Raw genomic sequence first — 144,179 nt, 5'->3', positions numbered from 1 at the left:
TGGCCAATAGATTATTTACTCTTTCTCCTGGGACAGCAAAATAATTAAAAGTAACAAATGAAAATCATTCAAAAGACAGAGAACAAACAGAGAACAGAGGAGATTGTAGCTGACCACATCAGCTACAGTGAACTTGCATCTTTAATATCCATCTGTGTGTAAAAAAATTCATAGCTTTAAAGGAGTTGAATCAGCACCTTAACACAGTGCTCAGACTTTCAACAATAGATCATCTAAATACAAATTTATATAGAGCCAGAAGTATGTTAGGTGCTTTATGAAATCAGCACATTTATTAAGAATTAGTGGGTTTTGGTGAAGGATGTTCCTATTTTGACTGTGTGCTATGCCCAGTTAGGCCTACCAGCTCAAAAAGCAGATTTCCTGTGGTCATATTGTACCACTGATTTTTAATCAGAACTTCCCATTGCTCTCAACAGAGAGTTCTAATTCTAAATCACTAGCACGATCTGGCCATAGGTTGGGGTTTTTAAAAGCTTTGTATTTAACCCAGCAACAAGTAAGAAACAAAGGATAGAGTAAGTATAAAGAAATACAAAGTCTGGATTCTGAATGAGCACAGGTACACCATTAGGGTATGTCCAGCTTCCGCTAAAGTTAAAGGGAGCTGGATCAGGCCCTCAGCAATAAGTAGTTTTTATTGAACATAAGGGCCTAATGGAGCATTGATTGAAACTAGAGTCATTGACAACAATAGGAGCTGGAGCGGGCCCCAAGAGCTATACTCGTTTGTTCCAAGAAATCCAGCGTATTGTTCAGTTTCCTACTTTTACGAAACACAAGAACAATGAGATTAAACATGTATTTTAGCACTAGACATTTGATTATTGAAAATTCAATGTAAGTTACAAGCTAGAAGGAGGAGGGATTTATAAAATGCATTACAAAATATGCTATATAACATCTTAAGATATAAAGACAATTGTTAAATTAAGAAAATCCTGTACTGTCTGCTTTATCTTGATCTCTTCTTTCATATATTTAGAGTATAATACTTAATACTGGAGAGAATGTTCTATTTTCTTGGTAAGTTAGTTTAGAGAAACTTGGCTGAGAGAAACTAAGGTCTTCATTTTCCCGTAGCCAACAATAACCTATACAGGGGCAGGGATGCTGGAACAATTTGTATAGTGGGGGGTAAACCAAACTGTAAACTCTATATATGATGGAAACCATGTCAAGTCACAAAGCAACACCCCATGCACCCCTACTTCCAGCACCTATGCACAGAGGAGAGGGGAGTTTATACACAGAGGACTGGAGGGAAGAAACAGGTTACAGAATTGGAACTCCCCATTTCTCTATTGCAGGCTCCTCTCTGGTGGTTTTAATTGTAATAATGAGTGACGAATCCGGGTCTGTTCTTGCTTCTGTTGAACTCAGTAACAAAACTTCAATGGAAGCAGGATCAAAGCCATTGTGCTGGGGAAGACAATGGAATTTCAATTTGAAACCAGTTTCAGAGTAACAGCCGTGTTAGTCTGTATCCGCAAAAAGAAGAACAGGAGTACTTGTGGCATCCGAAGAAGTGGGCTGTAGTCCACGAAAGCTTATGCTCTAATAAATTTGTTAGTCTCTAAGGTGCCACAAGTACTCCTGTTCTTCTTAATTTGAAACCAGGATTTCATGTATCCTGATGTAAGAGATTTTATGTGACACTGGGTACACAAAGTTGCAGTTTCCAATAATTTTTATGTACCAAATATATTAATAGCTCAGTGAAAGAATACTGGAAAACAAAAATGTACGTCTTTCTTCTGTCATGAGAGATAGTTTGAATGATGCAGGGACAAAGATAGGTCTCAATCCTGCAAGACTTCCGTGAGCAGAACTCCCATTCCTTCAGTGGAAACTCCACAGTCAGGAAGATTGCAGGAACAGACTTTTTTCAGATTCTGTGTATCACCTGAACCATGTGGTTTTTTTTTGTAGCAAAATTATTATTTAAAAAAAAAAAAAGAATATGAAGCCTATTTTACTACTTTTATGTGATCACTGTGAATTTCCAGATCAAGAAGTAGCTTATTTGTATTTGCCCAATATTAACAATGGCTATCTAGCATTTTTTGTATTTACTGACCCTGACTCTGTATCAGTATCATCTCTTGCTATTTAAAGGAATTTAACATTTCCTTTCCAATTCTAGGAGAAGCTGCAGGGTCCCAGAAAATCAGGAAACAATCCATAATCTATCCACATATTGCATGTATGGACATATAATCTAAACAAGTATAAGGAAATGACAAGGCACAGGCCCTTTAACACATGGGCAGTATGATTATCTAGGGTTTTCTGTTTTTAAGTGGAGAGAACCTTTATCTTTTATTAACGTTCTGTGTGGTTTAGGGAAAAGTTTTCCTGAAGCTGCTAACTTGATAGTCCAGGCGCTCTAAAGGAGGAATTCATGTGACATTCAGAAATGTACACTCATGACTAATTAAGTTGCCTGCTGACTATTTATGACACCCAAGAACGTTCAGCAATAATAACTTCAGCAGTACAAATATATCAAAACAAGTAAAAATTAAAAAGCAAACTTTGGAGAGCCAAAAAACCAGATCATTTAGATTTATTCAACAAGAGAACCTATGCAATTCTTTGCAATTATTTTCAGTGGTATAAATTGTAAGCAATTTCTAAAGATGTAAAATTAGTTAAAAACCAATGACATGCTAGCATTAGACCCTAGATGCTCCCCAACTGCAAGCCAAGTTTTGATCTCAGATTTGCAGTGAGGCTCCCACTGAAGTCAGTGTGTGCACTCTAGAGTAGAATTTGGCCCCTCACATTATTTATGATAATTAGCTCATTACTTAGTGTTAAGATCAGAATAGCCTGATGTGGGCTATTAATACTGCTGTGTAGGAACATAGCCACTTTCATCTGAGAATCTAAAATAATTTTTATAAAATTAAATAAGCCTCACAGCACCTCTGCATGGGAGTTAAGGATTATACCCATTTAATAGATATACATGGTGTTAAGTGATTTATCCATGCTCACATAGCAAATCAGTGGTCAAGCCAGACTAGAACCCAGGAGTCCTGATTCCCAGCCACCTCCTATCAACCCTTGATCCCATTCTTTCCCCTGCCTTCTCAATAAATATTTTTAAAACAATCAATCCTTCACCACCGTGTGTCTAGAAACATACTGGGTAAGATTCTGTGCTGTGCCTCTAAGAGGACAGCATAACACTCACAGGCAAGGGGCAAGACGGTCCCAATCCTGGACTGCTTTACAGCCATAATATAGACATGCATGGGGGGAGCCTACGTTATATACCCCGCTGCCCTAGGGGCTGCAGTGCTGCCCAGAATTATTGCTCCTCCCCCACCATGCCAGGACTGGTAAGGGTGTCACTGGGAGGCAGATTTACAGCTGTTTTCAGAAGTGAATTTTCCTCCGGCTAGTACCAGGGCTTTTAGGGCCCCTTTATTCTGCTCTGGCTGTTTTACCCATCATAAAGTGTTTGGAATGGGGATGAGGATCTCAATCATTCTCTTCTTCTGAGACCTGAGTTTTCTCCACTAGCACATATGTGAAGAATAATGGGAAGGGGAAAGGACAATGTGATACCATGATATTTAACCATTAAAGAAAAAATGAGAGACAATTTTTTTTAACACAGATTGTTACAACTTTCTTAGACTTGTAGACTTAAAGGCCAGAAGGGACCTTCATGATCATCCAGTCTGACATCCTGCACATCACATGCCACAGAACCTCACCCACCCACTCCTGTAATTGGCCCATAACCTCTGGCAGAGTTACTGAAGTCCTCAAATCATGATTTAAATACTTCAAATTACAAAGATTCCACCATTTACTCTAGTTCAAACCAGCAAGTGACCCATGCCCTAGGCTGCAGATGAAGGCAAAAGATCTCCAGGGTCTCTGTCAATCTGACCTGGGGAAAATTCCTTTCCGACCCCAAATATAGCATCAATTAGACATGGTGTTCTCAAACTTTTTCTTTCTGAGGCCCTCTCAACATGCTAAAAAAACTGCACGGCCTACCTGTGCCACAATTGTTTTTCTGCATATAAAAACCAGAGCCAGTGTTAGGGGGTAGCAAGCAGGGAAATTGCCCAGGGGCCCATTCCACAGGGGGGCCCTGCAAAGCTAAGTTGCTCAGGCTTCAGCTTCAGCCCTGGATGGCAGGGCTTGGGGCCCCAAGTTTCAGCCCCATGCGATAGGGCTTTGGCTTTCTACCCTGGGCCTCACCAAGTCTAATGCCGGCCTTGCTTGGTGGACCCCCTGAAACCTGCTCCCAGCCCCCCGAGGGCCCCAGATCCCTGGTTCAGAACCATGAATCGTCTATTAAGAACTCCATACTAGTGTTTATCTAGAGTGTTAACAAACGTTAAACGTAAGTCTCAGAGGTTACCCTTTATTTGAGGCAACAGAGGACAGCTAACACTACCAACATACCTCCTGAGACAATTCCTAGTGACCTATCTCATCTCACCATGTCTGTGACGGGCAGTCCCCCATGGCCACACCACAGGAAATTAAAGGAAGGGAAAAGGAGGCAACATTACCTATAATGTACATAATGCAATATTTAATATAGCTGAACACAAATAAACTCCTCAGATGGCTTATCACAGCTACAGACATATTCCATGCACTTGTCTCAAACCACAAAATTAATACCCTGACTGGAATTTCTCAGAAATCTGGTGTGTTCTGATTCATGATGTTGGTTCAGTCTACGTATTACCATAGTTACAATATTCTTAGGAAATGGAAATGTTAGGGTCAGCTAGTCCAGAAGAGTCCTAAAAAGAACAGATTTTAATGACTGCTCAGTTGTTGTTTCTTATTCCAGTACTGCTTTGAAATGGAATATTAGAATTAAAAGATCAAAGACAGGAAAAAATGAAGCACATGTCTTATCGTATACTCTCTTTTATCCTGGTGGCTGATCATGGTTCTGGATATCAAGCTATGCATTCGTGGAGCTGGAGAGGGGCTATTACACCCTCTCTTTCACCTGGTTATTGCAGGCTTTCTTAGTGTCTACTCTTCTGGCAACCAATAATCAGAGAGCAAAGATGAATGATTTAATAAATTCTAGTGAAAGTGGAGCAAAATTGACTAAAGACAGAAGGTTGCACAATAATGATGGCTTCTTGCACCACTTTTGCTTTATATAGGTCACTAGAAGTAAGCACCCACAATTACACTAATCCCACTAAAACTTTCAACAGTTTGCAAGTAGCTAAGTCTGCAGCACCCAAGTTGGGTATAATCAAGAAACTGTTGGTGCAACAATTACAGTTCCTCCTTGTTTAGTCTAAAGTAGGAAATGGGGAACAGAAGCCACGATACCACAGGAAAAATGCTTAAGTAGATATAAAAAAGCATAATAGAAACAAGTAGTAGATACTGGATTCTAGCAAATATAAACACTGTTGTATGGACGAGGACTGGGAGTTGTATAAAAATGAGTCGAAACAAGTCAAAGGGATAATTAGAGGATTCAAAATAAGTGCTGACTGATAAATGCACAGAAAAATTCTACTAACCTGAGAAGTAAAGTAGGAAACATTTTTTCTGTCCCAGGAACATTTGAGATTTCAATTTTTTTTTTCTCATTCTGCATTGAGCTGAAACAGAGACCTTTCAAGAGAAAGAAAAGCTCAGAATAGGCAGGGCACCACTGGAAAGAGAAGAGCCAGGTTCAAGTCTCTGAATGAGGCAGAGCAGGGACTTGAACCTGCTCTCCCATCCTCACAACCCAGTGCCCTCTCCATTGAGCTATTCTGGGGAAGATATGTAGTTTTCTCATTCTGAGCAGAAATTCCATCCTGGACCCGAGAAACCTTTCCTGATGAAGATTCAATCAAAACTGGTGCATTCCCTTGGAAAGATTTGGTTTTGCCAAATCTACACTGTTTGTGATAAAAAAACGAACCTATCAAAAAATTCCCTACCAGTTCTAATCAGAAGATCCCTCAAATATCTTTTCACTGGACAGTAGGTAAAAGGAAAAACCGATTCACCAGAAAGGGTTGTGGCTAGTTGGAGGGTGGGATCAAGAAATTGGACAGTTTAACAATTAATTTAGTTCTGTCCCTACAGATAAGCCAAGAAAATGGAGAGCTGCATAAGCTATTTCTGTGTCTCCTGAAATGGAGGGGCAAGACTTCAGGACAGTCCCCGGCAAAAAACTTCTGGGCCTTCAAAATTCCAACTGACTGACCTGTTCGGAAAACATTGTGTGTCTAGTTTGTGTCAAATCCCTTAGCTCCCCATTCATTCTTCAGATCCCAACTTACCCTTAGATTATATTTTACTCATGTAGGACCAATGAGGAAAGAGACTTCATGGTTATCAGCAGAAGAAGTTTGGGGGAGCACTGGAGAAGGCCAGTAGACTGCTACTTCATCAGGTATGCTCCCTCAGTGGCAAAATACAGGACAGCAGAGAGCAGCAGCCAGGAGAGGCCTCCACATACCATAGGGGACGCTGTAAACATATTTATTCTATTCCTGTCCGACTTTAGGCAGGTCACTTAGTTTCTGAGAGCCTCAGTTCCCCATCTGTAAAATGGGGATAACAACCCTATCTCACAGGAGGGTTGTGAGGATAACTACATTAAGGACTAGGAGGTGCTGCTCATATACTATGGTGATGTGGCCATATAAATATCTAAGTATCTACTAGTTTCCACACATCATAATGTATTATTATCTAAGTAGAGGAATCATAGCAGAAAGGAATTCGATTATAAAATTAATAAAAACTGGTGACGAGAGTTACATAGAAGTTTCATGGCTATTATAAGTACTCCATATCCAAGAGGGAATAATACTGGGACACAGCCAACTTAGTGAAACATCTGGTTAGTCACTCACCAACAGATACATTCCAAACAAAACTTTGTCTGCAGAGCATATTCTCCACCTATCTGTTTTATGGTTTTATTATACAGTCATGCATTATTTGAGTGCTGTCCATGCAAAATGGATAGTGATGGCAAAGTCTGTAGTGCACTTCATGGAGGCACTGCCATTTCACCCTTTTCAGGGCAAAGGCATTTCTTGGGGATTCTGTTTTCAATCTCTTTAGATTTTATTAATTTATGTTTAAAAATGGTGCAATTGTTTCAGGGTATTAATTGTTTTGGTCGGTTAGTGGTTTTTGGGGTAGAAATGGTGCCAGTGTTGGGAATGTCATTCTTATGGCCTTTTGAAGAGCCAGGTTTTGCAGCATTCCCTAATGACTGTCAGATTCTGGATTCACCTAATCATCTCTGGAAGATTGTTCCACAGCCACATCCCCACGACTGAGAATGCCTTGTCCCCTATTCTCACATGCTTTGTGATTTGCGCTATGCCAAACAAGCAGAGCTGCTTCAGTGGTTCATTGAGTGAAGTTGTCTTTCATGCAGCTGGAGCTAGATTCATTAACCTCTTTGAAGATTAGGATCAAAGCTTTAAACAGGCATCAGAAGCTACCTGGGAGCAGTGGAAAGGCTTGAGCATGGGCCTGATGTTTTCACAGTGGGCTAGACCACTGAGGAGGTGGGCAGCTGCATTCGGTACCATCTGGAGGTCTCTGCATCATCTTCAGACTCAGTCTCAGATACAGTGAATTACATAATCCAGCCTGGAGCACTGTGGCCAGCCCTCATCCGGGAGGAAGGAATTAAGTTCCTAGTGAGCTGGAGGTGAAAGCAGCATTTTTACCTGCTCATCGAAGCTCAGGGGGAGTCAACCTGGACCCTGACCCTTTGCATTACTTGGAAGAATGGAGGCTGTATGCCTTCAGTGAAAGGTGAAAACAGCAGCTCCAATAGTTCTTCAAAGCACGTACCCTAGTCCTCCTACCAAGAGTGTCCCTGTTTTTTCTTAGGTCTAGTTCAATGGATGCTTTTAGGTTTCAGTATATCCGACAGCCCTTTGCTGTGACTTAGCACCACCTTTGAAGTATCACTGTAGCCATTCAAAAGGACTGTGAGGAATATTTGGGAACCAAAGTCAACAGCTGCAGAAACTGGGGCCCCTTTTTGAAGAAGGAAATGACAGAGATATGGAATTGTGGGTGGGGATAGATGGGAAGAAAGAAGTGATGACCAAGGAAACGTGTCCCAAAGTCTTCACTAAAGTCACCATGAATCTAGAGTGGACTCTGTTAGGAGAACAGCTCTTCTGCCATTGTCACAGACTGTAATCATATTGCCCACACTGCTTATTAGATATTCCACAATAGTGTCATCTAGGTTAACCATCCATAGGCTAAACACAAACAAGTGGCAGCGCTTCACTGAGAAGATCAGAGTCTGCATAGTCTCACCTTCTGAATAATAGCTGTGCTGATTAACAGTTTCAGACATTTTAAATAAGAAAAGCTGTGAATCTCTGCCAAACTATCGATCTACCAACAAGGATATAACTGACCCATGCAACTATTTTAATTAAAATGTGTCAGCCCTATTTATTAGCCCAACTGATCTAGTCACCCACAGAAAAATTTTAGATTAAAAACTAAAGGTACTTTACAACTGCTCTGAGCCCTTCAGAAGGGGGCAAGACCAAAACTAGATTCACAAATGAAAATTAAAATGGAGGGTTAGAGTACACTGGTAAAATCAGGGTGTTTCAGTCCAGTAAGCCAGTTGCAACCTAAAATTCTCTTCCTTCATGTATGCACAAGTTCATACACAAACTTGAAATATTATTATTTGTTAAGTGCTGAGGTGCTTGGTAGTATGCTAGACACAAAGAAGACAGTCCCTGAGAAACACTCACTCGTTCTACTACTCTGCTTTTGGATAGTATTGTCATGGGGTGGGGTGTTTGTTAGGTCTTGTTGAAGTTGATGGGTGTAACAGCAACTTTCATCCAGAATAAAGGCAACATGCAATTGAGCTCCTATATGGAATAAATAGCTGAAACAATAGGAGCCTCTGCCCAAAACAAAGCCACATGCAAGACTGCCATAGGAGTTAGCTGTGTGGCTCAAGGGAGTTCCTCTGTGACCTGATAAATTCAGAGGCAGGGGATTGATTGTATTGGCATGGCATAGGTGTGACAGAGAGGAAAGAGATGAGAAACACCATAGAAACATCTGCGATTGATGGAGCGGTGTCAATTTAGCGAGTCTGGTGAAGACATGCTAAGTCGATGGGAGAGAGCTAACTGCAAGGTAAAAAAGGAGCAACAGTATGTCGTGAAGTCCACATTACTCAGAGTTTGATCTAGGTCTTACAGGGTCACATTAAGAACAGTATCAGAGGGGTAGCCGTGTTAGTCTGAATCTGTAAAAAGCAACAGAGGGTCCTGTGGCACCTTTAAGACTCCCAATACTTCTGTTAGTCTTAAAGGTACCACAGGACCCTCTGTTGCTTATTAAGAACAGTGTAAGAGGGACCCATTTTGATAGGAACTGTTATTCTTTCTCTTTCACAGGTTTACTTTCCAGTGTGCTATATTATATTTTCTCTCTCTTGCAATCTGATCCTCAACTAGTAGCTCTTGTATCTGGACTGCCAGCATACGTATAAACAGGCAGTACTGCACATTCTGGAGTTTGACAGAGAGATGCAGCTTTGTTACTAATACGTTCCCCTCCTCAAACAAAAGTAACAACCAAGAACTTTAATATACCTTACGTCATAATAAGATGCCTTGAATCCTAAACTGGCTCATGGAAGATGGGGGGTTAATTAAAGTCTTCCTTGGTATGACTGACAATCTATTGAAATGGATCCCCTTGTGCAATATGACCCTATATAGCTTAAAATGTAAGTAGTGGTCCATCATTAGCCCACTCAATAATGGTACCTGTCACAGTTTGGTTACATTAGCAATGGTACCTCCTCTAGTCTTCCCACCTCAGTCATGGAGTTTCCTATTAGAGATTGTCAGCATTTTTTTTTTTAAATTGAAATTTTGATAATTTTTTTCATGAAAAATTTTCACCGTGTTTTGAAGAGTTCTAGTTCTGGTCTATTTTTTTTTTTAATTTGATGTCTCCTTTGATAGTTCATTCTAATTTTTTTCAAGAATGCCACAGTATTGAGGACATTGTCTCAGATGGATGTCCTGCTACTGTCAGTTACTCATGGAATTTATTTGGTTCATAAATTTCTTTTCTAAGCCCTTTATTATTCATATTACACTTCTTATTTCTCTTGCTGAGGATCACAGCAATTAATCCTAGCCTCTCAAATAATTCTTTCTGAGTTACACTACTTAACTCACACTATGCACTCAAATAGAAAAACACTTATTCATTTCATTGAGCAAAGTCTCAAATGCACATTATTTGAGGATGAAAAGTATGTCAAGCTATCTTATTTCTGGACTTCTGTTGCTACTTCAAATACAGTAAGTGTAGTACTTTAAATCAGGTCATGGATATTTTTAAAAAAATGCTTGGGGTTAGGAGAAAGAATGGATGAGGCTGGGAGATAAATTCCTTTCTCTATTTATATGTATGCGTGTAGTTTCTATTGCCATACAGTTCAGAGTTGGAAACTAGAAGAGGCAGTTGCCCTGTTCATAGTTCTTAAAATTTTCGCAGTTATCTACTGGTCAAGGAAATGAAAAACAGAGAAAGAGAAATAGTACAAGAAGAAGGAAAAGGCTAGCAGAGACTGAAATACAACTATCTAGTGAGTTTTACCAGGGCATCAACAATATAAGGCAAAACTGAACAGTATCACTTCACTACAGCAGCCTGTCCATTGATAATAGCATACCGCCTCAGCCAGTGGAAAAAAAAGTCCTACTTCTGAATTTGTCATATCTGCAGAAAAACAAAAAGGTGGGAGGTCTGGAAGGCTACACAGGCCGGCAGAAGCTTTCAGCTGCCAACTGAGCTAATTCTTACCATTTGTTTTCTGAACAACAGTATTAAGGCATTTGGACAATGCTTCTTGGTGTTAGAAACCTATTTTAAAGACATTGGTTGAAATGCACTGACTCCAGCTCTAGAGGAACCTGATTCTGCAGTCCTTATACAGCCAAACTTCCATTGACCTCCGTGGGATCTTTGCTTGTGTAAGGGCTGCTTAGGGCCAGATTTCCAATGGTATTTAGGCACTGAAAGATGCAGCTAGGCACCTAGTGGGATTTTCAAAAGCACCTATGCATCTTCAGGTGCCTAAATACCTTTGAAAATCTGGCCTTAAATCATCTGTAGGAGGGGTGGGCAAACTTTTTGGCCTGAGGGCCATATCTGGGAATAGAAATTGTATGGCGGGCTGTGAATGCTCACAAAATTGGGGTTGGGGTGTGGGAGGGGGTGAGGGCTCTGATTGGGGTTGCGGGCTCTAGGGGATGAGGAGTTTGGGGTGTCAGAGGGTGCTCTGGGCTGGGACCCAGGGGTTTGGAGGGCAGGAGGGGGATCAGGGCTGGGACAGGGGGTTGGGGCACGGGGAGAGGCTCAAAACTGCAGGCTCCGAGCGGCACTTACCTCAAGTGGCTCCCGGAAGCAGTGGCATGTCCCTTCTCCGGCTCCTACGTGGAGGAGCGGCCAGACAGCTCTGCACACTGCCCCATCTGCAGGCACCACCCCTGCAGCTCCCATTGGGCCATTGGAGTGTGTAGGAGCAGCTCCCAACCCTGAGCCACAGCTAGAGTGCTGGAGCGGGGCAATGCCATGGCTTCTGGGAGCCGCGTGGTGCGGCCCCCGACACTGTGACCCAGCTGGAGTGGGGCAAGTCCCAGACCCCGCTCCCCAGCGGGAGCTCGCGGGCTGGCTTAAAATGGTTCGCGGGCCGTAGTTTTACCTCCCCTGACCTATAGAGATATGGGTAAATAATGAGAGGTCAGGATGGAAAAATAGTGGGATTGTCCTTTGCATAATCAAGACTGAGATACTGTTGAACAACTACAAAAAAGCCAAAACCCCTCACAAGGCAGAATAACTCAATGTGAAAAGAGTGGCCATTAGAAAAGATAATGTGAAAAGACTGCATAACGACCAATTATTAAGCCTATCATATAATTTTAAATGGTGTACTATTGGTTTCTTCATTTCTCCTTTTCTTCCTCTCTAGAGAATTATCAATGAGATTTGAATTGTAAATTGTCCATGCAGATCTTACTATCAATTCCAAAGCAAGCGCTGAAATAAACATATCAGGCATATTCCTAAAGCTGGTGAGGGATGTCACTTACTCAAGAAGGTTAAATAACAACTGAGCAAATCCATTCTTCACAAAGAAAGGTGTGAGGAGATTCTGATGTGTCCTAATCATTTCAGAAAGGTCTGTGTATTGTGAATCATTTCCATTTTTTTTTTCTGAGGGTGAGAAAAAGAATGGTTCTTGCATATACAGATCAGTATAATTTAATTAGCTTTAATGATGAGGACTCCTACGAGAAAAACCAATTAGACTGTATTAAAATGCAGCCTTTTTCTTGAATCTTCAGCCCTTTGCTTCTCCAAGAAAACAGAAGAAGAACAGAGATCTAATCTAATAAGAAGTGTAGCTGTGTAGTAAGAATATTGTATGTTTTCTCTTAAGTAACAGATTCCCTGTTGTACTTACCAAGAGACGGAGATGCACAATAAAATACAAGTTACACCTTGACTTTAGGCTCTATCCTGCACAAGCCAGTCACTTCTGTGCAATCTATTAAATATTTGATTTGAAGAAGTTAAAATAAGGATAACAGATTTTCACGCTTCAAGGCACCGCCTGATTGCCTGCAAAGGCCTTGAAGGAATCCCGCTTCACACTTCTATTCCAATCCTTGTACATACTGTTGGCTAAGTGCACATTAAGATATGCACATGCCTAAACTGAGTAGCCATATGCTTGCTGCTCCTGTCCTTCTTCACCCCAACCTCTTCATATTGTTTGTTAACCTTAGTAATCATATTGTGTCTCAAATTGGACTGGAAGCTCCTTGGGGCAGGGATCATATCTATTAATCTATATCTAATATATCCAGGGCCGGATTAATTCTCCTGTGGGCACCTGTATACCAGTCTTTTTCCTAATTTAAAACAAAAATGATCACAATTATGGCATCCAGGCTATTAATGCTATACTAAACTTGCCTTTTAATTAACACAAAGCTGTTCTGTGGTTACATTTCAGTCTTAAAACATGTAGAATAAAGTTAAGTTAATTCAAAATAGCCTACTTCTTCCCTTAGAACAGCTGTTATATTAATTTCTTTCTAGGAGGGAGTTTGGGTGCAGGAGGGGGCTCCAGGCTGGGGCAGACTGTTGGGGTGCAAGAGAGGGTGAGGGGTGCAGGCTCTGGGAGGGAGTTTGGTGCAGGAGAGGATTCTGATCTGGGGCAGGGGGTTGGGGTACAGGAGGGGGTGCAGGGTCTGGGAGGGAGTTTGGGTGCAGGAGGGGATTCTGACCTGGGGCAGAGGTTGGGGTGCAGGAGGGGGTGCGAGGTGCAGACTCCGGCTGGGAGGCGCTTACAACAGGCGGCTCCCAGCTAGCAGCGCAGCAGGGTTCAGGCAGGCTGCCTGCCTGCATGCTGTGGCCCCACATCGCTTCCGGAAGCAGCTGGTTGCTGACATGTCGTTGTGTGCCCCTCGGGGGAGGGGGACAGTGTGTCTTTCCCTCCCCCCCCGCCACGGACCCCAGAGATGTGCCATCAGCCAGCCGCTTCCGGGAGCAGGGTGAGGCCACAGCATGCAGGCAGGTAGCCTGCCTGAGCCCTACTGCGCCAGGGACCCCCTTAGTCCAGGGCCCTGGGCTGCAGCCCCTAAAGCTCCTGCATTAATCTAGCCCTGATTATATCTATATCTATCTAACATATTATTATGTCTAATATATCTATTAAGGGATCTATTAATTGTAACACACTTTTGGTAATAGTAAAAATAAAATATAGATGACATTATTTGGTGCCCATTCTTCACCACTCACCTCTGAAGCCACATGTATTGGCTATTGCTAATGGGGGGATACTAGTCTTGATTGACCTGATCAAGTTTGACAAATCATACTATGTTTTCAGTGACCAATGGTGTGTACAAATGTACTATTGTGTCCAGTCATTCTGGGAATGTCTGATGTCATAATTCCTGCCCAGTGTTATTTATTTCAATTGGCATATTAGAACTTTCAAACCTCCACATACTTAACTCTTATCTAGAAAATAAATATTTGTCATACAGCAGGTCACATTGTTTCGTGTTACGTTACTGTGTAAAGAAAGCACTTATCATAATACATATGCACAATGGGCTAGCAATACATTTACTATGGGAATCTTAAATCTGAATGTCCCTAATTTTTGTGGGATTAAAATCTCAAAATCGATGTTCTATTAGTATGATTTTTTCCATTGAAAGTAATGCATTTAAAATATTATATTTAAGTTCTAACAGAGCTATTTAGTTACAGAACAGTCCAAAAAAATCTATCAATTATATGCTAGCTGAAAAAGCAAGTATTGATCCTTAAGCTGTCTCCAGAAAACTCAAATTTTCCTCTTCTTTTCTGGGGCATTTGAGTATGAACAACTGCCTGCACTGTAGTGATGATGGCCCCTAGCACCAATATAGTTAAGAATCTGTCAGCAATTCCACCATCAATCCTATTTTTCAGGGGTTTATAACTCACATTTGAAAATCAATTCCAGGCTTAATGATGGACAAGGGGGTTTGCTCCAACATCCTGCACATTTGTAACATGCACACAGCGTTTGGGAGAACGGACCCCAAGGTCTCAGCCCAAGACCAGTTTTATGCTTGAAATATTTATGGCTGAGTATCACCATCATGCTACAGGAGTGCAGGAAAAAAAAATGGAGGTGGTTCAAATGCAAAATAGTTCTTTGATATTCTAATTAAAATTGCAAGATCTTTGTCCTTATGTCTTCAAATGCAATCTGAGGCATGTAAAAAAAATGTGCAGACATTTGCTGTCTATTGTGTCCAATTGCTTAATTATTAAGCCTGCTTTGTATGGTACATTTTCTCTATAACTAGTTTTGTCACTATTGAGCAATGAAACTCCTTGCACTTTTGTCCTACATAGTCAATAGTTGATAATGGCAACTATTATAGCTATTGGTTGAAACAGGGTCACATGGCCCTGCAACCTGAAACAGAATAATTTCAGTGTCTTGCTGTGACAGGAGACTGTGTTCGAGTCCTTAAACTTTTTCTGTGCTAAGGAACAAATCCTGCTCTCTTCTCCACAGGCTGGGTGAACACGTTGGGGAGGCAGAATTCTGACAGCCCATGCAAGGTGTGCACACCCCGTACGGCATGTAAAGCCCAGATGTGGGGGCACTCTTCATCAGTGCCAAGTATCAGGATTTGGAGGCAGGCTGCTGAACCAGTGGTGTCAGGACTCCATAACTACAGAGATCCAGCAGCTGTTTCCCAGGGCCAGCTCTGGCTTTTTGGCTGTCCCAAGCAAAAAAAAAAAAAAAAAACCTGCAACGCGGCCGGAGCGCGGGTGCAGGGGGACCAGCTGGGGAAGCGGGGGGAGGGAGAGAGAGAAGGGGGCGGCCAGGGCTACAGCAGGAACGCTGCTACGCGGCCCCTCCCGCTGCATCGCCTCCTGCCACGAGAGCTCCGCTCCGGTCGGCGGGGAGGGAAGGAAGAGGACTGCCCTGCAGGGCGCTCTGGTTCTCCGCGCCGCCGCCCCCTACAGGGCGGCCGGAGCGGAACAAGAACAACAACAACAAAAAAGCGGCCGTGCCGCCCTAGGATTGGGCAGAATGCCACCTCCAACGATCTGCCGCCCCAAGCACCAGCTTGCTCAGCTGGTGCCTGGAGCTGGCCCTGTTATTTCCACTACCCAAGTGGAGGCTGTGGTGGGAAACTACAGTAGCGGCCATAGAAGGAAGATTCCTTCATCCCCTGCACCTGCTAGTCACCTCAGTGCTCAACCCAAGTACTCAGGTTAGGCACTGGGCAGAAGATTTGTCCCACCGTATACATTTGGAGCACATTTTTTTGTCTTTCTGCTGATTTTAGGCCTTCTTAATCACACTACACCAAACAGACAAACAACCTAAATAAATGGTATATAACAATAAAAGTGAGCAAAAATACTTTTGAGGCACCAGGAATAGCACCCACTAATATTCTGAACAAAAATGGAATTTGAAAATGCATTTGGAAAAGGTAGAAACATTTCCCATTTACATATATCCAAGAACCAAAGTTGCCAGTAGTAAAATAGAATCTGATACCAGCTGAGCGTTCTATAACTCTGAGCTAAAGCTAAGTGTTCAGTTTAAGATCAATGCAGATAGAGATGACGTAAGCCAATTTTTAAAAAAGTGATCAGTGGTTTGGTGTGTTCCAATTTGAATCACTGGACCTTTTTTTCAGAACTTTAGTTGAAGACATTGGGAACTGTGGATGTTCAATACCTGTAAAAGTTGGGCCATGTGTCTCAAACTGGGTACACAAAATTGAGATGCAGTATGCCCCCAAGTTAATGGACACTTTACAATTTTTTGGCTTGATGGCACATATGTGTAAAGGTTATTAAAACATATGCAAACCACAATTTCTGTTGATAGTGAGTTGGAAAGGGAGTGACAGTGGAATACAAGGCCCAAATATCTGCCAGGCATAAATTTTCTATAACCACCTCAAATCCATAACCACAGATATGAACACTCTCAAGTGTTGGGAAAGTTTGACTCTAGATCCACTTTGCACCTTGGGCTCATCTCTAACGTATGTATATACAGGAGAATAGAGCTATGTTGATTTACACCCACTGAGGATATTGCCTATATTATCTAGCTATCTTTACCCAAACAATACATTTATATTTTAAAAAGTGAAAGGCTGAAAAGTGTATTTCAGTGAAGTCCAGGTAATCCATCCCCGGGTCCTCAAATTACACTTTCTTTACAAAAGTTTATGAACAGGCCATAACTGTTGAACACTTGGTATATCCATCTCAATACAAGCTTATTCATGCTTTATAAAGGATTTGATTTTGCATACATCTGGGCCTGAGGGTAGGTACTGGTGACGGGCCAATATAAAACCCAAGGGGAAATTTTCCATTTCCTTAAACCTTAGCTCTGTGATAAAGATGAAGAGGAAGGGCTTAAGGGAGGTAAAACAGAGCTTCATGGACAGGCAAGTGGAAAGGGCTTGGCTATTCGCTGCCAAAACTGAAATGAAAAAAAAAATAACAATCCTACTTTGCTCCTGGATTGGGAAAGCTGGTACCTGCCCTGGGCAGAATTAGAAGAAAAATAAGTAGGAAGCAGGATGGAGAGGTTCCCATGACTGAGTTATGGCTGTTTGGCTCTTCTTGTAGCGTCAAATATTCAAATTTTAGAGCTCAAAGTCTGAGTAAACTCGCCTTGTGTAAGGGATCTTTGGGTGCAGTGGGAGGATGGACTGAACTTTATGTAGCACAGAGCACCAGCACTGCAACCGATGGATTGATGTATACTCCTCCCCATGCAGGCTTGATGTCTTGAGAGTCTGCCCCTGCATGGCAGAACTAAGGCTGTTCTACTGCATTTAGGGCTTTCCCTGACCCTGGATGGGAAGGGGAGCAGGATTTGTTTCTTTGGGAGCTGAGTTAATGAGAAAAATGTTTAGGGAAGATGGTTGTTCTTTTATTGGTTAAATTAGGCTATTCTGACAGCCATGTTGGCATCTAGGATTATTATAAGAATGAACAATAATTTCTAATTAACATGATTACAGCCTAATACAGAATTTTCGCCACATATTTCAGTCTGTGCTTTTACATGCTTTACTCTGCACTAACGTTAAGACAATCAGATCCTGGGCCCTGCAAACTGTGTATAATGTTTTATTCATTCCAAACTATGTGTTGCCCATGTATTACACCACTTACAAAATCAGTTGAACTTGAACTCATTTATGCTCCAATGTGCATAGCAGTAGGAAAACGGAGCAATCAGAAGTTAGTCTGTTCAGAAGATTATTATTTTAAAGCAGTTACCAATAAAACAAAGTCACATTTTTTCAGTCAGATATAAGTGATGTTTATATTAACGGCGTGAGTAATGAAAACCTTGAAGTCCATCTAGCACTGATGGAAGTCAATGTGAGTTTTGCCGCTGACTTCTCTGGACATAAGGCTGGACCTGCTGGCTGAAGGCAGCATTCTACTCAAATGTGTACCGCTCTAGAAATGCTGCTCTTATGGAAGAGACCTACATTCTATGTTGACTTAATTCCTATTTAATTCTATAAGGCTTTTCACTTCCAATGTACATGATCATTCTTATTATAAGACACATGCATATAGTTAATCTTACCAATAAAACTGAATTTACAGGAATTCTGTCGTTCTGCATTTTAGTGTACCAAAAAAAAAAAAAAAGAGAGATTCTAGGTTTAGGATATTTTGGACTCACTGATGTAAGCCCTTCCTGAAATTCACATTGAATGAAATCCTCGCCCCTCTGAAGTCAATGGGCCTAGGGTTCCACCCATTTACATGAGTGCATGAGCTTCTACTGTGAACACTACATATATGTGTTTGTAAGTAACAGGGGCGGCTCTATGTTTTTTGCTGCCCCATGCACGGCAGTCAGGCGGCTTTCGGCGGTGTTTCTGGAGGTGATCTGCCAGTCCCGCGCCTTTGGCGTACCCGCTGCTGAATTGCCGTCGAAACTGCAGGACCGGCGGACCTCCCGCAGGCATGCCGCCAAAGGCGGCCTGACCGCCACCCTCACGGCGACCGGCACACTGCCCCCCGCAGCTTGCCGCCCCAGGCACGCGCTTGCTGCGCTGGTGCTTGGAACCGCCCCTGGTAAGTAAAGAGATTTTGCTTTAGTTGTGTGCCTTCTTCCAGAGGCCATCACATTAGGCCATCACATATATCCTTTTATATAGTAGGTCATCATATTCACCTTTTCTTTTTTAAACAAAGCATAGGGATAGCACAGATAGGTTATATGTTCTATATGACCTCAGTCTTTCCTGCTCCTGTTTAAAATCTTGAGAAGTGTAAGCAGATGAACTAGGGCTATCTATGTGGATTGGAAAATGGTGTAGATTAATAAGGAGAGCCACTTCGTACTAAGTGATTCTTGCAAAATTCTACTTCACAGTCAATTAAGGTTTATAATTTTTATTGGACAAGTGATTAAATCTTTTCTTTTTCTGCCTCATCTGCACCACGTAAGAGTGGAAAACAAATTGTGTGTCTAGATGGGTCAATTTTTATGGTGATTTGGAAGGCTGTGCTATACATTGTACATTTCCTGTTCTCAGGTATCCATGTTCTAGACTTTTAAAATTAATTACAGATAATCTGATTTGAAAGAAAATATTGAATTCTATGCACCTCTATTGTAGTGAAAGCCTTGTATACTAAAGCAAATAATAGAGGATTCTGAAAAGATCTTTGAACCTTAATCTTTACCTGAAGCCCTGTGTAGTACAAAGCTGTGCACTTATCAGAGCAACCATTTATTTTCAGCATGTGTCATTGGGAAATAAATTATTCAGTGTTGTTAGATTACCTATAAATGACACCAATCAATTAATACCACAGCCACTCGTCTTGCAGGATTTTGTCAGAGGCCAGGATGATAAAGCTCTTAACCGTCCACATTTCCTAGTAAGGAGGATTATGATAATGTCAGCTTATTTTTTAGAATTTTTAATTGACAAGTAATTTCTCCAAACTCTCTGCACTAAACACTGGGCATAGGCAGAACTAAGCTCTTGAACAAGAACATGAGAGAAGCAAAGCCTCCCCCTTCATGGAAAGCCCCCATTTTGAATGTAGGCTGATAGCAATAATCAGAGTTTGGGATTGTTGGCTGCAGTAGTTTTCCATATAGCAGCACTAGCCTTTACATATTGAAAAGAATCATTGTCTTCACTCTCTCTTTTGATTTTTATTGACATTTCATCTGCACATTAACCATTCACGGTATTTTGGTAAACGCTACCTGGAAGGCCACAGGAAACACATTTGGTAAGTATAGAACAAAGAGCCAGATATTATCCCTGCCTGCAATTCCACAAACATGTTAGAGTGATACATTCATTTACTTTTCTTGATTAAAAAACTGTAATGATTTTATCTTTGATTGGGAGCAATATCACCCACGTGTTATGCAGATGCCAAGCCACGCCAAGAGCAATTTTGAAAAATGGACTGAAATTTGACAGAGGTGATTTGGAGTTTGGCATCACATCTTAAAAGAGAAGTATCGGGGGTAGCCATGTTAGTCTGTATCCACAAAAACAACCAGGAGTCCAGTGGCACCTTAAAGACTAACAGATTTATTTGGGCATAAGCTTTCGTGGGTAAAAAACCTCTTACCCACGAAAGCTTATGCCCAAATAAAGCTGTTAGTTTTTAAGGTGCCACCGGACTCCTTGTTGTTTTTATCTTAAAAGACAAAGCGTCAGAGTGATGGATAAACCGAGGTTGGCATGCACTAGGCATGTATGTTTTAAGGACAGTGCTTAATTCTTTGATATAGGTTTGGATATCTTCGTCTAACATTTGGATTTTACATTTGTATCTTTTCTTTAGCCCCATTTCCCCAGGCCAGGCTGTTCAGAATCCACTGAATTCACTTAGACAGTTCTGAACAATGTCCCCAAGACCTGTTTAAAACACACAATATATTGACCTGGTATTGATTCATGCAGGGTGAAAATAGCATCTGAATTGTAGTTATAGCAGAGGTGACAATGATGAGTTTTAACACAGCTGGTGGTTACTGTTTGGCAGATATGAAATCTTGCATCAGTAATAGCCATACTATAGAGACTGTTGAATAAGAACACAAATTGTGTTTACATAATAAGTTTCCTCTATTCCCTGTCTTTCACTATGCCAAGAAAATATAGTTACTGATGCAGAGAGTTTCAGTTTGCTATGTCCAGCCAGTACTGGTTTCAGTATAACATTATTTCTCTATCTCAAAGCAGTGATTACTCTCACACAGGGCCAGATTAACACATAAGCACTAGAGATCCATGCCTTGGACCCCACTTCTGGAGTCACGTGATTACATCAGAACCTCATTAAAAAAAAAGTACATTTCTAACACTTGTTATTGGGAAAGAGAAGCTTGAAAAGGTGACTCATGTGTAACCAACGCAGTAGTGTCTGCAGACAATCGGAAACAATAGCTCTGAGAGGTGTGAACTACCCTCGTCACCTCAGTACAGTGTTAACACTGCCCCATTTCAAATGAAGATTGTGTGTGTGAGGAGAAGAGTGCAGTTGGCCAGGCCCACCCATCCAAGCACATACCCCACAACAAGGGTGTGAGTACTAGGCCCCAGCTGATGACCCCAGACCCTCTGGTGGGGAAAGAGGGCACCTACTGCCATTGATAGTGGGAGGGGGAGGGAGGCCTTATTGCCTCTGCCTGTCTGGAAGGGTAGAGGGTTTCCTACTGTTGCCACTCTGAATGGGGGTGGGTGTCACAGTGTAAGGGTGGGGCAGCAGAGCAGGACCATGGGAGTTGGAAATCCATTTCCTGGTTTGTGTAGGGCACCAGATTACCTTAATCCAGCCCTGCTGACAAACACACAACGCACAGGTATGTTTTCAGGATCCAAGGTACCAACATTTCTAGTCCTCTCTAATCCCCTTTCGACAACCAGATGGGGATGACTGAGAAATCTTTTTGTGGATTCATAGTACTATTTAACCCATCCCGGCCCTCCCCACCCCCAGATCTAGAGTTCCTACCCCTCCTCTTGCAGCTACACAAGGCAATGAAGAAATGAATATCACAATATCAATTAAGCATTAACTGGCTCTGTGGACACTGGAGTGTAAATCTAAGCCTTTAATTAAATGAAAAACCAATAATCGTAAGTAGCAAACAACTTGCTTTTCTTAATGCTGATGTAGGAATAATAGTTCCAAACAGTGACTAACAAAATTAGAACCATATTTTAAACATTCATCCTATAGATCTCTATATATTCTCATACTTGTAATAAAAAGACTTACTTTATAAGTGAGGTGCAGCGGGCAGTGTTCTGTGGGGAGGGGTGTTGTTTTTATCAGTTTGCAAATACCTGCTGAATCCGATAGACTATCTAAATTCAATAGGCTAAGCTAGTCACAAGTGACCCTTTCTCTAGTCCAGCATCTCAAACCAAAAGAAAAAAGGAAGGAAGCCGCTTCAGGCAAGTAGACGACCTGTGGGTGGGAGGGGGAAGGTTATAATAAATGCTCACGGGAAGCAAGTGCCAATGAGAGCTTTGTGTACGTGTAAGGACTTCATGTGCTCCACTTATGTAAGCAAATGAGGGAAATTGATGCACTGACTGGTCAGGTGACTTGCCCACGCAGCAGCTCCTGAGAGAAAAGGAAACAGAAGTCATTAGTCCAGTCACCCAGGACCCTGGTAGAACACTAGACATCTTTTATATTAGAGAGACAAGATGTCTGAGGATCTTGGCAAGGTGGAACAGATTGTAAACCATAAAGCTAAATAATCTGTTCCACCTTGTATTTAGCTGAGACATTCAGAGTAAGTTTCCCAGACCGGAAGAAGAGTTCTGGGTATGTCGCTTAAAAGCTTGTCTCTCTCATCAATGGAAGTTGGTCTGATACAAGATATTACCTCAACCACCTTGACATTCTAATATCCTAGGACCAACACAGCTCCAGCAACATTGCACACATCTTTTCTTGGCACAGGGCAGCCCCATTGACTCAGATGGAGTAGTCCAACTGCAACAAAGCAGAATTTATCCTGAAACATCTATTGTTCAAGACTATTATAATGTTCAAATGCTGTAAGAAAATGGTGCACCATGTACTCGTATTTGGCTCAGTTCTCTCTATGGAAAAAACAGTAACACTTGCCAAGATCCTGTACAGCATATCATATGTAGCCTTTTAGTATGCAGTAGCACATATATGAGAATACTATTTTTTCCTCAATGTTTGTAGAATCCTATTCTTACTTCATCCATGTCTCTGTGTTTAGAAAGTCACTGGTGTATCATAACTGCAGTTCTCTTGGGCGTGCCATAACCTGCACTGGCAACTAGCTTGCCAACTTCTTCGTATGCGCTCTAGCTAACAAAACATTTAACTGGTACAGATGAAATATTAATGGTTCCCAAGGTGTTTAGGCAACTACTGGTTTATTAGACCATCATAGGACTACCTCTTGTTTGAGCTGGTCAAAAACAAACTAAAAAGCAAATAGGGGCACTGCTAAAAAATGTCACCAAAATCTGCCATTTTTTGTCAACATTTTGAAAAAAATTGCACTGAAATTTAAGCCAATTCTAAAAAGCTCCACGGAGCATTTACTTGCAGTAAATCAGTTATATTCTGGTGTGGTGGGGTCAGACTACCCCACCTTAACCCGGAAGGAGTTAAACCCCAGGGACTGGCAGTGGAAGTCCTGCCTCCCTGGGCAGAGGAGACCAGCTCATTCTTGGCTGGAGCCTGTAGGAGAAGGACCTGCTGGGGGAACGCCTGTGATGGACCAGCCACAGCTGCTGACTGCACCGGGAAGAGACGCCGTCCACGGCCCGCCTGCGCCCCGGCAATTGGAGGAGACCCGGGAGATGACCCGATCCGCAGAGTACCAAGGACCCGACGACTCCTGGGAGACCCCAACGGAGAGGCTGGTAGGAAGTGACCCCGGGAGGGTGACAGAGTGGTACCTTCTCCCCCCCCGGGGAAACTCAGCATGTTTTGGTTGGAACCCCCTGCTGAGTTGGTGGCAAGCCACTACGCTACTGTTAGGGCCCCAAGTTGGGGCCCCCCTACTGGGGCTGTCGCACCCCAATGATAAAGACTCTGACTGCTAGGCAACGCTACCCTCCACCCGAGGGTTGCTTCCTGGACTCTGGCCAGTAGGCCCCACTGCCCTGTAGCCAAGGGCTGTGTTATAGACTCCGGCCGTCAGGCCCCGTCTCCTTGCGGTAAAGGGAATGTCATAGACTCTGGCCACTAGGCCACACTGCCCTGGACTGAAGGGCTATTTTACGGATGGTGGCAGATAGCCCATGCCACTCGTACCCTTGAGGGTGTGGACTGTCACATCTGGGAATAGCAAAGTGTGATTGAATGATTCTGAAATAGGTTCAATTGCTGTGATATGCCCATGACCTCACCCCCAGCAATATTTACCATCTCGTTTGGCAACAGTAAAGATGTCAAGGGCAGCTAGAGTAGAGCATAATCAGTCAGGATGATCTTGTAGCCTCTTTTCTTGTTTTTGAATGGTACTTAGACACTTATGATAAGAGGAAAAGTGTAGTGTAGGGTTTTGAAAAGAAAATGCCTGCTGACATGCTGAGGGTGCTTCATACTCAAGTGGTAGGGAAGAAGAGCAAAGAAGTGTAATGAAAAGTAGAGAGCACACATGGCTAAAGGGGTGTTCTGCTGTATGGATGGAGGAGGTGTGAATGAAACATCACTGAAATATCCCCTGAAAGTGTCCACCTCCCCTTCTCTTATTACAGTAATTGAAAAATCCCTACTATAGGGAAATGTTTTGTACAGAGAACAATGTGGCTTTGTACATTTCTATAATGAATGCGGATGTGCTATGGAAGGCATGGTCTCTGGAAAGAGTGCTCTGGCCGTTGAACAATAGAGAAATTATTTCACTGAAAATCTCTACAGTTCCCTATGGAAGATGCAGCCCTTTGTATTTTTATGCATTTTCTGGATTCTTATTTTCTTGGCAAATAATTGTACCCTTCAATTTACTTGAGCTTGAAGATTTACTTTGAGCATGTCAAAATAGGACTGCAAGTGAAGACAAAGAAGCAAGGGCCTGATTTTTTCAAACACCACTTTTATGCTGGTATGACTGCATCAAAGCCAGTGGAGTTACACTGGCATAAACTGGTACAAGAGAATAGAGAATCAAGCCCATTTTCTTTATATATAAAAAAGTGGGACTTTTGGTCAGGACCACATGCGAAAGCTTGCACTGATGCTATGCCTAGCACACTTTACATGGAGAGAGAATAGTCTCTAGTGCTGTTTATCCACCACCTGTAGCAAGTGCTAAATTCACCTAATTGACTTCAACAGAGGCCAGTATGTGAAGGGTTGATAGCTCAAACTCAGTTTTCAAAAGTGTTATTTGTTTTTTATTTAACATTTGACAAACATATATTCTCTGTGAGCCTAAGGGGATGCAACGAGGACACCCGGTAAACTGGAATTTTTATGTAATGTGTGGTAGAGTCAGCTAGAGAGTTCAGTATGCATACTCCTTAACTGCCTCACTCTGCTATATGCTCCTCTCAGACATCAATCCTTCTTTCAACACCTGTAAATAATATACTGGGCACAATTTAAATGACCTTAGAAAGCATTTTTATATTAAGCTACAACAAATGTAGCAGCAGGTGTACGTAACCGATCCAAAGGATCTTTCAGATGTCAGATTAAATCTTGTTCCTTTTACTCATGCAAATGCCATGGTCTTCAATGGGTTTACTTGTCTAAATATGGCAAACGGGATTTGGCCCATTGCACGAGCCTAATGTTGCAATACACTTCATATTTGCTTCATTCTGCCAAAGGCACTTTAAGAAACCTTTTATGTCTATTTAGTAAAACTCCGCACAGCAACAGAAAATATAACCAATCAATTCAATGTAGACTGTCTTTGTCCTTCATCAGTTGACTCAGTCCAGTCATACATCATCTGATTCTAGTAGTATTATCTCCGTCTTTAATAAACTCTACATGTCACCAAGATCAAATTTCTTATTCAAGTACCTTGTATTCTATCTATAGCAAGGGAAGAGTGTCAGAAGTTCTGGGAGTCAGGATAAAAGTTTGAGTTATACATTATACATCTTCGAGATTGTGAGTGGGGCAGACAATTTGGACTTGTTTCTGCTTACTAAATCATGCAGGTGCTCAGATTCTCTGGTCTAAGAACCTGAATATAATACAGTACATCCTGTGCTGTGTTGTGAAGTTGCAGTGTTTTCTCCCTCTGGGCATCAATTTATTTCACAAAAGTCATTGAGCAGTCAGATAATTACTACTACAGCTTTGTGAATGCAGCAAAAACATTTTCCACAAGAATTCACTCTAATTTAAGCATGAATTCTCTATGTTCATGCTTCTGTTGTGTTTAGTTTCCCCAAGAACACTTGAGGGATGGAGTTTTACGTCCTCAAATATTTGAAGAAACTAAGTTTTAAGCATGCATGCTGGAATATTTGTGGAAAGCAAAAGTGCCAGGTCATGATGACAAATTCATGCTGGTGCTGATATTACAGTATTCCTTTGCATTTGCCTGGGGCCTAAGTGGTCTGTTTGTCAGACAAGTGTTTCCGGTCTCTGCTGGCATCACCATTTCTCTTCATTACGTTCTACTGTTCAATAAAAAGCACTTGTATATTTTATATAGGACACTGTTTATCACAGTAAGGGTATAACATTTCTCAAACTCCTTGCCAAACTCGCAATTAATTGAGCCAGGCCGGGGCCTGGAACTTGAACAAAACAGAACATTACGAGAACATAAGTAGATGAAGAACAAATAATTTATGAGACAAGGTGATCTGATATACATGTGCTTGTGATTCTAGCTTGCAAGAGGCACCCCAAACTGTTATTCATCTTAGGTCTCAGCAATATTTCAACAAACCATGCTAGGAATAATCATGTTGGAAAATGGTTGTCAAGGCCAGGCAAAACTTGCTGTATTAGCTCCCCCCCGACTCCTATGATAGTTGCTAGTATGATTGCATCATTTCTCCGTGCACTGTGGACTGGTTTTTTGTTTTCTAAAAGCCACCTCGATAGCTAAAAGGTTATGCTATATACAGTACAGTACTGTTCTTCTTTACAGCAGTAGAGAGTGCATATGCAGACTGTTGCGATTGTGCAAGGCTGTAACGGTTTGAAAATGGTTCCAAATGGTGGTTACAAACTACAGTGTGGACAGAGCCCCAAAGAGCTTATAACAAGTTCACAAGGATTTTTTTGATGAAGTATTATCTTGTTTTATTTTGCTTTTGCATAGGGCCAGTTCTGGAGACTGCTTACATGGCAGCGTCAGGGCCTATCACTATGGCAACACTGCCTTTCTGCTGCAGAAGGGGAAAGCAGAGGATAATCCACACTGCAGATGACACATTTCTGATGGGTAACCTGAGACTAAGTTCTTCTGGGCAGGGAACATTTGTTATGTTTATGCAGGGTTTAGCGCTGAGGCCTAGGCCTCTGGGTAATACAAATAAAATAACCATGTAGGAAGGTGATGGGGTAGTGAAGTGGACAACTTACCACAAATTGCCAAAAGCACAAACCTACCCAAGCTCGGTGTAGGACTCTGAAACGTTTTCACATGGGTGAAGCACTTTTATGTAATGTTTACTCTCCAGGATAGGGTTCACGGTATGAAATTGGATAGTACAGAAGTATTACTGGCCTGTTTCTCCACTGCCTGGTCTAGTCATTCAGGGTTTGATCCTGCACTACTCTAGTTTAGAGGTGTTTTGCTATCGACTTCATTGGGAGCAGTATCATGCCCTTACCTGTGCAAGGCGAGTGTGGAGTGGGTATATAACACTATTATTCTGATTAGATAGTGTTTTGTAGCCACTGCCACAGGTGTAAGTGACAACCCAAGGTGCGAGGCAGTGGAGAAGCAGGACACAGATGTTTTATTTGTCGTATACAGGAATAGAAGGCTAAATCAACATTCTTTTCATGTAGCAATAAAATATGCTGCCTAAAGTAGGTCACATTCTATGGTGATGGTTGCCCTGAAAGTGTGATCAATACAAAGTCAGCTGTAAAGGTCTAAATTAGTCAAATCAGGCATAATTCCAGACTCTCCAGACTGCATGCAGCTTCTGCACATAGTAAATAGACACACTACCTATGATAAAATATAATTAATAGGACAAATTTTCATGTATAGCGTCTGTTCAAAATATGCTACAATAAGCAATTTTGCACCACAGTTCAGACCTGTCCTTGGAGATTTTATAGAGGAAATTGTAATTACATGCTCATTGCAGTGAACCTTGAGAAAATGGTGAAAGTCCAGTATATTCCTTCCATTTAGTGTGTATGTGTGTGTTCCTTTTATTCTGAAAATTTAAATAAAACCACAGATGCAGCTGTATGTAATAAATATACTGATTTGTTATTTGGCATGATTGCTATATTCCCTTGCCTCCTAGTTTGACTCCAGATCTTTCAAACTGAAATACAGTGGGAAGCAGCTCACCAGAGAATGGAGATAAAATATTTCCCAATGCATTCATCATACTTGGAGTTCTCAAAATATTTGCATGTTCAAGGAATTCTCTTTAGCTTGCAGTGATCCTGTAACAAAACATTATCCAAGTTATGAAATCCTTAGTCTTTAATCTGGCAGATTCCCATTCACCACATTGCAAGTTGTACCAGTAAGCACAGAGTTAAAACTTGAGCCTAGATTGTATGATGCAATTGAAATCACTCGGGACTACTTTCATTGTAAAATATCTGAGCGCCAGGTCTTTAATAAGGAATTAATTGTTTGGTGTAAGTGTTTTGTCCAAGAAACTACCCAACCACTGAAAGATTAAAATGTACTGGAAGATCATGTATGTAATTCAAACTTCAGAAACAAAGGATCAAAATTCACCAATTATCCCAATACCAACTTCTATACACTTCTGCTTCTCCCTTTAAAATGTTTAAATCTCAACTGAATTACTAACAAACCTGATAAAACAATTTTATTTAGTATAAGGCAGGGTTCCGTCGACATCACACACACACACACACACACACACACACACACAAAGATTTCAATTTTCAGCTGGACAGATGTGTGTACAATAGGTGTGTACATGTTTGGTTTCTACTTCTAGTTAAACATCCACTTTCTTTGGCCTTGTCTACACTACAAGAGTAGTTCGATTTTACTTAAATCGAATTTTTGGAATCGATATTGCAAAGTCGAACGTGTGTGTCCACACTAAGGACAGTAATTCGACTTTGTGAGTCCACACTAACGGGGAAAGCGTCAACATTGGAAGTGGTGCACTGTGGTCAGCTATCCCACAGTTCCCGGAGTCCCCGCTGCCCATTGGAATTCTGGGTGGAGCCGCAAATGCCTTCTGGGTAAAAAAAATGTGTCCAGGGTGCTTTTGGGTAACTGTCGTCATCCGTCCATCACTCCCGCCCTCCCTCCCTGAAAGCGCCGGCGGGAAATCAGTTCGCGCACTTTTCTAGTCAGTGACAGCGCGGACGCCACAGCACTGCGAGCATGGAGCCTGCTGCAACCATCACTGCAGTTGTGGCCGCTCTCAACGCCTCGCAACTTATCATACACCTTTCCCTGAGGCAGATGCAGAAAAGTCAGGCGAGGAGGCTACGTCAACGCGGTGATGGCCTGAAGTCTGAGAGTAGCACAGACCTCTCAGAAAGCAGGGGACCCAGCGCCGAGAACATCACGGTGGCAATGGGTCATGTTGATGCCGTGGAAAGGAGATTCTGGGCACGGGAAACAAGCACTGAGTGGTGGGACCGCATAGTGCTGCAGGTCTGGGATGAATCCCAGTGGCTGCGAAACTTTCGCATGCGGAAGGGAACTTTCCTGGAACTTTGTGAGTTGCTGTCCCCTGCCCTGAAGCGCAATGACACCCGGATGCGAGCAGCCCTGACTGTCCAGAAGCGAGTGGCCATAGCCCTGTGGAAGCTTGCAACGCCAGACAGCTACCGGTCAGTCGCGAACCAGTTTGGGGTGGGCAAATCTACCGTGGGGGTTGTTGTGATGCAAGTAGCCAAGGCAATCGTTGATGTACTGCTGCCAAAGGTAGTGACCCTGGGAAACGTGGAGGCCATCATAGATGGCTTCGCAGCGATGGGATTCCCAAACTGCGGTGGGGTCATAGATGGAACTCACATCCCTATCCTGGCACCGGAACACCAGGCCAGCCAGTACATTAACAGAAAGGGATACTTTTCCATGGTGCTGCAAGCACTGGTGGACCACAGGGGACGTTTTACCAACATCTACGTGGGATGGCCGGGCAAGGTTCATGACGCTCGTGTTTTCAGGAACTCTGGTCTGTTTAGACGGCTGCAGCAAGGTATTTACTTCCCGGACCACAAAATAACTCTTGGGGATGTGGAGATGCCTATAGTCATCCTCGGGGACCCAGCCTACCCGCTAATGCCCTGGCTCATGAAGCCCTATACTGGCGCCCTGGACACTGAAAAAGAACTCTTCAACTACCGGCTGAGCAAGTGCAGAATGGTGGTGGAGTGTGCTTTTGGACATCTCAAGGGGAGATGGAGAAGCTTACTGACTCGCTGTGATCTCAGCGAAACCAATATCCCCATTGTTATTGCAGCTTGCTGTGTGCTCCACAATCTCTGTGAGAGCAAGGGGGAGACCTTTATGGCGGGGTGGGAGGTTGAGGAAAATAGCCTGGCTGCTGATTACTCACAGCCAGACAGCCGGGCGATTAGAAGAGACCAGCGGGAAGCGCTGTGCATCCGGAAGGCTTTGAAAGCAAAGTTCCTGAGTGAGCAGGGTAACCTGTGACTTTAAAGTTTGTGTATTGAGAAGCTAAACCTGCCCCCGTTTCTTTACCCAGTTAATGTTGACTATCCTATCCAGTTACATACCCTCTTCACCCCACTTCCAACACACGTTTCAAAATAAAAATAGTTCTACTTTGTTAAAGCACACCGTTTTCTTTAATACTGTATTCGCGGGAATTTTTTAAAACTGGGACGCAGACTGTGGTGCGGAGCGGGTGTACTGTAGTGGCGCGAATGCAGCTTCTAAACTCAAGGATTGACAGGCTCCGCTGCGGTGGGATGGTTGTTTCAACGGAGCCTGTCACCCCTCCTGATAGAGACTGTGTGTATGGGGGGGGGTCTATGTGACTTTGTGGCAGGGGGAGGACGGTTACAGATCCCCTGCTGTGTGGCTCTGTGATCCTGCCTAAGGACCGCCGCTTAAGATCTGTAACTGCCCTCCCCTGCCACAAAGTCACAGAGCAACCCACCCCCCCACCACATAACATGAAAACAACCTCCCAGACTAACCAGGGTAACTAGTCACTGCATCACTGCACTATGTATGTGCCCTGCTGCTGTGCCTGCCCCCGACTATATACCCTGCCAAAGGTGACTGTCCTGTCGAATTACCAACCCCCTATCCCCCCCTCCTCCAAAAGAACATGATGGAAACAGTAGTTAACAGAAACGTATTTTTTATTATCAACCAAACATGGAACTGGGAAAGTGAAACTTGGACGGGGGCTTGTGTCAGGCGGGAAGGAAAGAACTTGTCAAATTTTGGGGAATGAGAGCCTTCTGCTGCTCGAGCTCTCTGCAGGGGTGGAGTGAGAGTTAGCAGGGACTCTGCCGCCTCTCCTTCTGTGCACTTTGGGTGAGGGGAGTATGGGACTTGGTGGCGGGGGAGGGCGGTTAGAGATGGACTGCAGCGGGGCTCTGTCCTCCTGCCTCCGTTCCTGCAGAACATCCACAAGGCGCCGGAGCGTGTCCGTTTGCTCCCTCATCAGTCCAAGCAGGGTTTGAGTCGCCTGCTGGTCTTCCTGACGCCACCTCTCCTCCCGATCCATGTTGGCTTGGTGCATTCGGGTCAAGTTCTCCCGCCACTGGGTCTGCTGTGCTGCCTGGGCTCTGGAGCAGGCTATAAGCTCCGAGAACATGTCCTCCCGTGTCCTCTTCTTCTTATGCCTAATCCGCGCTAGCCTCTGGGAGTGTGATGACAGGCTAGGTTGTGAGACAGTCGCAGATGGGGCTGTGGGAATGGGAAAAAGGGAGTGAATTCCTCAGAAAGATAAATGTAGTTGTGAACAAAGAACATAGTCTTTCTCTGTGAACAAGACCATGCACAGCACCTATCACATGCGCACTCAGCACAAGGTCGAATTCTCGGCCTTCGCATTCAGTGCCTGGGGTCTTCTACAGCACATTTGAGAAGCCTCTCAGGAGAACGGAATTTCTGTTGCAGGCAGACATGGTAAGCCGTAGACTTGTGGCAGCTTAAAACTTTAATATTAGCAATGGCCTCATTTCACATTGAAATCAATGTCGGTCCCTGCTGCCAGCAATTCGGCAAGCAGGAAGTCTGCTCCTGTCCCACACCCTCGCGGCTGTCCCCGGGAACGATCCCTTTCGGCTGCCCCTCTCCCGCCTCCACCGCGTGGCTGCAAACCAGCGGTTACAGTTCTGTAAAGGAACGGCAAAGCAGTCCCAACACTAACATTCCCCTACCTCATTCAAAGCAGGTCATCATGAGCGACATCACCCTCATGAGGATCTCTGACAGCGAGAAAGAGTGAATGCTCCGGGAAAGCCTCCAAAGACCAGGGCCGTATGCCGCCATGCTGTGCAGAGCAATGATTCCAGAGTACTTGCTTGTCTCGTGGCGTGGCAACGTGTCCTACTACGGAGGACCCAATAAGGCCGCTCTCCCCAAGAACCTAATGCAGCGGATTTCCAATTACCTCCAGGAGAGCTTCCTCGAGATGTCACAGGAGGATTTCTGCTCCATCCCCGGACATATAGACCGCATTTTACTGTAGCTGCTGTAGCAGTGACTAACCAGTAGAGCGGCTTGGGCAGGACAATCATGCAAAACCGGACATTGCTAGATTTTTTTTCAATAGTTGCACTGCCCATGACTGAACCGTTAAGCTAATCAAACTAATCATGAGAAACCCATTTTTTAAATTGTTAATATTCCTGTTCTGTTACAAATAAATGTTTAGATTTTTACAACACTTACTGGCTGATCCTTCCCCAGATTCTGTGTCCGGGGTAACGGCTGGGGAGGGTTGGTAGGGGATCTCTGTAAGGGTGATGAAGAGATCCTGGCTGTCGGGGAAATCAGCGTTGTGAGCGCTGTCGACTGCCTCGTCCTCCTCATCTCCTTCCTCATCTTCCCCGTCCGCTAACATGTCCGAGGATCCAGCCGTGGACACTATCCCATCCTCAGAGTCCACGGTCACTGGTGGGGTAGTGGTGGCGGCCGCACCGAGGATGGAATGCAGTGCCTCGTAGAAACGGGATGTCTGGGGATGGGATCCGGAGCGTCCGTTTGCCTCTTTGGTCTTCTGGTAGCCTTGTCTCAGCTCCTTGATTTTCACGCGGCACTGCGTTGCATCCCGGCTGTATCCTCTCTCTGCCATGTCTTTAGAGATCTTCTCGTAGATCTTTGCATTCCGTCTTTTGGATCGCAGCTCGGAAAGCACGGACTCATCGCCCCACACAGCGATGAGATCCAAGACTTCCCGATCAGTCCATGCTGGGGCCCTCTTTCTATTCTGAGATTGCACGGCCATCACTGCTGGAGAGCTCTGCATCGTTGCCAGTGCTGCTGAGCTCGCCACGATGTCCAGACAGGAAATGAGATTCAAACTGGCCAGACAGGAAAAGGAATTCAAATTCAAATTTTCCCGGGGCTTTTCCTGTGTGGCAGTTCAGAGCATCCGAGCTCGTACTGCTGTCCAGAGCGTCAACAGAGTGGTGCACTGTGGGATAGCTCCCGGAGCTATTAGCGTCGATTTCCATCCACACCTAGCCTAATTCGACATGGCCATGTCGAATTTAGCGCTACTCCCCTCGTCGGGGAGGAGTACAGAAGTCGAATTAAAGAGACCTCTATGTCGAACTAAATACCTTCGCGGTGTGGACGGGTGCAGGGTTAATTCGATGTAACGGCGCTAACTTCGACATAAACGCCTAGTGTAGACCAGGCGTCACAAGTGAAAGATCTTGGTGCTACAAACATATATGCATATGCAGACAAGCTGTGGCCCACAAAGATTAAACCTTGGTGTTATGGTGAGAGCATGGTAATATGAATGTAAGAAATATTTCCTTTAAAAATATTTTAAAAATCTCTTATTTAAACAACCCCCTAAAAAACCAAAACCACAATACTACATTAATCACCTAAAAAACATTTCAGTATTGCTACAGTGAGTTGCTGTATTGTGGAACTTTATAGTACTGCAAACTTTAAAGACCAATTCTGCTCTTAATAGCAGGTAGAAATACATTAAAAAAAATTAAAAAGCCATTTGTGTCTAAATTATTACTTGGGGCAGCATTCTAAGAGGGAGAGTTTTACCTTAGTTCTAAATATGATCCTATGAAAGGTAAATTCCAAATTAGTCATATGCTATAAAAATATGCTATAACAAAACTAAAGAGGGCCTGATTTTGCATGTGAGCCTGCATTCACATGAGCCTGTATTCTCACACGCACGCACACACAGGTTCCATTGGGCCAGATTTTCTGGCATGGTGAATTGGGAGGGGGCATCAAAAAGTCAGTTGCAGACTGAAGGCTGCTCTACATTCCATCAGCTGGTATCTGTCCCAAGAGACCATCCACCAGCTGAGGACTGGAGCACAATGCACTTTGGCCACATCCCTCCCAGTCCTTTCTCACCCTCTATACTGGGTTGTGTGTATGAGTAGAAGTCAGCTCCCTGGGCTCTCCTTCCACTAGGTAATTCCACACACCATGGAATTACCATCAGGGGAGAAGAGGCCAGTTGACTCCTCCTTTGTGCCACTAGAATGACACAGAGCAGGGGACAAAAATCTGCACTATCATGTTCCACAGAATTACTCTATATTCACACTGGTCTAAGTGAGAGGAATTGGCCCCATAGTTTTTAAAAAAGCCTTTTGAAAGAGGACAAATAATATAATCATATTTGTTAAGGTTAGAAGAACAAATACATTTTCCTTCCAATTAGTTTGACACAATGGCCTTTGCCAGCTGTGTCCAGATTGTACCTTGTAGCTGTAACTTTTTAAAATTATGGAACAACAATTATGAATAAAGAAGGGCCTGAACCAACCCTCAGATTCCAGCTCTGAATGTCAGTCATGGGTTGGGTCCAAGTTCACAATGTGAGCATCTCTCTACAATGGACCAAATCCCAAAGACCCAAACTCTGATTCAGATTATGACCTGATGGCAATATCATAGCAAGTCTGGACAAATTCTGCTGATGTCAGTGGAGCTACTCCAGAGTCATACACCCATGTAACTGAGAGCACAATTTAGCCTACAGAATTTGATTCTGGTTCCAGTTTCTATCAGGAGTTTTGACTCAGGTACATATTTAATTTTTAAAAGACTTGAATTTTGTTTGATTTCTGCCATTAAAGAAAGTCTTCAAAGTCATGTTTTTCCAGGCCCCTAAACTTATCTAATAAAGTAGCAGCATGTTGGTCTGCTAAGGAACTAATTCGGGAAGTTCTTTCTTTCTGTCATTGTTGTTTCAAGGTTTTACATTGTTAGAACAACACTGCTCTGCAGAATAGCAGCAGATGAAAAGTAGCTGGAGTAAGCTAGGGCTAGTCTGATCTTTACATATGCATTAGTAACTGTGGTGGGTGAGGGAGAAAATAATATGTGGGAAGGGAATTAATTGGAGGTCATCACAAAACAGACTTACATAAATGATATGATGCACACAAGTAGCCTTAAGAAATTAAAGATACTTGAGTAGGGAGGAGAGCTTTAATTGGACTTGACCTTGTAACATTCACTTATGTTCCTGGGTGGGCTGGCTGGTCTATTTAAAAATGCTGGTTCACATTAACCCCACCCAGTGTTTGGAGATCTTCTCAGTACAAAACAAATGAGCATTTGAATACTGCTCCAGCATCTTAGCAGTTAATGGAAACAAGTACAGCTGTGTCATGTAGCACCTCGGAGATCCTTATCATGAAATGTTTTGACATTAGAAAATATTTTCATTAACGAAAATAATACCAATAAAAACAAACGCCTGCTACTAAGGCAACAGCTTTCCAATTGCCTATCTGCATGTATTTTTAGAAGAAACAAAGCCTGAAATACAATAGCATCCACTAAACAGGGCAGTTCTTACACAAAGATTTGATTAAAGTTAATCGTAAACGTGTGTCAAAACAAAACCCCATCAATAATGGATCAGCCATTTTGTCTAATAGATCAGGAAGGCTGCACAAAGAAATATGGGATACATTCACTGTGCTGCTGATTTTTGGAACAGTTGAGGTTTTGGTGGGGGTGAGGTGTGTATGAAAGGGAGTGGAACTGGCACAAGCATAAGCTGATTTTTCAAGAAGGGCGAGGATTGTGGTTTTAAGGCCCTAGCTGCAGCACTAGGAACCCCTCAGCCAGAATTTCTCCTGGGGCTCTAGGAGAGGTGCATGCAGGAACATGAACTCCAACCTCCATTAAAAAGGTACAACGTGAGTATTGGATATTTTAAATTCAAACTGATTTGACTAGGCAAAAAGGTCATGTCACATGGTATGTTTCTCTTTCCCAATTGGCTGGCTGATTAACCGTGAGACAGATTTCCAACATATGTATTTGTAGTTACCAATTAAAAAATGGCTGGGATGATTTTCCAACATTAGCTTAAAATATGTTGCTTCATGAAGGTGTGGCGCAAGATCCACCCCCTACTATTATTAATTTCTGCAAGGCACAATTCTCTTAGCTCATCTGGAAAAGCTGCTTCCTGTGGGTGAACTGGATCTCGATTCTAGGTTTAGCTGCAGTTGCATGTATTACAAACCCAGCATATCTAACCACAGATTGGGAGAAACTGCTGATTTAGTGGCAAAGTCCTTTCACAATGTCTAGCTGTTGCAAAATTCACTAAGCAACGTTTTCTACAATCATCAAGGTACGGGTATTGATGGCGTGGGTATCACGTGTGCTCAGAAGTGATACGCACAATAAATGAGTACTAATTAACAGGCATCGAAATCAAAACTGCAATTGAATGAGATATTTACTTTCTGTCTATCCAAGTACTTATATCAGGGGTTTTCAAAAGTTTCCATTAAAGCTTTTTTTGGATGGAAAACTGAGGTTTTGATTAAATGAAAATTCTCATGGACATTATAGGCTGTGACTAAATAAATTAAAAAAAATAAACTAATCAAACCCAAGAACGAATACCCACCCAAAAATGTCACGTCTGGGCCAAAAAACAGGAAAGTTTTTGGTTCCTTGGCAAAAACTCAGTTTTCACTGAGAAACAACCTCCCCACCGTTCCATTTTCTGACCATGTCTAACTTACATAAGCCCTCATCACTACAACATCTAGAACATAGCATCACTTCCAGGAAACCAAACCAAATTCACATTTGACACAAATGACTCAGGATCTTGCATAAGAGTAATTTACAAAGGCAATAAAGCATGCATCAAAACTGGGAGTTTTGTTCCAAATATTACAAAAGTTCCTTTCTGATCTTATGCACCCTGCAACCTTAGACTCCTCTTTAAAATCCCTCCACATGACTCACTTTTTACAGTCAGCTTTGTGTTGCTAATCTCCACCCTGGCCTTCATTGTGGATGCTGTCCAGAAACCTTATTCCACACAATTGAATGCACTAAAAAAATCCGAAGAGGAAACAAGATATGGCCAATATCATTAAGTCTGACTGTTCACTATTGCAATCCTTTCAACCTAGCCATTTCTTTATTGTCCGCTTGTCCTGTTAAATCTCATTTAAGTTGTAGGTTCCTCAGAACAAGGACCTGTCATTTTCTGTATCTTTAAAGTGTCTTTCACATCCACACAGCCGTATAAATAATAATAATTTGTTACAAAACCTTAAACAGAAATTGTATTCATGAACTAGAATATATTTCTGTAACTTAAAAAAAATGCTCTACAGTAGCCAGGTAGGTCCTCTTTAATGTGTTTTAAAAGGAGTGCAATAAGCTTGGCCAACAGGAGCTATGAAGTGTCCAACCCCATAGTCACAAACTGATTTCTAAAATGACAAGTTAGATACTGTTCATGCAGAGACTGCTTTATACAGTTAGCCATAAGTTGCACCAAACTTCAGACACTTCCCTGAGGAAAGGAAATATTAACCAGGGTTGTAAACTATCCTTGCTCTTTTTGAAAAGTGCCCTGGGGTCTTGAACATCTATCTGCACAGTTACCTTCCAGTTTAACATCACATTCAAAGAACACTACCTCTGTGAGATTAGCACTTCCCAGAGCTGCAGTGCAGTATCAGTACCGGCTTGGATTCCAAGTTCTGATGTGGGACTTAAATTTACAACCCTTGTTGCCTAAAGGAAGATTGTACCAAATGAGGCATACTGACATGACCAGAGGGGATAGAATAGAGCCAGAGGGGCCAACAATCAGAATTTTTATGGCGCAGCCCCAGATGTCCACATCATTGGAGCAGGAGACAGAAGAATTTACTTGTTTTAATGATTTAGCTACAGAGGAATAGAGTAGAAGCTTGATTGTAGCAGTTTTTTTTTTTTTTTTTAATTTGGAGTGAGGAAGTCATACTTTAGTTCAGAACAAATTCCTCTTTTTCTATTTGTCTAATGGGGATTTCCCTCCCCCGCCCTCCATAAATAGAGTGGGGTCCCTAAATGAGTCTAGCTTGATGACTTTGTGTGATTTTTTTTTTTTTTTATTTACTGGATATCAGCTGTTCAGTGGTGCATTAAGTGTTGAAACTAGGGTGACCAGATAGCAAGTGTGAAAAATCGGGACGGGGGTGGGGAGTAATAGCCTATATAAGAAAGACCCCAAAATCGGGATTGTCCCTATAAAATCAGGACATCTGGTCACCCTAGTTGAAACATTTACACATGAAGCATTCCATACTGTATCAGGGCCATGCCACCTAGTGGTGATAATACATATAGTAGAACCTCAGTTACGAACACCTCTGGAATGGAGGTTGTTTGTAACTCTGAAATGTTCATAACTCTGAATATACATTGTGGTTGTTCTGTCAAAAGTTTACAACTGAACATTGACTTAATACAGCTTTGAAACTTTGCTATGCTGAAGAAAAATGCTACTTTTAACCATCTTAATTCAAACTAAACAAGAACAGAAAGTTTCTTTACCTTGTCAAATCTTTTTAAAAACTTTTTTTTTTAGTAGTTTATGTTTAACATAGTACTATACTGTATTTGATTTTGTGTGTCTCTGCTGCTGATTTCATACTTCCGGTTCCAAATGAGGTGTATGTTTGACTAGTCCGTTTGTAACTCTGGTGTTTGTAACGCTAAGGTTCTACACTGTATTTGGTTTATCCTAAATCTCTTCCTTTGTATATATAAAGTATATCTTTGAACAACAGAGGAATACTTATTATGTTATTAGTCCATGCCTAGCCTGCACATGAAAATTTTGTCTTTCATCCTCAGACACCATATTAATCCTTAGAATACTGAGGACTAGTATAGTGGCCCTCTGTAAAAAGAACTGAAAGCAAGTACAAATAGGATGACCAGAGAGCAAATGTGAAAAATCGAGACGGGGGTGGGAGGGTAATAAAATCGGAACATCTGGTACCCTAAGTTCAAACATTTGTAAACAGACCTGTCCGCTACAGCCTGACCTTTACTCCCATCTTGGGCTGCTGAAGCCATCAGCAATCAAGGTAAGAGAGAGAAAGAGGGGGGTGGGGGGGAAATCAGCACTCTAATCATGCAATTCTCATTCCTGTTGCCCACATCTCCAGCATTCCACACTTGCCCAAGCTGTAATGTAACCCTCAATACTCAGTGTTCTTTTGAAGCAAATATTTGCACTGTAAAAAAGAACACAAAAGAAATAGCATTTTTTCAATTCACCTCATACAAGTACTGTAGTGCAATCTCTTTATTGTGACAGTGCAACTTACAAATGTAGAATTATTATAAATATTTTTACGTAATTGCACTCAAACAAAACAATGTAAACCTTTAGAGCAGGGGTCTCAAATACATGGCCTGTGGGCCACATGTGGCCCGTGGAGTTATTTCCTGCAGCCCACCATAGGCGCTGACTCCACTGGCAGCCAAGCTCCCTTCTCCGCCCCCACCTCCCCAAAGTGTGCTGCGTCCCTGCTCCTCCGCCTACCTCCCAGTGTTTTCCGCCGCCAAACAGCTTTTGGCGGTGCTTAGGACTTTCCAGGAGGGAGAGGGGAAGAGCAGGGACATGGCGCGCTCAGGAGATGAGGCGGAGAAGAGGCGGGGCCAGGGCGGGCACTTGTGGAAGGGGTTGGAATGGGGGCAGGAAAGGAGTGGGAAGAGGTGGGGCAGGGGCAGGGCCTCATGGACTAAACGAGCAGTCTGAGGTATGAAGTTCAGCATGTATGATTCTTTGCTATGGAGTAGTTGGGAAAAATGTTTGTTAAAAGTGGCAACGTATTTTTTATGAATAGTTACTTTAAAAAGTTCCTGCCATTACAGCTATGTTGATAGACTGTTAGTGTAGCTCATCATCAGTGTTACTGACCACATAAGGAATAGTTACAGGTGTTTATATTTTATTAAAACCCCTCTTCGCATTACAGTTTTTAAAAAGTTATATATTAACTTTTAATAGCATACTATATTACTCTTCTTTTTTTCATTTTTGACTATACTTTTGTATCATTGTATGAAAAGGTTTCAGTGATGCAACCCTAGGGCCAATGTACTAGTCCTCATGTGGCCCTTGTGGTGATCTGAACTCAAGATCTCTGCTTTAGAGCTTACAAGTTGACGCATGAAGGGGCATACAAATGTTTAGCATATCTGGCATGTAAATACCTTGCAACACCAGCTACAACAGTGCCATGCGAATCCCTGTTCTCACTTTCAGGTAACATTGTAAATAAGAAGTGGGCAGCATTATCGCCCATAAATGTAAACAAACTTGTTTGTCTTAGTGATTGGCTGAACAAGAAGTAGGACTGAGTGGACTTGTCTGAGGTGAATTGAAAAATAGCATTTCTTTTATCTTTTTTACAATGCAAATATTTGTAATAAAAATTAAATTAACACTGTACACTTTTTGTGTTGTAATCCCTACTGAGTGTTTGAACTGGGGTGATCACAATACCACAAAACCATTGGTGGTAGCATGATACCTAAGTCCTCTTGTGAATCTAGTATTTGGCAAATTAGTGTCTAATTCATTAATACTTTTGTTCAACCTAAAACTACATTTTCTGTTTCAGCCAATACATTAGCTGTCTGGTAACTTTTTCGCCCATGCACATGTGCGCACACACACCCCAAAGTGGTTTAGCTATGATACTTTAAAGGAGTTGTTGCCCTATAAGTAGGGTAATCTGGGGTGTGGACAGAACCAAAAAAAGGAGGATCATTTGGAGACAGAGCATTAGAGCTGATCAGAAGTTTTCTGCCTAGATGTTTGAAAGAAAAATGCAGTTTCTGGGGAAACAAACAAACAAACAAAAAAAACCCTACTCCAACCTCCCCCTAAAAACCCCCAAGAATTTCTGTGGGGAAAAAATAGATTTTTTTTTTTCAAGAATTTTTTGATTCTCCATCGGGGGGAAAGGGAAGTCTGTGAAATATTTAGCTTCAGGTCCGTCTGACGTTGACCTCTGTCTGCCTGAGCTGCCACAATCCCAAATGGAGTTATAGTTCAGATGCCTAATGCCCGCATTCTCCTCTGTGAACTGAGCAGCATCCCCCCATGATGCACCGTGGTATCCTTTTTGGCTGAATTGCCGCAGTGCATCACAACTAAAACATTACAAAGGGTTGGATCCTGTAACTCAGTAAAGTGGCATCAGTAATTTGTCTCTAGCAGAAACGGAAATCTTATAAACCTTAGCCATGTGATCAGTCCCACCGATTTCAATGAGGACTCCTTATAGGAGTAAATTTGAAAGAATTGGCCCATTATTGTTACATACATAAAGATCTGAGGCTTCCTAATAAAATTAGCTAAGGCAACATTCAACTGCTGACTAAATAGAAGTTAATTATTAAATGATTCCAAATCATCATATTTAATTGCACATATTTTCTCAAATCAGTGAAATGGTGTTAAGAGCTAGTTTAATTGAAATTAAAAATTCATCCAAGATAAAAACTAATTGAAATTAGATTTTTGGACTTTGAGAGACCAAACAGCTGTGACATGGACCAGACTGCTGGCCGGGTAGCACTTTTATTTCCCAAAATAGGTGGGAACTAGATTTTGCTTAAATTTTGCTACAAATATTTAAAAAAGACAGCAGAAAAGATCACATCTACACAGTGGCATAGCCAGGGTTGCTGCCGAGGAGGCGCGGCGGAGAAAAAAGGCGCATGTCCTTCAGCGGCATTTCGGCAGCCCTGCACATGTGCTGAAATGCCGCCGAAAGACAGAGCGGCGCATGTGCAGGGCAGCCGAAAGACAGAGCGGCGCATGTGCAGGGCCGCCGAAATATGGAGCGGCGCTGGAAAAGGCACCACTTGGGGAATTCTGGGCTCGGGGGAGCAGGCGCTCCCCCTGCTCCCCCCCAGCTACACTACTGCATATACAGAGAGAGAGAGAGAGAGAGAGAGAGAGAGAATATACAAGCTTGGCAAGGTCTAATCCCCACCCACTTTACTCTTTCAACTGAGGTCATATGTGCCACACTATAAAAGGAACAAGTCCTGTCGTTCTTTTTCTCAAGAAAACCCCCCACGGAGGACAGAGGCCTAGAGTGCTAGTTGAAGCTACTGTGCACATTCAGGGGGAGAAGGGATTGTACACCAGCAGCAGTTCTGAGGGACTGTGCCCAGGACAAACAGAATACCTCTGCGAGTGTTGGGAAAGAGTACACAACAGTAGGGTTACCATATTTTAATTTTTAAAAAGGAGGACACTCCATGGGGCCCCGGCCCCGCCCCAACTCTGCCCCTTCCCTGCCCTCAGCTCTGCCCCAACTCTGCCCCCTCCCCTGAATGCTCCGCCCCCTGCTTCTCCCCCTCCCCTGCTTCCCACGAATCAAATGTTCACGGGAATCCTGAAACAGGAAGGCAGCAGGTAGGCTGGGGCTGGGTGCGGCGCGGACCAATCCGGCCCCCCTGGCCGAGCGGCTCCCTCCAGCTGGGCCCAGGCCAAGAGGCGCTGGCCCCGGCGTCTCCTGCCCGGCTCGGGCTCTGGGGCGCCGGCCCCCGGCCGAGCACCCCTGGCCAAGCACTGCGCCCTTGGCCCCTGCCGAGCACTGTGCTGCCCCCGGCTCGGCCCTGCACCACCGGCCCCAGCGGCCCCCAGCTGAGCACCGCGCCACCGCCGGCCCCGGCCCTAGCGACCCCGGCAGAGCAACGCCGGGATCTCCCTCCCTATTTTCCCGGACATGTCCGGCTTTTTGGGATTTCCCCCCGGATGGGGATTTGAGGCCCAAAAAGCCGGACATGTCCGGGAAAATCCGGACGTATGGTAAGCCTACACAACAGTGGCTGCTAGTGCAGCCTCTAAAAGACTGTAAAATAACCCACTCTCCTCATGTACATCTCCTCTGTTTGCCTAGCTCTGCTAGCTGGTGTGGAAGGGGGCAGGGACAAGATGATAGTAGCACACCTACACTGCTCTTAAGAGGCCCTAGAAGCAGTGGGGTACCTAGTTTCCTGGCTTTCCGGCCCACAGCGGCTGTGCCTGACGTCTGCACAGGTCCACTAGGGATAAGAGGAAGGCTCACTGCACAACTGTGCAGGGCTAATTCTCACTTTCAGTCCAACTGAAGCAGACTGAAAGATTCAGAATAATTTCAATGGAAGTTGCATCAGACCCCCCCAGGGAACTATCTAGCCCCCATCTATTGAATTTCTCCTGAGGTTTTATCTGGAAGTTTGATATTTGTGTTACAGTGATGATGGTTTTGCCTTACTAAGGAGTGCATGATTTGGCCCAAATCCTGTTTATACAGTACTATATTAGAGAAGTGTTCCGGGAGGCTGCAGAATGGGAAGGTGCTAGGAAACAGTCCTGCTGTTTAATATTAGATTTCTTTGTATTCACATGTATGTGCAGACAGGATATGTGAAATGATTGATAACCATGATTACACTAATATACTCCCATCCTAGGGAAAACTGAGCCTACTTTTCTCTCAAAAAGTGTGCTTCTTGCACACCCTAAGTCTAGCTAGCTTATTGTGCATCTTCGCTGGAAATCACTTCTAGCAAATTAGTGAAAGAGAGACTTCATTAGGAAAGAATAATTGCTGTCAGCCCTACAGCACCATGAGCATTACATATACTTTGTTATATAACAAAAAGCCCTGCAAGCCCAAAGAGGAATGCACTACTCTTCTGAGCAACCATATGATCTTACTGTCTTCAGCCTTGCCTCATCCCACCTGCCCAGGTCCTCTCTGTGTTCGTCACCTGCTGTTTCTCTTCATATAGGGGCAGATTGGGACCGGTTCTTCCATAGCTGCACAAGAGCGAAGCATTGAGGAAACATATCTAAGGAGTGTGCCCCACATTGCATACCACATGCAAAGGCCTCTCTCAATTGCATTCTCCAGAGAAGAGGCTAGTCTCAATTTAGTCCTAAAACACACAGGAGTTGGTGCAAGCAGCAGCTATAGTGACCTCCTAAAAGCAGTGACAACAATATAATTAAGTTCAACATCCTGAGGAATAAACCAGCTATTAACTGATGGTGATTAGGAAGCTGTTTCCTTATGAACAAGTCCACTGAGGGTTCCTGCACATTCCTCTGAAGCATCTTTTACTGGCCACCATCAGACAAATATTGAACTAGCTGGACCATGGGTGGTACAGAAGTTAACCTATGTGGTAATTCCTAGGTAATCCCTACACTAGATCACATGAACATACCTGGGGTATATTCTAGAACCTCTGAGATATGAACACCAGAGTTACCACAACCAGGCACCTCATTTGGAACCAGAAGTACGCAATTGGCAGTGCAGCAGCAGGGACAACCCCCACACCAAAACGCAAATGCTGTATAGGATAGTATTAAACGTAAACTACTAAAAAAAAATAAAGGGAAAAATTAAAAAAAAAAGATTTGACAGGGTAAGGAAACTGTTTTGGTGCTTGTTTAATTTAAATTAAGATGGTTAAAAGCAGCATTTTTTTTCTGCATAGTAAAGTTTCAAAGTTGTATTAACTCAATGTTCAGTTGTAAACTTCTGGAAGAACCACCATAATGTTTTGTTCAGAGTTACGAACAACCGCCATTCCTGTATGCTGCCTTAGAGGGGGCAGAAAGAAGCAGATGAAGGTAGCCTGTGGAGCCAGCCAGGTGCATTAGGGGAATAGTCTGCACCATCCTTTAGGATACTACAGAATGTGCAATATCCCTGCACACCAGGTGTCTTCAGGATAGACTGTGCTTCCTTGAGCTCCTTCGAGGGTAGAATAGCTCTGCATTTCTCCATCTGTGGGCCAGTGGCTAAATGCTGCAATTTGGTTCTCAGACCATTAACTATTTGTGACAGGGACTCTCTTCTTTGCATTGTGCTTTATAAGTCTTTATGCAGAAGCAATAAAAATACTGTTTAATGAGTGGTGGTCAGCATTGTGACAGACATTTGGGATAGCGGGATCATACTGTCAAATGAAAAATTTTGCACATATGCCAATTCATGCATAGAAAGACTGCGCTGTTTCTATACACTGTTCACTATCCTACAAGGCAATCAGGCAGACTTCTGCCTTGCCACACACCTAAGAGTGCCATCAGATTAACAGATTCCAACGTCAGAAGGGACCATTGTGATCATTTTGTCTGGCCTCCTGTATAACACAGGCCATAGAACTTCCCCAAAATAGTTCCTAGAGCAGATCTTTTAGAAAAACACCCAATCTTGATTTAAAAGTTTCTAGTGATGAGACTCCACTATGACCATTGGTAAAATGTTTCAATGGTTAATTACCCTCATTGTTAAAAATTTACACCTTATTTCTATTTGAATTTGTCTAGCTCAAATGGCTGGAAGCTGAAGTGTGTTAGACCTTTCTCTGTTAGACTGAATAGCCCATTATCAAATATATGTTCCCCACAGAGGTACATACAGACTAATCAAGTCACCCCTTTAACCTTCTCTTTGTTTAGCTAAATATATTGAGCTTTTAGTCTGTCATTATAAGGCATGTTTTTTAACTCTTTAATCATTCTCGTGCGCTTTTCTGAACCCTCTCTAATTTATCAACAGTCTTCTTGAATTGTGGGCATGTAGAAGGCACAACACTCAACAGTGTCACCTAATGGTTAGGCTGAGTTTTGGCAGGGCACCTCCCTGTTTAAAGCATGGTCCAGTGCTTCATTGCCACTGGGCTTACCAATCCTCCTCTTTAGCATAGAGACTTCGTTGGGGCTAGGCTCTTGAATAGTCAGGTCTTTTCCAGCAGGTCTGTCACCTAGGTGAAGACTCCTGGTGTGGTAATTTCTTCTCAGAGTGGGTAGGAGAGCCCGGGCCTGCAATCTCTACCAGGTTCCAGTCCAGGGCCCAACAGTGGGCAGCTACACTTGACACCTTGGGGTGCTAAGCTACTGTCCTCCCCGGACTACTCCCTACCCCAGTCCCCTCTTGCTTCCCATTGTAACTCACTCTAATGAAGTCTTTGGCCTGCAATCTCAGTTGCCTGCCTCTCCTTTGTGGGTTGCCAGGTCTCAGGCAATGAGATCCTGGGTAGTATTTTCCCTTCAGAGCTCAGAGCAGCCTTCTGCTCCTGTCAGCTGCCTCCTTCTGAGCTGCTCTGTTCCCCTTGGCAGAGCCCTGCCTCCAGTTTGTATAGGCTTTGCAGATGTGGCTGGGCAGGGCCTCCTGGGCCCTGAGCTGTTTGTTAACCCCTTGCTCTCCAGTGCAGGGTTTGTACACCCCCATCACAGGGCACCAGAACTGGACACAGTATTTCCACAGTGGTCATCTGCAAATTTGACCAGTGATGGCTTTGTTTTTTCTCAGTTCATTGCTAAAAATGTTAAATAGCATAGGGCCAAGAACAAATCTCTGCAGCACTCCACTAGAAACATAACCATTCGATGGTGATTCCCTGTTTTCAATAACATGGAACTGACTAGGATCAGGAACTAGGAGAAGCATATTTGAATGCCAAAAGGTGAAGTGCAGTTTTCTTTCTATTGTTTGCCTAATTTCCAGTCACTCCATGAATCCTCTTTTCTCTAAATGGCTATGCAGTCTTAAAGTCAGGGCCAGAGAATTGTGAATTATTAGTTTATTTGTACAGTACCAACAGGGTGCTAGCACTTCATGCACTGTCCATAACTAGATTTTTATAGAGAGAGGGAAATGTGAAGTGACAAAAGCAACACTAAGTGGCAGTTTAGCATGTGCCTTTGTACTTAGAGAACCTTTGTATGAAGGATTGTATATGAGTTGTGTATAAATACTTTGAATCATCTAGCCCTCATGCAGTCAATGACTGTCATCCACTTCTGTCTCCCTCTGAAGTCCACCTAAGTTACCTGGCCAATACAGCTAAGCCTGCCAAACCAAGTAATGAGATACCAGAGGCCAGGCTTGGTCTCTTGTTTCTATTGTCACAGTGGTATTACCAATCCTTCGGGCCACCCAGGAATTACATACACATTCCAGTAACTCATGTTGGCAATATGTATGTGCTACATTTAAAAACCAAAAAAAGATTGCTACATTGGATTGGACTCATGTGAAGGGTAATGAGAGACTACACCGCTGTGTGAATATTACATAGTAATGCTCAGTGCTTCCCACAGAAGCAGTGATCATGAGTTCATAGCTACAAGCGGTGTATGTGCTCATTTGATGGAGTATGAGCAGCTGCTGTTTTGCTGCACTCCCAAGGCAAACATTAGCACAATAAATGACATATCACCACTAGCTGTTTTACTTCCCTCATTCTTCTAGTACTCAGAAATGCAGCCAGCCCCTAACTTCTTTGTAGCATGGTACACCATACACATTTTAACTTCGTCCTATGTCACGGGGCATACTCATTGCCAGAGCAGCCTCTTGTGCCAGGACTCTGAATTGCAGGGTTCTGCCAGTCTAATACACCCTTGTCTGTCCACCTGTAACTTCTGCAAGTTAATAGAAGAGTCAAAAAAATTTCAGGAAAACCTAGAATCTAGTGGACTGTATGGCAGACCCCATCTGAGATTCATCATTCTTGACCCCTTTTGCTCTTGAAGGCTGTATGTACTCACTTGGTCTGGGTCAGAGGCAGGGGAACTCAGGCCCAGCCTCTCCTCTGGGTTCCAGCCCATAGATCCTGTTTTAAGTGGTTAAGGACTCTTTCTTCAATCCCTCACCACTTCCCTGAGCCACTCTTGCCTCTCCCTGCTTGTCAGCATCTTCCACTGGTCTGCAGACTCTGCTGTTCCCACCATGAGTTTGTGGCTCCTCACAGCTGGCTGCTGAGGAGCTCACTGCACCTCACCTCTCTGGCAGCCACTGGGCTGAATTTCACACAGTCCCTCTGGTTTCCCTCTGCAAGACAGGAGTCCTCCCAGCATTTATCCTAAAGCTGGGGTTGTGGGTCAGGCAGATAATAACTTCCTCCCTCAAACAGATCAGCTTTCCTGCTAGGATTGCACTTCAGAGAGCCAGTCCCTCGTCCTTTAATGCAGGAGTCCCCCTGCTCTCCTCCTCAGAGGTGAAGTTGCAATTTAGGTCAGCTGTAGGACCTTAGCCAGCTTCTCCTTCAGCTGGTTCCTTTCCCCCCTAACTAGACCCCAAGCTCAGAGGGTTGGGTTCAGCAAGGCAGCCCTCTCCTCCTATGAGGGAAGAGGCAGCATATATGCTGGTCCCCTTCCTAAAGCTCATCCCAGTCAGCTGGGAGAGAGGGAAGTCTTACCCTACTCACTCTTCCAGGTTCCTGGTTCCGGCCTTCAGAGGAACAGTAATGGGATTTTTTTTCCCAAACACTACTTATTGTCTGGACCATTTTCTCTGTGACAGTGTCTCCTAGGCCCCTGTATATTAGACATCCCAAAATCTTAAAGGGAGAATGCCACGTGCGGGGTGGACTAACTCTTAGGCACCACTACCTTTAAGTTGCCAGATCATCCCCCACCTCCTCCTTATTCCAGACTTGTACTGACTCCACTGTTAACACCAGTTCTGCTCTTCTTGTTGTGACATACTTTAGAAATAAAAATGGATGAGCCACAGATATCAAAGTGTTACAAGAATACATAAGCATTATCACCCAGTGCATCTCTTCAGAGGTGCTGAACACTTCTCTCACTGTCAGTGGCGTTATGGGTGTTCAGCACTCCAGAAGACCAGACCCAAAGTGTCTCCAGTTGGCTACCCAAAAAATAGAGGCACCCCAAATCAATAGTTACTTTCAGAAAATGTGGCCCAATTGACTTGCTCACATGACACAAAAGTTAATAGATGAGTTGATAATAGAACCAGGGTATCCTTAACTTTGTCTACTTCTGCAACTAGAAAGATGGGGTAATGGGCTTCCCAAAACTGAGTCAAACCATCTGTCAGTTGGAAGAGGGTGTTTTAGGAGTCAGACACTCTCCCCTGAAGACATAGAACAATATTGAGGCATCATGCCGGGATTATAGACTTTGGAGGCTATTTTTGAATCCACAGTCCCGCATGGCAACAAAACCCACTCTTCTGATGACCAGTGAAGCAGCTCCACAACTTAAACAGAATTATGACACAGTAAGTTGTAGTTATTAAATGACACGTGAAATAAATTGACAAGCTTGTCTCAGAAACACTGGCTATTTAAAGTGTTAAACTATGGGACTTAGGACAACCCAGCTGGGTTATCGTTCCCCCTTTGCTCCTATAACAGCAAGCGCTGGAAGCTATAGACTCTGGAGGAAGAGAACATGTCTCATTTGACCCCCTGAGGCTGACACATGGAGTGGAACTGACAGGCTCCAGAGCAAGCTGTGTCTAGCCCTCTTTAGCTAGAGGGAGGACTGCAGAGACATGAAGCCTTTGAGTGATGGCAAGAGGGACCACCATGTAAAAAAATAATTCTGTGGAACTGATCTGTGAATTTCTCTTTAAAGAAGGTTATTTGTAACTTATAAGCAATATGGGTAATAGAGTTATGAAGGGATCTCTGTGTTCCTAATAAAGACGATAAGCTTTTTGCTATCAAAAGTCTAACAAGCAAGTGAAAGGCAGCTCAGCTCAGCCCACTTAATCACAAATCTTGCCAGAGTTATTAATGGATCAAATGCTGGGAGGCTTTGAGCACTTGCAAAGCTTATTGAAATCAGAACCCTGGAGGCAGGGTCAAGGTCAGAAGATAGGTCAGCCCAGAACTAAGGCAAGGGTCAGGATATGCAGCAGGAACCACTGATGCCAAGAGGCAAACAGATGGGTGAGTGTCAGGGGGAAAATTTGGACCAGAAAAATATCCATCATCAGGGTTAGAGAAAGACACATGTGCGCGCACACACACACACAAAAAAATAAATATAGAGCTTTATGTGTGACTCAATCACAGAAGCTGAATTTGTTGATTCAGTGGGAGGAAAAGAATCCATCAGAATCTGTAATAAATATTGTCCAAACAACATAAAATGCTTATGTGTATATCATAGGAAATAAAAGGAAGCGTTGTTCAGATTTCATGAATGTTTGGAAGGCAGAAGTGTCTTATATTAGCAGATCTACAAGTCCAAAACCACCTAATTTTGTCTTGTAATAAGATAGCCAGGGAATAATCATACAAACAAACCATTTGTTTATATCATATATAGTCCCCTAAGTGTCAGACTATTTTTATGCAACAAACACATTGATCCATTTAATATTATAGGCATAATGTATTCCACGTTTTCAGTATCCTATTTCCATAAGTTTTGGGATGTATATTACTGTTCTGAACATTTGGATCCAGTAAGACCACAAACCATTTGTATATTTATAGCGTGTACATAAAAAGGTCTGAGTGCTTCAACACTATTGCATTATGTTACCTTGTATAACTGTTTTATTGCTCACTAATGTTTATGGGTTATTCAGAGGCAGATAGGCTTGATGATGCAAACTAACACAGTTGCCTAGTTAATAACATTACAGAAACAATTATGAGGACTCTGGAGGGTCAGTGTTGGACTTATTGCTGCAGGACTTCCTCCTCATTAGCCGTTCCTCACACACAGCTGTAAAGGAATACATTGTATTCCCATGATTCAAATGTGACCAATGTTTTTCACTCCTGCAGGATAACTTATTGTGCCTTATCATCTTCAACAGGGGAAATCCATAGTAAAGAAATATGCTGTAATGTATTTTTGGATGGTGGTGAAGATAACCAAGGGAGGTGATGCCATGTTATAACTGCTTCTCCAGGCAAAGGGTCAAAACCCACCATCCCTTTGAGTCCCTAAGCCCTGGTCTACACTACGAGGGTAGGTTGAATTTAGCCGCGTTAGGTCGATTTTTATAAGCAATGCAGCTACACAACCAACCCCATTCCGTTGACCAAAATGGCTCTTAAAATCGACTGCTGTACTCCTCCCCGGCAAGGGGTGATATAATTCATGGTTGAAATAGGGGAATTTTTGGATGCAACACCATGCTCTGAGTGTCCCTAGCCTGTTTGCCAGAAGCTGGGAATGGGCAACAGGGGATGGATCACTTGATAATTCCCTGTTTTGTTCATTCCCTCTGAAGCACCTGGCCTTGACCACTGTCGGAAGACAGGCTACTGGGCTATATGGACCATTGGTCTGACCCATATGACCATTCTTATGTAAAAATTAATTATAATCATAAAAATGTTTAGTACAGAAACTCCCCAACATAATGACCTCTCAAGATAGCAATGATGTAAGATAACAAATTGGCAAATAATGCATTTTAAAAATCTTGGCCTATTAGGAAACATACATATATATACACATATATATCAGAGGGGTAGCCGTGTTAGTCTGAATCTGTAAAAAGCAACAGAGGGTCCTGTGGCACCTTTAAGACTAACGGAAGTATTGGGAGCATAAGCTTTCGTGGGTAAGAACCTCACTTCTTCAGATGCAAGTAATGGAAATCTCCAGAGGCAGGTATTATCTCCATACTGATTTATACCTGCCTCTGGAGATTTCCATTACTTGCATCTGAAGAAGTGAGGTTCTTACCCACGAAAGCTTATGCTCCCAATACTTCCGTTAGTCTTAAAGGTGCCACAGGACCCTCTGTTGCTTTTTATACATACATATATGTTTATGTTTCCATTCCCAGTCACCAAACTAGCATTCTGGAGCAAAGTCACGAAAATATAGTCCAACAAACAAATGCTTATTTAACGTGCCCCTCACTTTTCCCTCCACCACACCCCACTCACCGGTGTTGTCCTTGGTCAGTGGAGATTCAGAGTTCAGAGGTGCTTTCACATGAATACACCTCCCAGGTAGGGGGCAAGAAGGCACCTTGCTCATTCCTCCAGCTGCTCACTGTTCGCTCTGGCCACTGCTGTTTGTTGTGCCACCGTTCACTCCATCGCTATGTTGCCAGTGGCCCTGCGCAGTCACCTTCTGCTGCCACCTGCCACTGTGACTTCTGCAAGTTGGTCTCTTGAGGTTCCACCCAGTTCTCAGTGATTTCAGCTGAGCTCTTAGTGGGGGAACCTCACTGCTAGAAGTCTGGACTGTTTCTTCCACAGAAACACTGTCCCCACAGCAGGACTAACCACTTAGGTCTGGTCTATACTACCCGCCTGAATCGGCGAGTAGAAATCGACCTCTCGGGGATCGATTTATCGCGTCCTGTCGGGACGCGACAATCGATCCCCAAATCGGCGCTCTAACTCCACCAGAGGAGGTGGTAGTAAGCGCCGCCGACAAAAAGCGGCAGAAGTCGATTTTGCCGCCGTCCTCACAACGGGGTAAGTCGGCTGCAATACGTCGAATTCAGCTACGCTATTCACGTAGCTGAATTTGCGTATCTTAAATCGACTCCCCGCTGTAGCGTAGATGTACCCTTAGACCTGATTATCAGTGATTTCAGCTGCAGTGGTCACTTAACAGAACAAAAGATTATCTATGGAGCCTAATCAGCTCTGTCTTTGAACAGTGGAAAGGGACAGGTCCCCACCCTCTCTCTTGATGCCCTCAATCAGCACAGGCTTTCTAAAGAACAATATTTCATCCCCTTCCCCAGCATTCAAGTGATTTGTAACCCAATCCCAACCAAAATCTATCACTTGGGCAACACAGCTCTGTTTGCTGGGTACCTAGGTAGATTAGGAGTGAATGTAAATACAATCTGGTCCTGAAGCCTTTCCCTCCAGCCCCAGCTCATCACTAGCTGTCAAGGAGAGCTCATTTAGACTTTGCTTACAAATCATAATTTGAAATTATTAGGTTGGCCAGCATCACCGAAATGAATGCACTGACATTGTCATAAAAAACAGCAGCTGTATAAGAAAGCTAGTCTATGTTCACAGTTTTCAAATCTATCATACTTTTTCAGATCCATGTATTTTATCGTACACTGTATATGCTTTTAAAGTGTGTATTAATGTTTCCGTTTCAATTCAAATTGCCAAACAGTCACTAAATTGGCATGTAACTAGTTCACAAAACTGGGGGGGTGTTAGGAACATTCGGGGGGAGGGTGTGTAGGGAAATCCCTGGTGGGGAGTCTCGGGGCGATGGCTCGGGGCGGCCCCCAGCAGGCTCAGCCGGGCGCGGATGGGCAGGGCCCTGGCAGCTGCCTGGCAGCCGAGGCGTGGGGAAGCCGCTCCCTGTCCGCAGCCCCCAGCGGCACCTCTGTCCCCCCACAGCAGCGGCGGGGGCGAGGGGAGCCGGCTGCCGCGCCTGATTGGGCGGCTCCCCGCGCAGGCGCCGGGGGAGGGAAGCCAGGCTGGGGGTTTCGCCGGGGAAACGGGAGTGTTTACAGCCGCCTGCCCGGAGCGGCCCCGCAACGGCCAGGGCCCTGCTGCCGCCGACGCCATGCCCGTGCGCTTCAAGGTGAGGGCGGCCGCCAGCCCGGCTCTCCTGGGGGCTGCCTCCGGACTTGACCTGCCTTAGTCTCCGGCCTGGTCTCCCCGTCCCGCCTTGCGGGCTGGGCACCGGCGCTGTGCGAACCAAGCGGGCACAGGGCGGGTGATGAGCTGCGTGGAGTGGGGGTCGGTACAGGATCTGTGCGGGCACTGGGCCGGCACTGGATAGGGGGATGGTACAGGACCTGTGCGGGCACTGGGCCGGCACTGGATAGGGGGATGGTGCAGGACCTGTGCGGGCACTGGGCCGGCACGGGATGTGGGGGTCGGTACAGGACCTGTGCGGGCACTGGGCCGGCACGGGATGGGGGGGATGGTGCAGGACCTGTGCGGGCACTGGGCCGGCACGGGATGGGGGGGATGGTACAGGACCTGTGCGGGCACTGGGCCGGCACGGGATGGGGGGGATGGTACAGGACCTGTGCGGGCACTGGGCCGGCACTGGATAGGGGGATGGTACAGGACCTGTGCGGGCACTGGGCCGGCACGGGATGGGGGGATGGTACAGGACCTGTGCGGGCACTGGGCCGGCACGGGATGGGGGGATGGTGCAGGACCTGTGCGGGCACTGGGCCGGCACTGGATAGGGGGATGGTACAGGACCTGTGCGGGCACTGGGCCGGCACGGGATGGGGGGATGGTGCAGGACCTGTGCGGGCACTGGGCCGGCACGGGATGGGGGGGATGGTGCAGGACCTGTGCGGGCACTGGGCCGGCACGGGATGGGGGGGATGGTGCAGGACCTGTGCGGGCACTGGGCCGGCACGGGATGGGGGGGATGGTACAGGACCTGTGCGGGCCCTGGGCCGGCACGGGATGGGGGGGATGGTACAGGACCTGTGCGGGCACTGGGCTGGCACTGGATAGGGGGATGGTACAGGACCTGTGCGGGCACTGGGCCGGCACAGGATGGGGGGATGGTACAGGACCTGTGCGGGCACTGGGCCGGCACGGGATGGGGGGGATGGTACAGGACCTGTGCGGGCACTGGGCCGGCACGGGATGGGGGGGATGGTGCAGGACCTGTGCGGGCACTGGGCCGGCACGGGATGGGGGGGATGGTACAGGACCTGTGCGGGCACTGGGCCGGCACGGGATGGGGGGGATGGTACAGGACCTGTGCGGGCACTGGGCCGGCACGGGATGGGGGGGATGGTACAGGACCTGTGCGGGCCCTGGGCCGGCACGGGATGGGGGGGATGGTACAGGACCTGTGCGGGCCCTGGGCCGGCACGGGATGGGGGGATGGTACAGGACCTGTGCGGGCCCTGGGCCGGCACGGGATGGGGGGGATGGTACAGGACCTGTGCGGGCCCTGGGCCGGCACGGGATGGGGGGGATGGTACAGGACCTGTGCGGGCCCTGGGCCGGCACGGGATGGGGGGGATGGTACAGGACCTGTGCGGGCCCTGGGCCGGCACGGGATGGGGGGGATGGTACAGGACCTGTGCGGGCACTGGGCCGGCACTGGATAGGGGGATGGTACAGGACCTGTGCGGGCACTGGGCCGGCACGGGATGGGGGGATGGTACAGGACCTGTGCGGGCACTGGGCCGGCACGGGATGGGGGGATGGTGCAGGACCTGTGCGGGCACTGGGCCGGCACTGGATAGGGGGATGGTACAGGACCTGTGCGGGCACTGGGCCGGCACGGGATGGGGGGATGGTGCAGGACCTGTGCGGGCACTGGGCCGGCACGGGATGGGGTGATGGTGCAGGATCTGTGTGGGCACTGGGCCGGCACTGGATAGGGGGATGGTGCAGGACCTGTGCGGGCACTGGGCCGGCACGGGATGTGGGGGTCGGTACAGGACCTGTGCGGGCACTGGGCCGGCACGGGATGGGGGGGATGGTGCAGGACCGGTGCGGGCACTGGGCCGGCACGGGATGGGGGGGATGGTGCAGGACCTGTGCGGGCACTGGGCCGGCACGGGATGGGGGGGATGGTGCAGGACCTGTGCGGGCACTGGGCTGGTACAGGATGAGGGGATGGTGCAGGATCTGTGTGGGCACTGGGCTGGCATGGGATGGGGGGATGGTGCAGGACCTGTGCGGGCACTGGGCTGGCACGGGATGGGGGAATGGTGCAGGACCTGTGCGGGCACTGGGCCGGTACGGGATGGGGGGGATGGTGCAGGACCTGTGTGGGCACTGGGCCGGCACGGGATGGGGGGATGGTGCAGGATCTGTGTGGGCACTGGGCCGGCATAGGATTGTTTGTGTGGGCACTGGGGTACTGAGCTAGAGTACAGGATGGGGGTTGTGTCCTGGTACAGGACCTTTGTGGCACCAGGCTAGCACAAGATGCAGAATATATAGAAAAATAAGGTTCTTGCTCCAAAGAAGATTGATTCAGACAAATATGATCCAAGGAACAAGTTTGAGATGAACTGGAACCATGGTATTTATTTTTAAAAACGTAGTTAAAACTTAAAATAGTATGCAGATTCTAGGTGGTATCCTTGACATGTGAAATGGTTCTGTATTTGCACTGTTTCTGACATTACTGTCAGAAAACAGAACAAAAACTTTTTGCTTACTTTGATCAAGATTGTTTTAGAAGCAGAGTTACCTAGCTGCTTATCTGACCAATTATGCTTTACAATGTACCTGTGGATATTTAAAAGTGCTGGGAGATCTGTTGCTGTTAGGAGCTTTGTGAAAAAATGACACTACTCACAGTGTATGTCCATTTGCTGTAGGGACTGAGTGAATATACGAGGAACTTCAAATGGAAAAAATCAGATCTCTCAGAGTTTTGTAACCCTGCAGGAGAGCAAAAATCCTCAAGGGCTGGACTTCGATCTGATCAACTTGGTAAGCTATTAGAAATAACTGCCATAACTCATACATCATCTTTGCACAGAGCCCAGGTTTTGCAAAGGGTGAACTTCTAGTTCACATTATTTATCTAAAGCCAGAAATGTACATGTCATTTAATGGTGTATGTCAGTTAGCACAAGATAGGTTGTATTGCAGGGGTACAGGGTGGAGGTAGTAAAGCAAATTAGTTATAGTGAAATAATTAGGCAGTATTGCTCTTTGCATGAAAGAAGACAGAGGCAGGAATGGGAAGAGATGAGTAGGAAAAGTTTGAACTAGTATATAGGCATAAGAGATTAATGAAGGGGTATAGATATGAAATAGTCTGCAGGGTGTACATATTAGAGTAAGATTGGTTGCCTTGTTTGAGCTCGACATTTAAGCATTATAAGAGCCACCTACTGGTAGTAAAATTGGTCGTCAATGTAAGCACCAGGCAATTTGATAGGATAATTACTTGTCTTGCCAAAGCTACCTTCCACCTCATCACCTTCTGCTCTCAGGGTATGTCTACACTACCCGTTGGATCGGCGGGCAGCGATCGATCCAGTGGGGGTCGATTTATCGCGTCTAGCCTAGTCTAGAGTGCTCTCCTGTACTCCACCATGAGAGGCACAGGCGGAGTTGACGGGGGAGCTTTGAATGTATTTAGCAGTGTTTATTTTTAAGTTAAACAGCTCCCCCCACCTCCTTTGGAAAGTCCTGAGATGGAGTTTTGCAGGTAGCATTTACCTGGCCATCAGAGTTTTTTCTGACTGTCCGTCTGTCCGTCCGTCCCAGGACACAAAATAAGAGGTCGGAGCTATGTAATCTCTGCTGGTTCTCTCTGGTCTCTCAAACCAACATGGTCTTCAAGTGGTCAGTGACAGCAAGACTCTCAAAGCAATCCCAAAAAAGCCATGAGCATTCCCTTTGATTTGAATCCAGAATTGCTAACACCAAATATTCAAAAATCATGTCTTAGCCCCAAAGTCACAGAATTGGCTCACATCTCAATTAAAAAAATTGGAAATAAAAATTACCCTTCTGATTTGAGCCTTTGTAAACTTGTCACATTTTCAAGCTTTTTTCCATAACCGTGAGGACTAGAAACTTTAAACTAAGATTCTCAACTAATCACAGGCCTCTGGGAGCTAGGGATTTAAGCTAAACATCAAATATCACAAGACTCAAAATCATGTGGGTTCGCAAAAAAGCCATCTGCTTTCATAGCTTTTGTTGTGCTTAGGTTATGCCTCCCAGGCCTTTGCTTCCATTTTATGCGCCCACCTCTTTTTCTGGTCACATTTAATCACACACATCCCTGGAACACTACTCACAGACACAGATTGGTGTCTCCACAGGCTGCTAGTATTTGGCTCACTTTTGGCTCTTTCTGTTGAAATGCATACTTAATAGTTTCTCTTAACAGATTGTGGCAATTTAAGAATTACTCATAACAGTTACCCAAACAAACAGATAAGTCTGCTTGAGTGCTGAAAATTTCTTTCTGCCATATTCCCAGTGTTCCTTCAAAGGTTACATTACTACTAATGGAATTTATATTCTTTGTAGCCCAAACATTCTATGCATCTGACATTTTATATGCTACCTTCTGCCTGAAAAACAGTTTATTCTCTTTCCAGCTGCACCCTAGTTCCCCACAGGTTACTTTATATACTCCACAACTATTTATCTCAGCCAAATAGAGTCCTTTGTTAGTTGTTTAACACTCTCCAGCAGGATTCTGTTGTCACACTTTATTTAACTACTATATGTTTAACCACCCATGTTCCTGTTAAAATGACATAGTAATTTTGTTCATATTATCTTACATAAGTCAGCTATTTTTTATTGTTTAAAACCATCTCAGATAATCAGTGTCTCTTTTTTTTGTAAATATGAAAAGATGTTTCCTAAGCTTTAAAAATATTGTGTAATGTATTAAAGATGTTAAGATATTTTGAAAGCTACTCTAGAAGATTTTGTTTCTTAAAAGAAGGAATCTGTGCAGGTGTCTGTGCAGAATGTTATTACGCATATGGTAACAGGTCACTGCTCTCTAGTGACTGTGAGGTGAACACCTATTCAGCAATGCACCTATTCAACATGCATAAGTAGTTTAGGAAGTTCCATACCACGCTTGGCCAGTGCAGGTTGAAGATTTGATAATTTTAGTCAAATTAATCTTCTTAGTGGCTGCGGGTTAAATTTCTGCCCTCAACTATGCTCACTGACTCCCATTGACTACACTGGAAGTTGCAAAAGAGGTAGAATTTGGCTTGATCGTGTGACAGGCTAAGCACCCACATCTCGCACTGACTCAGCTGGGAATTAAAGGCACTCAGCATGTATGTAAGAGCTCAACATTTCACAGGCCCATAGTTTGTAAACTGTCTTTGCTCAAAGATATACAAAATTTATTAAAACTCAGTCTAGTGTTATATATTCAGATTCTCATCCCAGTATGTTAACATTCTGATCTTGTGTTCCAGTGTCTTTAAATCCTAATAGACGTATTTTATTGTGCTCAAGTTTAATGCATGTTTTGTAGGAATCACAAGAGAGCCAAACTTCATTTCCAAGAGAAGGGTGCCTTACTTCAACCCACAGATTTCAAAGTCCTTTGAATGGAGAGGGGACAGCGATTTGGAGGGATATTTGGATGACGCACCAGAAGTTGAAGGCACTGGGCCTGCAGAGTCACACACAGATAACCACAGTAATGATAGAAATCTGGAAAACATTGAAACACCTGATGCACCCAGGCTTCCTAAAAAAATTCGGTCCCACTCTGCAGATTCTAGAATTGAATCAGCCATCACCCTTGCAGAAAACAGTAGGAAGAAGTTGTCACCCCCAACTCCAGTGAACCAAAAAGCAGTATTTGTACCTCCAAAAAAGCACTTAGAAAAAATGGATAATGGGGTAGGGATCATTAGAAAACCTTTTCCCCTTTCTTATAGTCTATGGTTGAAGTTAATAATGTGACTATTACAGTAAATTAAATACAGTTAAGCAAGCTCTTGCTTAAAACTATTTCTTATTTTTGTTATAACTTTGTCTCTATGCAACTCTGTATTTTGATGTTAATCTATGTTAAGACCCCATTATGTTGGAAGAACTGTTTGTTAGGACCAGATTCTGATTCCACTTAAGTTCATGGGAGTTTTACCATTTATTTCAAGTGAACTAGAATTTAGTCCATAATTTGTAGTCTTCAAAGATGGTGTTGAGAAGGAGATAGCATATCTTTCATCGAGTTACTTGGCCTGATCTAAGGATGTGGATTATAACAGCTTAGTTAAAAGAAAATTGCAGCAACAGAAAGTAGAGGAGAACAATAAATGGAGATTTTTCTGATTCATTGTTTTATGTTGACAGTTTCACAGAGTCCTGCAAAAGAAATCAGGCATGAATATTTCATCTTCAAATAGTTTCCCCAGAAATTCTGAATATCAAAGGCAGTTTTTATGGAAAACCCCCCCAAAAAACTCTCCAATGCTTGCAGCTGACCAGGTAATTTTAAAGAATCTGAAATATATAGTTTAGTTTCAGTCAAGAAAGTCATTTAATTACCATAATTTTCTTATATTTTGTTGTGGTAGACTGGTATGTTATTTACAGTGCCACTTTCGTTTTCTAGTATATAAAAGCACATTAATTCACATATGATCCCTTATAAAAGGATCTGATCCTGCATCCCCCTGTGTAAGCAAAACTCTCATTGCAATTTCATGTACTTCAGAGGGAATTTTGCTTGTGTAGAGTCTGCAGGATCAGTTCAATAATAGGTAGGTGTTGTAGTATCACATTGTTTAAATTATGAAAGACTTCACAGAGAGCTCCTTTTCATTGAGATTCTATTACTAATCTGTATGATGCCCTTCTAATTGGTGCTCATTAAAACTGCTGTTCCATAGCAAAGAGCAGGAAGTCTGAAGAAATAATTTTTTTTTTTTTTTTTTTGCACAGTTTACTCCAAAAACATACAGCGTAAGGGCTCTGATCCTGCACATGCTTACAAGTGTGCTTAAATTTACTACTGTTTACTACAAATTTGAGATCAATGGGACTACTCAGAATAGTAAAGTTATACACATGTGAAGTGTTAGGAGTATCAGGGTTTAAGATTGAATTTTTATCATGAGATTCTAGTGTTATTAAGAGAGTATTGTATCTTGACTTTCTCACCTATATCTATAAATGAAACCTAATTGAAAAGTACATCTGAATATTACAGTAGTAGAGATACCTGATCCTTGAACAGGTGTATTAAGAATACCCAAATTATCTTGACCTCGAGATAATTGGTCTAATCCAAGCTCATATAGCAAAGCTAAGTAAAATTTATCTCTATGGCATATGGCATGTCCTTTAAGTCTCAATAGTCTGTGGGAAGATCAGGTCTGATCAGTTGTAATAGTCAAGCAAATTCTACATCTTAGTTTATAATGCAGAATTAATTGCAGAAAAGGGAATGGATCAAATTACTGTGCAGTAAGAGCCTTATTTTAAACCATGAAAAAGTCCATCAGTACTTGCTGACAAACTGTAATGTAGGTTTTATCGTGTATTGTTTCAAAAATTTGTGATCTTGAATATAAATCTAAAGGTGAATTGCAAAGATTTGTCAACCGCCTTCATTCCCAACCAAAGAAAATATGCTCTTTTAAAAAAAAAAATAGTCACAAATAAGGAAAAGTAGTTGGGTCTAGACTTAGAGATGTCTCTGAATTATATCCATGCTAAGAAATAAACTTAAAAATAATTACTGAAATTAAGTCATTTCCCCATTTATCCTATAAATCTAATAGGTAACTTTTCCACATGCAGTATTTGTTCACCCTTTCCTTTCTGTGTGCATATTGGAGGAGTCACTAAGGTAACTAATTTTGAAAATTTGACCTTAAGATTAGCAAATTAACTTCTTTGTTTTTTAAATTCAAAGGTTATTCACAATACAAGTAAATCCATTCCCCCATTTAAGTCTTCCGCAATTATCCCTGAAACTGAATATGAGAGAAGTTTCAAAGTTTCTCCTCCAGCGATGGGACCAAAACTGAGGTGTGATTTGGAAGAGAGAGAATTTCCTGTATGTGCACCAGTAAATATCTCCCCTGAAAGAAAGGTATATACATCTTTGAATGGTATTTCAGTAGTATGTTTTTAGCGTTTTTTTTCTGTTAAGTTTTTTATAATTATTACATTTGACATTGCAGTCCATTGGGAATGGTTCTGCTCTAAAAAGAGACTCTAAAAATAACATTGTGGGGCTCCATGGTTGTGTCTGTGATTTCTGTGTCAAGTACGTTCAGTTTATAAGTGAAAAGATTTTTCTTTTTGCTAACTGCCAACCCAAATCCTTAGTTTGGCTCTGAGATTCTTTCCTTTCTGTGTACTGCTGGCAGCAATAAGGATTCTGCCAGCCAACTTATGCCCTGCTTGGCACCTGTGCAGTCTCCTGATGCCCAAGAAGGAGTAGAATTCAGTTAACTTTCTATTGAGTGTGTTGGTTGTCTAAGTCTAACAGGAGTAAAAAGCAATACTTTTTTTGTAATCACAAAAGTCCAAAGCTATGCATTTGAGCATGTACAAGGAACAAATCCAGTGTGTGTAAATGTACCAATTTTACAGTCAATTTTCAGACTATAGTTACACTTTAAAAAAAAAATGGGTGCAGGGATTGTAATTTTTATTCAACTCACTTTTTAAATTAATAGCACACCATGTAGTATAGATAGATTCCAGTGTCTAGTTCAAACATTAGGATGTCTTTTGTAAAGCCCAGAGAGCAGTCAGCTACCTTTTAGGTCTTACGTACATTAAGTTATTTTACCAAAGATTTCTTACCATTGCTATTGCCAGTTCAGCTGCTCTACCACCAGTGCACTTGAAGTTTAGAGAAGGTGTGGGTTGTTGATGCCAGGTTTGGCACCAATTCATCTTGATTCAGTTGGTTTAGAATACACTATGGTAAAAATACTGGTGGTGACAGGGGCTTTTTTCCCCGGTAGCAGAGCTGAACCAATTATACCAATAGTGGAAAATGTTTAGAAAAAAAATCTGTGTAGACGCAGCTTTCAGGGAACATAATGATAGTTTTTTTATTAAATTCAGATCCACTGGAACAGTGGTATTCTGTTCGGCTGAAGAACCTTGAAGTATCAGAGGATAGTGACCTCAGTTCCAGAATACATAAAATCTAACCTACTTTGCACAGTAGTAGGATAAACAAGATTTTTCTGGTATGCTGCTCACTGTTTTACCCCATTTTAAAGCCATACAGAGTAGTCTATGCATTCTTCAGCAATGAGGTATGGATGGGACTCTGTTCAGTCCATCATATTTGTTTCTTGATAAACCATCTTGAGCCTTCTCTTGCTTCTCTAGCAATTATGAAGAAAGTCTGAAAAGTTTGGGGTTTGGTTTGTTTAAGTTTTCTGCTTATTTTTAAACATTGGAAATACAGGTCATTGTGTACCCTGGAAGGGAACTGGAGAATTAAGTAAAATTATAACATTACAAGAGAAGAGACAGATGAGCAAATGAAGGAGTAAGGAATTTTTAGTTACACTGTCTGAAATATTTTTTATACATATTTATCTTGAATGATGAATATATATTGGAGAACAGTGTGTTTCTTGCAATATACATCTGAGGGCCTCCAGCAAAACCAGACAACCACATGTGACAAAGCTGAGATTTCAGGTAAAAAACAAGCAGGAAAAATGAAAAATTTGAACAGGAGAAAAACCCTCAAACCTTTTTGTAAATCACAATGCAGCAAAAAAGGGCACAAACCCAGTTTTCTAAAAAATTCTAAAATTCTTCTCTGGTCACTTTCAGGGGCTTTGTCACAAAATAATAAAAGTAATGCAAAAATTCCCCCCACTTTAATGCAACATCAACAACTTTTTTTTTTTTTTTTAAATGTCAGAAATGCAAAGTTAAGATTTATATAGCAGTATTAACTTAGCCACCTTGCATAGGTGTAGTGCTATTTTATTCCTGTGTTTTTTTTGTTAAATGTGTAGTTTTGTGTTAAATGTATTCCATAAAGTATATAGGCTGTATGATGTGGCTGAGTGAATGTTGCAGTAGGAACCTGAATATTGGTATTTCCAGGCTTTGAGATTTTTTTCAAAATAAACAAGCTTAACGTTGCTTTCTTTTAGAGTTTGCATTAAACATATGTATGAGAGCTTGTCTACATGTGCGTTAGTGCGCAACATGCTGGTGTGCACTAACTGGCCCTGTGGGCCCTGCTGGCGTACACTAAAAGTTCCCTAGTGTGCACTGACTAGCTGGCTAGCCAGTAGTACTGCAGAAAAGGATTGGGGGTTATAGTGGATATTAAGATGAATATAAGCCAACAATGTGATGCAGTTTCAAAAAAGTTTCAAAATAATTCTGGGACTTATTAACAGGTGTGTCATATGTAAAAAACAGGACGTAATTGTTCCACTTTACTGAGCATTGGTGAGGTCTCAACTGGAGACTGTGTCCAGTTTTGAGCGCCACACTTTAAGAAAGGTGTGGACAAATTGGAGATGGTCCAGAGGAGAGCAATAAAGATGAGAAAAGGTTTAGAAAACCTGACCTGTGAAGAAAAGTTAAAAAACTGGACATGTTTAATCTTGAGAAAAGGAGGCTGAGCGGGGACCTGAGAACAGTCATCAAATATATTAAGGGGTATTATAAAAAGGACTGTGATCAATTGTTCTCCATGTCCACTGAAGGTAGGACACGATGTAATGGGCTTAATTTGCAGCAAGGGATATTTAGGTTAGATATTAGAAAAAACTTTTTAACTGTAAGGGTAGTTCTGGAATAGGCTTCCAAGAGAAGTTGTGGAATTTGCATCATTGGAGGTTTTTAAAAACAGGTTGGACAAACACCTGTCAGGGATGTCCTAGGGTTACTTGCTTCTGCCTCAGCACTGGGGGCAGGACTTGATGACTTCTTGAGGTCCCTTCCAGCCCTATATTTCTATGATTCTGTCTTTTTAAAATGTTAAAGTAAAAGGCTAGTGTCACATAGAATTGACATTTGTAGAGTTTGTTTAGTTTGTTAGCTAATATGGTATTTCTAAAATTGTCTTTGCCTTAGAATGAAAGGAAAGAAACATTCCTAAAGCCAGCGGGAGATTCACCAGAACAAGGGAAATCAGAAACAGAACAGAAACCACTCAAACAAAAAAATAAGCAACATATTACTCAAAAGCCCCTCTCTTTACATACAAGTCTTGGGTATGTATATATATAGGAATACCGAACTTAGGTATTCAGCACCCTAATATTGTGAGGGGTGGTGGGCATTCATCATTTTGACCTTGAAATCAAGTGCATTACCTTAGCATAGCTATAACACCTCATATCCACATACCTCTTTTTTTCAACTTCACACCAGCATTGTGATTGTGCTTGCTGTGGATAAACCAAAACACTGCAGCATCCTCCACCAGCTCACTCTGGACCCCTGCAGTGCTGGAAACAAACGCAGGAGTTCGGTTAGTTCTCCCAGTCCAGGCCCCTGTTGCTGCTGCTTATCTTTCAGTGACTGCTTTAAAAATGTAGACTGCTAACTCAGTCACCTGTCTAGCTGCTCACTTACTGTTTGCATGCTGGCCCTGAGGTTGTTCTCTGCTCTGCCCAGTCCCCGCCACGCCTCAGCATAGGAAGGCACACAAGCTTAACATGAAAACTTTCCTGAGCCAGAGTCACCTGAAAAACATGGAGAAAACTGAGTTAGTTAGATGATGCTATGAGTATTGCATACATCTTCTGCCTCTCAGCATTACTTACATTGCCAGGATTGCCTTGGCAGTCCATACCCTTTTTTTGTTTTTTTTTTTTAAAGCAGCAGGTCCTATGCTTCTGAGATCTGAAAAGGAGAAAGAAAACCCCAGAAAATGGACATTAATCAAAAATGTACAATCCACCCCTACCACCTTCATTCTCTAGTAAATCCATGTGCCTCCCCATTGTGCTCCTTCACCCACTTGTCTTTTTTAAGGTTTTACTGGGATGGGGGTGGCTCAGTGTCTTCTGTCCAGGCCTGGACCACTCCTGTCTCTGGACCTTGGAAGATAAGTTTGTTTTGCTACAAACCAAGAAAAAACACAAAGGCAACAGATGCATTTATTCATGGAAAAATAAATGAAAATAAAATGAGATTAAGCTCCTTAATTCTTTGGTCGTCAGTGTTTTGGCCTTCAGGCTCAGTGTCACTTTGGCAGTGGCTTTTGAGGGAAGGCTGGTGATCCTCTGTCATGGTATCTGCTGTTGTAAGACTGTAGCCCCTGTCCTTCATTCTCCTACGGTGGCTATTTGTGCAGGACAGAAGCATTCAAAGCAGTTACTAGAGCAAACCGAAATTGTGAACAGATGCAAACACTCACAGAAAGAATCTGCATCTGATATGTGTTGATGCTTTGCAATATATACTCCTGAAACGGAATGACTAGTGTATATGCACTGCAGTGTTGCCTCATGAACTGGTTCAATGGTTTCACACCATGAAAAGTAGAACATAAGGGACCAAGTTGTGTCAGTTTCAGGGAAGGGAAAACAGGACTCAGTTTGGCCAAAAGTTAGGAGAGATGTCAACTATGAATTTTTCCTTCTATTAGTATATACTGGGTTAATTTTACTTTTTAACTTTTGCCTTTTATAGTCTGTATTCCTGAAGAGGTGTTGGACAAAAGGGTTATTTCAAGTTTGTGCTGAAAATGAAGTTAGTTGTATTTTGGGCCAAGATTAAAGGAGGATGATTGAAGTGCTCAGCACTTTTTTAAGTAGACAGAGCTAATTTCTGTATGTGCTTATATGTATGTATATTTCGCAAGAGGGGAAGTGTGTGAAAAGTAATTAATTTTAGTAAGTGCTGAGCACTTTTGAGAAATCCCATTACTTTTTTAGGTGCCTAAATATGATTGAGCCTAACTTGAGGCACACATTTTTCAAAGTTTTGGCTTTGGAATTCATCTTTAATTGTCATGCAGCTTTTACCGTGCAAGAGCACTTACAATTTTATTTATGTAATTATGAAATTAACAGTCTCATAGATGATAAACCAAAAAAAAAAAAAAAAAAAACCTTTTACTGTTTTTCCCCCCCTCCTCTTAATGTTCTAGGAAGGTGAACACTGAATATAGATCAAAATTTTTGTCCCCAGCTCAATATTTATACAAAGATGGAGCTTGGTCACGTATCAGGAGAAACATACCAGATCAAGTGAGTATCCATATAAAAATTTTCTAAGCATTCTTTTAGGGCCCCAGTGAGCAAGATGCTGAGGGTCCTCATCTCCCATTGAGGGAATTCAGGATTCACCTGCTTTGTAGAGGGACCAACCCCAAGGTATTTCAGTCTATCAAATCCTTGCAATATCTTTGTATGGTCCATGGGGCAGACATTGTGACTCCACAGTGGGACCTTTCTGTCTAGGACATGCTGAGAAGGTAGGTTCCAACTAGCTATGACCAAACCAGAATGGAAATGTAATTGACATGGTCTGTGGGAAAGGCCTCTCGTTCTGAATTTTTGCAGATTCATTGTCCAGAGAAATTAATGCAGAGGGAGTGAAAAGGAATTGTATTCCTACTCCTTGCTTCACTTGCTATACCAAGCAAGTTTACTTTGCTTTGTTGAGATAAAGATACATTTTGCCTAAATGTGTATTGTATAGGGAACTAATTTTGTAGTTTGTTGAGATGTGTCATTGTAAAATTTTAGAACTGAACCTTATAATAATTACTGTGAAACCAAACTCATGAGGACCTAAGAGGACTAAAAACAAACAGTATTTTTTACTTTTGGTATGCATTAAACCTCAGCTTAGTACAATTAAAATTTTAGGAATTTCTAAGTTATTGAGCACACTCTGATTGCAAGTGTTATGGAAACCCTTTGCTTTTAAAGTGAAATACCATTTTGTCAGATGACGACTTCCCATGCCTCTAGGATTTGAGGTATTGTGTAGGTAACACTCAAAACTCCAAGGAGGGAGTTTGAGACAGCGTGTGGCTGCGAGGTAACCCAAACTGGTATGGGGTGGGTGAGGACAAGAAAATAAAGTGTTTATCTGCTAGAATCTTTTTTCCTACTAGTTTTTAGTCTAGTCATGCAGTACATATCAAAGTCACGGATGAAGATGCTGTTAATGGAGAACTAACTACTTTGTGCCTTCTCAGGCAATAATGATCCTTATTGGGGTCAGGTGGAGAGTTGTAGGAGGTAAATGTGTGTGGCCTTTCATTAGAGAGTAAGAGAAATGAGCAGATTCCCACACCTTAGGACAATAGAGCTGTGTTTCCAGTTGAGACTGGCATTCCCAGGAAGACTTTTTGTTTATGGGGAATCGCAGAGAAAGCTAGTTGGAAGTCGCATGGGAATGAAGAGGTTCCATGATGAAGTATTCAAAACAAAACTGGTGGGATTTTTTCCCTACGAGCATACTTACTAAACGATTTGGGTTGGATGGCTGAAAAAACTAGGACTTTTTAATACTAAAATAATATTAACTAAAATGGAATGTCTGTATTTTACTAATCTCATGTTTATATACACACACACACGCACACACTCTTCTCTCCACCAGATTCTCTTTTACTTATGACAATATATTTTATAGTGTATACTTCAAAAGTTGTTTAACTTTCCCTTTCATCTTCCTTGACTGGGCTCTGCCATTCAGATTCTGATTTACACTTCACCTGTGAGCATATCAGACTAGCTCTGCATGTAGACATAGAGCAGTATATAGCTTTTAGAGCAGGGGTGCAGCAGCACCCCCTGGCTTGAAGTGGTTTCCATCATATCCAGGGTTTACAGTTTGGTTCAATGGCTTTCAGCACCCCCACTAGAAAAAGTGTTCCAACACCGCTGTCCTGGAGGGGTGTTTTCATCTTGCTTTGAGGGGTTTAACCATATGGCACTTATTACTGCTACAGTGTCTGACTAATAGCCCCACACAATGAAATGTGAATACAATATAACCCCGTCTCTGAAATAGTTTCACTTGGGAGGCTTGCAGTCATTTTAACTATATCTTTTAATTAATTAAAAATGAGTTGAAGTAGTAAAGGCTGAAAAGTAAGTTAAAGCTAGGAATTTACCACGCTCCAGGAGAAAAGGTACAAGAAGGGCTAAATTAACTCCTAGAGGAGCTAATTTAAAACAAGTTAAAAACTCTTATGGACCTGATCCTTGCTTCTCCACTAGTTTTTCTTGAGTTAAGGCCTGCAAGATCAGGCCCTATGTGACTAATAATAAATAGAACTGAATAAAATATTTCAGATACATTTTCAATTTAAAAGCATTCCACCATTCGAGAAATAGGTTTCTGCAAAACACTGAGACAACTATAAATCCCTAACTGGAAGAAAAGTGAAGCTATGATCAGTTAAATGAAAAACAAAAACAATCACCCCCCCTTTCCCCAAAAAAGCCACTAAAAACAGTGACACAAATGTGCTTTGGCCCTTCACAATTTAGCCCACTTCTGCCTCGCTGATCTTGTAACTTATCACACTGTTATCCACCACCATCACTTTGCCAACACTACTATCTTTTAATGCCCACCCCGTCAGCTTCTCCCCTCAACCACGATCCTGCCTTCTCCATGCCATCCTGGCTGCATGGGGAAAAGTTCCATGAAAAGATCTACATAACTACTGTCTTAACACTATCAAATCTCTCCTTAAGACTGGCCTCTGCTCTGACATCTACAAAACATTGCTTGCTGATGATCGTAGCTAGATAGGTGATGAGTTGTGACTGTTCCAATTCCCCTTCCTTCATTTTCCAATCTTTTTATTCTTAGTGATTCCTGCCATTCCTCTTTACCTCTACCTCCAATTTAAAAAGTGTAACAAAACTGTGTCAGTCATGCCTGTATTTATTTCCTTGAGTGTTCTATCCCCATTCCAAGTCCTTTGGTCAGATCTACATTCTGAAGGTTTTACCAATATAGCTATATCAGTATTCTGTTCTGTCAATGTGCTCCTAGAGCAGGTGCAGAATATAGTGATGAAACTGCATTTTTACTAGTATAGTTATGGCAACTGCACCTGTATTTCCACAGCAAGGGCACCCACTCAGGCTTCCAGGTCCTCAGTTATTGCCTTTCTGGGTGGAGACCTGCATCTCTCTCCCTCCCGACAGGGGTATTTCCAGCGTACACAGTTCTCTGCCTTCACTATATTATCCCCAGCACAGACAGTTGCTTAAGGACACATGGTTGCTTTCTCTTCAGAGATGGTTAATACAGTTATAAGGTACCACACAGCACTTCCTATGCAAGCTTACTTTATTCTTAAGGTAAAAAATATTACAGAGAAAATATATTAAAAATAAAAGAACCTAATAAATTTACCAAGTTCACCCTGAGGGCATGTCTACACTTGCCATTTAAAGCAGAAAAAGTCCCTTTTTTGCACAAAAACCATGGAAGCTCAGAAGTTTCACCGCAAAAAGAAAGCCACCTCCACAAGAGATGTATAGCTCTTAACTTATGATGCTTTTGCAGTGATGTGCAAATGAAGACACATTCTTCCTGTTTACACAGTTTTTAGCCTCCGGAGGATAGCCCACAGGTGGCCTAGGTGACCATTCTGACCAGCAGCTCTGCTGCTCTGATGCCAGGTAAACAGACATCCACCCCTCCCCAAATAAAGTCCCTGGAACTTTGAAACTACCCTTCCTGTTTTCTTGGCAAGTGCTCACTTATCTGGCCAGGTGACAATGCCTGCTCCACAGAGCAAACGGTCCTCTGCTTGGAGCAAGGCTGAGCTACTAGTGTTTATCAGTGTTTGGGGAGAGGAGGCTGTGCAGCGACCCAGGATTCCCCCCCCCCATCACTCCCCTCCCCTTCCCCCAAGACCCATTGTCAAACTGGAGAGAACTACACTGTGGGATAGCTGCCCTAGAGCGCTGCTCAAATCGGGGATAGAAGTGCTGCTAATGCAGGGGTGGGCAAACTACGGCCTGCAGCGCTGCCGGCACCATGTCCCTGCAGCCCCTGGGCAGCAGTGGGGTAGAGGGCTCCATGCGTTGCCCTTGCCTCCAGGCACCACCCCCTGCAGCTCCCACTGGCTGGGAATGGGGAACCCCGGCCAATGAGAGCTTCGGGGGAGGTACCTGGAGGCGCGGCAAGGGCAGTGCACACAGAGCCCTCTGCCCCCCCTCTGTCCCAGGGGCCGCAATGCTTCCTGGAGCAGTGTGGGGCTGGGGAGAGGGTAGACGTGCAGGGAGCCTGCCCTGGACCTGGTGCGTGCCGCTGCCACCCCGGAGCCACTTGAGGTAAGTGGGGCCGGAGCCTGAACCCCTCCTGTACCCTGCCCCCATCTCCCTGCCCTAAGCCCCCTGCCTGCACCTCATACCCCTCCTGCACCCCAACTCCCTGCCCTGAGCTCCCTGCTGCACTCCACACCCCCATGCACCCCAACCCCCTTCCCTAAGCCCCCTCATACACCTCGCACCTCTCCAATGCCCCAATCACTTGCCCATAGCCCCTTCCTGCACACCACACCCTTGCCCCAGCCCTGCATACTATTTCCCCACCCAGATGTGGCCCTCAGCCCAAAAAGTTTGCCCACCCCTGTGCTAATGTAAATGCTCTTTGACGCTTGAGGAATTAAGTGAGTACACAAACCAGCACTTTACTTCCACCGGTTCCCTATCAGCAGTGAAATTTACAGGGCAAAAACTCTGCAAGTGTAGACCTATCCTAACATGGATTCTGGCAGGAGCAGTCCTTCAACCCCTTACCCAAGGGGATTGCTTGTGGCTACAAGTTCATCACAGCTTCAGCTCAGAACAAGCCCTCAGATTTATGAGGCCTCAGTAGATCCAATCTTTCCAACTGGTCTCCCCTCCTTCCTTGGTCCTCCCTCCATGGACCAAGAGTCCTCTCCATTTGCTAGATCAGGAAGAAGAACAGGAGCCAGTTTAAAACCAGGGTGTTTATCCAAAAACCCTTTCTTTGTCTATTGTTCTGGAGAATCCAGTTTGAATTAGCATATGTGCATCTTACCAGAGGGGTTGCCTCAAAGGGCTGATAATGGAGGAAGCACATTAGCATCCCCCTTCCTACTAGTGAAGGAACATATGGTGCCACAATAACACATACACAATTGCATATTTAATACAGTATACCCCAAAGGTACTAACCCTAATTCAATAAGGTTTAACCTAATTCAAAAATGATTCTTAATATCCTGAATAAATCTTATGGAATTGTCAGTCGGCCACATAGCTTATTCAAGCATCTCCTGAGCAAAAGAGCAGTTTTGTTGGTGTACAGTAACTCCTCACTTAAAGTTGTCCCGGTTAACATTGTTTCGTTGTTACGATGCTGATCAGTTAGGGAACATGCTCGTTTAAAGTTGTGCAATGCTCCCTTATAACGTCGTTTGGCAGCCACCTGCTTTGTCCACAGCTTGCAGGAAGAGCAGCCCGTTGGAGCTAGCTGGTGGGGGCTTGGAACCAGAGTGGACTGGTAGCCCCTCTATTAGCTCCCAGTTCCCCTAAGTTCCCTGTGTGGCAGCCGGCCAGCAGGATTTAAGTTGCCGGCAGTTTAGCTGTCCCTCCCTCCCACTGCCATGTGCTGCTCCTGCCCTCTGCCTTGGAGCTGCTCCCGGGAGCCTCCTGCTTGCTGTGTGGGGGAAGAGGGTGGCTAATATCAGGATGTCCCCCATTTCCATACAACGGGGGGAACAGGATAGGGCTCAGGACGGAGGGAGTGTGTTGGCAGGAGCTGCTGTCTCAATTTGCTGATCTACTTAAAAAGGCAATCTACTTAGAGTGGAGTCGGTGTACTTAAAGGGACAATGTGCATCTCTCTCTCACACAGGGTGTATGTCCCTGTCTCTGTCTGCCATGCTGTCCCCCCTCCTTTCATTTGTGCTGCCTTGTAGAGTGTGAGACTACATTAACAACGTGTTAACCCTTGAGGGCTCAGCCGAGTTCTAGTTCATCATTTAGCAGTAAGGCATTCCCTGGGAAATATCCCACCCTCTGACTTCACCACCTCAACCAAGTTTCACAATCATCATTGCTGTGTACAGTATTAAATTGTTTGTTTAAAACTTATACTCTGTGTGTGTGTATATAAATATATAATATGGTCTTTTGTCTGGTGAAAATTTTTTCCCTGGAACCTAACACCCCCCCCCCCATTTACATTAATTCTTATGGGGAAATTGGATTCGCTTAACATCGTTTCGCTTAAAGTCACATTTTTCAGGAATATAACTACAACATTAAGCGAGGAGTTACTGTAACTGTATCTGGGGTCCTTGCCAGCACACACATGTCAGTTGGGGGTCACACATCATCACACCCTTCACCCCCATAGACAAAACTGTTTTTTCACTCTTTAGTAACTTAAACACCTGAAGCTGTTCTCTAATTTTGCAAAAGCATTCCCCTATGAGCTGAGACCACACAAACAATTTCAGCCCCAAAAGAGAGGTTCTAAAGCATGCAAAAACTCAGTATAGCTTTAGCTATAAAGATTGCTTCCAGGAAACTGTTCTAATATGTATTAGTAAGGGTTATTTTTCAGCAGTAGAATAGAAATCACTTTGAATTATCCCTTTAAAAAATTAATGTGAGGTAATTCATAATCACAGTAGGACTGTCTAGGGTCTGTGTCCTGCTGGGATAATGCTACCTCCTGGGTCACTGAAAGAGGTTGGTTGTGCTTTGTACTTCACAATTCACTGGAGGCAGAGCATTCTCAGTATGCCTTTCCTCCCCCTGCAGAGTCCTATTGCTCTGAATTTATATTCCGCCTGTTATAGTTCAGCCTATCAACTATCATTAATTTTCATCCCTCTGTTTAAAGTGAATAATCTTACAAATTTCATTGTATTATCAAGCATGCTGTAGTCTTAAGTGACAAATTCTCGAAGAATAGTTAGGGTTTTTTTAAACTGAGAGGCCCAGTGAGCCAAAGTCTGCAGTTACATCAATGCAACCCCAGTGAATTTTCACTCCTCTATGCAGTTGAAGTACACTGTGATTACATGGGTACAACAGAAGGCAGAATTTGGCTCCTTAGTATAATTCTTCCAGCAGATAAACAGAGAAATCTAATATATGAATGAAGGGTAAATAAAAGAAACTAGTTGAGATTTAATACAAAAGCATGTCTGCTCTCAGCCATTATATTATCCTACTGCATTTCCATTAACCTTTTTCATGAGCCAGTATCAGTACAGCAATAATATTGCTGCTGAGGGACCTTGTTTAATTCTTAACGATATAAAAATATGAGCAAGATTTTTTTTATTAGCAAACAACATTTGGGTGGAGGGCAAGATGGGGTGTGTATGTGTGATGTGGGAGCTCTCACAATCTAATTTCTTAATTTTGTGAAAATATTTTTAGCAATAAAATTATGGCATTATAGTGACTAAAACTAAGGGGGTTAAAATGTTTATATTTTAAGACCAAAAGTAATTTCTTACTGTTCTTAAAATGTATGTTTTCCATATCATGCCTAGATGATACAGTGACTGGTGTCTTAGCATGAATGCTGTAGCTACTAATATTGATATTATAGTAGCATCTAGAGCAGGGATCTCAAACACAAATTACCACAAGGGCCATATGAGGACTAGTGCATTGGCCCAAGGGGCGCATCACTGACACCCCACCCCTCGCTGCCCCCGCCCCCACTCCACCCCTTCCATGAGGCCCTGCTCCTACCCCGTCTCTTCTCCACCTCCTCCCCTGAGTGCGCGGTTCCCTGCTCCTCCCCCCTCCCTCCTGGAAAGTGCTAAGCTCCACCAACAGTAATGCACCCCACTCAAAGGACAAAACACGCACTTAGTTAGATTTACTTCTGTTAAAGCCCCCCCACTGCACTGGGCTGCACCACCACTCCACCCCTGCTCTGCCTCTTCCAGGGGTGGCAGGTTTGTAGAAATGTTGGTGGTGCCCAGAACCTGCCTTCCCTCAAACTCCACCCCCACCTGCCTAAGGCTCTGGGAAGGAGTTTGGGTGCTGGGTGCAGGCTCCGGGCTGGGGCAGGGGGTAGGGGATGGAGTTTGGGGATAGGAGGGGGTGCAGGGGTGAGGGCTGTGGGACTGGGGATGAAGGGTTTGGGGCATTGGAGAGGCTCAGAACTAGGGCAGAAGGGAAGGGGAAGGGCAGCCTGCCCTGGCCATAGTGGAGGGGGGCACTAGGAGCCTGCGGCAGCAGGTGATGCCAGAAGCCGGCAGAGCGGAGTGGAGTCAGCATGACTTGCAGGCTCTGGGGCAGTGAAGGGCAGCAAGTGAGCCAGGGGGACACTCGGGGGAGACGGGTGGGGTGGCAGGCAGGGCCGGGCAAGAGACCCGGCCCCAAACATTGGGGAGCACCAAGCAGGGAGCTTAGCTGCCACATAAAATAACTTGGGGGGGGTGCAGGGAAGAGCTCCGTGAGCTGCATGTGGCCCACGAGCCGTGTGTTTGAGACCCCTGATCTAGAGGCCCCATGCAAAATCAGTTCCCCATTCTGCTAGGCTCTGTACAAACATATAGCAAGTGACTATTGCAGTGTCACAGAACTCACAGTCCAAGGTCTTCATCCTGCAAACACATTTGCACGTGCTTAACTTTATACATATGAGAAGGTCCATTGACTTAAACATCCACCTTGAAGTATTCAGAAGGTACAGATTTAAAAGTGATCTGTTAGGCTCAGATGCTTAAATGCATTACTGCAAGAAATGCAAAATATTGCTAAAATATAACATAATATTTTTGTACCTAATCTCTAGGAGGCAGCATAGCGCTACAGTGAATTTTACAATGGTTCACGCAGTAGTTATGTTAACATGTGATGTCGTAGAAAAGAAATACTAAGACTGTTTCTGTATTCCTCCCCCTAGGATTCTCAAAACATCCTAAATTACATGTGGTATATGGAGGTTGGTTGCACCTAAGTTCTCGTTTTAATGCTTGGAACAATTACATGATTTCTGAACATTGACAAAGAAATAGAATCCAGCACTAAACTTGTTCATAGATACTGCATAATTTTTTCATGCTTATTGAATAAGTGATCGGCAACGATGCATTAGCTTGACTGCTCAAACACATGCTTTCTAAATAAATACATTTGCTATTTTGGCTTAACTTTTTGTTTTGTTGCTTTTATTGCACCTTGCAGTATTTTTGCTGTGACTTGTCCTGTACTGTGTGTAACATGCCTTTCTACTGTAATTAGCATTAGCTAGTGCAAATAATACTTCACAATAACTTAACTGAATTTTAAAATATCAAACAAATGTACCTGTGACATCTGTATATGCAGGTGAAAGAACTTCGAGAGAAAGCAGAGGCATACAGGCAACGAGTACAGGGAACCCACTTCTCTCGGTATCATCTGAATCAGATTCTTTCAGATAACAACAGACTTTGGGATGTGTCCTCAAATTCCAGTTCCGAAGAAACCATTAGCAACACCATCAGAGCTCTAGATCTAGCTGGGTAAGGTGCTTATTCTGGATGTGAAGGGAATGTAAAATTGTAGCTTTAAAAACTAAAATTTTTAAAAATTAAATTGAGATTTAACACAACTTTAAGATCCCTAATGTTTACTAGACTTTGCATAAATGTTTTTAAAGCAGATGGAAAGTCAAATACTTTTATACTCAAATTTTATTGTATTGTGTTGAGAACCCAAATAAGGTTCCTTACTGAAGGAACAAGATAGGATACGCTCCCCCGCAGCCTGTTTCTCACTTGGCAAGCAGTCCTCACACACGCCTGTGTAAGTTCACCAGTGTTGTATTTGTCATCAGGGGTGCTGGAACAATTTGTATAGTGGGAACGCTGAGAGCCATTGAACCAAACAGTAAACCCTGTATATAATGGAAACCACTTCAAGCCAGGGTGTGCAGCAGCATCCCTACTTCCAGCATCTATGTTTGTCATGTACAGTTGTGTCTCTGCAGCTTAAGACTTGCCCCAAGCTTCACCCTTCTCTCTAGGTACAAGCTGGGGGTGGAGGGAGAGATCTCTCTCTGAGATCGTGGGCTACTTTGCCCTTCCTTTTCCCTCTCTTTTCCTGACTCCCTTTTAACCATCCCAATCTGATGAACTGAATTCTCTTGTTAACTGATTAATCACCCAGTCCTTAATTAATTATCTCCTAATTTAGCACATGCAGGGAAGTTTACAGAGTGGTGAGTTAGCCTTAGGCTACTCCCACTCCATCACAACCCTACATTATGTAAATTTTGTCATGCCTACATACATTTGTATTGGTGTTTTTGTAGAAACAAATCAATAGGCTTGTGATTAGCAGATCTAGTCCCACTGCACTTCTGTTTCTAAAATCAAGAAAAAGCAATTATGTATTCACGTTTTTTTCTTCTGCCCTTTGGAGGCCATAAAGCTGGATGGAGCAGATACTAAATCTGTCATTTTTGCTAATAAGTTTTAAAGCTTTTTATTAATAATGTTGTATAGCTAATTATTCCTAAACCAAAAAAGCAGTTTGGTCACTTCACCTTAAATCTGATTGTTCAAAACATTGTATGGGATACTATATATAAAACCCCTTTTCTCCCAGGCAGTGTCTTGGAGGCATGCGGTTAGGGGGGAGGGAGAATAATTGATCTATTTGTGTAATTGTAACTATAATAAAAGCAAGATGAAACTTAAGAGTGTTTATTACACCATAATGTCTGATGTCAAATACCAGGCCAGATTTTCAAAACTGGCTGGTTTGTTTTTGTGCAAAATGGATTCTTGTACACTAGTCTCATTTGCATGCACAAATGCCTGACTTCTTTGAACAATTTAAAGACCAAGATTTTCAAAAGATGGAGCTGTAAGATAGGCTCTAAAGTCTGTTTAACACCAGCCTAATTTTCAGAAGCGTTCAGCATCAAACAATTCCCATTGACTGAAAGTCTGTTAGGTGCTCAGCACATCTGAAAATCAAGTAGGTGCTAAACTTAGAAGTCTACTGTAAGCTCCTTTTTTGAAAATGACTGATTAATCTGTATTCATTTTAATAACTAAACTCTTAATTTCTGACAGGTTCTTGAATTGGATGTATGCAGTTTATGGAAACACATACCATATATAGTAAATTGGAAAAAAACAAGTGAATATTTGGTGAATGAAACATTGTTTGCTTTGTTTTATAGAGCTCCTGAGAAACATATGTCTGCAAGCCAAAACATACTGCAGCAACCTGACTCAATAGAACAGTCCCAACAGAACAATACAGAGAAGTTAGGCATGTCAGATGCCTCCACTGTACCAGTCAGAAGACGTCTAGCTTGGGGTGAACAAGACAGTACTGAACAAGTGGAAAATCAGCCACCAGGATTAGAGGAAGACGAAGAAAAAGAAAATAAACAGGAGTCAGCAAAGGCTCAGAAATTGGAAGAAAATGATAAGAATCCTATTGTGGACAACAGAATAAAAGGGTACATTTTAAAATTTCATTGTCTTCTTACTTTTCCATGCTTTATGGGGTGATTTAAAAATAAACTAAACTTTACAAGCTAGTGCACTTAACAGGTAGTTAGCTAGGGCACTAGTTTGGCAAGAGTCTGTATGCTAATAATTAGCAACAAGTGTCTTAAATTTCAGAAGAAGAGAGGATTTGTTTCTTACACCAATTCCCTTCAGAGGTGAAGGGCAAAATAGAGGAAGAAATAGACCCTGAGCTGCTTCGCAGATTTGGCTCAGCGAATGATTTCCGTCAAAGAAAATTAGATTTTAGTAATGCAAAACTTTTTTTAAAAAAGTGCAATTTGTAGAAATTAAACACAAAATACTATTTAGATTAATATGAGTAAATCTAATGCATAACATTTAAAATGTTAAAAGTTGTATAGAAAGCCACTCAGACTAGGCAAGTGATAGCACAACATATAACCATGTGGAAAATTAAAATTAGGCTTCTGCTTCAGACTCAATTTTGAAGGATTGGTAGGACTGAAAGGATAGTCTCATCTGTCACTGTTAAACGGACTGCATAATATAGTGCTTAAGAGTATGTCTACACTGCAGATAGAAGAGTGCCTCCCAATGTGGGAAGACAGACATGCACTAGCTCTGCCTGAGCTAGTGCACTCAAAATAGCAGGGTGGCATGGCAGCACTCGGGGCAGCATGGGCTGGCAGCCAGAGTATGTACCCAGAGGATCAGGCAGGACTGTACTCAGGTGGCTAACCCAATCCACTGCCCATGCCGCTGCATCCACACTGTTGTTTTTAGCTTGCTAGCTTGAGCAGAGTTAGTGTGTCTATCTATGTGCACTGGGAAGCACCCTCCTAGCTGCTGTGTAGACATACCCTTTGACTTTTTCAGCAAATTTGAACAGTGTTGATGGGCTTTGCAGGAAGCTGTGTCCAGATCTCCCTGGGTGTGGCTTCCTGATACCGGAGAGAGGGAGGGAATGTATTGGTAACCTTGGAGTTCTGACAATGCCTGGGTGTAGGAAAAAAAGTAGGAAGATATTTAGAAATATCGAGGACTTATTTCTGAGTACAGTTGGCTTGCCCATGTTTCCTCTAATTACAATTGAGTTCTAGGTCTTTTACCATGCATGTTTTACAAACTCTGTTGGTAACACATGATGTTCAGTCATATTTTCTATCTTAGAAAATCCTTTTATGACCCTCCATCAATGTAGTATCTGAGCATCTGTGTCTTTAACATACTTATCCTCACAACACCCATGTGAGGTAAAGAGGTGTTGTTATCTCATTCTACAGACTGGGGAAAGAGAGACTAAGTGACTAAGGTCACACAGGAAGTCTGTGGGTAGAACAGGGACCGAGGCCAGAGCCCTAACCACTAGACAATCCTTCCTAATTTTTTCAGAGAAAATGCCTCACTACTGAAACCTTCAGCAGATAGGTCAGATTCTTCTTCAGTATCATCAGGAAAACGTGGCAGGCTTTCTACTCCAAAGTTGAAAACACTTGGTGGAGCCCAAAGAACTCATCATGATCTTACCACGCCAGCTGTCGGTAAAAATATTTAAAATGAAAAGCAACATTTTGAGGGAATTAATTTATTAAAAGTTTTTAATGTAACAAAATATTTTATCTTCTGTTACTCTAGGAGGTGCAGTTTTAGTGTCGCCATCTAAAATGAAGTCTTCATCCCCACAGCAGAGAAAGAAAAAGTCTTTAGAAACACACTATTCTTCATCCAAACAAGCCTCAGGAGAAAGAAAATCCAGAGGGGTGAGACAAAGCAAGCAATTGTCAATATGCAGTGTAGAAAAATATAGATAGGATATTCTTTTTATGTCAGTTTGAATAATTGTTTTAAGCATGTTTGAGGATTGGGATGTTCCAGTCTAAAATTTTCAATGTCATCTGTGATGGAGAGGCTGATAGCCATAGACACCTACTTCCCCTCTTCCCCGTGGGTCCTTGACCCCCCCCCACCCCCATTCTAACCTCTTCCCCAAAGTTCCTGCCCCATTCCAACTCCTTCCCCAAATCCCCGCCCTAGCCCTGCCTCTTCCCCGCCTCCCCCCCGAGCACACTACGTCTCTGCTCCTCTCTCTCCCTCCTGGAGCGTCCTAACGCTGCCAAACAGCTGTTTAGTGGCGGCTGGGTGGGAAGCGCTGGAAGGTAGGAGGAGTGGGGATGCAGTGCACTCGGGGAAGGAAGAGGAGGTGGGACGGGGGGGCTGCCAGTGCACCCACTAATTTTTCCCCTTGGGTGCTCCAGCCCCGGAGCACCCATGGAGTTGGAGCCTAAGCTGATAGTTATATATTTTTGTTAAGCAATGGAAACTGAAGGACTATGGGAGGGAATGCTGCATTATCTCCCATATATATTTCTGCTCTGAAGTGTGCGGAGTCCAGAGAAAAGCCTGCTGCCAAGAGCAGCTGAATTCCCTGCTACCCATATCCCAGCTCATTCCTGAAGTCATGCAGAGCTCCAAACTCCATGGGTTGGGTAGGGAAGTATACCACATTGGGGTCATTCTCCCTTTCCATTGTTTTTGGAATTTTCTGCTTCATTTTACTTCAGATTTGATTTCTCTGTACATCCTAGCATAGGGGTCAAAAAGATACTAAGACGGTATTTAGTTTCACGGGTCTTCATGGCTTATGGATTCTAAGGCCAGAAAGGACCACTGTGATCATCTGGTCTGGCCTCTTGCGTAATAGGCCACAGAATTTTCCTGAATTAATTCCCATTTGAACTAGAGCATATCTTTTAGAGAAACATCCAATCTTGATTTAAAAACTGCCAGTGATGGAGAATCCACTACAACACTTGGCAAGTTTTTCCAAAGGCTAATTATCCTCACTGTTAAAAATGTACATTTTATTTCCAATCTGAGTTTATCTAGCTTCAATTTCTGACAATTGGATTTTTATACTTCTGTGTTCTAGAGCCCATTATATTTTTGTTCCCCATGTAAGTACTTATAAATTCTGATAAATTCACCCTTAGCTTTCTCCTTAAGCTAAATAGATTGAGCTCCTTGTGTTCCAAAAATCTTCATAGTCCTTAGTTGCATTACTTCACAAGCAGGTGTGTGGTCTCAATTTCTAAATACGTATAGGATTTCACTGCAGATTTCTCCCAGTGTGGTAAAATACATAGTAGAAGCAGGAACACTAATTGATTTTTTTTTTTTTTTTAATTCAGAGTTCAACTTTTACCCTGGGTAATAAGCCTCAGGTCTGAAATGACAAGTCAGCTGTAACTATCCTATGTCTTCTGCTTTCCTGTTTGGCTACCCACTAAAATTTATTCATAATCATAATTCCTTCTATCTTTATATCCTTCACTGTTTCCCGTCATGGAAATAAAATATTGGTTGTTTCCTTTATTCAAGATTTTCCTCAGTATCTCATGGTTGGTATTTTAACAGTGCCACAAATATTATTGCATCCTGTCTCCCTAGGATCCTGTCACTATAGCAATGTTCCTCGCTTCCCAAGTATTCTAAACATCTTTTAGTAGAGTTTTAAACCCTTTAGGGGTTTTGTGACTAAGTTAATGTTGTTTTATTGTTATAAAAGAGTCAGCCCACTTTTCAAAGTCCTACATAGGTCTTCAGTGTTAATAATACTGAGCAATTCATAAACATTAACCTTCACAAAGCTCCTCTGAGGTAACTCAGTATTAATCCCCATATTAATCTCATAGTCCCATTTTGCAGATGTGGAATCAAAACACAGAGGTTGTGACCACAAAGTTGTTGTTAGATGTAGGATTAGAAATTCAGGAATCCAACTACCAGGCTTTTGCTCAGTCCATTAGTTTATACTGTCTCCATGTTTTCTCTGCTCCTAGAGATGGTCATGGAAGCTTGGAAGTGATTTATTTTCCAAAGGAAAGAATCTGACCTGGTATTCTATGTGAATGCACACATGGCCTAAGAGAGCAGGGCCAGATTATATTGAGAAAGCAGTCTAATGCTTTTACACATGTGTAAAGCCTTTTTTTGGTCATGTTTAGATTATCCCCCATAGTGCGAGCTTTGCTTAACACTGTCCCAATGCCTTAAGTCACTTGCCTGGCCTGGAAGCTCCAGCAAGACACAGCCAACACATACCAGCTGCATATGCCTATGTACTTGATGTTTGATATAACTCAAACAAATTTGCAATTTTGTGTATAAACTAATAGTAGCCTTTTCTATGGTATTTCAGTTTGAAGGGGAAGCAGAAGCTGTATCACTACTTGCCTCCCCAGCTGCTGGATTGAAAACTTTAGATCCTTTGCCTCTGAGGAAGGATTCGTGGCCCACTATCAATGCTTCTGAGGAAAGCGCTTCTCCCACTTCAGCACATCCAACTACAGCTCCTGTGCAGAAATCAGTCAAAAGTGCTACTACCCCCTACTGGAGTCCATGCTGTCGCATTCAAGGGACTCTCAGGGATCCAGAGTTCCAGCATAATGGTTGTTTTTTTTTAAATAGGATTTTTCCATCCACTGAGTTTGTGTGGTAATTGCTATCTTGCAAATATGCAGGGCCCAAAATTTTATGACTTCAACAAAGAATGACTGCCTATTGCAGAGAAACTCTTTTCTACCAGCATGTTTCATCTTGCTAGAACAACTATACTATTCTTCATCTAAATGAGATACTTTGAGTTATACTGCTGTGGGGAGATCTGGCCTTTGTTCTATGCTTAGGTTCCAGTATCTGTCTGTCTAATAGAGCTTTCTTGATTTTAGTAAGGAATTACTAGATACCTCAAATAATTGGTTCTGTGTGAACAGTTTTGTTGTCTTCTGTAGGCAGCAGGGGGAAAACCTAGTACATTTCCCTGCAGGGTTACTCACACAGATGAGTAATTGGATACCTCCACAACAACATCATACCACTCTACAGTGCACCCTGTGTAGGGAGAAGAGCAAGGACAGTAGGCTAGGTGTGGTACAACACTTATTTCCCCCTTTCACTATATCTTTCCAGAGGAATCAGCTGAAAAGCTGAGGCTGTGATGTTTACATGCTCTTTTATGTGCTGTGGAGCACCCACCTTTGTAGGGCTGGGATGTTCAGGAGAGAGTTGCTGGCAGATGAAAATCTGTCATCATAGTCCTATCTGTGAGGATGGCCCTGGCCTCTACAGGATCACCAGACATCTATGTGGATTTTGAGAGAACTGTAGGTTTTTGAGGACCCTTGTGTGTGGAGTGGGAGAGAAGGGGACAATCCAGCCTTCTCTCTCTTTAAAAGGTCTGTTGGAATCTCAGCACCATTTCCTGGTCCCTGCGGCTGTGTCTACACTGCACAGTAAGTCCCCGCTCTAACTCATGTTTGAGCCCAAGCCACCCTTCCATCCTCACACAAATGTATCTGAGTTAGGTCAGCAAGTACTCAGGACCCAGGTCCTAAGGCCCTGCTAGTAGGGTGGGTCAGAGCCCCAGTGCCTGCTGTGACTTGGGTCCAATTCTTGTCATGTTGCAGTGTGGATGCAGTTGAAGCCAAAGACCAGAGTCAGAAGGTCTGCATACTGCAGTATGGATGTGTTAGGACAGCTGAGAGACCTGGGTCCAGGCTTACAATACAGTGTGGTCACTCAAGCACAGGATTGTAAACACCATGTCCATAAGCCTGGGTCCCACAGACCCAGGTTTACAATGCAGTGTACACATACTCTGTGAACTCTTTATTAGAGGAGCAATTTGGGCCAGAGTGGCTCAGAGTAGTTTTAAACGACAATAATAACCATACTGTGGTGGCATCTATGTGATAAATAACAAAACCCCTCAATCGCTTAGCTGTCAAAGGCCTGGTCCACACTAACCCCCCACTTCGGACTAAGGTACGCAAATTCAGCTACGTTAATAACGTAGCTGAATTCAAAGTACCTTAGTCCGAACTTACCGCGGGTCCACACGCGGCAGGCAGGCTCCCCCGTTGATGCCATGTACTCCTCTTGCTGAGCTGGAGTACCGGCGTCGATGGCAAGCACTTCCGGGATCGATCCGGGATCGATTTATCGCATCTAGACAAGACACGATAAATTGATCCCAGAAGATCGATCACTTACATCCGGACCAGGAAGTAAGTATAGACGTACCCAAAGTGAAATTTATATGCTTAAGTCCCAGTTCCACAAAACTTTAACCACATGTTTAAGGTCCTGCTCTTGAAAGCACACAAGTCCTTGCATCTTCAGAGATGGATAAAGTAAGGTAATAGTTCCACTTTACAATGGAGCGAGTGGCAAACAGGTTCAGTGAGTTGCCTAAATCCAGAGAAAAGTCACTGTTAAAGCTGGGATTAGAACTAGGGTCAGATCCTACCTCCAAGTCCTGAGTGCAAACCATTAGATCTTACTTCACTGTGTAACTACAGTAACAGCCTCCAAAGATGCTGCCTTGAAAAGAATACAGTGCAATACACTTATGCCATCCTCATCTCAGCACCATTTTCAGGCTACTGTTATAATAAACTTATTACAATGGGAGTTGTTATAATGGGGATAAGTAAGGGAGTCTCAGTCCTGTAATTAGTAAGTATGCAGTATCCTAATTGCTAGTTACATTTTTAGAAGTAATGTTCTAAATAGTTTTTGACATGAAGTGTCAACCCATATAGACTTCTGATGCAAAAACACCTCTTTTTAATGGTATAAAAATAACACCTGTGGCCTTTTCTTATAGGGAACATTGCGAGTCCAAAGATAAGCCATTTCCAGTTACCGCTGCAAGAAAGAAACTATAATGATGAAGGTATTTTTCATTCTGAAGTATTAAACAGTATGTATCATATGGATGAATTCTGACTTTGTCTGCACCCCAATGGGAGATGGATGTATATAGGACATAATGCAGCCATCCCATATGTAGGCCAGTAAAACCTTTATGCATACCCAGACCATCATATCATCAAAAGAAATCCAAATATTTTTCTCTGCCCAGTAATCTGAAAAGCTAAGTACAAACCCTATAAATAAACTGTGAAATGTCATTAAAAATGAAACAGATCGTAGCTGTGGTTCAGTATGGCTAATATAAGTATTTGTTCCAAACTCAGATTTAACTACCCTCTCCACCCTCCACATTTTCACAAGCCTTTCTGCTTTAAGCCTCGACTACAAGCAAAGTGCAAAAGTACTATGCCTGAGGGTGCTCTGGTATTTTTAATCCAACTAGATAGAATATAGAAGTATTTGTAATCTTATTGAATATCCTGTTCTCATGAGAATTTGAATACAGGCTCTATGTATTCTCCAAGGGAGCTTTCAAAATTGAGTGTCTGTGCCAGGAGACTGCCTCTCTGACCTGATGCACTGCTGTACATCCATAGTATCATTACAGATTTTTGTCACTGCTCTAACAAGATGGTCACTATCAGTAACAGTCTTGTCAATTTTCCAGACAAGGAGAATAAATAGTACTGTGACTTTTCAGAAATCAAACAGAACTTGACATTATACCCTACAATGTGTTGTGTTTTCTGTGAGTTTAAATCAGATTGTTTAACATTTAGTACCATCTCTGAAACTTGCCTTAAATCTTTGAAAGCCTTTGGTCCAAACATTCTTAAATAGATTCCTAAGTTGCACATACAAAAAAATCCCCTTTATGAGCAAACTGCTAATTGTAGCTGTTTATATAAGTATGTGGTTGGGCTTTCAATCCATTTGTATGCGTAACAGATTTATACACTCAAAATACCTGTATTTGGGCACAGTCGAGTCTATTTATGACAGCTCATGCTTCATCACTCGTTTTTAGTAACAAAGATGCAGTCTGGTACAGCACTGTTATCTAAAATGTGTGGTGAGGTTGTGGGATTCTGCAGAGTACCGTTGAATTTCACATGCTTTATGTAGACCTATAGATGCTTTGCTGAGCAATAATCGCGGCCCACACATTTTCCAGCCAGCTGCAGTGACTAAAATAAAAAGAATTGCCCTGATCCTCAGCTACAACCAAGGAGCACACAATGCATCTCAAGGCCAGCGTAGGGTAGGGGGGGTACAAAGGAGCTTTAAGCTCCGCTTGTGCTCCCAGTTCTAGGCTAGCTGTGCAGCAGCTGGTCCCCTGGAGTAACTGAGAGCAGCTTGAGGACAGCTCTGATTTACACTAGCTGCCAATACAGCACCCAGGGATTACTAGAACACACGAACCAAAACCACACCAAATATGCTGGGGAAGGGGAAAAAGCAAAGGAGTTACTATGCCAATTCTGTACTACTGGAGGATCATTTTATGCTGTAAAGATTGGGTACAATGGCACCAGTTTTCAAAGGAGACCTCACTGCCCGACTCCCGCTGCATTTCATTGAGTATTGGCCACCTAATTTAAAAATCCCAGTCAGCATCCTTGTAGCTTTCTAATTAGTTTCCCCTGCAACAACAAAGCTAACAATAATTTAGAAGTTTGTTTGTATTTGGTTTTGTAGCATCCATTGTCATAAGTGGTATACAATCTTTTGCATTTGAGAAGTCAGCCACAGCTGTCTTAATTGTTTAAAATTTATGTCTGATCTGTGGATTTAGTTATAGATTTGTTTTTCTTGTTGCATGCACTCACAGATGACAGATTGTCCCAGATCTCTGCTCGCTCTGCAGCCTCTAGCTCACTAGCATCTCAGATTCTGGAACGAGCTCAGAAGAGGAAAGAGAATTTTTGGGGCAAGTCGTAGTGTGTTCCACCAGGGAGTCACTGTTTTGTATAATGATGTATTTTTATTGCACAGTTGTGTACTTTTGATTTTTGGGAAATTTTGTATTTTTGGCCTTTCATATACTGGTAAGATGGCCTGACCCTGTGCGATGTCAAGCATTTGACACTTCTGTTGAAAGAGATGGGAGCTGTGGGTAGACAGTATCTACTATTTTACAATAGCCTTCTTTTAATCTTTCAGTTATGGCATCTCTTGAAATTGACCGTAATTATTTTTATACAATGTGTATATAATTTCTAAAGATGTTTTACTACAAGAATATAGTACACCAAGAACAGTATTCTGGGACGATACCATCATTCACCTAATACTGTACCTCAGACATTTGATTTCAAGCATGGCTGAGTTAGGAGACTCATATCATAGTAACTATGTTAGGTGTTTGTTCATAATCCTGTATGAATTCTGAATATGTACAGAACTGTGTTGTCTCGAAGTCATTTAGCAGTATCTGACCTTACTACCCAAAACCCCACATTTAATATTTCAACAAATGTGATGTGATATATGCAACAAGTGTTGAGGTTTTGGTTAGGACTCCAGGGTTGTTCTAGTTAAAAATAAACAATTAAAAAAACCCCACACACTTGTTTCTTGCCTAGAAGACTTTGACAGCTTACTGTATGGGATCACTGTTAGCCGTGTCTGGAGTATCCATATGGATGGTTGTACTGTTCTCAAGACCAGCTTCTAATGTTGGTTTTAGATACTAGGGGGTAACCTTCATTTCAAACACAGGTATTTAATTACCCTCTCGTATTCTTCAATTACCTCTTCATACTCCTCTTCTAATTGTCTGTTTCTGGGTGAGTGAACTACTGTAATGATGGTCACAGCTAAAATTGATTGTGATTTGTGCTGATGGCCTATTTTTTTCTTTTTAATTGACAAAAGCAAGTTACATGAAGGGGAAAATAATTGCTTAGCCATTTAAAAAAAATGAAGTTAATGTTTGCTGTTTTTAAATATATTTGTACAATGAAGAATTTGAATTTTGTATACATTTAAAAATAATAAAAAGAAAAATCAAGTTTGCCTTGTTTCCATTCCGCTTATTATGCCCAACATGGGCAGTAGCTTGCCTTCCAGAAGGCCATTAAGAGTCAGTCTTAGTGGACCTGTCTCTTCCAACAGACAGAGGCAGCTGTTCAGACAATCTCTGTGGCCTTCTGGAAGACAAGCTGCTGCCCTGGAAGAATCCAGAACTGCTCTTTATAAAAACTCAGTTACTCATGCACTATAGACAAGTTGACATTTGGAATCCTGATTAACTTGATCCAGAACCAAAGACCATAGTCCAAGTTGAAAGACCGAGGCTCTCTCTGAACTGGGCCCTTACAAACCAGCTTGTTGCTCTATGTTGGTATAAGGAATGAGCTCCTACCACTATAAACAAGATGTAAGAAACTTTTATACAACTGTTAACCCCAGAAGGGAAGGTTGTCTTAAAAAAAAAAAAGTTTCCTCAGCTGAAAGAGTTCCTTTAGAAATGTTTACCCTTTCCTATCAAGCTCTTCATACCCATTTCAAGAGGACTCAGCTGCCATTTAAAATAGGGTTGGTTGAAAATTTTCAAGAGTTTTTGATAGAAAACTGGGGTTTTGATGAAGCAATTTTTTGTAAAAAAAGTTTTCCACCCAATCTTTCCATTTTCTGCCAAAATGGAATGGCTGGAATCAGAAATACTTATTTGGAAATAGTGCTGCGATACCTTATGGATAGGGCCCTATTAAATTCTCAGTCCATTTTGGTTAATTTCACAGTCACAGGATTTAAATTATACATTTCATTATTTCAGATATTTAAATCTGAAATTTCACGATGTTGTAACTGTAGGGGTCCTGACCCAAAATGGGGTTGTGGAGTATGTCACCATGCTTCTGTGGGTCACAACTTAGGACAAGGTGCTGGGAAAAAGGGCAGACACACCCCACTACTGGTACTTATTCTTCCATGAGATGTACCAAACCAGCAACAAAAGTAAACTTCTGTCTCACCACACTGCCTAACAAAAAGTCAGAAATATAGCCTCCTTAGGTATTCCAGTCCTGGATTCAACACCCAGACACAAGACATCATGATGAGTGGTTATTTAAAACCAATTTCATCAAACGAAAGGTTCTTTTGATCCCAAAGGACCAGCCATGCACCCAGGTCAATATATAACTCAGATCTTACCCAATAATCACGCCGTTGCCAATCCTATAGTATCTAAAATTTAAAGGTTTATTTGTAAAAAGAAAGGTGCGAGTTAAAATTGGTTAAAGGAATCAAATACACAATAATTACGAAGTTCTTGGTTCAGGCTTGTAGCAGTGATAGAATAAACTGCTGGCTTGTTAAGTCTCTGGTTGCTTCCATATCATTGGAAGGCCCTCATTCCCTTGGTTAGAATGCTCCCATTCGTACAAGTTCATAGTCCAGAGGTTTGGGCAGAAAAGAGGCAAAATGGAGCTGGGCCTTTTATAGCTTCTGTCAAGTGAAGGGAATCCCATTGTTCTCACTGTGGAAAATTACAGGTAACAAGATGGTGTTTGGAGTCACATGTCCAAGTCACATGTCCATGCATGATTTTGCTTAGTCATAGCAGAGGCCATCACAGGAAAGTCCACTAAGTGTAGATAGGCGTCTTCCATGGTCCAGTGTGAGTTAAGTGTTCCTTGATGAGCCATTTAACTTGAATAGTCCGTCCAAGATGTGCAGGCTAAATACCATGTGGGGGTTACCACAGGAGCAATCATTTGAAATACAGGTACATAGTTAATATTCATAACTTCAGATACAAAAATGATACATGCATACAGATAGACAATGATATTCAGCAAATCATAACCTTTCCATCGACACCTTACTTGACAACCTCTGTACAAGATTCGTTGCAATTATATAACAGTGGTAGCAACAGTGATCTACCTGGTCATATTTTATCAAATAACAACATGGGCTGGGGTTGCAAGGTTATTGTAGGGAGATTGCAGTATTGCCACCCTTACTTCTGTGCTGTTGCTGGCAGCGGCACTGCTTTCAGAGCTGGGCTCCCAGTCAGCAGCCGCCGTTCTCCAACTGCCCACCTCTGAAGGTAGCGCCGTCGCCAGCAACAGTGCAACAGTAAGGGTGGCATGGTTTGGTATTGCCATCCTTAGTTCTGTGCTGCTGCCTTCAGAGTGGGCACCTGGCCAGTAGCTGCTGTTCTCTGGCCACCCAGCTCTGAAGACAGCACAGAAGTAAGGGTGGCAATACCGTGACCCCCCTGCAACCCTTTTTTGGATCAGGACCCCCAGTTTGAGAAACGCTGGTCTCCCCCTGTGAAATCTATATGGCACACAAAAGACCAGATTTCATGGAGGAGACCAGATTTCACAGTCCGTGACGTGTTTTTCACAGCCATGAATTTGGTAGCCCTACTTATGGGAGTTGTAGTTCGGTGGTCTCATTTATGTTAATCTTTGGCCTGAGTTTCCTATCTGGACTATAGTGGCCCATGATGGATGCACCATGGCCAAGGACTCCCATGATGCACTGCCTCCTTTCTCCAAAAGGGGAGATCGTGGTGTTTCATGGGAGATGGAGTCAGGCTCAGCCTATGGAAGAGTCTAGAACTCTTGTGAGGTACTGTGGCAGCATCTCCAAATCAAAATGTTTATACTTTTGGCCAAAAATTTTCAATTGTTAAATTGCCACTGGGAAAATAAACATCAGATTTCCATGGAAAATTTAGACAAAATGAATGTCAGAATTTTCCACAAGTTGTTTTTTTGGCCAACTTTGAAACTTTTGGGAGATAATTTTCTTGTGCTTTTCAAGGCAGACACAGAAAGCTCAGTGCACATTTTCATTCAGTAGTACTGTTCAGATACCACATTAGCAATGCAGGTTTTTTCCTTCAGTTAACTCCCAAAGTCATTGTTAAGCAATGCCCCTCCCGTTTTGAAGCAGGCTGGATATTGAGGCAAGTTTGAAAGGAAAGCAAACTTATTTTTACTGAATTAAAGATTAAAAAATTTTGTTGCCAGCAGCAGCCCCAAGAGAAGGCATGCACCCTGCTCCTAGGAGTTTACTCAAAATAATCAGCAGCTTATTGTTATTTTTATATTATTCAGTTTATTAATCTGCACCTAGGTTCTCAGTGTGTGCTGTAGTGCTTCACTGTAGACACTACAAGACAGACTTCTGTCACTGTAGTAAATCCACCTCCCTGAGAGGTGGTAGCTAGGTCGATGGAAGAATTCTTATACACAGGGCTTAATTTGGCTTACTACAGCTCTCAGTTTTCACACCCCTGAGCCATGTAGCTGGGTCAACCTAACTTTCTACTGTAGATCAGCCCTTAGTGTTGACATTTTGTCATTTTCAGATTTAATGCCTCAGTGAGATGAATAGGGTAATAGCAGTGGAGCTGTTAATTCAGGCTGTCACACTGCATTAGTTAACTTTTCCAAGCTTAAAGAGTATCATAACCATCTGAGCTAGAAATTTTTGAAAACAGGAAAATTTAGATTCTAAAGCATAGTTCTGAAGCAGCAAGTAAATTCTGGGGTAAAGTTCATAGACATAGACTACCCAGTACTCTGCCTATAATTAAGTTGCTGCTGCCTAGCCACTATGTTTGTATTATAGTTGGAAGAAGGTGGATGATCGAGAAAACCAAATTACTTCCCAGTCACTGGATTACTCAGTTATTAACAGATCTCCCTCCCACATTATCTTCTAAGCATAGCTTTGGAGTTACCGCTTCTTGGCAGATAGATAGGCATGCTGGGTAGGAAAAGTGTCAACTGGTTCCATCCACCCCTTCAGTTGGAGCTGTAATTCTGTAATGCTATCCATGCTATCCAGGAAACTAAGCTACTTGAAAAGTGTTTTGGTAACATACCTCTAAGCCCGTTTTCCCTGGCAGCTTCGGACTTCAGTACCCTGCCTGGTTGTGCCAGACACGCTAGCCTGCTGCAAACACAGACCCAGGTCTGAACCACATCCCCCAAAGGCTGCAGGCTTAACTGAAAACAGCTTAAGAAGTGCTCCTGTCTCCAACACCTAGATACCCAGTTCCCAATGGGATCCAAACTCCAAAAAAATCTGTTTACCCTGTACAAGCTTTATGCAGAGTAAACTCATAAATTGTTCGCCCTCTATAACACTGATAGAGATGCACAACTGTTTGTTCCCCCAGGTATTAATACTTGCTCTGGGTTAATTAATAAATAAAAAGTGATTTTATTAAATATAAAAAGTAGGATTTAAATGGTTCCAAGTAATAACAGACAGAACAAAGTAAGTTACCAAGCAAAATAAAATAAAATATGCAAGTCTAAGCCTAATATAGTAAGAAACTAAATGCAGGTAAATCTCACCCTCAGAGAGGTTCCAATAAGCTTCTTTTACAGACTAGACTTCCTCCTAGTTTGGGTCCAGCTATCACTCACACCCCCGTAGTTACTGTCCTTTGTTCCAGTTTCTTTCAGGCATCTCTTTGGGGTGGAGAGGCAGGGGCGGTAGATTTGTAGAAATTTTGGTGGGGGGCAGGTTCTGGGGACCCAACTCCGCCCCCCACCTGCCTAAGGCTCTGGGAGGAAGTTTGGGTGGGGGAGGAGGTCTGGGGTGCAGGCCCTGGGCTGAGGCAGGGTATTGGGGTGCAGGACAGGTGAGAGGTTGGGCTCTGGGAGGGATTTTGGGTGGGGGAGGGGGTATGGGGTGCAGGCGCTGGGATGGAGTTTGGGTGTTGGTTGCAGGCTCTGGGCTGCGGCAGGGGGTGGGGGTACAGGAGGGGGTGAGGGGTTCAGGCTCTGGGACAGAGTTTGGGTGCTGGCTCTGGGCTGGGGGTGCAGGCTCTGGGAGGGAGTTTGGGGATGGAGGGAGTGCTGAGTGAGGTGGTTCAGGCTCTGGAATGGAGTTTGGGTGTAGGCTCTGGGCTGGGACAAAATGGAGGGGCTTCCAGGGCCTTATATAAACTTTCTCTTGTGCCACATCACAGCCACAAGATGGAGTCTCTAGCCACCTGGGCAAGTCACATGTCTATGAACGATTCAGCTTTTTGCAGGCCGACACCATTGTTTACATGTTAGTTTGAATGTTCCCAGGAAAGCTTAGATGTGGATTGGCGTCTCCCAAGGTCCATTGTTAGCTAAGTACTCCCAATTACTTGAATAACCCCTTCACACTATGTTGACCAAATCTGCCTTATGTGCTTCCTACAGAAAACACTTTAAATACAAGCATAGAGCTAATGCTCATAACTTCAGATATAAAAATGATACATGCTTACGAATAGGATGAATACATTCCATAGAACATAACCTTTGCAAAAATATGTTACACGGCATATCTAGCATAAAACATATTCCAGTTATGTCATATTTACACTCATAAGCATATTTCTACAAAGCATTATGTGGTGCAACGTCACAAAGTGTTTCAATAGAAGTGACCTAAATTAGCATCCTGACTCCATGCAATTATTCTAATCTTTACAGAAATGAGTCTCAGGACCAGAAGATGAGGACTAGGCAGAAGCCTAACATTTTGTAACACAGTACAATCTCCTACATGCAGCTAATGCTTTGCTCTTCAACATATCTAATGAGGAAAGCACTATTTCAAATTAGGGCTGTCAATTAATCGCAGTTAATTTACGCAATTAACTCAAAAAAATAATCGCAATTAAAAAAATTAATTGCCATGAGTCGCACTTTTAATCGCACTGTTAAACAATAGAATACCAATTTAAATTTATTAAATATTTTTGGATTATTTTCTACATTTTCAGATATATTGATTTCAATTACAACACAGAATACAAAGTGTACAGTGCTCTCTCTATATTATTTTTATTACAAATATTTGCACTGAAAAAATGATAAATAGTATTTTTCAATTCACCTCATACAAGTACTGAAGTGCAATCTCTTTATCATGAAAGTACAACTTGCAAATGTAGATTTTTGTTATACAACTGCACTCAAAAAACAAAACAATTTAAAACTTTAGAGCCTACAAGTCCACTCAGTCCTACTTCTTGTTCAGCCAGTCGCTAAGAGAAACAAGTTAGTTTACATTTAAGGGACGTAATGCTGCCCGCTTCTTATTTACAATGTCACCTAAAAGTGAGAACAGGTGTTTGCATGGCACTTTTGTAGCCGGCACTGCCAGGTATTTACGTGCCAGTTATGCTAAACATTTGTATACCCCTTCATGCTTCGGCCACTATGCCAGAGGACATGCTCCCATGCTGACGACGCTTGTTAAAAAAAAAAAAAAAGAGTTAATTAAATTTGACTTAACTCCTTTAATGGGCATAGCTATGCCAGCAAAAAGCCCTAATGCAGTCCTTTTGCCAGTAGAGCTTATTTTGTTTGGGGGAACTGATATCAGCTACACTGGCAAAAGGATTCTTCAGTTGGCATAAACTGTCTCTCCAATAGGAGAGTTTGCTTGTGTAGATATATACCAATATAGCTATACTAGGAAGCCCCTTCTAATGGAGACATGGCCTCAGATGGGAGAAAAGACAACAGCTGAAGTGGTCTTGTATCACATCACTATTCAGATCCTCCAGAGATTGATAAATCCTCCAGTAGTGTGTGTGAAGGACCTAATACCCTAAATATTTCTATTTTAAGTTTATTTACATTAAATGGAAGTAATTGACGAGGTATTTTTTGTTTTTCAATTTACCTTTTGGCTCATTTTTTAATCACACACATCCACTGGGAGTTTGGGTCTTAACTTTACTCTTTATTTTAAGCTGTTTACATCTGTTGTATTCCATTCTATTTCTCTGAAGATGACTCTAACATGCCCTCTCAATGACTAAATAACCATGTTTGTTGAGTATGTTTCAATTGCACCTTTTCCTCTAAGGTCAGATGTATGTGCAGTGTGTGTGGTTTTGTTTTTTGTTTTTTTTTAATTACTATTGCTGCAGATACCTTGAATGATTATGTAATAAGACCTAGTCTACTGGATAAATTCAATGGGGGTAATATTAAGGCAGCATTGAATTTCAGATTTTAACACAGCTTTGAAAAATTCTACTCCCATTAGCAGTGGGGTTTTTGCATATGTCAGTAATTCCACTTTGCCAAGTCACTGAGTCACTGTCTTGCAGTCAGAGTAACCACCACCACCACCACACAACAGGAAATACAGAAATTTCAGTACACCTGACCTAACTTCTCAAGAGTTGTATATATGTAGGTCACTAAGTAGATCAGCGGTATCTCATAATTAGCATGATATAGCTTGGTTTTCATTTCTAAAATTCAAAGGAATCATACATATGGTGGAATAGCTGATAATGGTTTAGAACTTATTTACCATAAAATTGTGAACAGGTAAAATGAGATTCTGCTTTCTGTTTGTAAACTTCTACTTCTTCAGAGGGATGGCGCCTACCACAGCAGATTTGATTAATAACTTTTATTTATGCATTACTGTTGTACAACAATACATCTATGGATGATTACTATCACCAGACAATGGGCTAGCCTCCTGCCTATTGTAGCGCTGTTGAAATAAACAAACTGAGTCCAATTTTGTTTGCAAATTGTGTTGAATCTTCATGTCACTACAACGGAAGTTATAATCACATCTAGCAGAATAATATATATAGCACCCATATATTGATACGTAAAGCTGGCTCAGTAGGGGGTTCGATTGAGACCACATTCATCTCAGTGCTTTTGGTAGAAGAATAAGAATATTTAAAAAATCAGCCGCACAAAGTTATTTAAAGTTTAGGCCACAATTAGCTAATAGTTCCTTCTCTATTCAGTTTCTTTATTATTAAAAAAGCATCACTGTATGACCCTTTCAAGAACAAAACCTTTAGATTATAATATTTAAGTAGCATCTCTTATTTAATGTACCATAACTGCACCAATTTAAAGTCAGAGACAACTCAACTTATAGAAGAGCCCCAGTAGTACAAGAGAAACTAGAAGTGTTATAACCATGGGAAATGGGTGAAACTCACATCCCTCGTGCAATGCTGGAGTACATAGGCTTTGTGCCAAGGACCAGCCCATGAATTGGGAAGGACTGAACCTCCCTAACCTATACCTAGTCAACTACAAGAAAATTCTTGAATGACCGTCCTGATGGTGTGCATAATGGATGTACATCAAAGTAGTGTTGGTTGTTTACCTATGAGTTGATTGAAAAGCAAGGAGGAAGCTTTTGTGGCTTTAGGGGCAGAAGTGATGTAAACTTCCAGTCCTCCCCAAAAACGATATATGGGTTAGTAAGTCATTGTCGAGAATGTAAAACCACAATAGTTTCCCAGTGAATTAAGGAAACTCCATACGTAATTACACCTAAAGGATTATCATTGGGGGTCAGTCATGGGGGACACTGCTAATTTCTGAGACGTCACTGGAAAAAATGAGGTTAAAGATATGGAAGCTCATCGTGTGCAGTTTTAATATAGTTAGTTGGGCTGATTTTTCAAAAAACGTTACGAAGAACATTTTTCTGAGGATCAAAGTTTTTTTTTTTTGCAGTTTAAACGGAGTTACCATGGATCCACTTACTTGATTTAGACACTGTTATGCGTGCACCCCCTGGCAGCCCAGTGCAGCATCACCATTACATCCCTGTCTCAGTTTCCCCTAATGGTCTTTCAATAAGTGCACAAAGGCTTATGTCTATGTGCAGTGCCCGTTCATGGGTCTACTTTCTTTAACTCAAAGATGAAGCTTATATAAATAGGCCTCACCCCAGCATCTGAAGCAGGAGGAGGGGGGGATTGAGTTACCCTTAGTCCAGCAACCCCACTTATGTCCAAGTCCCTTTAACAGTGAAGCCTTCTTGACCTGAAACCCTTTTCTGGAGCCAGGGCCTCTTGTTATCAGCTGGGGAAGTGTATCTCCTCTTGGGTCTAGGTGCCCACAGAGGGGAAACTGCGACAACCCTTCCTCAGAACAGCATATACTCCCTTTGATCTGGGGACTCTGGTGCTACCTAGTGAAGTCTTTCTATGGGGGGCACATTCTGGTCAGACTAGGCCTTCGTAGCTCATCCCATTCAAAACGTTTCCCACCTAGGAGCATTCTTTCTTAGTTTCCTTTCCTGGTGAGCCCCTCCTCACATGGTTCCTCCTCAGAAGCCCTCCCCTTGGGAATACTCTCATACAGGGGGCTGTTCCTTTCCTTACATCAAGCCCAGGGACTTCCCTGCCTAATTAACTGCCTTCCAGTTACTCAGTAAGTTAATTAGTCCCATATGAATCTGAGTTGCCTCATTTCCCTTGTGGAGCCTATCAGAGGTATGCTGCACCCCTGACCATTTCAAAAGGCCAGCTATTCTCAGGCAGACATCTTTGCTAAACAAGGTGGCCACGCCCAAACATTTAAAATTGTTCTCTCTCCTGCTGATGATACCTCATCTCAATTGATTGGCCTCTTACAGTTGGTATGGCTACTCCCACCTTTTCATATTCTCTCTATGTATAAATATCTTCTTTCTGTGTGTTCCATTCTATGCATCCGATGAAGTGGGCTGGAGCCCATGAAAGCTTATGCTCAAATAAATTTGTTAGTCTCTAAGGTGCCACAAGTACTCCTGTTCTTTTTGCGGATACAGACTAACACGGCTGTTACTCTGAAACCTGTCATTTAAAATTATGAGTCAGACCCTGCAAAAAAGTCATAAGACTTTAAAAAAAAATAAGTTGTGATCTTTTCATTTGCCTTCTGTTTTCTGAGACTTTTAGAGTTTGCACTTTCAAGCTTTCCTCTGCAACTGGAAGGGCTAGAAGGATGGGCTGATCTATTTCAGAATCCGGGACTCCCCAAGGTTAAAGAGATTTAGGAAATTCATAAAAGTGGGTACTGTACAATAGGAAGTAATTAATACATGAGTGAGACTGTCAGTATAGCCAAATTAAAGCTGAACTACGGCTGTGGAACTAGGCAGATGCAGTGAAGGGCAACATGGAAGGAAAGAGAAAATTCATGGCCAACTATGACTCAAGATTTCTGATCGGAAGAGCAAAGGAGGGTGACTATGGAGTCAGACATGTGGTGTAAAAAAGCTTTTACCAGGAGGAGGTTCACTCTTTGGAGGACTTAGCAATAAGACATTATGAAGTAGGCAGGGGATATGATATGATTGAGACAGTCATTTACTATACAGATGGAAGAGAGGGGCTCACAAAGCATTACTTGTGTTGTCTGGAAAAAAATATATGTCCAAATTTGCAGTTAGCAATACAGGGGAAGCCAGATGGAGAAAAGGATGAAGGTTAAGCCTTCGATCACTACATAAAAGTAGGGATGAAGGAAAGATTCAGGACCCAATTTTTCACTGCCTTGCACCTCATGTCATCATTTACACCTGTGCCGTGTCAGGGGAGGGCACATGTAAAATGATACCACAGCTGAATAGTAGCATTTTACACCCATGTTTCATAGGTATAAATGATGAAACAAGGCCAAAAGCAGTGAGGAACTGGGCTTTCAAAGCCTTCAGCAGAAAGGAAAAGGACTGGCTGGGATTGGACCACTGGTGTAGGTTGATACAGTTCCACTAAAGTCAATGTAGTCACTTACACAGCTGATGAATCTGGCCCATAGGACTCAAACCCAGAGAGAAGAGTGCAGGCAAAACTGGGTCTTGTTTAGCATGCTCATGGAGAGGGTGACTGACAGAACTAACAGACACCCAGGGTGGCGTCAGGTCAGATCAGAGGAGACAGATGCCAAGCCCAGGGGTCAGTAGTTAATTACTATGAAGGAGGATGTCTGAATCCTCATTGACAATGATCGATCCTGGCAGTTCTCTTGCAATGGTGGATGGAAAGGTGAGAGAAGACCACCAGAGCCTTACTAAGGCAAAAGGCAGTTGGCTACAGGGGACAGCAATTAGTAACTGGGGAGTGGTTCAAGAAGGAAACTTGAAAGAAACTTGAGCCTCATACCCAACCTCTCTCTTTGTAGCTTTCCTCCCACTCTCCTTCCCACCTCTTCACATGCTGCCTGTCTTATAGTGCCTTCCTTCCACTGGGCCATCCTTCCACTGGGCCAGGTTTTGCTCTTGCTGAGCCAGCTCACTCACTGAGGCAGATCTGCCCGAGCTCACTCAAGGAATCCAGGGAAGCAGTTTCCAGTGGGGTTAGTTGTTTTATTTTAAGCCTTCTTAACAAAACAAATCAAAACCTCACAGACTCTTCCCTCAAAAGTCCGTGCAGGCCGAGTAGTCCCTTCCCCAAGTCTGTCCCTCAAACCAGTAACTTCAGCAACCCAAAATTTCCTGGCTCTTACCTCAGAGCCTCAGCAACAAAGGACATCACAGTGTCCCCCTTCTGTCCATTAGGCTTCTGGAGCAATTCATCTCAGCAGTAGCTCCAGTAGCAGTCTGTTGAGAGCATGGCACCCTAGCTCTCAGCTTTCTGGACAGAATTACAGTCTCCCCCTCTCTATTTCCTGCTGCCCTCTTTTATAACGATCAGCTAATTAATTTCCAGCTCTTTTCTCAGGTGCAGCAGGAAGGGCTAATCAGTAAGCTAGCCAGCTGCAGGCCCTGGACCCCAGAGGAATGGTATCCCGTATACCTTGACATACCTCCCTGCCACCTCCATTCGAGTGGCCCTGTAGGAGCACTCACCACAGAGCCCTCTGCCTTCTTTGGTTCTTGAAAGGAAATCTGCCTTCCCGGGCTAGTGCTCTCTTTGAAATTAAAAAGGTTGTAAAGCTAAATAAGTACCAACTTGTCTCATCCAGGCATTTGAGTCCTTTGAGGCCGTTCGAGTCCTTAGTGCCACATGGTCAGTGACTAAGACAAAGGATGTTCCAACCAGGAAGTATCTCAGTGCCTTTACAGCCAGGCATTCCCCTTCTTGAGGACAGAGTACTGGGTTTCCCAGTCTAAGGGTTTTCTACTTTTGTAAAGGCAAGGGTGCTCTTGCCCATGGAAAGTTTTGGATAGCACCACACCTCGGGTGTCTCTCTGTAAACTAAATTCTTGAGAGAAATCAGGGAGGTGCTGCAGAGAATCTGTTTAATTTTTTGAAATGCTTGATCACACATGGGGACCATGTAACTTGTTGAGGGGCTGATTTTTTAACAAGGTCGGTAAGATATACGGCTAATAAGGCAAAGCTGGGCACAAATTTGCTCTAGTATCTTGCTAGGCCTAGGAAGGCCTAGATGTGCTTTTTAGTTTTTTGTATGGGGTGTTTGCTAAGGCCTCAACTTTGTCCACTAGGGCTTGGACATTACTGTTCCTTACTAGATGCCCCAAATATTTCTTTTCCCATTTTCGCATCTTGCACTTCTTTGGGTTTATTGTTAGCTGGGCCTCCTGTAGGGCTTGAAGTATGACTGCTAGGTTCTGGAGGTGTGTGGGCCAGTCCAGATAACCACATTATCTAGTTAGGCCACGGCATAGTGATGGTGGGGCCATAACACTTGGTACATCAGCCTTTGAAAGGTGGCCAGAACCCCAGGCAACCCAAAGGGAATGGTAACAAATTGGAATAGGCCCACTGGGGTAGAAAAGATTTTTTTTTCAGCAGTTGGGAGTAAGGGGAATTTACCAATAGTCCTTAGTTAGATCTAATGTGATAAAGTGGGCTTGACTGAGGCGATCCAGCAGATCATTGACTTGGGGCATTGGATATGCATCAACGTCAAAAATGGCATTTATCTGACTGAAACACAAAATTGGACAGTTCCATCTGGCTTTGGTACCAAAACCATCAGACTACACAAGGGACTATGAAACTCCTCAGTTACTCCTAATCTTTACATTTCCTGGACTTCCTGAACTAACAGAGGTGTTATCCCTTCTGGTATTTGATATGACTTCCGAATGGGCTTGGCCCCAGCCCTCTGTGGATGTGGCAAGTCACCAGCAAGGTTTGTTCCTGTAGTGGGAAGAACACCTCCTTGTAAGCTCCCAGGAGCTTGTTTATTTGTCTTTTCCGCCCATTAGACAGCTCCTCCCCAAGTGACACGTCCTCTATCCCAGTTTTGGCCCTCTTAGGGAGCTGAGGCCCCAGATCCTCCTCTCCTCCTCCAGGTGGATGAAGGCTCTCCTTTACCCCTCCCCCGCCAGGCTTTTAATGCATTTACATGATAAATCTGCTTTTGTTTTTGCTGGTCTGGGCAATAAATTTTATAATCTATTGGTCCCACCCCATGGACCACATCGTACAGGCCCTGCCATTTGGCCGGAGCTTGCTGTATGAGTGGGGAGGGAGTAGGAACACTCAGTCTCCCAGAAATTATATTGTCGCATTTGGGTCTATTGGGCCTGAGAGAGAGAAGTTAGTTTGGGCCAAATGGCCTAAGCTTTCTAACCTTTCCCTCATTTGAATGACATATTGGAAGACAGTGGTAGAGTGGGTGGAGGTGAGCTTCCCAAAACTTCCTAACCAAGTCTAATCTTCCTCAAGGCTGTCTCCCATTAAAAAGCTCTAAAGGGGAGAAACTAGTGGAGGACTGTGGTACCTCTTGCACTGCAAAGAAATGATAGGGGAGCAGCTGTCTCTGGTCCCAGAAACTTATTTAACATATTTGCTAGACCATCTGTTTAGGGAAAGTAGATTGAGGTCCAGAGCGGTCATACTTTCAACAGTGCCCAAACTTGTTGGAACACCTGGGATATGAAATTCATCCCTTGATCAGTGATGACTTCTGATGGAAGGCCAACCCAGGAAAATGTTTGGAGTAGCTCTCACACTAGGGTGGAGGAAAAGGTGTTTCATAAAGGAATTGCCTCTAGATATTAGGTAATATAGACCACAAGTACCAAAATAAACTTGTGACCTTAGGTGCTCTTCTCTTATATCAATCCCCACCCCCTCAAAGGGGGTTCCAATGAGGGGAGGGGGATGTTGGGTGCCCAGTCCTGATCCTTTGAGGCTACTTTTTGGCAACCGAGGTATGATAAACAGAAATTGGCTACCTCTTTATACATCCCTGGCCAAAAGAATCAGGCCAACAATCTTTCTTGGGTTTTCACCTTACCCAGGTGTCCGATGGGAAGGGTATGGGGTAGTCATAGGAGCTCCTGACAGATGGGCTTGGGGACTAGGAGTTGATATCTGTGTTCTTTAGATTCTCTACTTCGTACAAAAAAAATCTCATCCCATAATTCAAAGCAGGGAAACTGATGAGATTCATGTTGAGTGGTAATCACCCTGTTGACTGTGGGTAGTTGGTTGTAACATTCCCAGAGTGTCTGGTTGTCGTGTTGAGTTGCCATAACATCAAGGGTGTCACTCAGGATGCTGTAGTCTAGGTTGTGAAGGGGCTCTGCAGTGTTCGTGGATGGGGGATAACCTACAAACAGTTGGGATGTTCCCTCCCCAGGGTCTACCCTTTGGGAAGGTTCTTCTCTAGGCTCCATGGAGTTGCCTGCAGCACAGGCCCAGGCTCGTCCTCCATCCAAGACTTCTTTTGCTGTTTTTCTGAGCCCTGGGACCTTCTTGAGACTTCAAAAAGATCAGATCGAGTGATGGGGAAATATGTCCTAGGCATCCTCAGGGGCAAGGGGTGTCTTTTCTTGCGTCTGAAGGGGGTCTGGGCTGGAGGGAACAGTTTCTTTTCGCAGGAGGGTCCAAAGATGTTCCCAGTTGCATTCCATGATCACTGGCCAGGGTAGGCAATCTGCCACTCCTGCCCAGAGGCGCCCTACCTGGTCTGCTTCCTACAAAATGACAGAAGCTGTTGGGTGCATATTGATTTCTCCATGGATGCAGGAATACTGGACGTATTGCTCTGGATCCAGGGCTTTGGGTAAGCCTAAATCCAGTTGAAGAAGATTTTGTTCATACCCCAAGTCTATCAATTCTTCCTTCATGTTTGGCCCTATTTTTATCAGGACCCTGAAGTACCTTGGGATCAGTTCTATTGATTGATTTGGATTCTCATCTACTTGACTGAAGAGGCATCCTATCTAGTCGCATTCCATCGTAGGGCATTCCCATTGAATGTGCCCAGTTGCCCACAGTTATAACATACCACTGGCCCTCTGCGGGAGGGCCATAGTAGTCTCTTGAAAGTCTGGGATCTTGGGGCCCCTGTTCCTGGTGGGGAGCTTGTGATGGGGTGGAAAGTTTCAGTCGCTCAAGGTGGACCAATACTGTGACACTTGCTAGGTTGGTAGGTTATCATCTCTCACCTCCGTTCTAAATGTGGCCAGCCAACAGGTAGACCAGCCTTCCCACTCCTTGCTAACTTGACCTCCAAGAACCAGTTAGTTGTCTTGACTGCCTCCACAGTGGATGTAGGGCAAAACCATCAAACCCAGGTTTGTACCAACATAGGGAGAACGTGCCGTTATTGTTCTAGGACAGGTGTTCTCAAACTGGGGGTTGGGACCCTTCAGGGGATTGTGAGGTTATTACATGGGGTGGTCGCGAGCTGTCAGCCTCCACCCAGAACCCCGCTTTGCCTCCAGCATTTATAATGGTGTTAAATATAGTAAAAGTGTTTTTAATTTATAAGGGGGGATCACACTCAGAGGCTTGCTATGTGAAAGGGGTCACTAGTACAAAAGTTTGAGAACCACTGTTCTAGGACAATATTGTTCATGAGCTCTGCCACTGCATTGGCTTCTGGGTTTAGCCATTGGGTAGCCAAATCCTCAAGCCCTCCCATCTTCTAATCCCCTCCATCCTTTTTCCAGCCCAGGACTATAATTAACCCATATTAAGTGCCCATCCCATCACAACATTATATTAAAAATAAAACATAATCTTAGTTAACTCTCCTTTCGCTCTTCCAGCTCATCTTGTCTTACCTGTGTCTGTCTTCTATGCCTCAGTTCCCCAGTGACTGTACATGGCAACAGCCCTGCATCTGCCTTGGATCCAATTACAGGGATAGCCCCCTGCACAGTTAGCTGCAGGATGGGGTCTTAATTTGCAAGCGCGGCAGGACATGGACTATCTCAATATTTGTTACTTGTGCACATTGTCGGTGCCTAATAAATAATAATAATAATACATTTTTCTTACCATTTGATTTTGGGTAATATTTACAAAAAGTTAAATTCCCCCTTAGCTTGCTGCCCTTCCCCCGCACCCCCATTATTTTAAACACAAAGTGAAGTATTTGTGCTCTGAAGACTCTGGTTTATCTGAATAGAATGAAGAACATGGAATTCATTTAGATAAACAGTTGTACAAATGTGAGGCCGTTCAGTGCAAATGATGCTCACTGTGGGACATGTTTCAGTTTTGGAAAATGAGGATTTGAGAGCAAAGGGGGGTCCAATAAATGAGGTCTTACTATATTGATTATATTTAGACCCTGATCTTTCAAAGAGAGCTGTGTGGACATAGGCGGAACTCCATCAATGTCAGTAGGGTTCTGGGCAGGTGCATGGACCCCAGCTCTTGGGGGCAGGGACAGCGTCTGACTGTGTATTTGTACAGCACTTAGCACAATAGGGCCCCAGTCTCCACTAATGCCTCTTGGTGCTACAATAATAAAAATAATAAATACGTATAAATGTAGAACGTATTTTGCAAAATTGAATCAAGACTAAAATCAAACTGCTGAGGGAGCTGATGTGTAATGATCAAGACAGAGGTCACAAAACCTGTCAACTTTACAATAAATAATTTTTTTCAAAATAACATCCCAGGTTCACATCTGTGTAACTTCACCAATACGTCAGGAAAAGCCCCTGTCTACCCCAACATTAAAAATGGGGTTACTTCTTATAAGAAACAGAAGAGTGCAAAGCCCTTGCGGTTGTGTTCTGTGTGGGTTTTGGTGGTGGTTATTCTCAGAAGAGGATGCTGGAAAGTAAGAGACTTGCTGATGTCATTTTTAATTCATCACCAGACACTGAGGAAAAAGATGCTGCTGGGTCTATATAAGATGCACCTAGACTCCTGCATAGCACAACAAGAATCCCAGCAAAGGTAAGATTTGAAGTCTACCTGGCTTTCTTGCTTTGTCTTACCCAGTCTCTCTCTCTGATGATGGCCGTCTTTCTTTTTCATCAGTGCAGAGTACTGTAGCTGTGACCCAGCTGAAACCACTACTTTGGATTTTAAGCCATGGTGTCCATACAGAACTGGATGAGGTGCTCCCCGGCATGGATCTTTTTCTGCTTCTGCTGTCTTCCTCTCCTTCTCCTGGCCCTCCCCATGCCTCCAAAAGGAGCAGGAGTTGCTCCTGCCAGTCACTCCTGCAGACTCAGAAAGATCAGCTTCCAGGAATCCTACATCAGGAATCGCACCTACACGTTGGCCAAACTGGTATAGTAACCTATCTATCTATTATGGTAGTACTTGAGTGCTCTCTCTCCTCTCCATGGGTCTCCCCTCCCATATTCCACTTTCTTTCTACCCCTGCCTCCCACCTCTACATGGACATGTACTTATGCTGCAGTGATGCTTTTAGAGGCAAGTATAGTATACTACCTGCTAAGTACATAGCTTTGTGAAACCACAACCCACTGTAACTCCCCCAGCGATCTGTGGAGGGATAACCCACTGGTGAAGCACAGCTTATTTCTAATGAACTGCTGTGCACTCAGCTAAATTTCTTCTGCTTTACCTGGGGCTGGCAAATTTTGAAACAAGAGTTTTCATTTCTCTCTCTCCCTCGCCCCATTCAAAGCTGGGCATGGACATGACTCTAGAAATAACTAGTAAGCTCCTCCTAAGAGTGTAACCTTCTACACACTTCTGACTCTCCCTCCTCCCCAGTAGGCTGAGCCTTCTCCATCTCACCAGGGTCCCCTCTGAGGTATAATCCCCGAATCCGGCAGCCGTCACTCAAAGCAGGGTGTCCCTTGTAGTGTCCGGCACTATTGTTGTAGAATGCTGACTTCCTTTCTACCTCTCAGGCTAGGATCTCGGACCAGGACACAGACAACAGGCTCATTGGACAGCAGCTGTACGTTAATGTCCAGGTGAGCTTTACATATGCTGCACACAGCCAGCTGCCTAAGCTGCATTTATTGGTCTGTTATTATATAGTGTGACCCTCCTACTTTGTGTTTTGCAGGAGACTAATCGCTGCTATGTGATGAAGAGGGTAATAGAGATCATAGTGAATGAAGTACTTCTCTCTGCACCCAGGAACCATTATCCACACATCCAGGAGGTGGCACAGTTCTTAGAAGCTCTGAGCAAAGAGCTAAGTGGCTGCGTAAGTATGGCACACTTGTATAGACCCTGGCTGTTTCCCATCTTCTCTCTCTTGCACCTTCTCGTCTCTTGTTCCCATCCTTTGTTCTGCTCTCAGGTGGCTTTTGAATTTCAAGTGTAGCCTTTGCAGTGTGCTGTAATGGCAAGGTGACCACCCACTGGGTGGTGAAATCAAAGGAAACCTCAGATCAAGATACCCAAATTTAGGTTTGTGAAATCAAGTAGATTAATAGAAAGGTGTGAAACAGAAAAACCGCACTGTCACACAGTCACCAACCAAACCCTGGCTTTTGTTTTTCAGAAATTCTCAGGACACAGAGAACATGTCGAAAAGAACCTGGAAGAAATGAAAGACAAAATGAAACAGGTACGTTTGTTTTAACAAGACCAGTGCCAGGCCCCCAAGTAGCTATTACAAATAACTTACTTGCTGATTTTAAGACCAACAGATTAATGAATTGGCAGTGATTTGCCAGGTCATTATTTTTCATTATTGTTCCAATGTCCCTGTTGAGCTTGATCCAAAGCCCACTGAAGTCAGTTGGGGTCTTTCTGTTAACTCCAATGAACTTTGGATCAGGCCCATTATCAGCGGTGACTAATGATGGAAAAAAACCCATTTATGTTGGCTCTTGTGTAATCCAAAACTATAAACAGTTTAATGCAGAAAAAAACCTAGTTGTGAAGCTAACCTTCTAAAGTGTGCAGAGATTATTTAAGGGGTGAGGGCTGCAGTGGTGATAGGGGGGCTAGGGACATTTTTACTCCTCCTTTATCTTGTTTAGTTAGATTGTAAGATTTTTGGCACAGAGATCATATCTTATCTACAGCCCAGATCCTGCAAGTGAATATTTTCACTGAAGTTAAGAGATTACTCACTTGCATGAAATTACTCCCATGTGTAAGCACTGGCAGGATTGGGGCCTGTGTTTGTTAATGGCGCTATGCAAGTATGTCCCTGAAATAGTAACCTGGACCTTATGTTCTTTATTGCCAAAACTGAGATTGTAATGATATGCAAACTGTAATAGAGAGAGCACCATGTGCACTTAATTAATTGATTAAATGTTACAGAAGTCACTGCAATTTTTAACCTTAAAAGAAAATAAATATATTTTTAGAACTTAAAAACTTCCTCCACCAACTATGGCGGAATTGTAGAGGAATCTAGTGCACAATCTGATCTCTTATTGGAAAGAGACTGTAGGCCGGACTGTTCAGCGAATTAGGCAATCAGCTAGGGACAACTTCCTCAGATGTCATATTAAAAGCATCATAAGGCCAAACCTCAGCACCGTTATGATGCTATTGTACGTTGTGTGATTTCTATGTTCACTTGATACATCTCTGGAGTAATTTAAAATGGAATTGGGCAAGGTCATGGAATATAGACTATAGGGAACAATCCAGCTTTGGCATGGTTTGGATTAGGTAGTTTACATCTTGAGGTCTACTGACATTAACAGAATTATTTGTAAGAGTAAAGTGAACAGGATTTAGCCCTATTTCTACGAAAATACTATATTCTAATCTAAATCTTTGGTGACATAATGAGATATTAAAGAATTTTTTTTTCTCTCTATATATAGTTGGGAGTTAGTGGAAAGAACAAAGCAATTGGGGAGCTGGATTTGCTCTTTGATTACATGGAAAATGCATGCACTGAAGCACCGAAGAGAATTGCTACTAGTAAGGGAGGAAACAAGAAGAAAAACTGAAAGAACCTCCAGGAAACCACTGCTATGATTCAAACCATTTATCTATTAAGAAGAAGCACCTATAGGAGTGGTAGTTATTTAACAGTGCCAAACATTTCAACTTTAACCAAGTGCTTAAGTATTTTGTTGATTGGGGCCTATGTGCACAAGCAAAAGTGGCTATTTTGAAAGCTATGCAGTGATGATGCATGCCTGCATCTTTCCCAATATCTTTAACTTGAAAATCTTTCTAGGAAATTTTGCCGTCTTTGTTAAATTGATCCTTCTCTAGAAAACAAATATTTCAGGTTCTTTTAACAAAAAGTATTGACAATCTTTTAATATTTAATGCTAATTTATTGAACAGCAATAATTATACAGTGCATTTATTTATATAAATTAATAGTGTGAATTTATTTATAAAAATGTACCAGAGGCTTTTACATGAAATATGATATAACTTAACAGCTGTTACTATAATATTTATAGAATGATACATTTGAAAGAGCTGCTTATTTGATATCTCTTTCATTGTTATTTATTATAATAAATACTTTGATTTTCCAAATATTGAAGTTTCACAAGGCTTTCCTTTCTAACTCAAACACTTGCACATGCAGGAAGATGCTGCATGGCCGACGGTCTACTGGCCTCACAGTGCACCATCATGGGGGATGCAAGGTCAAGGTCTGGGACATGCTTCTCCTTCTGTAGTGAGCATTCAAAGGAACAGTGCAGGGCCTCAGAGGGGCAACTTTGCATTTTCCCTATGCGGGGTCAGGCAGGTGGAACCAGATCAGCCCCGGATGGTCACTGCAGCCGTGAGTAATAGACAGAGTAAAGGAATGCCCAATGCTCAGGAGTCCTGTGTACAGGATTCGGGCATGAAACGGGTGTAGCTAACTCTGCACCTCCCTTGTGCCAAGTGCAATTCATCCCTCCCTGCCCTCTTATCAGCTCCACTGGTTATAGCCCAGTGATGAATTCCCACCTGCCCTTTTGTAATAGATTCACACTGGTGAAGGGACATTAATGTCAGTGGAGTTATTCCTGGTTTACACTAGTCGAAGTGAGAGGGAACTCAGGTTCCTGAGGCTGGTCACTCACTGCCTGAGCTGGCAGGGTCCCCCGGAGGACATAAAGGGAATATTTTGTGTTGCCTGCTGGTGAGCCTTTGTGGGTGACCCAGGTATAGCCCATTCTTTGTCGGGCCCTGATTTTTTTTTATTAATTGTAATATTTATTTATATAGCTTTAAAATAATAAAGATGCCTGTCAAGGCTGATTCCCCACTCTGGCACTCCGAAGGTGGGGGTCCGCAAGGATTTAAAAAAATTAATACTGGCCACTCCAGGCTGGTATTAAACTCCCAAGGTCACAGCTTCTCTCTGACTTTAGATGGATAGATTCTGCCACTACTCAAGTGCAACCCCCTTCCCCCCCTTTGAGAACCCAGGAAGGAACACTTGGGAATTTCTTCCTGTGGGGTACCCTCAAGCCCTTTCACCCTCCCCTTCCTGGGAAGAGCTGAGGAAAAAAACAAAGGAAATCAGCTGTTGCCACCAGCTAATTAAACAACATATGCACAAACCTCTTAGGGACACAAAAATCCAATCCTATTCTTATAAAAAGGTAAATTTTATTAAACCCAAAAAGAAAGGAAATACATTTGGAACTTAAACTTTTTGCTAGATCTTAAAAGAAACAATTACAAAAATTAAGCATCAAGATAGCTCTCTTAAGGTTCTGCTTAAAGGTTACAAGCAAAACAAAAGCATCTGGGATTAGCACAGAGGAGTCCACAGGCCAATAAGAAATAAAAAATCTAATCGCGTCTTCCTAGACATTCCCTGATTACTTACATATTTGGGGTTTCAGATAAGTAGGGTTGAGGTATGATTTGATGCTTTTTCATACCTGGTTTTAAAGTTTTTTACAGCATAGCTCCAGCCCTGTCCTGCTCTGTCCCCTCTCTCCAGACAACAACAACAAACAAAGGGAAGTTTTTTTCCCAATTTTAAAAAGTTCTAGCCCTCCCATTGGCTCTTTTGGTCAGGTGCCCACTCCCTTCCTTTTACCTAGCCAGGGAGACTTTTTAACCCTTTACAGGTAAAGCAAGCAGAGAAGAGTCAGCAAGAGGGACTTTATAGCTAACTGGCTGGCTGGGTGTCCATAAAAGGGAGCTATCCCTCCCCCCCCTTCATTTGTCACAATGCCTATCCCAGGTTCTAGGCACTGTACCATAATTAATGGTATAAATGGAATAAACACAATTATTTTAAACCTCAGCCAAATTGAAAGTTGTTCCATAGGAACTCGGTTGGCCAGCCAGCCAGTCACTGGTCCTCTGCATCACTGTGGGATGCATTTCCTCAGCTGTCTCCAGACGGCCTCTCAAACAGCCGTCTTTTGCAGCATACCCTCAAAGTCACCACACTTGAGCTCTTTTGGACTGGGTGAGCAATAGGCAGTCTGCCCTCTCTAAAAGAGGCCTTGACAATCTTCACACATAAGGGACCCAGTACTTCCCCACTGCCTTTCATCAGCCAGAAAAGACATGGATTCCCTGGATCCAAAGCACAGTTGTGGGATGACGTTCTCCCAACAACTGAGGAGCATCGTTGGCCGAACTCTAGCAGAGAAGACAAGTCTTTTGTCCCCTCAAGAGTGTGCACTGTGACCACTGAAGAAGAAAACCTATCCCTAATGTGATCAGTCTTGTTAGCAAAATAGTAAACAATGTCCTCTCAACGGGAAGATCTCAGACCAGCTACTGAGCTGAGATAGCCTGGTAAATCTGAACTATCTACCACCTACAATGAACTTGCTGACTGAGATTTTGTAGATGCTATGGTGGAGGAAAAGAACTTTTTTTTGCCCTCTACCTAGAGTCACAGCAACAGAGTTCCTAAAAGATCTGCATGTTGGAACCAATCAGCCTTGGCATGAGACGTCTACTCTTGTCACTCCAGATATCTTCCCTCTTGCTTCATTTGTCACAGATCATCCATAAACTAGGGTGACCTGGGAGAGAAAGGTGTGGGGGGGAAGAGGCACCTCAGAATACAGAGCGAACAGACTTGCTTATTTGCTTATAGATAATTACAAAGCAGGTGAACTTCTGGACTTCACATAGCAGAGATAGTGAAGCCAAAGCTTGGAGAGCAGTTTCCACATCCTGCTGAGTAAGTAATGGCGACAGCCTAACTATCGCTTAGTCACAGTAATCACAGGGTTTCTCAATGGTGACATTTCCATGCTTCACAAGTGACCCAGAATCAATAAGAGCACTGACATGTCTAGTATCTGCTGTTGCTGGATGCAAAATCTGGACAATAGAAAGGTGAAAATATCCATAGGGGCCGCCCAAAAACGGTTCTATCATGTCAGCTTGTGGCTTTGAGATACAAGTAGTCGCCCAAGTCCAGATCTGAATAAGCCAGAGGGTGAGCTGAAAAAGCATAAATCTTCCCCGTGGGGTTCCCTAGCAATAGATACCTAGGACCTGATATTTCTCTTACTCACTTCAGTGTAACTTAGGCGTCAGTAGATTTACAACCTGTATAAAACTGGTTTAACTGAGAGGAGAATCAGGCCCCTAGAGTGAGCTAATATTGGCGCAGAGGTTACAATCAATCCCAGGTCTATGAATGATGCTGTCATGAGAAAGATTATAAATATGCAAAAGAATAAAGCCTGGAATACAACCCTGAGGGGTTGTACAGTTTAAAGGACATCTACCCAACAACATGCCACATATGCAAATATAAGTTTGAAAATAACATAGCATCCCTAAGATTCCTGACCATAATTCAAGAAAATCGAATAATGTAGCTAATAAGCCACATGTGTAGGATAGGTAAATGGTGTAATTGAAACTATGGTAGGGGTGGTAATAGTTCTGTGTCTGTAATACATAGCTATCAATTTACACATTTGTAATATATTTCTCCCTGTGTGTGGATTGTTTGTTAACATGTAACTTCAGAGATAGTCAAATGAGAGTGGCTTTGGCCAATGAGGCATATTCGTCACTAACAAAAGTATTAAGCACTGTAGAAGTTATGTAAATCAGAGGAATCTGTCTACTTTTAACACTAGGTACCAATCCTCAGGGGAAATGCACAGATTTTGGTTTCCTTACTGTTAACAGGAATATATTGATGAATGTTTTTAAAAAGAAAAGTATTCCTATCCCTTACCACCTCCAGGGAGAAAATAAAAAATATCTTGAAAACAACCATCCACTTACCTTCAGCAAAAATAACCCAACAGCCCACCCAAATAAATAAACAAAAGTAGTCTTTAAACTAATGGCTCTCAACCAGCGGCCCACGGGCTGCTTGTGGCCCGATCAGCACACAGCTGCGGCCCATGTGACATCTGCACGGCTCTACTGTTAGTATATATATTGTGTGGATGTGGCCCACATAACGCAGAGAGAGCTGCATATGTGGCCCACAATGGTAAATAGGTTGAGAACCATTGCTTAAACATATCATCACCATTTAAGGGGCAGGATTAAATACTGGCAGAATCGGGCCTGTTTTCTTTGTAGAAATTGAGGTATGAACACGTGGCAAGTGTTTTGAAACCAAAAATCACTCCCTGTTTTACTGAAACCATGTCAGATTGAAATACTGTAAAGAAATTGAGTGCAAAATTATATTTGAGTGTTGCCCCACTTAAAACTTTAGGGTATCCTTGTCTAAGAGAACCTGTGAGACTCTAGGATGGAAATCTGAGCCCCAGTTTCAGAATGACTGAATGCGAGATGATGTTGTTTCCTGAGAATTGCAAAGTTGCATTAATAAAAAAAAAAAATCTACCATTTTAGCTTAGTTAGCTCTCCAACAAGAAGCAGTTTCCTACCTGCAAGTGCACATGGCTCATTCAGTCTTGAAAATGTGCAGGGAGCCCGCTCATTTATTTGTGATAAATTATGAAAGCTAGTCAGGTTTTTTGTGACTAGTCTATTCTTGAAGTTTCTGGATTTGGTTTTCATTACTCATTGATATATATGAGTTGTATCAAACTACTCAGGTCCTCAAGAGCCCATTCCTGATCCCACTGACATTAGTGACAAAATTCCCACCGATTTCAAAGGGTGCAAGCTCAGGTTCTTAATCGGTGTTTATACTGACTGAATTATACTGCAATATTAGCAACATTTTAATACATTTGTTAAAGTGGAAGTGAAGAATCAATGCTGTCTTATGGGAGCTGTGCTCCAAAAACTGCCATTATTGACGATTCCCTGGACTTATTATAGAACTAGAGTTATTATAGAATTCACTAATGTTAAGATTATATACAGATTTCCATTATAATACCTGATTGTCATTTGTTCCTAACTTTCCAAACTCTCCATCCTTCATCTTTGGTAAACTTTTCTCACAGGTTTGAGTAAAACCTCACCTTTCATTTTGGAGTGAGGTCAGTGGTTTTTCAAACCTTACTATATTGTGAACCCTTGCACGATACGAGAGAAAAAATTGCAGCCTGCCCCTCACTCTGTGCCCAAACTCAAGGATAGTGGTTCTAAACCCCAGGCTGAGAATCCCTGAGTTAGGTAATTGCACTTTCACAGCCTCATTTTGCACATTGATAACTCAAAAATGGCTGAACTCTGAGGATTCCCACATTGCATGTGGCTCTTTCCCAGTGAAGAATAGTTGCTTTACTAAGTGCAACATTTACAAACAATATAATACATATATAGATGTTCACCTTTAACATTCACACAAGTGAAGTGCAAGATTCTACTATTTCTGGTAGTGGTAAATAAAACCAGTTGTGCAACTCCACGATGATAAGGGTTCACGTGCGTCTAAGTGGTGCACTTGAAATCCGGGGTGATGCACAAAGCTTACTGGCACATCTCCCTGGTGGGGCAGCTAAGGGTGTGAGGGAGTTTTTGCTACATGGAGACCTGCCTAGAAGGAAGCAGTCTGAGATGGTCAACTCATTTTGTATCTCGCAGTGATGCGTTGGTCATATGGTAATGACTTTTGGACACTTCAACTATGAATCTGAGGCTATGTCTACACTACAGCTTATAAAGCAACAGAGGGTCCTGTGGCACCTTTGAGACTAACAGAAGTACTGGGAGTATAAGCTTTCGTGGGTAAGAACCTCACTTCTTCAGAAGTCTTGCCACAGGACCCTCTGTTGCTTTTTACAGATTCAGACTAACACGGCTACCCCTCTGATACTACAGCTTATGTTGGCAAAATGTATGTTGCTCAGGGGGGTGAATATTCCATCCCCCTGAGCGACATAAGTTATGCTGGCATAAGTGCTAGTGTGCACAATGCTCCCAGTGACATAGCTACTGCTGCAGTTTGAGAGTGGATTAATTATATCGATGGGAGAGCTCTCGCTCTTCAGCATAGGGTGGCTACACGAGAGATGGTACAGCAGCGCAGCTGCACCGGTACACCTGTGCTGCCGTAAGCCCTCTAGTGTAGACATAGCCTAAATAAAATCAGTTACTTTGGCCTTGATCCTGCAGACGTGCACACATGCTTAACTTTACTGACATGAATAGTTCCACTGACTCCAATGGGACTGCTTACTTGTATAAGTGTTGGCAGATGAAAAGCTTTACATATTGTTATTGATTTTTACTTTAAGACATCTTAGCAGCAACACTGTGAATTCATATTTCCCCTGTAGATATTTCTTACGTTTTCCATTGCTATTTTAAAATTAGTAACAGAACATCCCCTGCAAACATCCTCTCATACTGGTGACCCAGTAACATTGAAAATGCATATCAATTTTAAAATTTACATTTTATGTGAGAAAAGCCAGTGAAGAGTCTTTTAAAATAGGGTTTTTGTAGCAACTCACCCCTTCCATATTTTTGAAAAGCAGAGAAGCAATCTGAATTTTTGCTTGTGACTGTTAGGTTTATTAGGTAACCTCATTATCTAAACCAAGATAAGGGAGAAGTTGCAGATTTATAAATTATCTCCCTGTCTTTGCTGTGTGGTTACAGGAATATGAAATAAATGCGATGTTATCATGCAGTGGTGACAGATTAGCAAGAACAAGCCTCAGTAGGTTCAAAATTTTGGATAAACATCTAAAAGCCAGATGCTTATCGGGAACTCATTGAACGTATTGAAATTGTTTGGTTGAAAAAAACAGGCTGGAAATCTTGTGAGGACATCTTTCTTGTGAGATTTTCAGAACTTCCAAATTTGGATCAAGGGAGATGCAGGGGAAGAAACACCTTCCTTGAGGGATTGTGGAGAGCTACAAAAGGATCTCACAAAACTGGGTGACTGGGCAACAGAATGGCAGATGAAATTCAATGGTGATAAATGCAAAGTCATACACACTGGAAAACATAATCCCACGTATACATATAAAATGCTGAGGTCTAAATCAGCTGTTACCATGCAAGAAAGATCTTGGAGTCATTGTGGATAGTTCTCTGAAAACATCCACTCAATGTGCTGCGGCAGTCAAAAAAGCGAACAGAATGTTGGGAATCATTAAGAAAGGGATAGATAATAAGGCAGAAAATATCATATTGCCTCTCTGTAAATCCATGGGACACCCAGATCTTGAATACTGCGTGCAGATGTCATTGCCCCATCTCAAAAAAGATATAGTAGAATTGGAAAAAGTTCAGAAAAGGGCAACAAAAATGATTAGGGGTGTGGAACAGCTTCTGTATGAGAAGAGATTAGTAAGACTGGGACTTTTCAGCTTGGAAAAGAGACGACTAAGGGGGGATATGATTGAATATAAAATCATGACTGGTGTGGAGAAAGTAAATAAGGAAGTGTTATTTACTTCTTCTCATAACACAAGAACTAGGGACCACCAAATGAAATTAATAGGCAGCAGGTTTAAAACAAATAAAAGGAAGTATTTCTTCACACAATGCACAGTCAACCTGTGGAACTCTTTGCCAGAGGATGTTGTGAAGGTCAAGACTATAACAGGGTTCAAAAAAGCGCTAGACAAATTCATGGAGGATAGATTCCTCAATGGCTATTTAGCCATGATGGGCAGCCATGGTATCCCTAGCCTCTGTTTGCCAGAAGCTGAGAATGGGTGACAGGGGATGGATCACTTGATGATTACCTGTTCTGTTCATTCCCTCTGGGTACGTGGTACTGGTCCCTGTCGGAAGACAGGATACTGGGCTAGATGGACCTTTGCTCTGACCCAGTATGGCTGTTCTTATGTTCTTATCGTTAACTTTGGTCATGTGAGTAAGGTTAAGTGCATGCAACTATGTTTGCTGAATTGGTGCCTAAAGCTCTAATTGGAACACGTATCAAAGATAACTTGCTTGTTTGCTGTAAATTAAAATTCACTAAAAACTTCATTACCTCTACAAATATTTAGATTTGGGAGCATTTCTGAATTTAGTGTTGCTAAGAGCTCTGAGTTAAAGTTTCAACTTTTAAAATTTAATTGGTTGCAATTGACCCTCTTTTAAACATACTAAAAGTGTGTTATATATGTTTTAAAACATCTTCTATTTTGTAAAATACTTCTGCTGTAACTAGAAATATTATACTCATTTTCACAACAGCATATCACAAAGATCAGATAATTAGGCCTGGAAATGCATAAGCCATCTGCAGTTAAATGAAAATAATATTTAACTTTTTTCCTGATATTGCTAAAACAACACTCAATTAATGCAACAAATATTATCTTTATCATCTGAATTATATTCTCTGGGGTTTTAGACATTAGTGTTATTATTGTAAACTATATTTAATTCAAAATAAGTGATTTTTTTTCTATTATAATGCAAAGTCTCTAATTGTATTAGTTTAATAAATAATAGTACTTCTTATAGGTGATGAACTGGATACAGCTCAATGTTCCCTCTAATTTTTGACAGGCCATGTGCACAAAACATTTCTTCTGTGCAAATTTTTGACAGGCCGTGTGCGCAAAAAGTTCCTTCTGTGCAAATTTTTGTGTGCACGGAGTTTCGCCATATGTGTGGTGTTTAGGATTTGTGTGCGTGCGCACACTCGCACAGCTTAGAGGGAACAGTAATACAGCTGTTGAAAGATCTGATGCAGTCTTGCTATCTAAATATCAATAATGCCTTGTGATGCTTTATTTTTCTATAAACTTTTAGGCCTTATTTTTTAGTTCACTCTCTTATGTATAAATGATAGCTAAAAAAAGCCCAGTTTTTCAACTACATTTAACTGTTTCTATGGTGCTCATTTTTGTGCACTGGTCTTGTTGAATTTTATATACTTTTTAAAAATCAGTATCTTTTTTGTGACTCATCATTCAATTCCTGTATTTTGTCTTTTGAAAGAACAAGGACATGTAATTAAAGGTTAATTAAAATAAATGAACTCTATCAGGCAAAAATATGTAAGATCAGAGAAAGAAAGTCATTTCCCAAATAATGAGATTCCCTAAGACTTGCAGCTAACAAAGAAAAGAAAGGAATACCCCTAGTGAGAAATGGAGAAGACAGAGGAGATAATCATAAAGAATGGTTAACCACAAAATAGAGAGAAGATTCTAGAATAGGTTGTGGGATGTTTGTAATGCTTTGAACCTTCACGTGTAGGTGCTGGAAGCACACTAAAAATGTTTGTTTTCAGCAACCAAAACCAGACACATTTCAGTCCAAAATACAAAACTAACCAAAACTTGTTTTGGTTGTCAGCAACCAGAAAGTGATTTTTGGTTGGCTTCAGATTGTTGATTTTTTTAATGAAAATGAACATTTCCCATAGCAATTTCTGTTTGATTGAAAAAAGCCATTCTGCGTTGAAAAAACATTTCAACCAAACAAAAAATTCTACCAGCTGTAATGATTTTTCTCAGGGCAGTTTCTGTCATCTGTTTTTCACCTGCCCAGTATATCAGTTCCAGCACTTTCTCTAATATCTGGCTATGTCTCTCAAGTTTCCCTATATATTTATATATATACAAAATAAGGTATCACTGTAGTTTCAGGAGATTTCAGAAATTATATTATTTATTATTTCAGAAATTATATTGCAAAATTTCTTCCTTGATAAAGTTTGTATTAAGAATGATACTGTCTTTTCTAAAAGTTAAGTCTATCCTACTCACCACTGTAATGTTGATTTCTCCATCCCCTGAAGTCTTTGCAGGATTGGGGCTTTAGTCAATGGAAGGTCATAGTTTTTTAGCTCATCTCTCAGTTCATCTCAGCCAGTACCCCTCCTATGGATCCCCTGCCGGAGCTTGGAAGGTTTCCTGGTGAACCTTGGACGAGGGAGCGAAGTGGAAAAAAAGTCAGATTAAGAAATGGATGAAAAAATAGAGCAGAGAGTGGGCAGAGTGGAAAACAAATTCAGATAAACATTGTGAGAAATGGGGCAAAGAGGGGGAGGCAGAAAGAGAACATTTCTAATTAAAAATAGGTAGTGTTTATCGTCTTACTTCTAGCTACTGTAAGGATTCTTCTATCACTGATACACACCCAGGCTTCCATTTAGCTCTCTGTTAACGGTAATAAACTTTTTGAAAACCTTCTTGAGATTACAAGAGAAAAAAGCTTCACAGATTGGAGCTAGTGAAGAACATCCGTTCATTTAGTAAGAAAATAAGAGCTAGGAATAGTATTATGTCTATTGGTGGAAGTTCAGTATTGATGTCTTTGGTGGCAGGGTAATCACACAGAGTAACTCGGCATTGGGCTTTTATTAATAAGAATTTGGTGGCATAGAAATAATAATGCTCCATGAGGAGTTTAGAATCATTGTAGTTAATTGAGTTGATGATGAGACTAGCATGCCAACACTTGAATACTATATTTCCTGTGCCCTAATTGATTTACCTAAACAAACATTTATTCAGCAGCTGTCAAGAGTATGGACAGTAAAATCAGTATAAGTGGGTGTAGTTCTTAGCCTGTAACAAGGAACTTAATTTTCAAAAGTGACTAGTGATTTTGGATGCCTCCGTTTTTCGATGTGCAACTTTAAATATTTTAAAGGGGCCCGATTTTCAAAAAGCGCTGATCCCCAGCTTCTGAAATGTAGACCCTTCTCAGGCATCCAGAATTGGACACCAGAAATTACTAGTCACTTTTGAAAATTTAAGTTTTTATCTTTGTATGATCGTGAAAGGGAAGGAGACTGATAACAGATGCACAATAGGAAAGTTTTAATGTTTGTGCATTGGAAATTTCAAACTGGAATCTGAATATAACCTGTAGACTGACTAAGAAGTCTTATTGATCAGAGATATTCTGATCAGATGATTGAGGTAAAATTTACAGTAATTTGAAAGAAATCTGTTGACAATCAGCTGTTTTACTAAAAGGCAAATGAAAACAGATCAGTTGATTAAGGTTAAAAAGATTAGACTCTCTGACCAATTGAATCATTACAGGCTTCCAAAGGAGGAGAGAAGATAACCAGAATGTTTTAAAACAATTCACATTCTACCACTGACATGGTGTTATTTACATACTACAAACAGAGATGAATCTCCAGCATAAAAGTAACAATATTTTGTTTTCTTTCCCCAAGTTTAAATTTTAATTCTACTTTATCTAATGCCTTTGGAGTGTTCTGAAGTTTCTCTTCTGACAACAACCTAAAATATTCTGGATGTGGTATTTATGTAATCCCAGATTTAGTAATGTGCATTTTTACACTCATAACTGCATATGTATAATTGTGAACACCTAGTAGTCAACTAAAAAACTTCATTTATGTATATTATATAAAGGTCCTTGCACTGAATCATCACACGCCCAGGTGCAAAGTGTGTATGCATAATTTAGGCATCCATGTCTGAAAACTTGGCTCATAATGTTTAGTAATTATAAAAACATATTAACTCAAATGGCTAGTAATAGTTCATAAATGTCATAGATGGTAGCTGAAGGATAAAGGGAGTGGTATATAAATATAATGGTATATCGCACCTATTTAATGTATCTATCCCTATCTACCTATGTATTGAACTGAAACACTTCCCCTAACTATGTTAAGAAGCTTGTAGAGCCAGCTTTGGATGCTGGGAGCTATTCCTTTCCAAACTTCTCTTCAAGAAGGGTAGACACTAGGGCCCCTCGCTTCTTTCAGTCCCAAAGCCAACAGGGGTACTGCCATCTACAAAACCCCACAAGAATCCATCACTTCAGATAATCTTGCTGAGACCTAAGATTGCAGCACTATGTCATTTTGGGTCTTGCAAGTGTTCTCAAACTGGCTCTGGAGATTTGAGCACTGGTGTCTATATGAATCTTTGCAGCTCTCCTTAGCATGGACTGTTAGAAGTGCAGGCATTATGCTAAAAAGTTAATTAACTGATTTTTTTCTCAGTTGAACCACAAACATTTAAAGTACTGAATAGCTTCAGTACCAAGAGTACTATAAATATTATTTATTATTTGTGTTATGGGATTGTCTAAGAGCCCCAATCAAGCACTGAGCTACCATAGTACTAGGCACAGTATCAACCCTTTTTACAAAGACAGTCTTTGCTCCAAACAGTTTACAAACTAAGCAAGTACGCCAACTTTTAGCTCGACTTTAAATGGGCCAGTAGCTTAGTCAGCATTTCAATAGGATGTTAGCACTGCAGCTGATGTTCCAAGGTGTGCTATAAGATGGTACCCGTCTACATGTCTATGATTAAAATTAAGCCCTAAAAAGTTCATTATATTGAACTGCCCCATTTTCTTTAGTTCTTTTTATTATTGGCATGCCAACCGTCTGCACCAGTTAATCTAGGTCTGAACTGGATTCAAATGCTAGTTCCATGGCCACAAAAAGACTGCTCTCTTGCTTGCTGAGTCACGTGGGGAGCTCTGCAGAGGTGGAGAAGCCCAGTAGACTGAAGTCACTAGTGCCGTCTCACTCTGTGGCAGGAGCATGCAGAAAGTGGAAAATGAAATTTCTGGACCGAAGAGCTTTTCAACCAAGTCTGAAGTTTCAGTGGTGCAGATAATCATCAGACTTCTTGTGAAAGCCCATCACTGCTGAGCTATGTGGCCCATTTATAACTGGAACTCTCCTGACACTACAGGTGGGGGATCAGGGGAAGGAAGGGGAGGCAATGCAGCCATGAAACTTGCAGCAGAGTATGGCATGTTGAATATATTACTCCTGCACTGTAAAGGTCCAGACTCATCCCTGCGGCACCTCCTGCTGGTTACTCCGGGGAATCATCTCACCAGCCTCTGGAGCGCCCTCTACAGGCTGGTGATCCACCTGTCCTCTTTTGGCGCCCGTGTCCCTTCCAGGACCCGGTGCCCCTATTACTGGGATGCTGCCCCCTGCCTCACAGATCTGGGTCTCCCCACCCTGGGGAACCCCCACCCGCTATCCCCACTTTGCCTCAGTACTAGGCCACTGCCAGTCACCAACTAGCCCCTGCTCCCTGGGGCAGACTGCAGTATAGGCCACTCATCACTGGCAAGGGCGGTTTGGACCTGCTGCCTTGGCCTAGCCCTGGGCTGCCCTCTGCAACCCCCAGTACCCCTTGGCCTTCCGCTCAGCCACAGCCTGGGGCTTTCCAGGCTGGAGCTCCCCAGCCTTTCCCCAGCCCTGCTCCACTCAGGTACTCTTTGTCTAGCTCCCTGCAGCCAGGCCCTTCTCTCTGACAACAGAGAGAGACTCTCTATCCTGAGCTCCTGGCTCCCTGGCCTTTATAGGGCCTGCTGAGGCCTGATTGGGGCGTGGCCCCAGCTGCAACCACTTCCCCCAATCAGCTCAGCCTTTATGCTGCCTGCTCCCTGGGCTATCTCAGGCCCTTCCAGGAGGAGCAGGTGTCAACCCTGCTACATGCACCCTGAAATCCACTTCCAGGCACAAACAAGGAGACAGCTGCTATAATGCTTAAAGCTATTTTAAACTACAGGTATTGTCACAAAGTTCACTACATCTGATCCGTCATGTTTTATGGTATTCAAACAGTAAACACAGAACTCAAAGCTTAAGGTAGCACTAAACACACCAAAGGGCCCTTAGCTCTACTCCGCTTCCATAAGTCCAAAATGTTAAGTGATCCCCATTACTACCTCCTCTTTGTCTCTCTCCTTTTTAAAAAACTCTCTTAGGCCTGATCCCATAAAGTGCTTCAGAATGTGTGTAACTTTAAGCACATGAGTAATCCCATTGAAGAACATAAGAACATAAGACTGACCATACTGGGTCAGACCAAAGGTCCATCTAGCCCAGTATCCTGTCTTTCAACAGTGGCCAATGCCAGGTGCCCCAGAGGGAATGAACAGGTAAATCATCAAGTGATTCATTCCATGTCACTCATTACCAGCTTCTGGCAAACAGAGGCTAGGGACACCATCCCTGCCCATCCTGGCTAATAGCCATTGATGGACCTATCCTCCATGAAATTATCTAGTTCTTTTTTGAACCCTGTTATAGTCTTGGCCTTCACAACATCCTCTGGCAAGGAGTTCCACAGATTGACTATGTGTTGGTGAAGAAATACTTCCTTTTGTTTGTTTTAAACCTAGTGCCTATTAATTTCATTTGGTGGTCCCTAGTTCTTGTGTTATGAGAAGAAGTAAATAACACTTCCTTATTTACTTTCTCCACACCAGTCACGATTTTATATTCAATCATATCCCCCCTTAGTCATCTCTTTTCCAAGCTGTAAAGTCCCAGTCTTATTAATCTCTTCTCATACGGAAGCCGTTCCACACCCCTAATCATTTTTGTTGCCCTTTTCTGAACTTTTTCCAATTCTACTATATCTTTTTAGAGACGGGGCAATGACATTTGCATGCGGTATTCAAGATCTGGGTGTCCCATGGATTTATATAGAGGCAATATGATATTTTCTGCCTTATTATCTATCTCTTTCTTAATGATTCCCAACATTCTGTTCACCTTTTTGACTGCCACAGCACATTGAGTGGATGTTTTCAGAGAACTATCCACAATGTCTCCAAGATCTTTTTTCTTGAGTGGTGGTAACAGCTAATTTAGACCCCATCATTTTACATGTATAGTTAAAGATAAGATAATATGGAGATATACCTATCTCATAGAACTGGAAGGGACCTTGAAATGTCATTGAGTTCAGTCCCCTACCTTCACAGCAGAACCAAGTACCATCCCTCACAGATTTTTACCCCAGATCCCTAAATGGCCCCCTCAAGGATTGAGCTCATAACCCTGAGTTTAGCAGGCCAATGCTCAAACCACTGAGTTATCATTGGGATTATGTTTTCCAATATGTATTACTTTGCATTTATCAACATTAAATTTTGCCACCTCACTGTTTACCCCTTTTTCCAGATCATTTATGAATATGTTGAATAGGACTGGTCCCAGTACAGACCCCTGGGGGATACCACTATTTACTTCTTTCCATTCTTAAAAGTGACCATTTATTCCTATCCTTTGTTTCCTATCTTTTAACCAGTTACCAATCCATAAGAGGATCTTTCCTCTTATTCCATGACAGCTTACTTTGCTTAAGAACCTTTGGAGAGGGACCTTGTCAAAGGCTTTCTGAAAATCTAAATACACTATATTCACTGGTTCCCCCTTGTGCATATGCTTATTGACCCCCTCAAAGAATTCTAGTAGATTGGTGTAGCATGATTTCCCTTTACAAAAACCATGTTGACTTTTCCCCAACAAATTATGTTAATCTATGTGTCCGAAAATTTTGTTCTTCACTATAGTTTCAACCAGTTCGCCTGGTAGTGAAGTCAGGCTTATTGGCCTGTAATTGCTGAGATCACCTCTGGAGCCCTTTTTAAAAATTGGTGTCACATTAGCTATCCTCCAGTCATTTGGTACAGAAGCTGATTTAAATGACAAGTTACAGACTACAGTTAGTAGTTCTGCAATTTCACATTTGAGTTCCTTCAGAACTCTTGGGTGAATACCATCGGGTTCTGGTGACTTATTACTGTTTAATTTATCAATTTGTTCCAAAACCTCCTCTAATGACACCTCAGTCTGGGACAATCCCTCAGATTTGTCATCTAAAAAAGAATGGGTCAGGTTTGGGAATCTCCCTCACATTCTCAGCCATGAAGATCGATGCAAAGAATTAATTTAGTTTCTCTGCAATGGCCTTATCGTTCTTGAATGCTCCTTTAGCATCTCGATCGTCCTGTGGCCCCACTGGTTGTTTAGCAATCTTCCTGCTTCTGATGTACTTAATTTTTTTTTGCTATTACTTTTTGAGTCTTTGGTTAGCTGTTCTTCAAATTCTTTTTTGACCTTCCTAATTAAATTTTTACACTTCATTTGCCAGAGTTTATGCTTCTTTCTATTTTCCTCACTAGGATTTAACTTCCACTTTTTAAAGGATGCGTTTTTGCCTCTCACTGCTTCTTTTACTTTGTTGTTTAGCCACGGTGGCACTGTTTTAGTTCTCTTACTATGTTTTTTAATTTGGGGTATACATTTAAGTTGAGCCTTTATGTGTCTTTAAAATGTTTCCATACAGCTTGCAGGGATTTCACTTTTGGCGCTGTACCTTTTAATTTCTGTTTAACTAACCTCCTCATTTTTGTGTAGTTCCCCTTTGTGAAATTAAATGCTACAGTGTTGGGCTGCTGTGGTGTTTTCCCCAACAGTGATGATAAATTTAATTATATTATGGTCACTTATATTGTGGTCACTATTACCAAGGGGTCCAACTATATTCACCTGTTGGACCAGATCCTGTGCTCCACTTAGGCCTAAATCAAGAATTGCCTCTCCTCTTGTGGGTTCCAGGACTAGCTGCTCCAAGAAGCAGTCATTTAAGGTGTCAAGAAACTTTATCTCTGCATTCCATCCTGAGGTGACATGTATCCAGTCTATATAGGGATAGTTGAAATCCCCCATTATTATTATTGAGTTTTTTATTTTACTAGTCTCTCTAATCTCCCTGAGCATTTCACAGTCACTATCGCCATCATGGTCAGTTGGTCGGTAATATATCCTTACTCCTATATTCTTATTATTAGAGCATGGAATTACTCTCCCTGAATACATTCCTCAGCACTGTTACAGCTGGGGTTACCAGAAGCAGAGAAGAGTCCATCTTGACTCAGAGGCTGCGTGTTACCTTATTAATTGGATAGTCAGATTCCCTCAGTATAGATTCCAGTGAGTCTATTTGCCAGCTCCTTTCACTGTTTACTTCTTCCTACCAGCAGCATGTCTGCTCTGTGTGTGTTAAACTTGAAGAAACTTGTCATCCCTTGGTTTATTTCTTCCAGACCCTGGGACATTCTGGTGATGGCTACATCAGAATGTAAAGTTGAGAACAAAAAAGTACACTGATGACATTCAGATTTACAGAGGATACTGGAATCTGTGGCATCTCATGACCTCTCTAAGACTTGGTCTATGCTAGAAAATTAGGTCAGTTTAATTAAAATTCACACCCCAAGCAGTGTAGTTAAGGTGACCTAAGTCCCCATGTAGACAGGGCTAGGTTGACGGAAGAATTCTTCCATCGACCTAGATACCGCCTCTCAGGGAGATGGATTACCTAAGCCAACAGGAAACTCCCTCCCATCAGCATTGGTAGTGTCTACACTGAACCCCTGCAGTGGTACAGCTATGCCATTGTAGCATTTTAAGCATACACAAGCCCTTAGTGGTCTCATATATACTTTAAGTCATTTTCTCTGGCCTGCTTAGACCCCTTTGGGGCACTCCAGTAGCATAAATGGGGGTAGAAAATGTTAAGATCTCCCAGTTGGGTAGTTGTAGAGACTATTCTAACTTCCAGGAGGGACTGTACTGGCCCAAGCATCTATAAAAGTGGCTGAAAGCTACTTTCTCCTGGCACATGACCTTACACTGAGCACAGCTCAGCCAGATCGGGGAGCTGGACTACTGGGGCAAATTCATCCCAGGCGTAACAACTTCTCATCTTTGGTTTAACTTTATTTACTTTAACGCAGTACTAAATTTATCCTTGTTATAACTTTATTAAAGTTAACGGAGTTACACTAGAGATGAGTTTGGTCCATTGTTCCAATTTCATCTCAGAACCTGACAGTTCTAAACCCTAAAGTTTCTGGGCCAGATCCAAAGCTAGTGTAAATCGGCATTGCTCTATTTGGCTCTTTGTGTAGAAGTAACTATCTTACCCATCATGCTTTCAATTCTGTCACCCCTCTGCCAAGTTATAGCAGATTCTGAGACCTTACAAATAGATTTCCCGTTCAACAGCCTCTGGGTATATTCTTAATGCAACTTTTTTACTTCACTCTACAAGCACCAGTCCTTGAACCGAGGTGGTCACAAACTGTACATTGGCAATCCCGTCTTTTTGGGACCTCAATCCAAACACCAGTGCTTCGTTCCCAGGGAGCAATTCTGCTTTTCATAAGTGACTCTAATTAGAGAGATTAAGGCAGAGCACAAACTCCCATGCTACCTACCACAGCTCCCCAAAAAATACAAACTTTTTTTAACAACTGACCAGTGCTCGCATGCTAAGAAAAAGAACTGGGAAAACTACACAGAACAGCACCATGATGTGACTCCCACCACAACAACATCTTTCATGGTGGTTCATTGTCACCCCTTCATATTTTCAAAAAAGCGACACCTTCAAAATTAAAATAAATGGTGTTTTCTCTATTATGACATAGGTTATTTCATAATGTACTTACAGCAAGAATTCATTAGCTCAAACAGAATCCTTAAAATACAAGATCACAGGTGTGATGCCAGCTTAGTCCATTTCCTTGGGAATAACTAGATTTCTAATGCTTTTAGAATAGTTTAAAACTATGGCATGTGTTTTGGAAAAAGCTACCATCACACTTTGCAGAAATCCTTTACACTTGAGAAAATATTCAGAAACCCACTAGCTTTTGTCACAAAACCAAGCTAACCAATTTAACCATTTTCTCTTCAGTAGGCCACTGAAGAAAAAGAAAGAAGCCTTTCAATGTGAGAGCAAAGCTCTTCTTTCTTGGAAACCTAGCTCTTATTGCCAGTAAATATGGAGATGTCTTTTACAAACGTCACAGATGGTGTGGTCAAACTAGCTGAAAGTGGAGCAAGATGTATAAAAATAGAGCAACAAAAGTGATCTACCAACACATCAGCAATAAATTATCTATATGAACATCTCAGCACAGAAGCTGCTTTGAGGGTTAACAGAATTAGGTTAACCTTTGTCATCTAACCAGTCTTGCTATATTCCACAGGTTGCTGTGACTATACCAGAGGCAGGAAGGAGTGGGGAGAATGAGACTGTATTCTCTTTTCAGGTCTGGTCTTCTTTTAGTTCTACTGTGTCTTTTCATTGCTGAAGGCAAAAAGGCATCCTCAGGCAAGAACAGCTGTCGAAAAGGAATGATCTCCAAAGTGACAGAGAACCTATATGTCAAGGCAACTACTTTCAAAGCATCTATTCCAGTAAGTTAATTCCATTGGTTGGAAAGATTATATGTTCATTTTTACTTATTTACAGATGTTTCTGTGGCATCAGAGTATCTGAGCACCTGGCAATTTTAATAAATTAATCCTCACTACACAGCCGTGAGATCGGACAGTGTTGTTATCCCAGTTTTAAAGATGGGTAAAACGAGGGGGCACAGACAGGTTAAGTGACTTTCCTAAGGTCAGGGAGGAAGTGTGTGGCAGAGTTGGGAACAGAACTCAGATCTCCTGACTTCTAGTCCTATGTATTAATTATTATTATAATACCTTATTTGTATTACCATAGCACCTAGGAGTCCCAGCCATGGCCCAGGACCCCATTGTGTTAGGTGCTATAAAAACACAGAATAAAAAGTCCATCTTTCCTCCTTCTGGTCTGGAGGAGAAGGTTAGATGTATATTAATATTAATTCATTATTCTTTATAGAAAGATCTCATCAAGAACAGAAGATTGTTAAAAAAGACAACCAAAAAGTTGTTTATGGTAAGATCTGGATTCTTTGTTTTCCACGTCTTTACTTTGATCATATTTCATTCTGAATGAGGTGGGAGTGGCTGATCAAAAGGAATGGTTTCTGATAGAGAATTTGGTGATTTGTGTCTAATTCCGAGGGACAATATTAGTCTGAGAACTATAGATTGAAAAACTCCCTTCTGAGGGTACGAATAACACATTGGCCTATTAACACGAAAAAGATTCTCTTACAGGCCACACAGCACTGGGGTGTAGGGGGCGGGAATGGGAAAGGGAAGGGCTGAGTGACTGAAGTGCCAGGTGGGAGTAGTTGGAGGCACTTTGTCCCGGTATAAAGTAGAGGCTGGAATAGTATCTGGGAGGATAATTGGGAAGACCAGTAGTGGTGCTTGGGCCGGGGGGAAGCACATGCTCAAAGAGACACTTGCTACACCAGTGAAAACAGTATAGCAGGTGCTCTTCCCCAGTTGTACTTTCCAGGGGATAGCTAGTTCACCTGAGGGCCAAGACCACAGTTATGCCCCCAACCTGCCCACATATAGCCTGCTAGGGGTGTGTATTATGGCAGGAAGGCTAGGGGCCCCATATAGCACTCAGGAATCCCAAACAGTTGCCTTGAATTCCTTATCTCCCCACCCCTATATTGCACTGGAAAGGAGAATTGGACTCCTGCCTCCCAGAGTATCCACATAAGGACACCTATAATTTGGCCCAAATAATGTAATACAGGGTTCACTATATTTGCTACATGTCTACGTTTTGCATTTTAGGACAGAAAATATTAGATTCATTGATTGTTCTTTTGTTAATGATCAGTCTCTGGTGTATTTTGCTTTCGGGTTAGCACGATATTGCACTGTCTGGGTTGCAAGCCCCCCTGGGGTAATGTTTATTTGTTCACAAAAATAAAAGCAAATGGCTGTCCACTGGGACGATAAAGAAATTGACGAAAGGATTCCTATTGCCTGTGCGTTTTATAAATGCTGAATATGATAAAACTTAAATTTTAGGGCAAATTTGACGTCACAGTTTCACACCAAATTAATGTCTGACTTATTTTGTTTTCAGAAAAATTGCAGCGTTCGAGATCAGCTTCTCTCATTCTACGTGAAAAATGTTTTTGGAGGCCTTGGTATTGGAAGTGACAAGGTGTACATAGTTAGCACCTTTCAGACCCTGCAGGAGAACCTAAGCAACTGTGTGAGTATCTTCTTTGAAGCGAAGTGAGCCAGGCTATCCCGAGCACCAGAAAAGAGCTAGATCATCCTTCTAGCAGGCGGGGTGATTCAGAGTCACAGAGTGCGTTCCCGGGGCTTCCCAATTGGGCGGGGGAAAATTTTAGTACACTCATTTAGCATATGCCGAAAGCTAGCGCTGCTCACTCTCCATCTACTGCTTCCAGGGTGCAGCTACAACCTGAGTACTGAGGCTGCAGTTGGACAGGGTAGGGCTGGAAGAGGGGGACTCTGAACTCCAGCCAATGCCCCAGCACAGCAGGGCACAATCTCCTGGAGATTAGCTGGAGGTTGTCTTGTGCCGACACAGAAAACACTCTGTGTGAGGGAAGCCTGAAGACAGGGTTTTTTCCCCTCACAGAAGACTCCTATCTCCACTGACCTCTATAATAACTAGAGATGCTCACAGAGCATAATACCTTCTATGCGTTCCTACTTCAGCAAAGTACCTTTAATGAGTGCCTAATTCTTACCCCCACTTCTTTAATGCAGCAAAAAACTAATATTTCCATTTGAAACAGCTGCACGTTTCATGAAAAATAAGACAAGAATCCCAAAATATTTTGAAACAATTTTGACTGTATCATGAAATTTCTGTTATTTACTTTCCTGAGTTTTATTTGTATGAAAACAGGACTGTTGGTCCTTAGAAATTCATCCCTTCCACCTGCATTTCTCTCATTTGAAATCACAATCCCTTGCCATGTCATAATCTCTTCCAAGATTGCCAGTCAGGTGTCACAAATAGAGGATTCTGATTATAAGTGACCATAGGTGCTGGAACTAGGTGTGCAGGGGGTGCTGCTGCATCCCCAGGCTTGACATGGTTTCCATTATATACAGGGTTTACAGTTTGGTTCAATGGCTCTCAGCACCCCCCACTGTACAAATTGTTCCAGCACCCCTGGAAATGACTAGCTGTTTATATACAGATAAGGAATGAAAGAGGGGAGAAATGTATGACACAAGTTATAGAATCAAAATGTATCTAATTATATCTATTAATAAATGTATAAGAAGTAGATGTTAGTTCCATACAAATATTTGCAGTACAAAATAATCAGGTATAGAGAAGCCCTTGCAACATTACAGCTCAACTAAAACACATTCTACATGTTTGTACCATGTGAAAACATTAAATATCAATGGGAAAAACTCCACCAGTACTCAGACTCTATAGTTAAGGACATCCTAGGTTTTTGTATGTTATAGCATTTTAATATATATATATAAATACTACATTCATACATACATGCATGCACACCCATTATGTAGTGTGCCATAATTTGATGTCTTTCACATGTGCAGTTTGCCATATTGTATTTAAAATGTAAAGAAATTCCACTGTTTTTTCTGAAAATCAATTATGCCATTAAAGGCACCAACCCATTCCAAGAAACTCAAACTACCAGGAATGATTGAATTATGAATATCAATTACTACTAAATAATTGCACTCTTTGCAACCTGTAGCACACTCTAACCTACAAATAACTTGGATCCTGTACAGTATAACTATGTAGACAAGATACACTGGGTTTTGTGTTTTATTGTACATTTAGAGCCAGTGCTTACTAGATAAAAATCTAAATATGTTAGAGTGTAGATTTCTGGATATTGACAGGAACTGTACTGAAAAAATATTAATAGGAGAGAGAAATCCCCCTCTCTTTTACTAGAAAAAAACAGGTATTTGAGAAAAAAATTAACATTAGCTTTCAGAATTTACTATAGGGCAAGATTTCTCATTTTTGTCATTTTGATAGCACTTTTAAAAATAAACGCTATACTGATTTTAAATCAATGATACAAAACTATACATAAGAATAACATAAAATGTGGACAAAGAACAAAACCAATGAATACTTTACACAAAGTCCTGGATTGCTATAGTGCTTCATCCCCAAATGGCTTAGCAAACTCATGATCCTCTTATTTGCACATCTGTTGTCTCCTTTAGATAAGATATAAAACATAAAAAGGAAGAATGTCTTTTGTATAAGATGCTCATAAGAAGGAATTTCTTCCATGTCAACATACCGGTTATGGAGGATGGCACACAATGATGGTACCACCTTCTGGGAATCAAGTTCTTTGGACAACTAAGACAATAGTAATTCATTATCAAACAAGCATCTTGTATAGTCCCATGTACTCCAGAAGATGACTCAGTCACTAACATAGGATTCCTTACTATATATAAAAACTTCTATTTTTTGACCAAATATTCCTGATGTAAAGGTATTGCCAAATAATGTGCGCTATATTATCATTCTGATTCTTACACCATCAGCTCAAGTCATTGTCCAGTAGGCTATGGGAAAATTTTTCACAAGCCTCTACGTGATTTAAGAGACCAAATCTCACTTTGAAAAGTGACTTAGGTACTGAGAACCCTCATTCCCATTTATTTCAATGAGACGTGTTCTCCAGTGCCTAAATCTCTCTTGGAAATGGATTTAGGCTCCTATGTCACTAAAAGCTTTTGAAAATTTTATCCTACATTTGAATAGTGCACGCAAGTCCAACAAATGCATTGCATAATTTGAATTGTTGCAATTTAATTTCAGACTCACTAGCAGATCTTACACCGCAGCCCAAACGTAATCCACCTAAATATACAGAGAGCTCACTTTCCCATTAGGTGGGAAGAACAGTGTGTATAATATGTATGAACACTTGGGGCAGAATTATTCTCTAGAAATTATTTTGGGGCAGTTCTATGGCCTGTATTTCACAGAGGGTCACATTAGCTGATCACAATGATCCCTTCTGGCCTTGGAATCTATGAATCTATGAACAGTCATTTAAATAAATAAATTCAGTGTCGTCTCTTTTGGATGCATTAGTTCAGTGGCATACTGTATCACTGTTTAAAAGTATAAAGAATCATGACTAATTTGCCTAAAAAGTCTAAAAAGAAATGTTTAAATATTTTGTATAGAAAAATTATAGCATTATCCACTAAAGTAGCTTTTGTTTACATTTTCACTTTCCAAGGCACCTCTGATAAAGGTTAAAGTCAATCTAGATCTCAGTAGTTTTTTGCTTGATTTGTTAATAAGAAATATCAGATCTTGACTTCCTCTTTTGCAGGAGAACTCCTAGAAGGAATGAGAATTAGTGGGACTATGACATCACAAAAGATTTTAACCTGGGTTGAGAGTAGTAGGGATCTTTAGTTAGAATGTCCCAATTTTTAAAATCATTTTCAAATCACTTGGAAAACTTCTTTTAAAATGAACGTTGCTAGTAAAAGATATTGTCAATGGCTTCGTGCTCCTGGCTTTGGCAGCTCTGTGATGTTTGTGCGGGGGTCTTTTTTTTGTGTGTGTGCTCTTTGGGAGAGTGAGTCTCCCCTAAGTTTCTCTTCTATTCTGCTACACAAATTCCAAACCTGGACTCCCTTCTTTGCCATCAATTTAATCAGTCCACGTTCTTATTATTTGTATTGTGGTAGCACTTGGCGGTGCCAGTGAGGTTTGGAGTTCCATTGTGCCAGCTGATGTGCAGACACAGCATAAAGGACATTCCCTGACCCTAAATGCCAATTCAATCAAAGAATCACAGCCAATTCAATAGGGATAGCTCAGTGATCTAAGCATCACACAGGCTCCCTGGAACCATAGGTTCAGACATCAGCTGCTCAGCCCTTCGTCCGTCTAAATAAAGCTCCTGATTTTGCCCTCCTTATGTTGAGCAGTAACTTACTCCTGGAGCAGGCCCACTTTTTAACTCAAGCAGATGAGCAGTTTTGACAGTTTTTCCTGAAGAGTCAAAGGTAGCAAGTCTTTATGTTTGCTTTCTTTCTCTAATGTTGCTGCCAGCGCTCTAGGGCCCCATCTGCTGATTGATGCCATGAAGGTCACTGCAGGAGGCACCGTAGGCTGCTGAAGGGAAATAAAAAACATTCAGAACGATAAAAGCAATGTACTGGACCAGTATCTTACTGAATTCCAATCTTTAGTTTTTACAGTATGGGTTAGACTAAATAAACCCTTTCCCTCCACACCCAGCTTCATTTTGATCCTTTAGTGATTACATAAATCTATGTTTCAGATATCCGCATGTGGCTGATCGGTTACCACTACTTGACACCTACATCTATGGCTTCCTTGCAAGATTTAGTTACAGGAGAAAATGGTTGTCAGGTTTTATTCTGACAAAACTCCCAATGACTTCAATGGGAATTGAAAGTTTGCAGTTAAAGATTGCAGAATTGGGCCCTTAATTAGCATTAAAAATGGGAAGAACAATCATTAAAAATTCCACATGGAAACGTAAATTAACTTTGTAAATAGCTTTAAACCCATTTTAAGTAACCATGTAAGGGAACAGAATTGCACTCACTACTTTGCAGAGGTCTCTTAAAAGAAGGAGGTTCCCAATGTGAGTGGTCCATTGTACAAGTTTCACTGTCTTATGTTCTACAGCTTTCCCGAGTGTGCTCACATATCTTCCAAAAGCTTATATAAACTCACCCATTTACAACAGCAAGTATGGTCCAAATGTTGCTACCTTTACACATCTGTATCAGGAGGCCATATGATGGGCTCTGTTCTTACTTATTATCAGTTGCTTACACCAGACTCCACATTACAAGAAGTTCTTCTGATTTTCTTCTTGTCCCTTCAGCTACCATGTGCTCCAACCACTAGAGTAACTACGGCTGTCAAAAAAATAAAGAAAACGTTTGATAAGGTAAAGCCCTGATAGTTGATTTCAAAGTTGCACTGTTTGAAAACATGACTGACTTCTGCTTCTAACACCTTTCTCTTACTGACAGCTTGGAGAAAAGGGCATCTACAAAGCCATCAGTGAACTTGATATTCTCCTTCCCTGGATTCAGACTTACATAGAAACCATCAAATAGAAGTCAAGGAAAGTGACACAAGGAAAATGCCACCATACTGTGCACGCTAATCAAAACAAAAAAGCACTGCAAATCATCAGAAAGAGGATTATGCAATCAGCCTGGCAGTAATTGTATCACACTGAAAAAGTGGTTTTGGTCCATAACATCATCAAGGCTGGGGTTTCCAAGAGTGCTCAGAGTTGGTCTAACTGTTCCCACTGACTCAATGGTGGGAGCAAATTCAGGCCTACCTGGAGCACTTTTGAAAGTCCCACCCAAAGACCATACATTCCAGTAGCAGTACCAACAAATTGGTAGAGTACCACTGGCAGATGACCTAGCCCTTGCTAGAACTTCACTCATTGCTTTATACTTTGGGATAAAGCGCTATATCTAGTGATTTTAGTTTCAGCACAAGTGGTTCTAATTACCTCACTGGCATTTGTCTTTAAGGCTTACTTTTGTGCTTTGTTACAGATGTAGACACTGCTGGTGTGTAATGTTATATATGTAAATGAGACATGTTAAGTGTTTGTCATTACTGTTAATTTAAGGTACTTCATGATGTCTAATAAACATATACCATTGTTAATGATAAAATATCTACCTATTCCTCATGCGTGTTCTTTGAGATGCTGCTAACTATCACTGAAATGATGCAATACAGAAAGCATATCACAGCATGGAATGCAGAGATGATAAATAAATTAATACAATTACTGATCTGGGAGATTGGGTGTGCAAGGTAAATTTAGCCTAAGTATAAGTATTATTAAAATGAGGCTAAGGATTTACAATGAATCTTTCATATACTGTATAATTAAGGAAGAGCTCTAGTCTGAAATAGAACTGAATATACATATTTTAAAAAATTCCCACTGCAGACTAATCAGGAATTCAAAATTATTTTAATCCATAGTATAGAGTATATATGTTGGTATTTGCAAATACATGGTGGTATAAGTTTGCAGCACCAAGCTGCACAGTAACTAATGTTCACACATCACTTTTACTGACCCAATGACACATAGGGCCACAACTTGCCTTGTGCAGTAACACTCCATAACCCAACAGTGTGTTTTTTTCTCTAAGGGCAAAGATCCCCAAAGTGTGGAGTGCGCCCCCCAGGGGGGCACAGAGGAACATGCAGGGATGGGGTGCAGCCAAGCCCATGGGGGTGGGAAGGCGGGAGGAGGGAGCGCCACCCAGCTCCACTCCTGGTCCTGGCCCCGGGTGCTGGTCCTGTGTCCAGGGCTCCGCTCCTGGCCCTGTGCGTGGGATCCTGGCTGCTGGCCTTGGCCCCTGGCCTTGGCCCCACTCCTGGCCTCACCCTCGCCCCCAGCTGTAGCCCCAGCCTCAGTCTCAGCCCCCTTATCCCTGTCCACATCCCCCCTTCCCAGAGCTGCGGCCCCGCTCCTGGCTCTGGCTCCAGCGGGGGGGGGGGGGTGTTTAAGCCTTAGGGCATTGTGCACTGGAGCCCCAGGGAACCTGACTGCAGGGGCTTCAGTGGCTGTGGAACCTGGCTGGAGGAGGCTCTGCAGGGGAGGGCGCCGCACATAGCTGCTGCCTTGGGAACAAAGCCCAGGGGATGGAGCAGCCCCACGCTCCCTGGGGACAGTATCAGGGCCAAGTTTGGTGGTGGGGTGGGGTGAGATGGGATGAAGATGTTGCTAAACCCCTGCCCAGAAGGAGGGCTGCTGCAGAACCTGTGAGTTCGGGGCGAGAACAGGCTGGATATCACTTCCCTACTCCCACCCACTCCAGTGATGTTTAGAACTAAAGTTGTCTTAATTTTTTTGTTCATACCTTAAATATTATAATGTGGCTACATTTTGTACTCTGGTTATGTGTATTACAGTTGTACTCTCCGAGATATTTAAGCAGTATTTTAACTCTTTGGCTCCCTGCCACTTCTACAAAGGTCCTGGAGCCCTTGCATGCTACCCCTTATTGAGGCTGGATCAGAGGGTTCCAATTCACCCTTTACTGCAGACCATTCAAATGTGGTCCATACTGCCTCCCACACAAAACCTTCTTTGTCTTTCACAGTCAGGATGGCTCAGGGACCCACTGCATGGCTGGCTCTACTCTGCCTCCTCAAACAGCCCTACTATATATTATAAAAGCAGGATTTTGCTCATCGTATACACAGTATCAACAAAATATCTATGTACCGTGACATGTGAAGCCAACCAATATGCAGTGGCAATTTGCAATGCACTCTAATTTTCTTTAGCATCAATTACTTCATTTTAAAAATGGATACCAACATTTTGATAGATTTCTGGAAACCTGTCAGAAATCATAGCAGCATTTACAGATGACAAGCTATTATTTTCAATCCATGGGTTAATTATAATGACTGATCGCAGACTCTGTCACTCACATAGGAGAACAGAAAACAATCCCTTTATATTTATGTATAACATGAAGAATGATGAGATGAAGAAAGGAGCCTTTCAGCACACACAATGAACTGTCATAACATCAGCTCGTCAGCTTTGCATTCTGGCAATTAACTTTCAGCAGTAGTATTTACCACAGACTGAAATATGGGATTTTTTCCCTGTTAAATTACAAGGACTGCTGCTCTTGAACAAATAGCATTGATTGAATAGTGTGTTTTGACAGAAATAACAGAATAAATTTCAGTGGCAGAATGTATTTCAGTGTTCAGCTATACTGAGTGCAGCGATACTGGCTCAAATTCGTTGCTGGTATAAACTGATGCAGCTCTGTTGACTTCAGTGGAACTATGTTAATTTGCACTATCAGGGAATTTGGTACACAGTGTCTGAAGAACTGAACTGGACGTGTCAAGACAAATAGCAAAGTTGTGTTAGTCTTGTAGCTATGTACAGTGACATCTATACTTACCAGACTTGTACTTATCAATCCCCCACATCATCCAGAATAATACATTATATACATATTCCATAGGTTTGGTGAAAATAAGAGAATCTGGAGAGGTCTAAGTAAAGGAAAAATTGCATCAGTTTCACGACCATGGACAATTTGCAGGTAAATTACACTTTTTTTAAACTACTCTATATCTTTAAAGATAGGAAATCAGATGCATTCACATGAGAAAATAACAGCTTTGAAAAAAAACTTTTGGTATCTCTTATGTGATTGGTCAATGGATGATTGAAAACCTCCCAAAGCTCAGTCTTCACTTTTCAAACCATATCAACCTTTTCACTTCATTCTTTCCTTACACTGCGGGAGAAATCTTATTATTTTAAGTACCCAATGACAGGATGCATTATCTAGGTTAAAAGGATAGGAGAAAAAAGGAGGAGTTAGATGCTGGATGGTGAAGAGGAGAAGACTGAAGTTACTAGCGTCTGGGAGTTTAAATTGTCACATAATGTCTGTTAAAAACTTGATAAAATTAGCTGTCTGATTTAGCTGGAAGCACTTCAGTTTAGCGTGGATTAGAAATACCTGAAAATCATTCCTGATAAAATCAACAGAGATTATATCACCTACCAAAAGTGACATCAGTTTACAATATTTTGGCACCACAAACTCAAAAGTTCTTGCTCAGCAAGGGTAGTAAATATACCAAATCTGTTAGTCTTTAAGGTGCCACCAGACTCCTTGTTGTTTTTGTAGATACAGACTAACACGGCTACCCCCTGATACTTAAATATACCAAATGTTAGACTTACACATACCTTCTTATTCCACTAGGGGGCAACCCTGTAATGGCATTGTATATTGTGATTGTAACTTTTGCAGGCACCTGGTAAACCAGAACATATTTACCGCGGCCACAGCACTATATTAAGCAAGAAACACCTGCCCCAATAACATGCACTTTCTATTTATGATTTGAGGCACATAAGGCAGTTCATCCAAATATTTTGGGTTAAATCCTGGTCCCACTGAAGTCAATGGGAGTTTTGCCATTGACTTCAATGGGGCCAGGTTGGATTTCATCCATTGTGTTTAGGTGTCACAGGTGGTTGTGCTATCAGAAAGATCAGTGTCTTTAGCTGATAATTATATTTAAGTACAAAATAATTTCAAAGAAAACTATGGACAAAGCATTCAGGGCTCCAAAACCAAATGTTTCCTCCAAATTATTTATACTTTATTTTATAATGGATTTCCATCTTTCCTCTTTTGGAATGATCTCCTCTTCCTATGCACATTGGGCCCACTCCTGCATACCTTTCACTAATATACCCTAGTAATAGGGAAATATAGTCCTAACTCTCTCTCTTGTATTTGAATACGTAATTCTGCATAAATAGATTGCAGCTAACAGAGTCTTTCCAGGAAAAGGAATGGCAATCAGGTGCAAACAGAGAACTAATGAAACCACTGTTTGTGTCCCCTGTGCAGCGGAAATGCACAGGGGACACAAATTACTACTGCTTTAGAAAGGGGCAGGAGTTCTGCCTATTCTAGAGAGTTGTGCCAGTCACATTACGTGCCCAGACAGACCACTGGCCTGAACGTGTCTGTAGGCTATTAATGCTCAGATGCCACGGTGATCAGGGCACTGTAAGAACCTGAACAGAACAGAACAACCCATGGCCCATTCCCCCTGAAGCAGCGGAGCTAGCCTGGCCTCCTGCCTATCAGAGTGCTCTGTGGAAATTCTGACCTGCTGCCATCTGAGCAGGGCCGGCTCCAGCTTTTTTGCCACCCCAAGTGGCAAAAAAAAGAAAAAGAAAAAAAGACAAACCCAATTGAGCTGCCGCTGACTTGCCGCCGAAGAGGAACAGAGGGACTGAAGGACCCCCCGCTGAATTGCTGCCGCAGACCTGGACGTGCCGCCCCAGCAATGGACGGATTGCTGCCCCAGGCATCTGCTTCCTTCGCTGGTGCCTGGCATCTGGGTGTTATAGGATGGGAGAAGCCACCTCAGGGCAGGATTGGGCCCCTAGTATATTTTTATAAATCTTTCAATTGGATGTTGACACTAAGCAATTGTGTGACCGTATCTGCTGAGGATTAGGAATGGTGTAATTGCTGAAGAAGGCATTTGCTTGCTCACTTGTTAAAACTCATGACAATAGGCTGCAAGGCCCCTCACTCAGTGCCACTTGGCTGTGTGGTAGGGGTCTCTGTCTTTCCTGTTGAAGCTGTTCCATTCTGTACAAGTCATTCAATAGTCATGGGAGTAGAGGGGCTGGAATCTGGGTCTCCCACCTCCCAGGTAGGTGCCCTAACCACTTAGGCACCTAACTCCAAGAGAGCTCAGCTGAGAATCCCAAGAAGAGACCCTCTGGGCCAAACCTCAGTGCCTAAATCCTATTGAGAGGTGGGGCTTAGGTACCTTAGGTATTCTTAGGTACCTATCTCTCCCCATAACTGTATAGGGAGTCTAACTGGGGGCTGTGGATGCCACTGGGTGGCAAGGCACCTAAAAGTTGGGAGTAGGAACATTGAGCATTGCAATGCCTATGTCTGGAGCCGCAGAAGCGCCCTAGAAGTGGGGGGCTACCGGGGCCCGAACCATTGCCCTTCTCCCCAGTGCCATCCCCTGAGGCCCCTTCTCCCTGAGGCCCCACCCTTGTGCCGCCCATTCTCCCCAAGACCCCGCCCTTTCTCCCCGAGCCCCTGCCCTCGTACCACCCCTTCCCCCAAGACCCTGCCCCTGAACCACCTCTTCCCCTGAGGCCCTGCCCCTGCTCATTTCTCTCCGCCCCTCTCCCCATTGCTTGCCCTTACAGCCAGTAAAAAATGAGAAGGCCATGGCTCCCCTGTTCTGGCGCCCCGGCCTAAGTCCCTTTGTGGATCTAGCCCAAAGTTACTTAGCAGTTTTCACATCTTCAACAATGATTTACTCTGTGCAGCCAAAACAGCATGGCATGTAATGTAGGCAGGCAGTGCCATTAGTATTTAGATTGGTGCTATCCCACTAATTTTGTTCTCTAGTGTAAATGCAGCCCTAGAGGCAAATTTAGGATCCAGAGCCAAAATTCTCCAGAGCTGAGAGGTTTTTCTGATGGGTTTAGGCCCATCTCGCCTTCAAAGCGACATGCAAATCAGATTGTCAGTGAAAATAGTTTTCATATACAGTGTTTGCTAAAATCTACCTGCCAGACATTAATTCCTGGATCTAGACATTAATTCCTGGATCCATCACAGACTCTTTCTCTACCTCACTGCCAGAAGGAGGGGGTAGCTTCTAGCAGTTACTGCACAGCAATAGGAGACACAAGTCTATGGTTCTATTCCTGGCTCATCCACTGATTTGCTGCATGACTTCGGTGACAAACTGCTTCTCAGTCTCCTCATCTGTAAAATGAGTGAAATAATACCGCCGGGCATGGTGCAAGGCTTCAGAACTGCAAAAAAGAAATTATTGTTTAATAGTGGAGTATTGCAGCAAAAACAAGCCATATACAAGTCACTTAACAATAGTGTATTTTCTATAACAAATTCTTTAAAACACATAGCAAAATAATTATTAAAGGACATTACAAAATATTACACGTGGCCAAGAATTCACTACATTTTTGCATCATACAAGTAAAAAAAAGCCATTTTATATTTCTGTTAAAACTCTAGATGTCACTCTTGGAAAACAAGACTCAGACCGGTGCCAATTTTCTTTTGCTTCCTGTGTTAGCGGAGAAAGTGTTAGTCTTTGTCTCACAGGTGATTCCTGTTAACGGAACACTGAGGTGGAAGAGTCCAGTGATGCATTTCAAACTTTCTTATATAACTGCCACAAGCTGGCTGAAAATTGAAATTTAAGTTGCAAGGGAGGAAAAACGGGTGTATAGTGAAGGACCAGGACTAGACATTAATTTCTGGATCCATCACAGACTCTTTCTCTACCTCACTTTTGTCATTTGTAAAATGGGAATAATAATGCTTAAGTATCTACTATTAGGAGAAATTAATTCCCGTTTTCAATGTGTGCAGAAATCCTCAGATGGAAGTCAATATACAAGTGTTGTAGTACCGTTAGCATATATATACATGCTATGGTCTTATTTGCATAGCACAGTTCACCTTACTGCAGTGTTTCTTAATCTTTTCAGATTGGCAACCCCTTATTCAAAGTCAATTTTTTTGTGACTCACCTTTATTATAAAAGTAAGAGTAAAAATGTATCAGTGATAACAAGAAGCCTATATAATATAGTTGTGTGTGTGAGAGTGCGTTTTTGGAGAGGTTCTCAGAGAATACTAGATCTGGAAGGGTAAAGGTGTGCAGTGCATGGGGAAAGAGATTTTCTTTGCTTCAAGTTGTAAAAAATTTTCAGTGCCTCATGACCTCCCTGGGACTCATGACTGACCAGTTGAGAAATATTGCACTGGTGCAAAATGACAGCATTGCATACACTTCTGGCACTAGTCACATAAAATAACAGCAACAATACTACTACTACTAAGAGAAAGTCTTCTGAAGTAAATGTGCCAGCATGAAGCATTTCTGACTCTCCCCCCACTCTTTGTTTGTCTTGTCTATTTAGAGTGTAAATTCTTCAGGGCATAGAGACAGGTTTCAGAGGGGTAACCGTGTTAGTCTGTATCAGCAAAAACAACGCGGAGTACTTGTGGCACCTTAGAGAATAACAAATTTATTTGGGCATAAGCTTTCGTGGGCTAGAACCCACTTCATCAGAAGCATGGAGTGGAAAATACAGTAGGAAGATATATATATACATAGTACATGAAAAGATGGGGGTTGCCTTACCAATTCTAACAACACAATTCAATTAAAGTGGGATATTATCAACAGGAGGAAGAATCACTTTTGTAGTAGTAATCAGGGTAGCCAATTTCAAACAGTTGACAAGAAGGTGTGAGTAACAGTAGGGGAAAATTAGCATGGGGAAATTAGTTTTTAGTTCTTGTAATGACCCATCCACTCCCAGTCTTTGTTCAGGCCTAATTTGATGGTGTCCAGTTTACAAATTAATTCCAGTTCTGCAGTTTCTCGATGGATTCTGTTTTTGAAGTTTTTTTGTTGAAGAATTGCCACTTTTAGGTCTGTTATTGAGTGTCCAGGGAAGTTGAAGTGTTCTCCGACTGGTTTTTGAATGTTATAATTCTTGACATCTGATTTGTGTCCATTTATTCTTTTGCATAGAGACTGTCCGGTTTCGCCAATGTCCATGGCTTCAGCAGCACTGCTATGGGTACCTGCATGGCCCCACAGTATGCCAACATTTTTATGGCTGACTTAGAACAACGCTTCCTCAGCTCTCGTCCCCTAATGTCCCTACTCTACTTGTGCTACATTGATGACATCTTCATCATCTGGACCAATGGGAAAGAGGCTCTTGAGGAATTCCACCAGGATTTCAACAATTCAGCCATCAACCTCAGCCTGTACCAGTCCACACAACAGATCCACTTCCTGGACACTATAGTGCAAATAAGTAGTGGTCACATAAACACCACCCTATACCGGAAACCTACTGACTGCTATACTTATCTACATGCCTCCAGCTTTCATCCAGACCACATCATACAATCCATTGTCTACAGCCAAGCTCTAAGATACAATGCATTTGCTCCAATCCCTCAGACAGAGACAAACACCTACAGGATCTCTATCAAGCATTCTTAAAACTACAGTACCCACATGCTGAAGTGAAGAAACATTGATAGAGTCAGAAGAGTACCCAGAAGTCACCTACTACAGGATAGGCCCAACAAAGAAAGTAACAGAACACCACTAGCTGTCACTTTCAGCCCCCAACTAAAACCTCTCCAGAGCATCATCAAGGATCTACAACCTATCCTGAAGGACGATCCCTCACTCTCACAGACCTTGGGAGACAGGCCAGTCCTTGCTTACAGACTGCTCCCCAATCTGATGCAAATACTCACCAGCAACTACACACCACATAACAAAAACATTAACCCAGGAACCTATCCCTGCAACAAACCCCGTTGCCATCTCTGTCCACATATCTATTCAAGGGACACCATCATATGACCTAACCACATCAGCCACACCATCAGAGGCTCGTTCACTTGCACATCTACCAATGTGATATATGCCATCATGTGCCAGCAATGCCTCTCTGCCATGTACATCTGATGAAGTGGGTTCTAGCCCACAAAAGCTTATGCCCAAATAAATTTGTTAGTCTCTAAGGTGCAACAAGTACTCCTCATTGTCAGTGCATAGAGTGTCTCCTACTATGTGTTTTATACAGTGTCTAGCACTATGGGACCTTTATCTCAGCTGGGGACTCTAGGCACTACCATAATGCATATCATACATAACAATAATGATAATTTTCCTGAGAATATGTTACAGGGAAAAATCATTTGCCTGGTGCCCAAGAAAGAAGTTTTGGACACTGATTATTATAACCTGGGTTTTGGTTGGCTATTTTGTCACTGTTTTTCATTTGTTACAGCTGCACACTAACCTCTGGAGAAAGTAATAACTGGCACATCATCACAGAAGAGAATGTGTGAACAAATTGGAAACCACTATGCCTTGTCCTAAGGTCTAGCAAGAGGCCTCCCCAGTCCTGCCTCCTACAGCCATCACAGGGTGACCTTTCAAAACAACTAATAAAAAAAACCCCCTTATTATCTCAGAGCTTTCAGGCCACCTTCTGTTTATCAGCATCTCCTTATTTCCCATGTGTCTGAAAGTGACCCACTCTCCTTCTAAGACTTCTAATTTATTTCTTGTTTTAGGTTTGAGTTAACTAAACTAGAGGGAAAGTCCAGCTCCACTGGCCCTGGGGTGGGGGGGGGTCTCCTGCTAACAGAACCTGTGCAGTTCCCCGGTGCAGGGCGTGGGGGACATGGATCGCGCCCCCACCATTGTGCAGCATAGAGATCAGCTCCATTATGGCCAGCATCCAGGGATGGGCAGGGCATGACAAGGTGCTACACGTATCCTATCCCACAGTCCCTATTTCATGATGGAAAGTATGAGATAGGATATGTGTAGCACAGTATCTATTCAGAGAGTGGGTGCTACTGTAGCTGTGGAATGGCTTTAGGGTGACCAGACGTCCTGATTTTATCGGGACTGTCCTGATATTTCCTTGTTTGTCCCGCGTCCCGACCGATGTGCGGTTGGGACACTGGACAAACAAGGAAATGCTCCGGAGCCTGGAGCCCGGAAGTGCTCGTGCCCCCCCCCCCGCCCCAACTCCGCCCCCTCCTCCCCCCATTGGCTCCCTCCCCAAATCCCTGCCTCTTCCCCATGCTCACCATTCCTCCTCCCTCCACAAGCGCTGGAGGGAGGCCCGGGAGATGTAGGGGGAGCACGGGGCCGGGGTGAGTAAGAGTCCGGCCTGGCCCCGAGCAGGCAGGACTCAGTTGGGTGGTAGGGAGAGTAGGGGGGCGGCTTGTCGGGCCAGGCGGCAGCTGTTCTCCCCCCCCGGGCAGCGGGACTTGGGAGCAGCCGCTGCTGCAGCTCCCACTGCCGCGGGGGGAGGAAGCGGCTGATGGCCAAGCTCGGCGGCTGCGGCTCTGATGCCCGGGCCCAAACCCCCAAGCCTGTTCCCCTGCGGGACTCGAGCAAGACGGGGGGGGGGGGGGCCTGGGGCCTGCTTCCCCCACTCCAGGGCCGCCCTGGGATAGCACCAGCTGGGCAGCAGCCCAGACGCGACTGGCCAGGGGCTGGGCGCAGCGTGCGCGCTGCTGGGGCCCTGCAGTAGGCCCAGGCTCAGGGGGTTCGGGCCCGGGCGCCAGAGCCACAGCCGCCGAGCTTGGCCATTAATAATGAACAGTGAAAACATGCTGTTGAAAAGGCCAAGCTATGGAACTTTTTAATTCACTGTATAAAATCATAGAAATGTAGAGCTGGAATGGAACTTGAGAAGTCTTCAAGTCCAGCCTCCTGCACTGAGACAGGACCAAGTAAATCTAGACCATCCCTGGCA

General features: G+C 42.6%; 3 protein-coding genes across 5 annotated transcripts; all 3 read left to right on the top strand.

Annotated features, from left to right (window-relative positions):
- The first annotated feature begins 53,421 nt into the window (after positions 1–53,421).
- On the top strand, positions 53,422–87,632 carry MDM1 (Mdm1 nuclear protein). 3 transcript variants are annotated; one of them, XM_054025986.1, is made up of 15 exons: positions 53,422–53,609; positions 56,344–56,458; positions 58,998–59,371; positions 59,828–59,962; positions 61,395–61,574; positions 64,556–64,695; positions 66,582–66,681; positions 75,329–75,367; positions 75,754–75,929; positions 77,600–77,884; positions 79,290–79,438; positions 79,533–79,657; positions 82,096–82,345; positions 84,565–84,633; positions 86,446–87,632. In XM_054025986.1, exons 1-15 carry the CDS (start codon positions 53,592–53,594, stop codon positions 86,553–86,555), a joined length of 2,265 nt encoding a protein of 754 aa, XP_053881961.1. In that variant the 5' UTR covers positions 53,422–53,591; the 3' UTR covers positions 86,556–87,632. The 3 variants fall into 3 exon arrangements, with proteins under 3 accessions (XP_053881961.1, XP_053881979.1, XP_053881971.1); XM_054025996.1 differs by lacking the exon at positions 75,329–75,367 and having other exon boundaries at positions 53,424–53,609; XM_054026004.1 differs by lacking the exons at positions 64,556–64,695; positions 66,582–66,681.
- Positions 87,633–104,577: 16,945 nt separating this feature from the next.
- IL22 (interleukin 22) lies at positions 104,578–107,426 on the top strand. Its single transcript, XM_054022963.1, has 5 exons — positions 104,578–104,811; positions 105,405–105,470; positions 105,566–105,709; positions 106,010–106,075; positions 107,298–107,426. Exons 1-5 carry the CDS (start codon positions 104,611–104,613, stop codon positions 107,424–107,426), a joined length of 606 nt encoding a protein of 201 aa, XP_053878938.1. The 5' UTR covers positions 104,578–104,610.
- A 19,157-nt stretch (positions 107,427–126,583) lies between these two features.
- IL26 (interleukin 26) lies at positions 126,584–133,410 on the top strand. Its single transcript, XM_054016443.1, has 5 exons — positions 126,584–126,754; positions 127,206–127,262; positions 128,322–128,453; positions 133,123–133,188; positions 133,274–133,410. The coding sequence occupies exons 1-5, from the start codon at positions 126,584–126,586 to the stop codon at positions 133,358–133,360; spliced, it is 513 nt and encodes a 170-aa protein (XP_053872418.1). The 3' UTR covers positions 133,361–133,410.
- The last annotated feature ends 10,769 nt before the right edge of the window (positions 133,411–144,179 follow it).

Source organism: Malaclemys terrapin, chromosome 1 (genome assembly GCF_027887155.1).
Source record: "Malaclemys terrapin pileata isolate rMalTer1 chromosome 1, rMalTer1.hap1, whole genome shotgun sequence".
Lineage (NCBI taxonomy): Eukaryota > Metazoa > Chordata > Testudines > Emydidae > Malaclemys > Malaclemys terrapin.
Note: the sequence above shows the minus strand (reverse complement) of the source record. Positions and strands in the feature narration are given on the sequence as shown.

Bases quoted from the DNA above. Each gene is read 5' to 3' on its own strand.
- IL22 (XM_054022963.1), top strand. From the start codon at position 104,611: ATGGTGTCCATACAGAACTGGATGAGGTGCTCCCCGGCATGGATCTTT. The intron at 105,710-106,009 runs GTAAGTATGGCA...TTTGTTTTTCAG, and splicing joins GCAAAGAGCTAAGTGGCTGC to AAATTCTCAGGACACAGAGA. The intron at 106,076-107,297 runs GTACGTTTGTTT...CTCTATATATAG, and splicing joins TGAAAGACAAAATGAAACAG to TTGGGAGTTAGTGGAAAGAA.
- IL26 (XM_054016443.1), top strand. From the start codon at position 126,584: ATGAGACTGTATTCTCTTTTCAGGTCTGGTCTTCTTTTAGTTCTACTG. The intron at 127,263-128,321 runs GTAAGATCTGGA...TTTTGTTTTCAG, and splicing joins CAACCAAAAAGTTGTTTATG to AAAAATTGCAGCGTTCGAGA. The intron at 133,189-133,273 runs GTAAAGCCCTGA...TCTTACTGACAG, and splicing joins TAAAGAAAACGTTTGATAAG to CTTGGAGAAAAGGGCATCTA.
- MDM1 (XM_054025986.1), top strand. The intron at 59,963-61,394 runs GTAATTTTAAAG...TTAAATTCAAAG, and splicing joins CAATGCTTGCAGCTGACCAG to GTTATTCACAATACAAGTAA. The intron at 77,885-79,289 runs GTACATTTTAAA...TAATTTTTTCAG, and splicing joins GTGGACAACAGAATAAAAGG to AGAAAATGCCTCACTACTGA.